General features: G+C 35.9%; 2 protein-coding genes and 2 long non-coding RNA genes across 5 annotated transcripts; 3 read left to right on the plus strand and 1 right to left on the minus strand.

Moving 5' to 3' along the window:
• Positions 1-6,348: 6,348 nt before the first annotated feature.
• On the plus strand, positions 6,349-39,036 carry LOC136833700 (arf-GAP with dual PH domain-containing protein 1-like). The gene is given in 8 exon segments (XM_067095892.1): positions 6,349-6,562; positions 19,257-19,368; positions 26,779-26,892; positions 30,766-30,949; positions 34,399-34,632; positions 34,817-34,951; positions 37,175-37,238; positions 37,241-39,036. Coding segments are annotated over 8 exon segments (1,161 nt in total). The 5' UTR covers positions 6,349-6,480; the 3' UTR covers positions 37,477-39,036.
• LOC136833701 (uncharacterized) lies at positions 27,235-87,106 on the minus strand. Of its 2 annotated transcripts, XR_010851570.1 has the most exons (7): positions 86,723-87,106; positions 82,171-82,417; positions 78,216-78,305; positions 74,522-74,706; positions 67,772-67,839; positions 60,467-60,605; positions 27,456-28,477 (listed from the first exon to the last, which is right to left on the minus strand). It is a non-coding gene; the product is annotated as an uncharacterized lncRNA (long non-coding RNA). The 2 variants fall into 2 exon arrangements; XR_010851569.1 differs by lacking the exon at positions 67,772-67,839 and having other exon boundaries at positions 27,235-28,477; positions 82,218-82,417.
• On the plus strand, positions 40,302-48,257 carry LOC136833702 (uncharacterized). Its single transcript, XR_010851571.1, has 2 exons — positions 40,302-47,442; positions 47,514-48,257. It is a non-coding gene; the product is annotated as an uncharacterized lncRNA (long non-coding RNA).
• Positions 87,107-90,520: 3,414 nt separating the features above from the next.
• Positions 90,521-121,430, plus strand: LOC136833703 (uncharacterized). The gene is given in 29 exon segments (XM_067095894.1): positions 90,521-90,660; positions 101,355-101,449; positions 102,362-102,450; positions 102,452-102,535; positions 103,170-103,330; positions 103,966-104,125; positions 104,781-104,939; positions 105,174-105,246; positions 105,950-106,173; positions 106,886-107,104; positions 107,773-107,916; positions 108,157-108,324; positions 108,814-108,979; positions 109,142-109,257; positions 111,838-111,927; positions 112,121-112,346; positions 112,778-112,967; positions 113,189-113,372; positions 113,978-114,173; positions 114,558-114,784; positions 115,088-115,252; positions 115,862-115,990; positions 117,696-117,841; positions 118,110-118,200; positions 118,942-119,103; positions 119,545-119,641; positions 119,916-120,023; positions 121,000-121,170; positions 121,303-121,430. Coding segments are annotated over 27 exon segments (4,026 nt in total). The 5' UTR covers positions 90,521-90,660; positions 101,355-101,364; the 3' UTR covers positions 121,167-121,170; positions 121,303-121,430.
• Positions 121,431-127,500: the final 6,070 nt, after the last annotated feature.

Consider the following 127,500-nt stretch of genomic DNA (forward strand, 5'->3'; position numbering starts at 1 on the left):
TACATAGAATATATTTACTATTTAATAATGGGATTTTTATTACACAGATTGTTTTCACGAAATTGTGAATCTATTATTATTATTATTATTATTATTATTATTATTATTATTATTATTATTATTATTCAGGAGATGAACCCTATTCTTATGGAACATGCCCGCAGGAACCATTGATTTGAACTTCAAGCTTCCAAAGAATATGGTGTTCATAAGGAAGAAGTAAGAGGTCAAGGAATGTAGACTATCTGTCTTTCTTGTTACTGGCCGGACTGACTTCTAAAGTGTAGATGCCCTGTGCTGGAATATATTTCCTTATAACTAAAGTCTGAGAAAAAAATAAAGTTAATTTTGAAATAAAGGTAACAGGACTAGAATGCTGAAGTGAACTCTCTTGATCATGTGTTGACAATTACAAAAATACGGCTATGTTGTTCTCGAAAGTAATTTTTATTCTTTCATATTTATGAAATGCATTAATTTTAAAAAATCCCTCCTGCGGAGTCAGTCAACCAGCTCATAAAAAAATATACTCATACTACCGTACTTCTCAAAACAACATCGTCAAGACAATCGTCAGGACATTTGTGTCTTACGATCCAGCACCCTCTATGGCCCAGAGACGAAGTAGTTCTTCAAAAGCTGAAACCCTGAACAGACGTAGATGCCGAATCCAAAGCCTTGGTGATGGGAGTGTGTGGACTACTCCTCCGCCCAGAATTCGGCAAACCTTACTTTCGTCACTGAGCTCCTCGGTTTTCCGGTGCAGGGAATGACTCATGTCATTTTGAGCCCTCTCTTCTTGTTACTTTGGACGCTATCATGCCAGTTAAGACTCGCTGTACATCTCGGCTTTGATTATGAAAGTTATCCTATAGTCTATACTAAATGGAAGTCTCTCCCAAGGTCTCTCTTTTTGCCCAATTCGTACTCCTTCATATCACTTAAAAGGGCTCGCTTGCGCATCTTGACTTCGATTGTGAAGGTTTTCCTTTATTAAATGGGAGTCTAATATCTCACACCGGTCCTCTAATACAACGAAAATTTCAGGCTACTAATTGCCACCAAAACCGCTTACAACCGAAACTCTTTCCTTCCTCCCTTCTAACCTATTCAATAAAGAAAAATGCTGAATTGATTATTAATGTAGAATGACAGAGTGAAATTCCCTAAGCAATGTTATAAAAATAACTTCAAAAGTATTCAAACCTGTACCGATCAATTTCACGTAACTTAAATCTAATTCTTTTTAGTTCGATGGTAACTGTTTGCCAAAACAAGATCTTCTTACGAGTTTTCTATCTGTCTTACAAGTGTTTGGTTATCTTCGCTGTGGGGCGCTGCAAAATCTGCTGACATTGCTTTCCTTGTCATTTATGAAAAAAGACCATTAATGTACCTGGTGTCTGAATCTCAGGCTTAGCTGAGACCTTGAAGTAATACAGCTTTCCGTTAGAAATCTATTCAGGCTAGCGTAGCATTCCTTCACATATTATTGGGATGTAAAATGTACCGTTTTGAATCCGGAATTGCGTGATCTATTTTTCAATAGAAAATAGACCTACGATTGAAAATAACTGGGGTAAAACTGCCAGATGATGTGGGAAAATAGTTTTGAAATTCTACACAACTGTTGCTAATGCTAGATATATATATATATATATATATATATATATATATATATATATATATATATATATATATATATATATATGTGTGTGTGTGTGTGTGTGTTTGCAAAATGTTAATCATTTCATGGGAGGGGAATTTCATTAGCATTCCAAAGGAACTTCGAATTTGGCCATCTATGTAAATCATTGACTTCAACAATCTAAACATAGCATTAAGAGATTGAGAAACTGGAAATGAAATGCATAAAAAAAATATCCAGTTGTCATTACATCTGAAAAAAAGCTGCATGCCTAAATAGTTGCAAAAATCACCCCGCCCCCGACCTCTCTCTCTCTCTCTCTCTCTCTCTCTCTCTCTCTCTCTCTCTCTCTCTCTCTCTCGCAGTGTATGAGCGCTTATGTGCATTCATTACACTCTTTATTACATATGCAGATTAATTCATTGTAAATATTTGAGATACAACCCTCTTTAAGGGGCTAAAACTACTAAATCCAGAATGGTAATCACAAACTTATGATAGAACTGTAATTGTATCTATTTAAGAAGAGAAAAAAATGAAAGGGCAGAACTTCAGACCCTCCAGAAATTGGTTTACATGAGAATTAGCAGTTATACTTGCAGGACGTCCTTGCAGACTCATGGAAGGTAAAACTGAAGACTCTCTCTCTCTCTCTCTCTCTCTCTCTCCGGCAAACAGCAAAAGGCGTTGTTTTAAAGGATATCCTCGCAACCAGTACAACAACAAAAATTCATGAAAGAGAGAAATCGTTCTGCAAGTGGGCCACATTTTTTCCTTTCGTGGTGACGCCGACCAAGGGAATCGGGAAATCCCTTTGTGTACAATCTACGCTGTACTATGTGGAGTATCCAGAAAGTCGAGAAACGTCGCCTAAATTCTAGTCTCAGATTGGTTCTCCCAGAAATGAATTTGCTCTTTACCAAATGAGGGCTACTCCAAGTATTTGTTTTTGTAATTAATGGATATGAAAATTTTTGCTTTATTTTCCAAATGAAAGTTTCAATGTGGCTGTCTTGGTCATTGCATGTTTTTCAATTAGTATTTGCTCTCGACGGCCTATCGTTTTCAACGCTACTGCCTTTGACTGCATGACCTTATGAGAGCCTTATCATTATTCTTGCTTCGACAGACATGAAATGAGTGGCTTCCCTTATCTTGAGAGATGAAATTAAGACAGAATATGATTTATAAAAATGGAACCCTTAACATAACTAATAAAGTAAGTAACTCATCTTTATTTTATTTTTTTATGATCTTAAAACAAAATAAATACAAGAAACTATGCTGAAACGACCATTTCAAAATAAATATCAGCCATCATCACTGTCTTGAAACGCATTCGCCCAATCATTACAAATTACTGTGCCAAAAAAAAAAAAAAAAGAAAAATGAAAATACCTCTTTGTTCGATGAAAACGACACCGTAACTCTGCTAGAATTCCTTCGTAGATCTCATGGCAAACGGCAGTTGTCGAACACACACACACTGCAGTGGTTGTAAATATTGACAGTAATGTTTCTCCGCCCTTCCCTCGCAGACGTCCACAGAGCAAAGTTTATGCTGGTGAGGGAAACATTCTCCCCTCTCAACATTCTGTCATGGTTACCGCGCGCGTAAAAATAACAGGAATTAGTTTCTGTTGCTTTCGAGGTCAGTCAGCCATTATTATTCTCCTGCTAATTTCTGTTCTTAGAAATGAGGAATTGATATGCTGTTTCAACATCGTTAGACCTAATTTTATGCAGCTGTCGTTTCACTCTGGGTCAATAGTCTTCAAGGTAACAGCGATCTAGTCGAACTTTTTACGAGTTCAGAATTTCTGGTTATTCTACACCAACGTAAATAAAGAAATAGAGAACAATTATGCTTTATCACATCCAATGGCGACTTCCCTTATTACCATATAGCACATATTCCCTCTAAGCATTGTATGCATTCCACTGAGTGCCTGGTTTTCAAATTGCAAATTACAGTTGGATGAATATAACCCGAGAAATGAGATGAATAAATCAATGCTTGGGCGTGTGTTCGCTCTTACGCTTGCATTCAGAATTTCAACGAAGGTTCACTTACAGTATGTATATTTTGCCTGTGAAATCTTCAGCGCCATCTTTTCATTCTGACTTTAGGATACAGCTGCTTCCCATTTTTTCTGATCCCTTTTGCATGTCAGTTTCAGTTGCACTTTGAGGCAGTTGCAACGTCCTACTCGTCACTTGAAAAGTTCCCACAACCAACCCCCCCCTTTTTTTTCACCTCTCATTCCGTAACAATACTATGACATTGTTTCTCTTTTTGGGAATCCTTTCCTCCCGGGCTTCCTTGACTATACCAGGAGTCGCAGCCTGTATACTGATGGGTCTTGTAATGCTCAAAGGAGTTTCAGTTCCTCCTGTAATTTATTTCTAATCCCGCCCAATCCCTCTTCTACAGATAAATGTTCACTGGTTGCCTCAGGAGCAAGAGCCCGTGCTGGCATAATCGCAGCCTAATCTAAAACAATGACAATAATTTGTAGGCGTGCGTACGTCTAGAGCAAATAGATAAATAGATCGAAAAATGGGCAATCTCTTTGTCTTCGAGCACAAATACTAATTAATTTTATGCAAAGAAACTCCCCCATGTTTTTATACTCCCCATGATTTTATAATGCGTATGGATGTTAAAGTTCTGTGTGAAACAAATATCTAGTTCTTGAGACAAAAGACAGTTTCCCTTACAATAACGTTAACAATATGTTTCAACGTGATTTGGATAAAAGAAATTAGGTCATAATAAAAAAGAACTAATAAGATAACATTGTCCTAAAGCATCAAACTCTTGAAAAGAATACCATAACCTTTTCCTTTTGTTGGAATGAGCAGTGTTGTCACCATTAGAGAACTGGCAGCATGAAAAACAAGAAATAGGGATGAAAGAAAAGTATTTCTCAGAAACCAGCGATTGCAAGCCTTTGCCAGTGAAATTTGCAAAATTACCCAGGCCCTCTTTGCCATCTAAACAAAGACAAGGCACCTTTTTAAACTGGCATTTTCTTTTAATACATCGGTGACATTAACAATAACTGAAGTAATGTAAAGTCCTGCCCCTAGGCCTATATTCGGATCCACACTACCTAACGAGTGATCAACCATTCGCTTAGGCGCAATCTTATTTTTGTAAAAAAAATCGTTCAAAAACCGTGACGTAACCCTGCTTATTATAAGACAGACAGACCCTAACGATGAATATTACTCCTCATCGCGAGTAATGAAAACCTAACAAAATTAGTAAACCTACCAACAAATATATCTAAATTTGTTACCATGTTCATAGCACTCAAATTCGAAACCCACGAGGATGGTCTCAAAATTGCTGAAGGCAAGGCTAAGCTCCAGACACCAGCACTGAAACTTCTCTAGAATACGAGTAAATAAACTTATGATGGTTTTAGAATTTGAAAGCCAGAAAGCAGAGAACAAAGGAAATACAAATTCAAGAGCACGTCACAGCTGTTCTAATGCCACAAACAGATTTCACCTTTTTTTCTTGTCTTTAACACGCCAGTCAACATAGCTTTTAAGAAAACAGGAAATGTTAAGGCAAAAACAATTATGCTTCAGGGTACCCCCAGCCAAAAGGGAGGTCACATGCATAGTTAGAAGGCCGTGGTTAAAAACGAAAAAAAGAAGAAACAAGAAAACGCCATGGCACATTCCAAGGTTTTAGAACAATGAAAATGAAAATATTTCTTTGTATGCGTTTCCGTGCAAAATCGCTTTAAACATTAACATGATTAAACAAATTATCTTTATTGACTGCCCTATATTATGTACTGCAGTCATTCATGTTTATAGACGTTCTTTTAAATCCATTTGTTGAATATAAATAACAAAGCAAGTTACATCTGAGCTATAATGATAATATTCGATTAGTCTAGGGAGAAAACATCAACTGAATATACAAAATGCTGCAGTAAGAAAGAAATGCTCGGCTAAACGGTAAAGATATAACGCTAAAATCAGGAATCAGAGGTTTGTCATTTTCTTAGAGCGAGGAGATTTCTGCTGATAGAAAGATGACTCATTCTTCAGTAGTTTACTCAGTTGCATAATGTTTCGGACGAACTGGGGGGAGGGAGATTTTGTGACATTAGAAGCACATGGAAGTGACAGTAACCTTTACATGATTCCATATGACACACATCCCGCACATACTACAAAAAAGAGCTGTCTCATTTTTATTTGGATATATTAGATTTTCATTTGCGATGTAACCCGTAAAAGAAGTTTTATCACAAATTATTGTTCAACATGACAGAACAGTTACCAAGCTGTAGTTTATGAAAGCAATAGAATTCAGGAGAATATTGCGAAAAAATTCTTGTATCGTGTGATAATGGATTGATATACTGTTGCTTGACACGTTTAGCAGTGGTTAAAGTGGAGTTAATTGCTTGTTAACAAAGTTAGTAAAACGCGTAACTGGCAACTTGGATGACGTCATGCTGCGTCTACCAGGGGATGATTGAATTCGTGTGGAAAAAAAGTCAATATTCACAAAATATGACGCAATAGAATCAAAACCCCATCAGGAATAGTATTTTAACACGACAAACAATCTAAATAAAGTAGTTAAAACGAAAGAAACGACCTAGATAATAAATAGTAAACAGGCAGCTGTCACAGGAACTCTCTCGCGCTCTCTCTCTCTCCCGCTGAGTCTCAAAATATGCCAGTAGTATACTAGTGACATTGGTGTAGAGTGCGTCGCGCAGTGCCACCTTAGTGCCACAGACAAATTATTTTATATATATACCCAGCTCGCTCACACACAAACGTTGACTTTCACCATGGGTGACAGGAACTCTCGTCGGATCGGCGAATTAGTGCGAATGGAAGGGAATAGCGAATGCGCCGATTGTGGTCTCGCAAGTAAGATTATATTCAGCGGATTACAGTGAAATTAATTTGGTTTTTTGCCCCGTGGTATGAAGGGGGTTTACGTGGTAAAGTGCCTTCTTTGAATATGGGAGTGGCATGATGCCCCGTCGTACCCTAATTACCCTGATTCTTGGTAAAAACGCCTCCAGGGAATGCGTGCCCTAAAGTGTATTCGTGTAATAGGGTGTAGTCTGGCCTGAGCTTTCTCCTGGGCGAATAATTGATTTTATGCTGCTATACGCCGTAGTATAGCCATATATATTTTTTTTAATTTACAAAGGTCAAAGTTCATACATACATATTTATATTTTTCTCAAAGGTCGTCAGGCTAGGCTTATTTTATCTTAAGAGGTATCTTACAGTAAAATGGCCAGGCCTAATCAGGCTGACCTTTTGCCTTCTGCTCACAACCTCTCTAGCTAGTCGCGTCTATGAAAGGATAGGCTGAGCCTAAGTTACTTTTAAACATTTTTTCAAGTTAGTATATTAACTTAAAGTTAGTATATTAGTTAATATACTAACTTAAGAGATGCTAGGGGAATGGTGCTTCAGGACGAAGGCAATGTTATGCATTTGCAGCTTCAGTTATAGAGCCATTATTTTCTCGCTTATTTTTTTACTAACTACCTAATATTATGCATGTGTGGATTCGCCTTTTTTACAGATTTATGATCCATAATTAGATATGAATTAGGCTAATTTTAAAAACTGATATTTGAAATGTTTAAAAAATTCATTTGTCAAAAGTAATTATTTATTTTTAGACTGCTTGTTACATTTTTTCTAGCCAATTCAAGATTAGTTTATGCCAGAATGGTACCTTATCAATCAGACAAACCCATGAAAAAAAATATAAAATAAACAATTATTATTCATTGGTTGAAAGGGGGTGTAGTCTGTGCATATGTATTGAAACGATCATACACACACTAATGTGATAACCGGTATTCCTTGTTAAATAAAAATAAAAATTATAAATGAACACAAAGCATTTTGCACTGTTTACATTATACACAGGGATTTCTTTATTCTTTATATTCATCATCATCATCACATTTCATCTTAGGACATCCTTTCACCCTAAGATAGGCTAGTGGTACAACTCAGGCAATCCATTCTGCCTTCTCGTAAAGGACTTTACAAATTTTTTCATAGACTCAAAAATAACAACACATGTCGGTACCTTATATATGGCCCTATATGTCTTTGCAAAAAGCTAAATTTCATCTGCACTTGCAACACAGTCATCTTCCATGTCATTTTCATTTCATAAAATCAGTATTTTATGAAAAGGAATCAACATCATCATCATGAAAAATCATTATCTCGAAAAGAGCACAAAAAAATGAAAAACTGAAAAAAATTTTTACCAGTACTTAATGCTTATGAATTTCAGTTAACCAAAGCTTCTCTAGTACTGCTTCCTCCCCTTCTTCCCCATACTGAAAAATGGTTTACAATTTTGCTATTTATATCCTTAAAATTAAGAAAAATCTAGCATCTTTTATTCCAACAGTGAGCTGAATAGTTGGCGAGACAAATGTTGTCACTCAAGCAAAGCTAAAGGGCTGGACTAAGTTTACTGCGGCATTTAAAAATAAAGTATCCTAATGTTGACGTCATCCTTATGTAACTTGTTAATCGTCAACATTAGCAGTGCACAGCACCTCGGTTAAAACAAAATTCTATGAATATGCTATACTGTACCAAGAATCAGGCCACCATAGGCCTAGGCTTAGTCAACTAATCAGTCCTTTGGATTTCAATTATAAAATTCAACCAGTCGGCCTACATCAACATCAAAGTTATTAATGGCAGTGACCAGATTAATCACCAGAGGCCCCCTAAATTCTGTATAATATCTTGGATGATTTCAAATTAACTCTTTGAGTACTGTACCTACTTGTGCTTTTGCAGAGTAGGTAGTCCAAGGAGAAAGAGCAGATTAGGTATGATAAAGTGTGTATGAATCAGGTGTTTGTTTATTTATTTGAATGATTTTAGAGTAAAGGAGGACATCTGAATACTGTATGAAGCACATGGAACTAGTGAAAGCTTATGTTACATGAGTGATGTGATGTGGAGAATACTGAGGATGTTTAAGGAGGTACATATTTTTTGTATAACACTCAGAGGTTTTGAAGAATTAATTGATGCATGTGGGATAATATGTAAACAGGAGAGTGACTATTTGGTATAAAAGTGAGTCTGACACATCAGTGTTACAGGAAACCCCCCATATTTGCGTTCTTACGATTTGCGGACTCACCTATTCGTGGATTTCTCTATGGAACATTTATACACATATTATTCATGGAAAATTCGCCCATTCGCGGTATTTTTCACTGAGAAATATTCACTAATTACTGTATTTTCATATTTTCATGACTAAATGCAGTTTTTGTTATAGAATTATTAAAATACTTAGGCATAAGCATTTTTAGAGGGGCTTTTTTTTGTGTTTGAACTATCGAAATAGGTAGTTATAAGTGTTTTTAGAGGGGTTTTAAGTATTTGCGGATTTTAGTTATTCGTGGGGGGGGTGGCACACATCCCCCCGAATACAAGGGTTTACTGTATACCCCCAAGGTTAATGGAATTCCCTAGACCATAAAATGTTGGTGCCAGTTTGTGGATTAAGCAAAAGAGGTTATGGACAGAATGCAGTATGAAGGAACTGATACTTGCAACCTGTTTAAGTGTTTTCAAACGGAAAACTTTTTAAGTAAATGGTTGGAAGACTTCAGTTTTAAGGTTAAATGTAAGTCAGAAAGATGGAGCAGTGATTGTTTGTGTGGAGGTGGGACAATATATTTAGTTGATGCATACAGTACAAATATTTTCAGGTAAATTTAACAGATAATGATAGGCTGAGAGGAGTAAATCATATAATAGTTTTAGTAAGAGATGCAGAAGCTAAGCAGAAAGTTTGTTAGAGGTAGGCTATGTTTCTTAAGTTAAATTAGGATCTGTGAAGGGATTGTTGAGCCACTCCACAATGGAGATGAAAAAATGTGCAATAAAACAAAATTATGTTAATATGCCTAGGCCTGGTCAACTAATCAGTGTGTTGGTTAAGCATTTTGGAGTGGGTGGACTTTGATTTCAAAATTCAATCAATCAGTCTAACTCAACATCAGAATTATTAGTGGTGATGACCAGATTAATTACCCGAGGCACCCAAAATTCACTCTATACCCTGTACTATCTTGGATAAATTCTGAATTTCCTTTATGATTGCGTGTTGTGATTTGTTAAAGTAGTCTAAATTAAATGTGGACAGACTTGTGAGTTTAGTTTAACTCCCAGCTTTGTTAAAGGTGAGGATGATAACTATAAAATTTTAAGAAGCTATGATTGATGGGAATGAAGAAAATGAAATGAAGTACTATTGTACTATATAAGTAGGCAAGAGAAGGGTTTAACTTGTGAGATGTGTAGAGATTAGAGATACAGTAGAACAGAAATATGGTAAGAGGGTTACATGGAAATGAGATTGGATAATAGGTTGCTGAAAAGGGTATACTGTATACAGTAATCAGAAGTCTTGGGAAGCAGGTAGAGATGTAGACTGAGAAAATATTGGCTTCGTGGGGTAGAAGAAATGTTTAAATAGAAGGCTTGAATATCCAGGAGGCATAAAAGTTCTGTATGTTTAAGATTGATATGTTTGGCTTATTGTATGGATTGGTCAGTCACTTATGATAGATCTTGTTTTATATACTTATAGATCGTGTTTTATAGGTACCTTTGATTGTGTTGTGAATTATTATTCTTCACCAATTGATGTACCGTTGTAGGTATTACAGGTTTACTTGTTTTGTTTATCAGTGGAGTCATTCCTTATAAGGTGAAACTGCATAATGGTAGAAAAAATATAGTGTCCACATAAAGTATATGTAGCTTTACTGTACTGTATAACAGCTACTGTATATGGAACCAGCCAAAAACAGCAATCAGTAACCCTGCAAACTTCCACAGAATAGTGTGCCCATATGTGAAGAGGGCAAAAAAAAAAAAAAAGTGAAAGAGACTGACAGATTTCAAGTTATCTGGAGAAGGAAAGAGAAGGGAAATTTTGTACAGTACTAAATAAAAAATGAAAATAAAAGTAACACCTACAATATAGCAAGGAAGACTGCCCTGCAATTTTGCATTAAAAGTAATGAAAACCCTCTAACACTGGGTTGTGTAATACCATGGTGCGTGAAGAGAATGTGGAAGCTGATGCTTTGTGAATAAGTAACAAGCACCAAAGGCAGTAGCAGAAATAGCCTAATCTAGACATTACGTGAATGATGAGTAAGCAGGAAAACTGCAGTGATAGTGTAAATCAGTGGTCCCCAAACGTTATGTTACTGCCCACTTATCTCTCAGGCTACATCCATAAGTGTCTCCTCTTCTACACTATTCTGACATTATGCAGTTTTTTTTTTTTTTTGCCATTTTGTGTTTCTAAAGGTTCAAAACAACCACTAACAAAATGAAAAAAAAAAAAAAAAAAAGTTAACAAAATGAAAGGATACCGGTAAATGTACATCTCACCAGTATCCTGCTGTCTGCACTCTTTAAATACTGATATCATAAAGATACAACCAAATATTTGGACTTTGCTTATATTTTATAAAAGGAAAAAATGTTCTCGTGGATATGATGCCACCGTGCTGCATGTAACCTGCCCCTTTTCTTTATTGACATTTTGATCTTCCCACTCCCCTTTAGGCTACTGTCTACTTTGGGAGTCACTAGTCTAAATCATGAACACTTTTGTGTGTGTGACTTGACATTCCTAAATTGATTTGACATGAAATTAAAGAAGATGGGGGCTATATTGTTTTGTAGAAGTATCTATCATTTTAAAGGTCACTAATGAATATGTGAAATGAAAAATTTTCTAAAAGAGTAGTAACAGCATGAATGAAGGGATTACTAAGTTTTTGTTCAAAAGATTAGCCTTTATTTGTGTAAAAAGCACAAATTAGTGACATGAATAAAATTTGGCAAAGAAAGATACTTTCATATTTGTAAATAGCAAAAATGAATGACCTGGATAACATTGGGACACGAAAAGATGCTGGCACATTTGTATACAGCAGAAATAAATGACATGAGTAGTGTGGGGCAGGAAAAGATGTATTGGGATTAAATCACTGTTATTTCTCCTTGATATTTAATTTCTCGTTATCTTAACTCGGCACATATGCATGTTCTTTTGTTATTGGTTGTATAGTATGTTGAATTTTAGTGTGGATCTGAGGAACTGTAACTTCCATTTTTATGAAAATGCTACCAAAAAGTTTTGTAAAATCTTGAAAGATTTCCCAAAACTTTGATTTTCTCTTCTCTGAATGTACTCTCAAATTCATCTTTGAGGAAGGTTATTACTTCACTAGCTCCAGGGTAGTAGAGGTAATACACTGTACAGGCAAAATTGTGGTTTGAACAAATAAGAGAAGTTGACTATTTTGGTGACACTTGACAATAAAATACAAGCCCCTGACTGGAGAGCATGAGTGATAGAGAATGAAGCTTTTTTGGAAGTTGCTTTACATTTTAAATATTGAAATGAAAATACTCTTGCCAGTGAAAAATTACTAAGTAGAGCCAAATGTTTATTAAGAAATTTTTAATTAGTAGCTTACAAATCCTGTGCTATAGAAATTGCTTGAAAACCTAGTAAGAACAGGAAATGTGACCATTAATTACACCATGATACTATAACAGAACCAAAGAAATGGGCCTAGAAGTGATTCTGGTCATGAAGTCTGTTCGAGTGAGACTTCTAATACTGTACCAGTACCTAGGCCTATATACAGTATACGTTTAATATTTAATACTGAAAAATTGAGGAAATTCTGAGGATAACAGTGTTTAACTGCAAAATTTTGAGATTCAAAGCTGGAGACCATTTATAAATACAGGTAGACTAATCTCAGGTTATCAGTTTAACTTCAGTATCAGTTTTGAGGGTCCACTAAGCACAGACAGAACTGTTATGCTGTAAAAGCAAAACATGAAAGAAGTTTTTATGATACTGGGTAATATAGTACACAGGCACTGGGCCCTAAGTGTCAGGGTGTGATCATATTTGGTTACTTTCCATATTTAGAATACAATTTTTCCTTAATATCATCAGATGTACAGATATAGGTTAATATGAAGATTTACTCTTACTCGCAATGCTGCAACATCTATTGGACACTGTAGCACACCTGAACCCATTTTCTAATGTATTGGATAAGGTGACACCTGCAATGATCATCAGTGCTTCCATGCTGCCTTCCTGGCTCAAGTGAATCCCTAACCATGATTTTTGATTGGCTAATACTTTCCCCTGTACTCTCTAGTTTTGTAGATAAACAGTGATGCCTTTTCATGTGTGTGTGTGTGTGTGTGTGTGTGTGTGTTCATTCTACCACTGATGCAAGACATGTCTTGAAATCTCCTGAGGAATAAAGCAACCTTAAATGATTGTCTGTACAAGGACCTCTGATTTTTCAGCTTGTTACTGATGAAAGAAGAATTTTGTGACCGCTAGAAAGGACTTTTAAGGAAACAATTGCCAGGCTGACATCAATCTTAGTTTATTGTATATGTGAGAGAAAACCGTCCAAAGCATTTGGATGCCTGATTACTTGAAGATGACATCCACTGCTGTGAACTGCAGGAGACTGGATGTCCTTTAAGAACAAAAAAGAAGGAAAGTGAAATAAGTTGAAAAGGTCATGCCCTTGCCAAACTCTGATTAGCCAGGGAGAGAGGTAATAACCTGTGACGGAATATCATCAGAATCCTTGATATTCAAGTAGGCCTATGATGATGTAAGAAAGCACTGAAAAGAGGATCATGAGGAAACCTCAAAATTTCTATCACTATGCACTCCCCCCCTTAAGGTGCTCTTTGTAAATTTCTTTATTGGAGGCATCAAGGAAGTAGTAGTTAGTAAGACTGACACCCTCCTCATACGTTGCAGACATAATGACAGTATATTTGTGAAAATGTGGGGTGATGAAGTCTTACTATGACTAAAGGAAGCCTTTGAGCAGAAGTCTGGCCTCTTCTGCTCATTCCTTAGTCACAGAAGGAGTCATCATCTCATTTTTTCACAGATATATTGTTAATATATATGCAATGTATGAGGGTGTCAGAGATTAACTATTACTTCCTTGATGCCTGATAAAGAAATTTACAAAGAGCACACCTTAAGGGGGGTTGCATAGTGATGGAAATTTTGAGGTTTCCTCATGATCCTCCTTTCAGTGCTTTCTATCCTCCTCTTTATCAGTGAGAGAAGCACTCACAGCAAACTTCCTTTCATGTGTGACCTCTTAACTCAGAATAGTGACATGAACACACACATCTCAGTGCTTGTTAAGGCCATGAACTCCGACACTGACTTAGCAATGCCAGTGAGTGCCCCTCATGTCACTTTAAGACCACCACCACTACATCTGGTATATCCCCTCAACAGTTGGTCTGCAACCCACCAGGAACTCCGCAAAACTATCCAGCAACTTGTGGATAATGGCTTCTGCACCATTGTGGTTTGAGAGGGTTATAAAAACTTATAGGTAAGTGGCATTATAATAGATTTTTTGAGCCAAAACCATGACATTCATTAACCTCTTTTAAGAAAATCAGGTGTTATTGGCATATACTGTAAAGAACACGAAAGAATTTTTCAAGAGAGCAATACCAATAACATCGCCCCACAAGGATAGCAATATTGGTAAATTGTTGTGTACTACCAATAATAAACAAGGAATCTCATCCTTTAAAGCATCCTTGGACTGGGTGAACTCCAAAGGGCCAACATGGTATACAGATACACCTGTCAAAATGAGGACTTTTTGGCCACACACTGAGATGGCAGTGACTTAATTGTTGAGGTATCTCACCTGCCACCTCCAAATATGTGCCCCCAAAAAATAAAAGTTCATAACAGGATCCTTGTGGACAGCAAATTGCAAGAGAACCTCTTGTTGCCAAGTTAATTATGCATGGCAGGTCCAACGTGGGTGCTTCTTCCTGATTGAAGCCATTTGGATAAAAGAGGAAAAACCTTCTATAAACCTCCAGTGTGAAAAGTTCTTCATACATCTAGGGGACACTCTTATCACACACAAACTGTCACTTGATACCAAGTTCCCTTTTCCCATGCATTTAAATGGTCAACACTACACCTGTCCAATCTTTTGATTATTTTTATTGGTTGAAACTTAAATTTAAATACAGTGCTATCATGAAATATTTACCTGGTAGTTGATTTTAAAATATTAAACATCAGTACTTTAAAAATGCATGGGGCATGTACTAAAAATTTACTGGAAAATGAGATACAGTACAGGCTACATTGGCCGTGAAATGGACAGAAATGGGGATATCTAAAAAAATAAATAATAGAGTCTACTGTATAGTTAGATGAATGAAGGAAATCCGTGATATATTCTAAATAAATGTGTGTACCTTAAACATGAATGATGTTATTTAGGAGATCATGAATTGGAAGTTGTCAGTAAAAATAAATGTACTTGAAACCTATAAAAATTGCCAGAATTGATGAGTTTCTCTTGATAATGAACAAAGTTAACAGCTTTTAATTTTAATGTGGCCCATTTCTTCAAGTCACAGATCATTCTTCACTCATGTATTGTACTGTGCTGGTTTAATTTCTTTGTAGTTTGCTGTATTACTGAGAATGGAAAGGAGAGAAAGCCGTATATCATAACTAAACAGATATCGTCACATGACTGGTAGATCTTCAAGGTCATCTGTACCTGATGATTACAGTTTGACCAAAAGTAATAACCTTGTACAGTATTTTAGTCATGACCATTTCTTGTTACCTCTTTTCCTAATTGAAGCATTACCCTGTTTGCAATTTTGACAATGTATCACATTTTTTAGTACAGTATTATGTAATCAGTCATGATAATCAGGAAGGCTTTGTTCCTGTAAAGCTTTTTAGCCAATTTTATAAGCTTTTAAGAGGCTTTTACCACTTTCATAATGCTGTGAATTTGAATGGTACTGAACATGTAGTACCTGTAAATTTATATAAAATTGATTTTGAACATGTACACAAGGGACCATTTTATGTATTGCATTAGGTAAAGGACAGTTTATTCATTGATGTAAAGGCTGTAAGGACACAGCATGTGTTCCTGCTGTTTATCGTAGAATTTTCCTGCCAAAATTCAATGAAGCGATAAATGAATTGATTTGTGTAAATTATTTTAAAGGGATAAAAACTGCTGTGGATGTCTTAAGCTTTTGTGAGTTTCTGTATAGTATACATAGCCTATATTGCATGAAAGGCCTCTGCACATAGGTTACAGCATTTTGTATATTTATCTATTGTTTAAACCAAGTAGATGATTTGATACCAGATAGCTCCTCTCCAAATTTTATTCGGTCTCGTTCTTTACCAAAAGAAAATGTCCTTACAAAGGCTTTATTCAAAATTTTTCAACTTGACTTTCATCTTCTGTTTCCAGTTTTGGTGTTGTTCATGATCACCTAAGTTAATACATAGTAAATAAAGTTTACATGTATGTAGTCATTTTAGGGTGACACTACTTTGCAAATTCATTATAGCCTATATTTGGGGAAGCAAGATCTGGTCATATACTGTTCAGACATTTCTGAAATACATCATAAATTTTGATACTCAATAGTCTATTAGAATAGTACCAGCTTTTAGAAATTAAGGTGGGTATGTTCTCCATGACCTCAGTGAGTGGTTGTGTTTTCATGAAAATTTGCAGTGTGTTTTGTTGTAAGACAGGAAATGATGTGTCCCCACTAAGTTGCAGTAACAGTGATCCATTGTCACTGGATATTAAAAGTTGTCGTTAGTGAAAACTTGTTCTTATTTGTGGACAGTATTGCATAAACATTTACAAGTATGGTACATTTCATACATAATATTTTGCACCATATTTACTTCTTTGCAAAGATAATATTTGGCTGGATTTCCCATGTTTTTGTGGTATCATTTTCAGGATGTACTTGTTTAATACTGTACAATGAAAAAATAATTTGCTAAGCTTCCTAAAAGGTTGGTTTATGTATTTGTCTTGCTGAAGTCTTTGGTTGTAGAATACAGTATATCAGAAGTTAATATACAGTAAATGATGTTGATAGTTTGATGGTCTGATTTTCTCAACAAGAGTGAAAATGATTTATTGCACTGTATTCATAGTTTTTAGGTCTATGGTATAACTTGAGGTATTGTGCATCTTGGCATTTATAAATTTCTAACATTTTTGCATTTAAATTTTGCTTTACTATCAGGCAAGTTTCTTTATATGATTTGTGATTCTTCATGTCTGTAATAAACTAAAAAGCAAATAGAAAATACCAGTATACCTCTGTGTCACATGAGTATGACAGATAGGCTAATAGGTTTTAGGCAAAGATTTTTTTTTTTTACAAAAAGTATAGGTTTTTATTTATCAAAGCTAGACAACAAAATTAAGTACAGTATTTTATTTATCAAAAAAGTAATAAGGTATTGTTATTGTTCTTGTATAATTTTCTTAATTTGTCAGGTATAATAATAGGTTCCTTATTTAGAGGGTAAATGCTACTACATACTTTTGTTTTATTAAAGAAAAATAGGATTAAGTAGCTACAAATTAAAGTTCAGTCATTTCTAGAAACATTTCTAAGAATATATTTTATTTGTGACTGGTGAAATACAGTCATGAGATTTAGAGTACATGCAATAAAAACTTGTGATTTCCAATGTGCATGGGCATATTACTGAAGTTTGAATAAGTGTTTTCACATGTTAAAATGAAACATTTCTAAACCACTTGGACCCCAACAGTAAATACACTATTGCATGTGCTTTGCAGCAACCATTTCCATGTGGATGTGTACCCTAATTGCTTTCGCCACTAGCATTGAACGACTTTCAGTGTATTAATGTTGAGGTCCACAATGTACTTAATGCTCATCACATAGCTTCATAGTGTTTGCCACAGTTCCAATCTTCATTTGCTGTAATTCACTTCATATACAATAACATCACTATATATGAAGTACTTAGAATATCACACCCATAAACTGAACTGTCCAAATGTATTTAAGTCATTCATAAATACAGTACTTATGATTACTAAACAGGGACAGTGGTATTTGCTTGCACTGTTGGGTTCAAAAGTGATGTTTTTCAATCTACACATACAGAACTCACACAGTTCCATATCACTTGAATGTAATGTCTGTAACTAGGTTATACATTACTGTACAGACTTTTTACAGTACGACTTAATTTTGGCTTTCAGCCTTCTGTGTTGTGGATTAATGTTCCTTTGTTTTATTATTTATAATTAAGTGGTACAGTTCTGTAGTTCAGATTTTATAAGATACTACTGTTTTTCTTCTGGGTTAATAACAACTTCATATGGCATACATTGCTCTACTTTTCATGTTAGTGTGGGAGTTAGAACTGTAATGTTGAGAAAAAGATTTTCTAATCAAGCTCTGATCATTGATATGCACAGTACTTTCAACTACTTTACTGCATAGTGTGGTTATTAATATGGGGACTGGAAGTGATATCCACATTGGGTTTTAAAAATAAATTGACATTCACTTTGATAAGCACAGAGCTTTGTTTAGCATGCAAAGTGTTAAGGAGTTTGCATGTGTTGAGCATTACTTGATTCATTATTTGTCAGGTATTTTATTGTGCTGCTTTTTCATTATTGAGAAATTCTGACTGAGGGATGAATAATATAACATATAAATCATTCTGTACCTGATAGTACCTGAAAACTAAAAGACATATGATAAAAGTAAATGAGATTTTAATTCTAATATTGTATACGATTATAAAATTTAGAAGACTCAGAATAGTCAAGGTACAATATTAGTGAATTGTGTCAAATTTTTATGTGCTTGTAGTACATATTCATGTTATGCCCTTAAATAATAAAATAATATTTTTGTTTTATCAATAAACATTTTTTGGTGGGTTAAAGTTGGGACTTCCATTGCTTGTCAAATAAAAGAAAAGATACGTAAATCATTGTTATTTAGAACATAGTGTCTTATGTTTACTTGAAAGATGTTGACTCTCTGCTGTGATTAGTGGGAAGGCTCTGAAATATTGTAGAATATAAGAAAAATCATGAGTAAAATGAACCTAAGTATGGAAACAGTATATAAATGTCACATTACGAATGCTTTAGGATACAGTATGTGAGTGACTGCATTAAAGTATAATGACAGTTTATATATACAGAATTTTCTGTAATACCTATGCAGTATTTCATAAGGAAACAGCTTACTGTACTGATGTCAGATAACAAATGCTTTTTGATATTCTAGTGGCTGTATTCAAGTACTGTACTATGACAGAGTATATGTACAGAATTTTTGTAATGCCAATACTTGTAAAGAAGTCAGGACTAAGAAACTGCATTATGCAGGTACTATAGGAACTATTTAGATACTGTATTGTATACAGATTAGAAGTTTCAGAAAATTTGGCTTCATTCCTTGCTGAGGACATTTTGGTGCAGTAGACCCTATTTCAGTAATACCTGTTTATGCAGTAGGCCCTATTTCAGTAGTACTTGATGCTGTAGGCCCTATTTCAGTAGTACTTGTTTATGCAGAGTATAATGTGATTAAATGGAAGTATTTCTTATATGAATATTTTAAATTTCAGATCCTGAATGGGCATCTTGCAACATTGGCGTTTTTATTTGCACAACATGTGCTTCTTTACATCGAGGATTGGGGACACACATATCTCAAGTCAGATCTTTAAGATTAGACAAGTAAGTAAATTATGTCTATGAATGTTGTTGAAGATGTGTTTGGATCTTGTGAGAGTTACAGGAAGGTAATTCTGAGTACAGTACTTGTCTTGTACAGTACATTATGTGATATGCTTGGTACAAAGCAGTACAGTACTTTATATTGTATCATGTTGGGTAGAAATAGGATTACAGGTAGTCCCTAGTTTATGGCACGGGTTCCGTTCCTGGCGGCACGCCGTAAGCCGAAAATCGCCGTAACCTGAAGCATCATAATTATAATGGTAATAAATAGCACTTACAGTGCCGTAAGTGCAGGTAACGGCACTGTAAAGCGGGGTGATGGCACATAAAGCAGGTGATGGTGCCGTAAAGCGTATAACAGCGCCCTAAATCCACTTGCGGCGCCGTGAGGCAAGCACTGTAAGTCCGGAACGACGTAACCTGAACCTGATGTAACCCGGGGACTACATGGGTTTTCTGTTACAGGTTACATTTTTCTTGCAGGGATTTATGTACTGTAATAGAATTTTATATAATTTAATTTCAATTATTTAGCGTATTGTTTGTTTTTACACAAATCCAAAAATTTATGTTGTGTGACTTGATTCTTTTTTCTCAAAACTGGTTAGTGCTAGTTTAGCAAAATGATGTCATTATTGCTGATTGAATTCTGCAAGAAATGGACTCATTCAGGGAACCCCATCTTTTCTGATGCCAGCTCTTTATATTTAGCAGATTTCCTTCAGTAAGTCACGTACTGTAGTTGTTACTAATGTTGCATTAGTTTTCTGTAGCTTTTGTCATTATTCACTGCATATCCCAGTATCCCAGTAATATTAGATGAGTTTTGCTAGGTTGTCTCCCATAAGGTTATTTATTTTACAACTGCTGACTGTTGGTAATTTTCTCAGTTCGTTATTCAGTTCAGTCTGTCATATTTGAATAACCTTTTTTACTTATGTAAAAGTCAAAGTTTATATTTTATGGAGGCTTGACGTCATGAAAATTGTTGGCATTGTGTGGCAGGGGGCCCTCAAAATATGTTTTATGATGAGAAAGCTATGTCTTCAGCTGTGTACTTTACTGTGGAACAGTGTTTTTCAATGATGAGAAAGCTATATCTTTAACTGTGTACTTTGTTGTGAACAGTGTTTTTCACTGAAAAAGTGATAATCATATACTGTACAGGGCATTCATTCAATTAGGTTTAAAATTATAGCTTAACTTTTGTAGTTTTATGACATCAAGTACCAGTTTGATGTGGCTAAGCAGTTATCTGTGGTGAACACTCAGAGACACAAAGGGAGATTCTGTTATATGTGAAATGACCAAATATTAGTTGTTGCATTGTAAAGTTCTTAATTACTGCCCCTCTCATTTCTTTTTTGCCTCTGCAGTACTTATTCATTTCTTGGAATGAAAACTTGAAATGTTGCAAACACTCTTTCCCACAAAAATGCTCTTTTCTCATTTCTTGCACTAGAGATTTACTGCCATAAAATAACCCTGTCTTGTATGAGCAGTCATTAAGCCCAGAAATGAAAAAGCCCTATGTGTCAAGAGTTATCTTTGGTGGATACTGTCAAAGAGAGATATTGAGTTAAATGTCAAATGACCAAGTACTGAGATAGTTGTTAATTATGGAAATTCTCTCTCTCTCTCTCTCTCTTTCATTTATTTGTTCTTACAAAGCCTCTCTGTTTTTTCTCTTGTTTCCTCTTGCTTTCTTGCATTGAAAATTTTCTGTCTTTTTCTTGTATCAGCAATCATTATGCCTGCACTGGAGAAAACCCCTTGTTCCAGTGGATTTTATTTGCGCATTTGCAGAGAGTGCAAATGAAATGAACCAAAGGTATATCCTGCCAATTCTTAGATGACAGAAGCAAACAATTAGGTCATAGAATTTTGACAAGAGGTACCATGTCAAGGTGGTTTTTACATTGCTACTCAGCCCAAATGTAAACTAGTACACCAAGCATTCTTGAAGGCTACTAATCAAATTGATTATTGCCTCCTTGTGCCCAACTTTAACAGTAGTGTAATCTTATACAGTAGTAACTTCCTGAACCTTTAAGGACCAACCCACATGATTCCATTTTGTGTTGTTTTTGTGTATGTTGAAATCTGTGAACAAATCTTTTTAGAAGACTAAAAAAATATAAAGGCATAGCAAAATGTGAAAGCTGATAAATAAAGAGTCCATTCAATAAATAAACATCTTATTGCATTTATGCTTAATGCCAAAAAGGGAAAAATTAGCTGAACAATGAGTTATAAGCTGCTTTTGAAGATGGGTGTCATACTTTGCTCCCAACTATAGGGGAACCTTTCCTCTTTATCAGCTTGGTTATCCTTAGTGGGTGGGAGTCACCCGAGGTTCTTATTTTGCTTTTTCCATCTGTGTGTAATCAGGGCTCTTGTTTTGCTTTTTCTGCCCTTATCCTTCAAGTTGGTTTAGTTATTTTATATGTCAGTGAAACCACAACAGTTGATGACTGCAAAGGTAGTCAGAAGAATAGGGCTTTTTTATTTTGGTGTAAATTTAACCATATTGAAGTGCTTTGTCTAACTCCAGAGCTACAGAATATGTCTGTATGGTATTCTGAAGGTTTATGTTTTTGCAGATGTCTTGTACAGTTCATGCATATTCCAGTGCAATAGTGTTATTTCATTGTAAGCTCAGCATTTGCATTTACAGTATGACATTTGTTTTGTATTGAATGTTGTCTGCACTACTTTGTCAGAAGTAGACCATTTTATAATACAGTACATGTTTTCTCTAATGTAAAACTATGGAACAGTCATTCTCTCAGTACTATATTATGTTTTTACATGATGTTTGTGGGTAGTGCCTCTTTGCTTGAATTCTTGCAACATATCTCAATTGCAGTGTGTTTTCTTATATCTTTGTAGATTTATGTAACTTTATTTATTTTCATATCTATATACTATTCTTCTAGTTCAGGCAGGTCTTGATGGACTAGTTCTGACTTGGTTTGGTTTTCTACAAGACATGTTGATATTTCATCCTTGAGGTGTTGATGCTGGTTATGAACCTTACAGAAAAAAGTTATGAGTTGAGTGCTCAGCTGTCTGTAAAATCCTTCAAGTATTCAACCTGTGCATTTTTATGGCACTCCTTAACTTCTGTTTTGTACAAGATAGGTAATTTTGTGTCACACAGGAGCGAAGGAAATTTAAGGAAATTTTGTGGTTTGTTATTCTCATCAGAGCTAGTGGGAAGAGCTCATTTGAGTATGCAGTTATAAATTGGTAAGCAAAGAAACATTAAGATACTTTACCTTTACCCTTTGTAGAATCACTCAGAGTACAGAATGCCTATAGATGAGAGAAGAATATGTGATATAAAAGCACAACCAATTGACATTGTAATTTTGTTTAGCAGTGATTCTTGACTAAAGTCCACGATGTTGTAGGCACAAGTAGTAACTCTAGTAAGCTGTTCATTCTGCAATGGGAAGTCCTTGATTACCCGCCTCTGTAAACATGATATTTGTATATGAAATTTGGCCTTGAATTAAGGTATGAATTCTTTGAATTCAGAGACTTTACCCAGGGAATGAATCCTGCTCACTTGTAAAGGCTATTTCAGTGAAACCTTGAGTGGGCACTTGAATACTACGATTTTATTTACATCCTCTACCATTCTGTTGTAGTTAAGGAATGGTTATCTTGGGTGTTAACAAGAATGTTGTAGGGAGTGAGTTGCATGACAAGCTAAAAGCTGCGTATGGAAATTAGAAACCAGGTACTGCCTTGAAATATATTAGTTTCCTACATTTGCATTCTCCCTCTCAGGACAAGAAACTGGAAGGCCTTGCATTTCAACAAATATCTCCGGATTGGTTCACTTTGCATGGACAGGAATTATTGAAAAATACTGGTAATACAGAAGATGGTTGTAATTTTGTCTACAACCAAGTAGAAATTTACAACACTGCTGAATCTGCCTTTTGGGCATGCTTATTATTTTAAGTGGTTTGTTTATTTGAAACTCTAAATAATGAAAGATTCTATATTTTTACTGCATAGCTTTCATTGAAATGGGAAATTTCAGAAGGTATCTATGACTGTGATGTTGTTCTTTGTGGTTTTTGTATTTACTGTGCTGAAACCATCATTCACCAACCACCCTCTACTGGAAGGTGCATTAATCCTATTTCCCACCAAGATTCTCTGTGTTGTGCTCTATTTTTTTGTGTTTACTGCTGACTCAATAAGTTAGTCTGTTTAGAGTTAGAAATTAGAAAAATATCCCTAACACCTATTCATTACTCTGGTTCTTATCTACCTAACTTTATCCATGATGAATGATTTAACTTTTGTGTATTAAATGTAAATAAAATCTGTATCATTGTGTCTTTCACTATCAATAATTACTTTCTAAGTAAATGTTTTGTAGTTTTAGATCAGTGTGAATTATCATTTTGTAAATAAATGTCTTCTTGGAACTGATGATGTTAACAGTACTTTTCCTGTCATTGAAATAATGAAGGAAGGAAGAATACATACTACAGTATATAGAATACAGTATTATAAAAAATATTTTGAACTATTGACTTTAGGCAGAAGTTCTCAAAGCATTTTCAACATTTTGTTTCTGGTGAATTTTTCATTGAAGCCTACACTTTATACTTGCCAATTTAAGAAAGATCTTAAATGATTCAATTAATAACAGTATGCTGCAAATACTTAAAAGAGTCTTAGTACTGTGTATAATCTGTACTTGTTTCAGTTGGTTGGACAAGCATACTAGTTTGTCTACTGATTTCATTAGTCTGAAGAGATGACAGTTTGGAATAGCTGTACAATAGTGGATTGTCAGCCTTGAATAATTCAAGTTTGTCTCGCCACAAACCCTTACATTTACATACCCTGTTGTAGGTATCACTCGAAGTCCCAGACACATCATTTTACACCACCTCGTAGGTACTGGTGGGTCAAATGAATTACACTTTTTGCTTTTCAGTGAGTGGCTCCATTCAGGATTACAGTACTGTATATAATTTCCAATTTTTATATTTCACTGTTGTATTCATTCCTTTCATCACAAATTCCATTGAATTGAGTGCTATAGGTTGTGTAAGTAATTGCATAAAAGTGCAAAAAATGCAGATAAAAAAGTGAAGTGTGCAAAGGCCTTAGAATGGGAGGGGGAATACTATAATAATCTCTGATTTGGTTGGCCTGTACACCACACTCGAAACAGATGGCTCATTTAATAAATAACAGTACCTTAAAAAGATAAGTGTATAAACTGGATAAGCTGAAAATGTTGAAGATTCAGACAAACTTTTTTTCAAGGATTTTTTCTCGTAATTGACATTCATGGTTGGTTGTTGACCAGACAATCACATAAAATGTATATAGTAGTAAGTGTTGCTTTGCATCCTCTGCATTCTGTAAGTGGGTCTTATAGATTATTCATTTATGGGTCAAGTAAGCATGACCAATTCATGGAATAGATATTAATTCAATGTGGCGTTCTTTTTTGTATGAAGACCACCACAGTCAGCTGTGAGTTTGATCTGTTTCAACTTTATATAAGATTCATTATTCTTTAAAGCTGCCTATTTACCAAAGATAATAGTTTTTAGAGATAGTGACAAATCACTTAAGATATAGGTGTATTGGAGAAAGGAGGAAAAATCTCATACAAGAACAGGTTTATTTAATCTGGGCATTGAAGTTTCAGTTTTAGCTAATTTACCCACATCTAGAAGTGTGATGTGGTGGTTCAAGAATATTAATGTTTAATTTTAGTAGTTGTGTCTGCATGTAACAAAGAGAACTGAAATTGATGGGAGTAATTGTTGATGCTCACACAATTCCTGATTCCCCTGTACTGTAATCCCCATAATGTTGTTGATTTGTCTAATCATTAATGGAATCCTTCAGAACCATTTTACCCATGACCTACCTCATTCCTGGACTCATGGAATCTTTTGTTTGCACTGAGCAATGTAGAGGGAACCATTTGTTATTCAACATAGACTTGACTGTCATGCAGTGCATTACAGTATTCCTCTTATTCTTTGGGAAAGGCATTATGGTTTGGCTCTCAAGATATTGTCTGATAGCATGATCTAACCCATCCAGATGGACAGTGTATAGTGTTATCAGAAATGTAAAATTATTCATTAAAATTGCTGCTTCAGTTAGGAGGTACAAGATTTACAAGTTTTAGAGAGCTTTGCATATTTTTTATGTGAAAATATTCCTTAAGGCTTTATACTCCCCCTGTTTGCAAAGATATTGCATATTTACATATAAGAGATTTGTTAGTGCAGTGAATGGAAGGTCTTTAGGAGTATATGGGTTCTGTTAACCTTTTAAGATTCACTAGTGGGGGATTGGGTCCCCAAGACACTTTTGTGGCAAATCCCACGCTCACCTCTTATGGGTATAGAAATGTTTTCCTTACATTTTCACTATAAATTTGTTTTAAATAACATAATGTTGTTCATGGGGTCATTTTGAAGCTGAATCCTTATACTTTATTGTAGTATGTCCAGAAATGGAAAACAAAAGACATGTAAATTTATGAGCACCTTCCCCAGCTCTTAACATTGCTGTGGAATAAGGGCTTTACTGTGTTTTTTGTTAGATATCTGTCTGGTAGTACAGTATATTGATAAACAAATGCTAATACTTATGTCAATTTATATAGTAATAGAACAGTGTAAGTACTTTATCAATTTGTTGTTTGTGAGGTGGGTTTTGTTGTAAGTTAAATCTTTCTCTTAAAAATGTTTTCCCCATTATAATTGATGTATTAATATGGCAACTGTTGGAGCAAAATACTAAGCTAATTTGCAACTAAAGAAAGATTTTAAGTCTCCTTTTGAGTTGTAGAAGTGAAATAAATTACAGAGTAGACCAAAATTCAGTGTTGTATATGGAAACCTTTGATCTCCTCTTTTTAGTTGAACTTATCATTACTCCCAGTAGCAGTCTGTTTGGATAATTGATGATCATAAGAGCTTTTTATCATGACGACTAAAAAAGCAGTACTGTAATTGCCTTTGTATGTACAGTGTTATAATTTTTGTTCCGGATTTTGTAGGTGTGATATAGGTTTTGAGACTGAATGTCAAAATTTAAAAAATTATAAATATTGTAGTTTAGTTTGTTTTGAAAAGTCCTTAATTTAAAGTAATGTGTACTGGTATTCAATTTGCCAAATCAAATCCACTTTCAATACTGCTCATTACTCTAGAGAGAGAATTTCTTTTGTTATCTGAAAGCTTTGTTAATTTCACAAATTTTTTAGCTATGTTTTTATCATCACGTAATCACCCTTAAAGGTAAATTCAGCTTCAGTATGTACAAGCTGAGAATTTTTGCCTGATGCTTTTGGCACTTGCAATGTTCAACACTGATAGATTTCTCTGTAATGTTTTCCAGATGGGAAGATAAACAAGTCGAAATGATGGAGATGATGGGTAATGTACTAGCCAAACAGAAATATGAACAGCATGTTCCCGCTTGTTACAGAATACCTCAGTCAGGAGATCCCCCGTGAGTAAAAGTTCTTGGTTGTTTCAGCTCAGCTTTAAGTCTTAAATAAATTTTCTGAAAATGGTATTTATCTAGCACAGTTTTTGCAAGTGCGAGTGACTGGTTTTATTTAGTATTTTCAGTTTCAGTGTCTTTAAGATGACTAGTAATCAGACTTAATATGTATTAATGTTATTTATGGAGTAAGGTAAATAATGTATTAATTTCTCATAAGTACAGTAAACTTTTAATGTTATAGCAACGTGTACAATTATCTGGAACTTTGTGGCTATATTATTGTGGACCTAACTGCAAAATTTTGCTTGTAAATTAGGTTTATAGTTTTTAATTCGTAATTCAAAGTCAGAAATTCAAAACTTTATTCAAATGAATATGATGAGTAAACATATACAGAAAATATAAAAATACAAGTATAAATAATTTATCCCTTGGGTCCTACAACCAGATGAAATGAGGTAAAACACAAATCATCTAAAACTTCTTTACAGTTGTACAAAATGTAAGATACATGAGACTAAAATTTTCTTTACAGTCACTTCTTTTATTACTAATATTTTCCATTCTTTTCATGAGATAATTTCCTTTTAATTTAATATTTTCTTATACACAAAAGGTTAATAATATTTACATGTAGAACATTTGGCATAAAAGAAAGGTTTCTGTACATTATAGGTTGTCTGCTAATAAAAAATTTCTAAATTGAAATTATATTACTGCAGGTGAATTATTGTACCAACTTAAGAAATCTCCAAGGATGTTGTCATAGTTAACATTAATGATGGAACTAAATTACAATGTGCCCTCTTGTGCACACCTGAGAGCCTGCAAGAGCACACCCTCCAAGCTATCCAGGTCTCTCATGGCAATCATCTGCAAATTATATAAACAGACCCATAAAACTGGTACCATTTGTATTAAAAACTTTGATTCTTGCCATCCTTTAAATGCTGCTGTTGAGTAATCATTTTTATCCTAGTTAAGTTTTAATTTTTAAGAGAAAAAGTTTTTAAAATACAGTAGTGAATTTTTAGTAGAAAACACAGTTTAGCACTTAAAAAATATTTTTTGTCTGATGACAAAGGATTGTTGAATACAGCCCATTCATCTTGAAATAGCCTTACAGAATGTGGGACACATCTGGACACAAAGCAAACTGCTTAAGAAGAGAAAAGAAAACCACTGTGCTTGCTTGGCCACTCCATCTCTACGGAAAACTATCACTTTTTCAGCTGTGCACCTCCACTAAGTTTTATCTTTGTAATGTCACCCATAAGGCATTGGGCATTTTTTTTTTTTTTTTTGTTGGGACCCATCATTGCAGCAGGCCATGTTCTTTCTGGTAAAGGGATGGTAGTATATCATTTATCATTTCTTATTCTAGGACATGTAGTCTTTTTACCTGGAATAACTGTATCTTTGCCTCTGTTGCTTGGTGAGCATCCGTCATTTGCTGTTCCTTCCATTACGGACCAGTTACTTAAGGAAATACCCACAGGCTAGAGGTTTGTCCATTATGAATCCTTCTTGAGGAACCTCTCTGTGTGCCAACTCCCAATCCAGGTTTTGTGATTGGACTGCTGGCATCCTGAAAAGTAATTCAGGCTACTAACAAACATGTTCTCAATAAGACAAGTTTTTAAATACATGAACTCACTTATCATAAACTCTGTTGTCCCCCTCTCTTTCTCTCTCTCGCAGTTGGAGCCTGGCACAGCTGTATGAGAAGTGATAGTTTCCTGTTGAGATGGGGGAATTGGCTGAATGTGTGTAGTGTTTTTTTTTTTTTTTCTTTATGGATAGTTTGCTTTGTGTGCCTGGGTGCATTCCACACACTGTAAGGCTATTTTATGATAAACAGGTTTATGAAAAAAATAGGTAAATTTTATAAGCAGTTTTTTCATGAATGATACCAGCAAGGAAATTCTATGATGCTTATCTCTGTCTAAAGTTAACACAAACATATGATGTGACATACCAGCTGTGATTATTACACTTTGCAATGTTAAGCAGCCTGATTTCAAAAGTATATATAGTTTACACAGTACAATAGTAATGTTAACCTATCATTCCAAGTTAGGTTTTGCAGTAAAATACATTTGAATTAAAAAATAAATCTTGAGAAATTGCATGTGCTTCCTACAATTAAAGACCTTTTGTATTTTACTATGCTTTGTTTTTGGACAGAAGTTACTTAGGAAAGTGGATATTTCTGTCTTCAGGAATATTTTATTCATCACCTTTTCAAGACTGTCAGTGCTTGCTTTAAGGATTTTTTCTTGAATGGAAGTGAAAATTGAAGCCAGTAAAGTTGAAATATGTTGGACAATTAATTAAAAAGAGGCCATAGGGATGAGTTGAGAATTAAAAGGCAGAAAGCAGGCCCAAGTTCACATTAGTATTTGAATATCCCATCTGAAACTATGTCTAATAGCTTTAGAAGGATTGTAGAGAGTGAGCTTCAGCCTGTTTTATGAAGTCAGTCAGTGGTTTTGAAGTCAGTCAGTGGTTTTGTCTTTTTTTGTAGATCAGATTTTATTGCAAAGACAGATTCCAAGGAAACATGACAACATGATGAACTTTGTAACACATGTAATGTGACTTAGCATTACAGCTTAATGTGAATGTAATGACTCTGAGGGTGGATCATGCAACTCTTGGCTTAGTTAAGCCAAAATTTTTTGTTAGTCTGTCAATACAAAATGGGCTTTTGATAGAGGGGTTTGGCACTGCAGGGCATACTAGTAAGGTTTTTGTGTCAGCATTAGCATTCACAGGCAAGGAAAATGTGCAACATCTATGTTTTTAAGTTCACCGTGTGAGTCTCACTGAGTGAGCATTTGCTGAATTTATTTTATTTTTTAAGAAGTGTGACCATCACTCTTACACATTTTTGATAGGTTTTCTGTATTCTTTAAAAGCTGTTATGTCATATTGATCATTGTCTTTTATTATTTGAACTGGAGCACTTCAGAAATACAGAGGAAACATTGCAATTTGTTAGTCAATTAATTACTTACATAACATGCCATCCTTTTTGTGATCTCAGATATTTTTCAAAGTGATAATTAGTTGTTTGTGTTTGCAGACTTCATTTTACTGAATATACCAGTAGTGTAAATAATTATGGGGTTACATGTGGGAGACAGGTCATGAAGTCTTACTGGGTATATAAAATTTTATATACTGGTACTCAAAGATCAGTTTGAAACTTTTATCAGTTGTGGGTAAGGTTTCTCTGTTCTCAAACATTGTTTGTCTTTTTACAGTAGTGAAAACAACTTTTTTATAGCTATGGCATATCTCGCCCCTGCATTCTTTCCACATCTGTTGGACTTAGTTTAGGAGGCATTGGCCTCCCTTCAGGATTAAGGACAGCTTTTTTCATCTAGCAGAATAGCTAATGATTAGAGTTGGGAATTAAAGGAATTCAGGGAATTGTCGTACTTGAGCTTGTAGGGTCCTGTGGAGAGACTTATCAAGATCTGTAAACCTGCAAATAGACAGTTGGTGTAAATGTGCTATACAAGTGAGGAATAGATACATTATGAATAAAGCTGGAGACAGAGATCTGCAAAAGGGGAAATGAAAGAAAATGGGGCAAGGCATAAGTGTTTTGTCCTAATACTGGATTTCCTTAGGCACTAACTATTCTTTCTTTAGTGTCTCGTAATTTGTTGAAGACCTGCTGTACATGCATCACAAAATGAGTCTTACCTCATATTTAACTGATATATGGAGACATTAATCAGTTAAATAATTTTCTTAGGAAGTTTTGATCTTATTCAATTGTTTCAAAATAATTACAAGGTTAGGGAATCATTGTCATCCAATTGGCTTTGATAGAAAATAATTTACAGTAATTATTTTTTACAGGGTGTTAATAGAACAGTGGATAAGAGCAAAGTATCAGCGACAAGAGTTTATTGATGTTGACAAGCAAACTTATATAAGAAATAGCTTGGAAGGAATTTTAATGAAAAAGGCTAAAGATGAAAACAAATATTATCCCCGTAGATTTGTTATAGCCGATAACACACTGAAATATTTCAACAAAGAGGTAAGTTATAACAGCATTTACTTTTAATATCTCAATGAATTAGGGAGAACATAATTTTTCTGTAATTTGTTCTGGGTATAACTGTACTTCATAGTGATTCAGATATATATATAAGAACATTCTTACATATCTTTGTAAAACTGTTTTTGCTGCTTAAAAACAATTGGTTAGATTCATGTATCTGATCATTATTAAAATTAGGTATACACTACACTGTACTGTACAGTAGTTTAATATTTCAGGTACTATTTATAATAATTTACAAATAACAATTAATAAAAGATGTATTAGTGGTGTGGCAAGCATTCTCATTTTGCTAATTTATATTATTTTCAGTAGTTCATTTTTCTTTAGCACAGTAAGTTTGTTTCACCACAGCTTCATCATTCTTATATGCCCATATTGTTGGTTTTTGGGTGCACCCAGACATTGCACTTTTCTGTTTTAGGAGACAGAAGAAAATGTTCACAATGCACATCCTCAGTAAGCTTGAGGAAGATATTGGGAAAATCCATAGAGATGAATGGGTTGGTTTTAGAAAAGGCAGGAATTGCACAGATCAAGTATTTGTGTAAAGGTACATTGTGCAGCATTGTGTGGAGTTGACAAATCATCTTGTGGTGTCTTTTGTTGATTACAACATTTTCGGCAGCATCCACAAACCAGTATTATGGAAGGTCATACTGAATGTCATTGTGTTATTCCTGTTAAATTTATAAAACTGAAACTAACCATGAATGAATCAGATGCTAAATTAATGTTGATAGAGCACAGTACTGACAAATGAATGCAGTGATTACTGTAGTTTAGTGCTACAGGGTAATGTTATGTCACCTTTGTTGTTTGCTCTTCATGCATTTTATAATGAAAAAGTTGTAAGAGATGGAAGGAAGGGTTAGATTAATGTAAGAAGAGGAGCTTAAGAATAAATCTAAGAAAAATAAAAATTAGGACAGTATTCACAAGGGGATGAAATTACACTAGTTGGAGAAAGGATTAATTATTTAGGAACAATGATATCCAATACAAATTCATTGAGTTAGAATTTAGTATGACTAAAAGAAGCTAAAAAAAAAAAAAGTGGGCAGGCAGAATAAGATGCAAAAATCAAGTAGAATGAAATTGAACTGGAAAGCAAGATTATACATAAGATCAGTATCATTTTACAGACATGAATCATTGTATGACATTGAAACTATATCTAAAAGGTTTTATCAATTAAAGAATAAAGTAAAGCCTTAAAAATATTAGGAAGCAGATGGCTGAATAGATCAAGAAGTGATATCCTAAGGAAGATTACTTGAAGTTCCATTTCTGGATGGGATAATGATGAATGAGAGATGGAAATGTCATAGACGTAACCTTCACATCACCCTTGGGAGAATGGTATGTGATAGTGTCAGATGGACTCATGTGGGAACAGTCCTGTTCCCTGAGAGATCTTAAACCTCCTAATTGAGACAAACCCCGGAGAGCTTCTTCAGACAGGAGTGTAACACTGAAGACAGTTTTCCTGTTAGCCTTAGCATCTTCCAAGAGAGTAAGTGAACCACATGGACTATCTTTTGATATTAAACACATCACACAAGGGGTTGGGCGTCTGTAGCCTTCAAATTTTTCCCGAAATTCATGGCCAAGACTCAAAATACCTCCGTTCACGACAACAAATTCAAGTCTTGCTCCATCCCTTCATTTTCAGATTTTGTTGGTGATGACCCTGATGAGTTACTTTTATGTCCTGTTAGGGCATTGCGTAACTACCTAAAAAGGACTTGCCACCTCAGGCCAGGTTGTTGAAGACTTTTTGTTAGTACAGGCCGGGTCAAGAAGGAAGTGTACAAGAATACTGTCTCCTTTTGGCTTCAAGAAGTAATTAAACAAGCTTATTGTACTTCTTCAAATCCAGAAGCCAATTCTGTACATGCAAGAGCACATATGTTAGGGGTCTAGGCCCTTCCATCATGTTCAAAAAGAACCTGTTGATTAAAAGGATCTTAAAGGCTGGTACATTGCTGCGCCAAACCACCTTCACACAAGGGACGTTGCCCACAGGTCTTTGGACACTTTTTCCATGGGTCCCTAGCAGGACAGTTTGCATCTTTCCTAAGATGTTGGTTTTGAAAGTGAGATGAGATGTTTGACTGGTCTTCCACTCTCTTTCTTTTTTCTCCTCTACTGGCAGGCAGTGGATAGAAATTATCCATCATGTACTGGAACTGGTCAGATACAGGTGAGTGTAGAGCTCCTTTCCATTGGTCAGTCGCCTCTTAATGGCATTTTTCTCGGCTGAGCAACAATAAGCAAAAATCATCGTTAACCGGAACAGCGTAGTAATTATGGTAGTAAATGGCCATGACATGTACCGATAAACCGCTTAAACTGGTTATCAGATAAATGCTTACCAGTGCCGAGTGTTACCAATGCTTACAAACTTTCCATTACAAAAACCTGGCTAACAATGTCACTAGCCAAGCGCTGCAACACTGAAATGCTGCCGGTATGGGTTGCCGTACTTTACTGATGGTTAATACACCGTAAAAACTCTTTTGGAAGCAAGTCCCTTCCTCTCTTTACAAAGGGAGAGAAATGACAAAGTGACAACAAACAAGGCTGATGGCTAATGGCGTTTTGTTGTCTGCAATACTGCCGATCAAAAAACACAATTAACAGTGCTACATCATCTCTTAACCCAGATGTCTGGCTGGCAAATATCCTTTTACTTTACAGTTCAGAGGCATATCACTCTTTCCTATGTCCCTCTCTGGCCAGGAAGTGAGCCCAGGTGAGCTGAAGCTCCAGTTGGTTCTAAGGCTTCTCTATCCTCCCTCCAAGAGTAAGTCTCCCATATGTTAAGACCAAAGGTTTGTTCTTTATATGAACAAATGACAAATTTTCAAATCAATTTGTATTTTTCATAACTAACAAACCTGTTGTCTTAAAACATACTGTACTGCCCACCTCAAGCCAACCCCTCATAATTTACCTGGGCTAGAGAAAACTGACTCGATGCTTTGAGATGGGGTATAGGAGGTCAACTCTCCTTCACACCTCTATCTTGGCCATCTAGCAATGCCACCAACTCCTTGTAACTATTTTTTAACCGGACTCCAGCTGATGCTAGAGAGTTATGAAAAATACAAATTGATTTAAAGATTTGTCATATTCATTTTAAATGTACCTGACACTGGCTTAGAAAACAGATATGAAAACACTTTTTTTGCTCTAGGAGGAAATTTTTATAAATCTGCTGCTCTGATGACACCACAAAGACTTAGTCTCCTTACATCTTTGTCCCATCAGGCAACTAGTTCTTTATCTGGGAATAAGATAGAGTGACCCTTGCTCATTCTGAATTTGTACTACATTGTTTTATGAAGGTAGTTTTTAGGTAAGGACTATCAGAACCTAAAAGGTGGCTGTTATGAAATGTAATTAATTTTTTGTTCCAGAACTCCAAAGAACCAAAAGCTACCATACTTCTGTCAGAGCTAAATGTCTGCCTTGCACCTAACAAAATGAATAAAGAAAATGGGATGCAGTTGTCCTACATGACAGATGGGTCAACGAGACATTTATATGTGCATCATGAAAGTGGTGAAACGATCATTCACTGGTACACAACTATTCGAAGTATAAAATTAAACTGGTTGATGGTTGCTTACCCAAGTGCCAGTGCTGAAGAGGTGAGTTTTTAAGGAAATGATTTTTCTTGAATATTTACTAGTTCTACTTTTGTAATTTTCCTTCATAGTTATTGATATCTTTGTGGAGGGCATATTGGAGTAATGTATTTTTATTAAAAAGTTGTATTTGTAAGTTTCCTGCCATGCAATTTTCATTGACACCATAATCATAATGTATTTCCAGTTAGTGCCCTACTTGACATCAGATTTTGCCATTGAGGGATGGCTGTGCAAGACGGGACCAAATGAAAAAGATGCATATAGAAAGCGCTGGTGTATACTTGATGATCGAAAGCTTATGTATCATGAGGGTCAACTGGTAAGTGAAATAAGGTTTATTTTAATTTACACTGATGTCAGATCATTTCACCAGGCATTTCAGCATGTATCACTTTTTTTTAGACTTTGATATTGCACTTGAATTCCCATACTAAGAATTTACTTTTGGATTTTTCATGATCATTAGATCTTATGATTATAAAACAGCTGTAAGAGCCATAACTTCCATTTTCTAAATTCATAGTGGTAGCCAAAAATTTCTGATTGGTGGTGAAATTTTTCAAAGCTGCTCAAGGAAAGCCATGGTTGATTCTGTTTTGGTGAAAGCACTCTTTAATTTACTAAGCTTAGTAACATTGTCCAAGTATTGTAGATTATGAAAATGCATTAAAATTTTTTAATAATTGCTGCCACATTGCTAAAAAAATTTGTGAGTTAATGGATTGTGGGTAGAGGAATATTAATAAATGTTGAGTGTTTTGAAACAAACCATATAAATATCTTCCTTTATTCTTTTTATTAGAACATGACCACTTAAAATATGCTTCTTTGTCATCAAAAGTATGCATTATATAGCTTGTAGTTACAGATCTGATGACGGATGTTTTTTTAACTGTAAATCAACAGAACTTAATCTAATAACTTGCAGTAAAATAAGTATTTATTAGATTTGAATTGCTTGGAAATTGTTATTATTTAGTTTATTGTTGGAAATATTTTAGCTTGTGTTGCTGATACTTTTTCATTTTTGTATGATTTTTTTGTTTTGTTTTTCTGTTTTGTAGTTTGCACTAATTAGTACCTTCTGTTACTTCTTTCAAATGAACACTGTATATTTTGGAAGCTTGAATTTCATGTCTGTGGGCTTGTTCCAAAAATCATCATTACTGTTAGTTGCTAAATGAAACTTAATTCAGAGATACGTTTTTTTCATGTACAGTATTACAAAGCTGGGTTTAGAAATTAATCTTACTTTCATACATGCAGTAAATTAAATGAAGTAAAAGATGTTATTTCTCCAGTTTTGGATGTTGCTTTTGCCTCTTCAGCAATGTTTTGCAGCCTGTACAGCTACAGCCTTAAATTTAGTGGTACAGTATACTTACTTAACACCTCCATTGCATGAAGGACGAGTAAAATGCATTTTATATTTATCTATGGAAGTCACCATTGAAAATAAGCAAATTTTTAATAAGTCAGCAACTGTAATGCAGCTGTTAATAAACATGATATGGTAATTAACATCGGCAAACATCTGTTCCTCAGTTCGGTTGTTTATGCCAGTGTTACGCATGCAGTAGAAAGTGATTAATACGTAATAAGAAATAGGTGTGTAATGAATTCATAGACAAGCCACAGGTTTGATAAGCCTAATTGAATGTATGAAGATTTGCATTTAACTACTGAATTTTTGCATCAAGGCTTACTAATGAGTTAAAATTTAACTTATTATATACTATGCATTATCAATGCAATCTACCAAAACTGAGACAGGCATAGGAAGCCTAGTCTAGTTTATAATCTACCAGAAAAAAACTATGCCTTGTGTAATCTACTGAAAATGCATCTCACACTATACATGGTGTATGTGATGAAACCATGTTTTGGGACAAAATTTTAAGGATCATCTGGTACAGGAGATTGGATGATATATGAGTATATAAACACATTACAGTTCTTGTTTATGCTGTACTTTTTACATTGTTTTGTTAGAAACAAACTGTGCTTGTGTTTTGCAGTTGCAAAATCTGCACCAGCGGTTTTGGATAAGGGATTGTGAATGAACTTCTGGTAGATTTTTATAGGTTAAAGGTTACTTTTTAATTTTCAGTAATTTCCAGGAATTTTGCAGTAAGATTTTATATAATGTACATGGTTACAATAGTGTTTAAATTGTATTTGCATGAAGTACATTAAAATTTTGAAGTTGCAGATTTTGCAAAGATGGGACACAATTAGTTAGTTTTGTGTGTTCACACTGTAAAATAGTTTTATGTCTTGTATTGGTAGGCCATGAACTAGGCAGCCTTCTTCCATTAGTAAATCTGGATTTTGGAAATTTTACAGTATACTGTACATATTACTTAGGAACTGTGTGGAAATATCTTTTATGTAGTCACCTCCTATGGTTATGGTACTGGAAGAGCTCTTAATACAATTACTTTACTCTTGTGTTTAGTAGCTAAATTATCTTGTCTAGTCATTTTAATTCAGAGATGAAATAGTAAAAACATGAAATAGTAAGATGTTTTTATTCTTTCAGGATGCCTTCCCAAGAGGAGAAATATTCTTAGGCTTTAAGGATGACAACTACAGTGTAAAGGAAGGTGTCCAAGAGGATGCAAAGAACATGACTTCTCATTTTCACTTATTACTCCTGATCGCACATACGTGATGTCAGCAGCCACCTGGGATGAGCGAGCGAGATGGATGGCAGCCATTAATGCAGTGTTAGAAAGACCACTTAGACCACAAGATAATCAATGTAAGATGTCATTAGCGTCTTCTAAAAGGCATTCACGAAATTCTCGAATTTTTCCATTGTCCTCGATAAGATTACCATGACGCTAACCTTTCTTCCTTGCCCTTTCCCTAGCATGTACTTTTTCATAATGTTTATGGAAGGAACTGGTATGTAAACTGAAAATATCAGTGTTTATGTATAGATGCATATTTAAATACTTTTCAAGAAAAACTAAAAGATTGAATATGCAAGAGGCAAGGTAACTAATCACACAATATAAAGTAACAAAGCACAATAGCACGCACATATATATAAAAGTAGAAGACTGTAAATATTCATGGTAATTTATGCTTAGCATTTGCCACTGCCTGGTTGTACCCTTTATGTATTGTTGGAAGTACAGACGACTGCCTCACTGGAGCCATTACTTTGTTACTTAAAAGGCAGACCAGGTGAGGAACACCCTTCAAGTGGAGATATTCCTCAAACAACCTTACCCCACCTCAGTTTCAGCCATTAATCACCCGGTGTTATCATTTTCCCTTCCATTTTTTCAAGCTTTTCATCTTTCTTGACTAACAATTGTCTTGAAAACTGCCAGATGCAAAGTCAACAAACTATTTCCTGGTCTGTATTTATAATTAATGATACTATTGTTATCAGAAAGTAGTTTAATTAGAACACTATCATTTGTCTAGACTCATAGGGCTGGCCCAGAGTATTTGTTCAAAAGTGAGAGATGAAAATTGGAGCATGAGAAGGGTAAAGTTAGCTGGATATCTAGATGGTAAGAACCAGAGAAAATGCATGGAAAGCAAAAGGTATTGAGTAACTTAGTTGAGGCTAGAAATGCTGTAAAAAGCCCTTAGGTTTACCTCATAGATGTAGTGGTACTATATACAGTATACCTTGTTGAGTACAGTGAATGTTAAATTGAAGAGAAAAGCCTAAAAATCAGTAGGCTGGTGGGAGTGGGGCTGCTAGTCTCATTTTAGAAACATTCCTCTTCCTGCAGGAACTACAGTACAGGATTTTTTCTAATTTAAGAACAAATCCTTTGGACAAGTTCTGTAAGTCTAGCTTTTGGACCCATTGGTCTTGTTACTGGAATGATTTCTTTTCCTGTGCGTGATTCCAGTGTAGTATTTACCTTTAATTTGTAAGTTAGTCTTATGGGTCAGCCTATGGGAATCAAGAAATGTGAATCTGTGGTCTTGTTAGATTTCTTTATACCAAATAATAATAAATATTTTACTGCAATAATAATATAATAATAATCATTGTCATCATCTTGTAGTCTGCATTTTGGGATTTCAAAACATTGGCTCTAGTAAGGCAGTTATTTTTATATAGGAAGCATGAAAAGTGTTCTGAAATATTCATATATTCTGTAAGCATGCGTAACTACAAGAGTTGCATGGTTTGTTTTTTGCTTATGTAGTTTTTGCATGAGAATTTTTTTTTAATATTGCCAGATATTGATATTGTTGAATCAAAAAATTATTTTGCCTAGTTGAAAGATTTAACAAGGTGAGAGAGCCAGAAAATTTGAGGTATGTTGCTGCTTCAAGGGATTATTGAAAATTTTTTTACCAAAATCCAGAAGTCATTCTTTAGTAATTTTGTGGTGTAAGACGTAATATTAACCCATACAGAAGAAAGGCATTTTTATTTTGCATTTTTCTTTTGAATCTTGACAATCATATTGTACTTAGTGATCATGTTCATTACTATAGTTTCTGTGAAGAAATAATCAGACGTGTACAGTGTATTTAGTTTGGCCAAGGCTGGATCATATAGTGAGGAAACTAGTAGTAGGCCATAAAGCACTCAGTTTAAGGCTAGCCTAAATCTTCAGCCAGTTGGTGTAAGACTATGCATTTGCATAATCTCCATAATTAACATGTTTATGCCAGCTTTTCCTGTAATGGGGCAAGACCGGAAATGATTCCTCTCCATTCTCTTCTTTCATGTGCACATTTTACCAGAATTTCTGTGTTTTCTTATAAACGTCCATATTTACTTTTCTATTTGTCCCTCGTCCATTCTCACCACATGCCCAAACCATCTTAGTCTGTCAGTTTACATATTTGAAGGTTATATTTTTAATAATAAAAGTATTGATGGGGCACAATACAGTATTCTTATTTAGGGAAATAGATGCAAAAATTACCTTTTTAGAAGCAGGTAAACGGCACAGATGATTGTTATCAAAGATGAGGCACTTTTCATGCTTGACATATTTTACAATTTGCAGATTGAAGGTCAGCATCTTTTTTAATTTTACGAGTAAGCCCAATGCTTTTTTTATATCAGGGAATTGCATAATACTGAGGCTTTTAATTATTAAAGGATTTTTAAAGTTACTAGTTCCCAAGCTAGAATTTGCATACTTTTTTTCGTAGAAATTATGACTTGGTGTCATTTAACTTAGGATAATGGAAATAATAATTGTAATTATGCCTTTCATTGAATTTATTGGAACAGTTTACAATCTGTATTGAGATATATTCTACAAGTAATTCTTATGGTCATGTCAAATACACCTGATCCAGATCAGTCAAGTTTTTATGTGAAGGATTTTTATACTGGAAATGTATTGACTACTATAAGTGAGAAAGCTTGAAGGGTAGACAGTTGGTTTGAGTGCTGTACTTATATAGTCTAAGTTATATTTTCTTACACTAGAATATTTTTTCATATATTTTTAAGTGAAGGGAGTTTATTTTTTAATTAAAAATCAGTTTTGGTCCCAGTTGTCTGACCCCATAAGATGTGTAGTTTTATTAACTTATTCTTGAGGTCTAGTGATGTGGTATACCACAAGTAAGAGTTTGGCCTCGTTGTTTAATAGACTGAATGGAGGTGCATCTCAATCTGTACCTTTAAGATTTTTTAGTAAAAAAAATTCTTGTTTGACTTAAATGATAGGTATTGTTCTTGAAAAACAAGTCTTATAAGAGAGTTAGGGATCATCATCTGAAGTTTCATAGTTCACATAGTTTTCCTGTAGGCATGTGACAGTATCTACAGTTATTTTATGACTTTTTTAAAACTGCTAAAGAATGCTGTGCTTGCAGACCTCTGTACTTGAAAATATTTCCCAATGACTTACATAAATGAAAACTGAGAAATTAGTATACTGTATTAATAAGTTCAATGAGATCACTGAGTCATAGTTCTATCCTCTCACAGTGCATGACTAAAGGATTTGTTTTTCATGAATCATGGAATTTAAAGTTAAACTTTAACTAGGACAGCTAAATAGGAAGAAACCATTGGGAATGAATGAAAAGCAAAAGGCAGAAAGCAGTGCAACTGTTGCAGGAGGGGCATTACTGAAAACCAGTAGGACCATCTTAGCATGCCTTGTGTGGCACACTATGAGTAGTACAGTACTGTATAGGGACAACTGGGCAAACATTGGAAGATTAGCTACTTCTTAATTTGAAGATTTGCTTGTGCTGTACATAGGCCTTACTTAGGCATGAGCTTGGACAGAATTTTTAAATCCAATTAATATTTTCTTGTATAGGATGTAAGAAAGTGCTTTTAGGTGTACAGTATGCTTTTCTCAATTCAGTCTTAATTTAATGATAAAAACATACATGAAAGGTAGTTAAAAGAGATTTCTGTTTACATGTCCAAGATACCATATGGTTAGGGTGAAAATCAACACTAGTAAACAGCTGACTGAACTCTCTTCAAGCTTACTACTTTGGGTATTAGTAAATAGCTTGGAACTACTTAAAGTAATGGTATGATTTGTTATTGAAAATTTCTTTCTCACTCATTTAGTTCTTGATCAAAATTAATTCATTCAAACTTACATTTGATCATGATTTCAGATGACTGCTTTTAAGGTTTGGCCTAGTCATAGTACAATATTTTTATTTGAAACTCAGTTCAAACAGCAGATGTGCTGCTGAATTTACTTTTATTACTTTAACACTTACTCTTAAACCTATTTTTCTGTGGGTTGAAATTTCAGTCATACCTTTGAATGGCCACAAGAAGTCAAATGGACTAAGTAGGCTGTTTAACAAGACTCACAAGTAAGGAAAACATTCATCCTCTTCTCTTCCATACGGGCAGAACTTCTGAACAATGTGTGAAAATACTGAAGTGGTTGTGTTTTATATTAATTTTTACTGGTTAGTTGAGGTTGCTGTACAGGGATACTTTAGCCTAATGTATTACTCTAGGAATACTGTTCAGATTGATGTTAAGACAACCAAATATAATTTTATCATTTTACTACATATTAACAGTTGTTACCTAGGTTTTAACATGAAAAATTGCTTAAAGGAAGATGAAATGCTCCTAATATTACAGGGTGCTGACCAAAGTATGTACAGTAGTTGTTACATTTGAAACTAGTTGAGAGAGGTCTTATAGTAATTTGAAGTAGTAATAACATTTTAACTCTTCATTCTTTTTAAATTTTTCTTCTGGTAGTTTATGCTAATATAAAAATTTTAACTCTTCATTCTTTTTAAATTTTTCTTTTGGTAGTTTATGCTAATATAAAAATGTGTATATCTTGAAATATTAGAGACTGGCTTGAAATAATTAGATTTTTCCTTTTCCAAACCAAGGCCTTTCATAACATTAATAGGTCATAGTAGATTTCAGTAGTTGCACTTTATACAATAGTTTTATCGAATTACCAGTGCAAGACCACAATACAGTACAGGTACAGTACACCTAGTAATAATATTTTGATGAGATTTTTCAAACCTTTACCCAACTGTGGTTTTAGACTCAATTGTCAATGTTTTCAGTATTAAAAAGAATCTCAGCCTAGCATGTGCAGTGAATGCTTGGTAATGCCTTCATGTCAAATTGTGTTTCATGACAAGACTATTTCATATGATAGCCCACATTTATGGCCTATGAACTGTCAGAACACAGTCTCTCAGAGAAAGATGGTAATAGTAGTCACCACTGTGCATAAATGGATTAATCTTTAGTGTCACAGCATTATCCTTCCAGTATTTAGGGAAGCTGCATTCCTGTTTCATGTTTTGCAGAAATTTTTAAAAATCTATTTAGTTGTCCTGAAATGTGAAAACACATCTGCTGTTACATTGCAGTAGTTGCATTCCACATTTGGTAGGTTTCCTTTTCAAGATTCTATAATTAATAAATGATACACTGTTTTTGCCTGTCAAGTTATAGTTTGTCCAAGGGGCCATGGTCAAAGTCTTCACAGTCAATGTTGCTGGAGGGCGCTGTCTTCAGTATAAGATGCTTCACAGCCTTCACAGTGGCCTTGGCATGACCAATGGACTGCGAGCAGTGCGGGGAAGTAACTAGATAATGTACTCCCCTTCGCTCCATGAAATCCCTGAATTCACGGCTGGTGGACTGAGGTCCACCATTGGTCTTAACTAGATAATGTACTCCCCTTTGCTCCATGAAATCCCTGAATGATCCTAATCATTGCAGAGGCGGTTGTCACTGTAGCATGGGGCAACCAAAAGGCCAGCCAGAAAATCTGTCAGTCATGACGAGGAATGACTTCCTTGCGATGTTGAAGTAGTCCGGTGACACAAACTCAAAGGGCCTAGTAAGGTGGTCATCGTTATGAAGAGGTTCCTGCTGGAGGCTGGGTTGTAAAACCTGGCAAGCTTGGACAATACTTGCAATATCAGACTTGATTCTTGGGCAGTAAACAGTCTGTTGTGCTCGTTGCTTTGTGGCCTCTATTCCCCCGTGACTGTCATGGAGTTGTGATAGAGTGTGGCAGCAAAGGGCAGCAGGAGCTACAATCCTTGCCCCACAAAGTACAAGTCTCAGCATCAAGCGTCAACTGAGAGGCTGCCCTGTAGTTTCCAGAATGGGGCCAACGAATTATGTAAGTTGTAACAATTGGTAGGAAATCCTGAGGGTGCACAGTCTCAAAGATGGATGTACAATGGATCCTCCCTCACTGAAACACGAGGATCTTGAATAATCCTGTCAGTGTTCAGGAGTGGGGCATTGTCCTCTTGGGCTGCTGCATGAGCGGTGGCAATGGTCCTGATGTATGGCCCAGTTTCAACACAATTGGTTTTGACCTGTGATGTGAGCTGGATGATGGGCACGTGACAGGGCATAGGGTATGGTGAGCTTTTCTCCTTGAGATGTTGCAAACTGGGATTCTCATCCACATCCAGAGTGTAATGGTTGAGAATTGGCACCAGTGGGCAATGGTCTATCATCAACATAAAATGTTGGAGGCCTATCGGTGCAGTTTGCATTTGGACATAGCCCAGGTTACGGCTAACATCTCCAACTCTGTTGTGGGTGAAGCATGTCTCGGCGTCTGAGAGGAAACAAGAGCCACACTGTACCAAGCAGTCTCTTCCATTGTTGTGGTCTTGTAGAAGGGCACACATTCTAGTCTACTGACTCAAGAAGTGTTGGTCTGTAGGATAACTTTGGCTGGATCAAGGGAGGCAAGGACTGGTGGGCTAGCCAGGGCCCTCTTCCCTTGGCAAAATACTCCGTCCTGATCTGCAGTCCAAACAGATGCACGCTTGGGGCTCTTAAGGGGTCTAAGAGGCTTAGCTGAGTTAGCTATCTGAGTAAAGTCTATCTCAATTGGTTCACTAACCCAGAATGAACAACAAAGATTGGTGCACTAACCCTTGGTTGCTGCTACTTTGTTGGGGTCTGCTGAAATGCCACCTTTGGAGATTGAAAACCTGCAGTTGGTAACGCTGGAGGCAGTAACCACAAACTTTTCCTTGTTACGTGTGATGCCAAACTCGCGGCACCTTGTCAAAATCTCACAGATTCAGCAGAGATGGCTGAGGAAATCCTCACTGAACAGCAGGATGATGTCACCTACCTTGACGCAATTCTCAACACCTTGCAGAGCCTTGTCTCCTCGAAGGCAGTAGGTGTCTCCTGTGGCCGCAAATCCCACTGGTCTTGTGCAATGTTGGAATCAGCCATAGGGCGTGATAAATGTGGTTAACTTTTGATCCTCCTCTGCAAGATGCATTTGCCAGTACCCATGCAGGTCATCTGCAGTAGTGAAGAACTTGGCCTTCTGATCAACGCTGCAGATGCTAAACAATGGTGAGGGTTGCGGATGGGCTGGGCATTTTACTTGGCTGTTGAGTTCTTGAGGTCAACGGTGATTCGAATGCCTTTGTCCTTTGGTACTATGATGAGCAGGTGACACCAGTCTGATGGTTTGTCACCAGCTGGCTTAATGATAGCCTGATTTATCATGAACTCAAGCTCTGCCTTGACTTGTTCCTGGAAGGCATATGGTATCTGGCGAGGTGCATTGATGGCAAAAGGTAGGGCATCCTCCTTAAGATGGATTTGCATTGGGAGTCCTTCCATCGGCTTGAGTGGGGGTTTCTTCAGTTCCTCCGTGGAGATCAGCACATTTGTAGAAAAAAGTCTCTGGCTTCGGCAGGCAACATGGCAGTGTGAAGAGGCAGCTCTGAACACCTATTGACATCGGTAACATCTAGAATAGGTCTGGGAAACTCTGGTGGAATAATGGCCAACTCTCACAGTGGATATATGATAGCAGTGGTGTTTGGACACCTTCATGGACTTGGATTCTCGCTGAACAGGATCTCTCATCTAGGTGGGAGTGGCAGTGAAGGATCCTAAGGTAGGTGTCACTGTAGAACCATCTGGTAAACATTGGGGTAACTGGTGGGAGTTGTAGTGCACACCTAGGAATGCACAGGAGGTCAAGAGGCTGAGGGCCTATAACAGAGACGTTGGCACGTGTCTGGCAACACCTGAATCCTGGCTGCGATGTCAGCATACAAGAAGGAAACGGAGATTGGCTGTGGTGTCTTGATAGAAGAGGGTCTTCCATCCGATGGCAGCTGGGGTTCTTGCCCGGAGAGGGTGGTGTAGGCTTGGCACTGGAAGTGGCACTCTGTTTGGCAACCCTTGTTTTCTTCTGGCAGCACTGTTGTAATGTCCCTGTCAATTGCAGTGGCGGCACTGGACCTGTCTGGCAGGGCACCTCTATGCTGTGGTTCCAGTTGTGGGCACAATGCCAGGTGCTTGTCTTCTGCTAGACACTTCTCTGTGGATCCATGTGTGCAACCTCTCTGTGGATCCATGTGTGCAGTTGCATGACTGGTATGAAACACTGTGATGGTTTGGTAGGGGTGGCACCCTTTCCATGTTTCTTCTACTCCCTGGAGTTTGAGAGGGCATATAGCAGAGATGACAAAGCATGAACTGCAAAAGTGGCCTTCCTGGTGGCCTCATAGGTGGCCTGTAGAGAGGCATTGGTGTCGAGGGCTATGAGTTTCTCAGTCAGTTCTTCATCCCTGACTCACATGAGGATGACCATCTTCACCTGGGTTTGCTCACAAACTGAAGATCTACTAGGACTGATGTCGACTTCCTCTGCAGTGTTCTTGATCCTTATGTAAAAGTCTGAAAATGACTCTCCCTCTAACTGTTTGCGGATAAGCAGCTCCCTACGATGTAGATTCTTGCCACGAAGGCTCTTGATGTGTTCTTGAAGGGCATCCAAGACTTCTTTGACATTTAATCTGGTGTCTTGGGGTATGTCTAGGGTGTGTTTGAGGATCCTTTGCCTCTCCAAGGCAAGACACATCCTCATCTGGATTAATTGTTTCTCTCTGGGTAACATGGGCAGGTTCACCATGACTGAATAATCGTCCCATCGATGTCACCATTCCCGAAAAATTTGAAAAGTTGCATCTGGGCGAAGGAGGGGTGGAATTGCTTTCTGTGGAGGAAGTACTCACTGGGTCGCTACACCCTCTGGTGGGGAGGTGGGAGCTGCAGGTGTTGGAGGCAGTGCACTGGGGCTTCCTGTGGTTGCTTGCATTATGGGGGGGGGGCTAGTATTTGCAGAAAGGCACTGTAGCAGTCTGCTTCCTGTTGCCTGCGAACTTCATCCTCCTCTCTCTGTCACTGGACCCTTAATTCTTCCTGTTTTCTTTGCCTCCTCTCCTCTTTTTGTTTCCTCCTTTCCTCCTCTGATCTGATCCTGGCATGCTCCTCGATCTGTGATTTCTCCAGGTAGTGTATAAGCAAAAGGAAATCAGCTGATTAGGTATCGTCGTCTGGGGATGGAAAGCAGGTGGGGATTGTGGATGGTAGGCAGGCTCTTGTGAATGCTGGGCAAGTGGGTGTCAGACACCCACGTTCATCCTGAGAATGTGGAGAATCCATTGTGAATAATGTTCTGTTTACCTCCACACAGGCTTTTAACAGAATTGTACATTATCAGTATTTTAAGTGCAGTGTGTGAAATATTGGGATTAGTTGGCTTGTTAGCTCAGAGAGAGATGGGATTCAAGTGACATTTTTATCGGTATCATTTCTCACCAAAAGAACATTTTCATGGATAAATAACATTATTTTTCTTCCCATTGGGGCTCATAAATACTCTCGTTGCTTTTGAGGCATAAGGCTTCAACCATTGCTAAGTAATGTTTTGTTCCGTGTCCATGAGATTGGAGCTCTTTTGATTTTCTTTTCTCTTCTGTAACACAGTTGGGTATCTACAGGACTTTAGGAGGCAGATGGGAGTGCCTTGTAAAGTTTGTGGCCTTGTTCTAAGGCTTAGTGTGGAAATTAGATTAAGTAACCTAGTTTATGGTTTTTCTAAGTTCATAATAGTATTTTGTACAGGGTTCTTTTCCCACAATGATGTTTCTCCCCTCCTCATGTCCTGCAGCCCACTCAGCCTATCTGGTGTTTTAGCAGCTCAATCCCAGTTTCCTAAATTGAAATTTAGCTTGTTACAAGTAAAAGATATGTTGTGAAACAGGTTTAATTTTTTGTTTTAGATTTTTCATACAAACCCATTACTTAATTTGAAATTTCCCTCCTCCCATTCCCACTTTCTATTACAGCTCACGGTGCTTATTTTTCAACAGAAATACTCGATACTGACTTGCCATGATTACTGATGAGAACCAGAACTTTTAGAAGATCTATCTATGCCTTGCTAAGGTTTAGTAATGATTACTATAATCTTTCTCCTTCTCTGAGGAATTAATAATATCCAGACAATTCACGTATCACAATTGTGAACTATTACATGTATGTAATAGGTGTGCATGAAGTTAATTAAATTTTTCCTTTTGTAACTAACCATGCGTGAACTATTACATGTATGTAATAGGTGTGCATGAAGTTAATTAAATTTTTCCTTTTGTAACTAACCAGGCTTGCATGTTGAAGTTTTGAAAGTAGGGTAGCCTAGTTTCTATTTTCACGGAAGTGGAGTTACCAGATTTTTATGGTTTTCCTATGCATGTGGTTCTGTATGCATGCAACTAAATTTTTTCTTATCTTTAATCATTGTAAATAATAGTTTTTACTGGTTTTATGGGAAATGTTCTACTTTTTCCATATAATACTTGAGTGTATTCTGACTTAATTAGGGATTTTTGTCAGATGGTATTCAACTAAAATTTTCTGATTCTGTACAGGTGATATCCATATAAAATATTTATATAAATATAGCATGTTAGTGGTATTCACTATATATTTATCATGAATGACTATTTTTGTAATATGAAATGCATGTAAGGTTGAAGCTATCTGGGTTACTTGGAACCCCACTATTAAGTAGAGCTTTTTGTAGATGTCTATTCATGCTTGTTTTACTGCTGCAATTCTTTGTAAATTCTAAATATTTTTGTAATATGAAATGCATGTAAGATTTAAGCTGTCTGGGTTACTTGGAACCCCACTATTATTAAGTAGAGCTTTTTGTAGATGTCTATTCATGCTTGTTTTACTACTGCAATTCTTTGTAAATTCTAAAGCTTCAGATGCTGTAAAATTGAAAATTGCCACTGTCTAACATTTTCTTTTTTCTGAGTTTTTTAGGAAATAAATTTCATGTTTGTTATTTTTTGTAGCCTACGTTTTTATTTATCCTTCAGATTTAGAATCTTATGTTTGACTTATAATTTTCCTATAAGGGGTTGGCCCAATATGGACAGAATTAAATTATTATAGTGCAAAGCTCTTGTAAATAGCTTTTGAACAAACGTGTTTTATTCTTCATATTATTCATTGGCTTTCAACAAATTATTAAAAATAATGATCCTTTAAAATTTAAAATATAAGCAATCATACTGTATACAGTACATCTTTTGCACAGGTTTGAGCTTATCTTGTGTGAAATATTAATGAAATTGGCAGAAAAATTACATACAATAGGTTGAAGTTATGTGAAATGGGGAGCATAGCCATGGAATGATGCACTGCAGTGGTACTTGGACTAAAGTTTGAAGGCTTGAGCTTAACTAAATTTGGCTTTAGTATCAATGGGTAGAAGATGCCATTAGTCAATTTTGATGGTCCTTTTTCAGTAAAATTTAGTATAATTATACGTACTACACCGTACTGACTACTAAATACAAATCATACGCTTAAGCGTGTTGGAGTGGTTATTGAAAGCTGCCTGTAACTATAAACCTGCAATGAATTTTTATGTAATACCTAACATTTATATTGCCATGTGCCATATCTATTTCATAAGTTTTATATAATTTCCAATTTATTTTACCCATATTTTGGCTGGCCCCCTTAACTGGACTATTGTACTGAATTTTCAGAGTTTTACATAATAAGTTTTAGCATGCCCTGCTACATTTTTTTCTTGTCGTTTTTCTGCTTACGAGTTTGTTTGAATTCCTTTGCTATTACATTTTAAAGAAGCAGAATTTCAAAGCCTGTTTATGTCTAATGTTTGAATAAATGAATGATAATTAAGGAAAACTGTCATGACAGAACTGTGTTTCATATGAGAGTGCTTTCTTGACTGCCCTAAACTTCTTTTATTTGACTAGAGAATTTAAGCATGTGTTGGATCAAATCTCTCTAGTTTTTCTCCATGGGCTACTGATCTGTCTTTTTCAAAAACAAAATCCATATCTTCAAGGAAACCCATCACTTAAAAATAGTCCTTTTAGATGAAACATTATTGTAACAACCCATCATTTACATTAGCCCCATTCACAAATCATCACGAATCCCAGACACCATATAATGATTTTTTGCTGACTGACTGGCAGCACCACTCAGGTGCCTTTTAACATTTAGTTCCAGTTCAGTAAATACCCTTCTTCATGTGTAGTCCATCATACTGTATAGCTGTGAGAAATGACTAGGTTAGGAAAAAATAAAATTTTAAACAATGGGCTTACATTAAAGAGAATTCAATTTGACTTTCAAACCTGTCATTTTACAGCAGTCCAAGCTGTGCTTTAGGATGGAGGATAAAGCTGCTGTAGACACACCAGAATTAGCTGATTGCAATGAAGAATTTGATTCAGAGCTAATGAGCTTAATCATTAACAGAAAATCCATTACTGTATAGGATAAGGAGCTTGAAACCCTGTGCAGGCAATGCAGTAAGAACCCTGAAGGGGGCAGTGCCATCAATGCACATCATATGGTGTACTACAGGCATTACCAAAGGGTGTTTGCAGCGTCCCTTTGGCCCCTAGCTACACCCACTTTATAGCCTTTAAACTTTACCTCTGTTTGTTCTTCCTTTCTTCAACCTTGCTGTTCAATCTCTAGATAGACACACACACTTCATCCCTCTATTTTCTGGATCTCTATCTTGCTGTCCAACTACTCCACTCCCTCTTTTCAATGTCTAAAGTGCTGAGTGGTCAAAAGTCCCACGTGCTTGTGCTTGGCTTGAGAGCCTAAATTCCATAATATCAAATGCAGTAAGAAGTCTGTAATTCTAAGATATTAAGAAAGAGCAATAATGTTGTTGCAGAGGACATTACAAAACACAATAGTTGCTTTTTCCTGACAGCTCCTGTCTCGATGGATGTCCTCCTTATATATTTCATCTTCATAGCTGCGCTGCATAATCCTGATGGGTTCCGGCGCTTGGTCTTCAAGACCTAAATTTCATAATCAATCAATCAAATCTTAAAAGTATGCATTAGTAAATGAAGGAACACTGGTACACCTACTTAGTAAGCAAGTTGTGTAAGGGTATCAAAAGCCAGAAGCATGATCATGTAGTGTCCCTTCTGGAAGTCATGGAGACTTGAAACTTACATGAGATCTCCATAAGTGAGTAAGAGATGATAATGTATAAGCAATTAAATACAAGATACTGCAATTCACTATCTCTAACCATCCTCCCATGACACTTGCAAAGGGTGGCAAAGTGAATACTGGCCTTGTCTGAGTTTTTAGTTGCTTCCTGAAGGGCAGTGTAACTCGGGAGAACCAGCCACACTGCAATTCATCTTCATTCATCACAGTGCTGAATGACCTCATTGGTCCCAGTGCTAGGGCCAAATTCATATTCTATTCTGACCAAGTTGCCTTGTCCCAGGAAGGCAAGTCTAAAGAACAAGAATTTTTCTTGACTAGGTGATTTGTTCTGATTTCCTGTTATGGCTGTCTCTGGAAAAAGAGCCCTGTAGGGAAGTAACAGCATTAATGCACCTCACATGGTGCACTGTAGGCATTACTAATGGGTGTTTGCAGCATCCCTTTGACCCCCAACTGCACCCAATTTAGCCTTTTATTTTACCTCTATTCCAGCTTCCTTTCTTCATCTAAAATATTATTTCTTAGTGCAACTGTAGGGTTTTGAAGTTCTGCATTTGGAAACTGTGGGTTTTCAAGTTCCACATTTGGAAACTGTGGGGTTTTCTTCAAGTTCCACATTTAAATTCTAGTACTTAATCTCCTTTATATTCTAGACCTCTCTATCTGGCTACCCAACCACCCCAGATCCCTGTTTTCACTGGATAGTCAAAAGAGCCCCAAGTTCTTAACTTGACAGTTAAAATGTCAAAAAAATCAAATCTAATCAGGAATGTTTGAGGGATTGGCAAGGGTGCCTAATGCTAAGTAAGAGGTGTGGGTTTCTTTAAAGTTGAGATCCAGGCTTCAAAGGCAGGAAAATGAGCGTCCACTGAAGAGACTAACATCAGGAAAAAAGTTTCACAGTCAGTTGTGATAGTGAACAATCAGAATCAGGTTAAATAGTCGCAAGGACTAGAGAAATATATTGGACTCTGCTGATTAAGCATGAATCCAAGTTTGTGTTTTAGGGAACTAGACTCACCTGACAAAGGGTGCTGGTTTCAAGAAACCTTCCATCCAAGCCCAAGAAGAATGGTATGTTGGGCTATTCAAAAGTGACTTGATGCAAAAACATGTCTAGGCTTAAGTAGCAAAAAAATTCACTCCATTGTTAAAGCACCTAGTCTAGCGATTCAAAACTAGGAGGGAGGTGGGAGCCATCCTAAAACATGGGATCCTCAGCCCAAGAATTCCGTGGTGTTCCCTAGTTTATCATCATTGTGTCCTTTCAGTTTTGTAAAAACCATCATCTTGACTGGCAAAGAAATTGTCAAGAAGCATGACTGCATGAAAGAAAGAAAAGTATATCTCAGTATTGTCTGCTTTTGGGAAGATTGAACAGTGAAAAGTTTGAACAAATTCCTTGGCAACCAGCAACCAGCGCTGGAAACAGGAGTAGATGCTACACGGTGGTTGTGGAAGCCTTCTTAAAGGTGGACGAATTCTTAGGATTACTGTCCACTTCATAAATGGGAAGCCACAAATAAAACGAGAATCCTGGACTAAACATACGATGACACATCTGAGAAAAGGGTGCCTGCACCTGCTGATGGGAAAGAAAGAAATTCAACCCCCACACTCAAGGAGGGCTGTTGTTTAGTGGAATATCCAGTAACCTACTTAACTTTATTTGCTTCCCATCCTTTTTGCTAGTGAACCAGTTTGAGAAGTGTGTACTCTTCTTGATGGAAAACTCAACTATCCGTATCATTCCAATGATGCTGTATGTAGAGATAGTGACCTAAGAGTTACATGGATAAGCTTACATAAGATTTGCAATTCTATTCAAGAAGACACCTTATTCTAATCTGTCCTTTAACTGGCTGGTTGCATTGGTAATCACCATCAAAGCTGGTAGTCTGGTCTACAGTGAGGCAATATTAAAAGTATTGTAAAGAAGTTCTCACAGTGGTTGGTGTTAAAACCTTTTCAGTTCGTTTTCATCCGTGAGGCATACTGCAGATAATACACACTTAGTAAACAATCCTGTAGTATTATGTTACATCTACCTTTGAATATCTTAAAGGTTTCTAACAACTTTCTTCATAATGGATGCTCTTCTATAGATTACATACTGAGGTGTTCAAGTATCCCTTGGTATGCAAGGTATCTGACTGATGGTATTAATGTAATTACCCTTGCCTGTACTACTGCTAGCCTTTCAGCTTGGCTCTATGGCAACCGTGGAGGCATGCCTCTAATGGACTAACTTGTAATGATCCTGAACTGGAGGTTTCAGTTTATTTCTCAGCACAACTAGACCCAATGGCCTGGAAACTAGACACCATGCAACACACCTGAAACAGCCTTAATGTTTGCACCTTACCTGCATTTTGACTAGTCAAGAAGGTGCTTGCTGTAGCAGGGTTGGGTTGCAAATCACTAGCTTTTAATGGACAATCCCAGGAGCCTGCTTCCTTATGTGAGACTACTCACATAGTTTCTTTTCTTCATGTGCCATGCCATGTGGGGGTTAGTGACATCAGTGCACCTCATGTGGTGCACTGTAGATGTTACCTAAAGTTCTTTGCAGCGTTCCTTCAGCCCCTAACTGTAACCCCTTTCATTCCTTTTATTGTACCTCCATTCATATTATCTTTCTTCCATCTCACTTTCCACCCTCTTCTAACAATTGTTCCATAGTGCAACTGCATGGTTTTCCTCCTTTCACACTTTTAAAACTTTCTTTACTCCCAAATTCCTTTTCAGCACTGAATGACCTGACAGGTCCCAGTGCTTGGCTTGGGCCTAAATTTTATATCCCAATTCCAATTTATGTTCCATGATGATTCATGGCAGCCTGCAACTTTACACATGAAGGTCTCAAGAGGCTGAAGCTTTTCAGAGGTTGTTGCTGCTGTAGCCATCAACCATTCAAGCCAAACCTTGACAATCAACCCTTACCAGGCAGTGTGAAGCAGATTTACAGGGCATCAGTTCAACCAATGTCTCTATTTCTGTAATTGCAGATTTTTAACTCCATTCACCTCCAAAAGAAGCTGTCATTCTTTGCAACTGAAAGTTATATGGTAAACTTATCAAAAAAGCTGAAACTCTGGGTCACTGTTAACTGCTTGTAGGAATCTGAGAAGGCTCTTCCACCATTCTGAAAAGGAGCTACACTAGTCACCCACATGGGATCTCGCCGTTATTCTCGATGTTTTTACCAGAATGTCCTGTGAATTACTTTGAGAGTTGTCCCTTTCCCACGCCTTAGTCTGTGGTTGCAGAATCCTTGAATTGAGATCTGGAACATATGAGTGGAGTAGGCTTTGGGACATGAAGCTTAAACTCAGTAAGACAGTCAATCCAGAGCACTTCTGCCCTTGCTTCTGGATTTGTATATACAGTAAATGATAATGTTTTAAATGTCAGTACTTATGATTTTAGGTGTGTAACTTTTGATATGAAATTGACTTCTGAGAAACATACATAATACTGCTTCCTCTGTTTCTCAAAAAGTTGGTATCTTGCTGAAATTTTTTTAATGTTTTGGGATGAAGCTAACATATCCAGGTGTTTTAACTCTTTTCTTCCTTGTCTGGAGTACTGTTTCCAGTGTGGTCTTTGGGTGCTGACTTTCATCTCAAACTCTTGGATAGAGTTATGTCATCTGTCAAGTTTATTTTGCCAGCTCTTAATGTTGATTTGTGGCATAGACTTACAGTATAGTGAGTTCATTGTTTGTTGTGTAAAATATACTACAACAACAGACATCCTCTGCATTTTTCTTTACTAGACCTAGCTGTTTCTGCCTTATGAATAAAACATGACATAATTTTTAAAGTAGTTTGTATTTTTCTTAACATACAAACCTGAGGTCTTTACACAGGGGATTAACTTTCAGCAAGCTGGAAATCCAGCCGTTAAACTTTTGCAAGGTGGTATGGTAATAGCTACTGATGGTAGGGGCAGAAGCACTGCCCACCAAGTCGGTGTGCATTCAATTCTACACAGTTTACCTTTTGGCCCAGGTAAGAGAATGAGGGGTGGTAAGAGGTGGCCCCCTTTATGTAGACCTCAGGTTTGTAGGTTAGGAAAAATACAAATTACTTTAAAAATTTGTCATTTGTTCCTACATAAATACAAACCCTCAGTCTTTACACATGGGAGACTTATTTTTGGAAGGAGAATTCTGAGTAAACCTTTGAAGTGACTGGTAGTTCGGCTCACCTGGGTACTCTCTTCTTGGTCATGAAAGAGCAAAGGACGGACACCATACCTCTGATCTACTGAACAAGAGAGATGTTCAATTGTCAGACTTCTGGACATTTTGAATTAAAGGAACGTAATATCCTTGAATAGAAAAGGTTTGGATGAACCCAAAGTGTCCAAGACTAAGAATAACCAACTGGTTTGCTCATAGTCAGTCCCTCTCTCCCCTTGCTAGAGAAAAGGAAGGATTTGCATCTACTAATTCACATGGAACTAGATTATAGATAGGATACTCAGTCATCTAGATCACCTGCACGCCCGTCCAATACATGACAGCTCGTTCACTGTTTCTTCTCCCCAATGAAAGAGGATGGAAGACAGGAGAAAGGGAGGAGGCCAGTCCCACAATCACCTCCTTGAAGCCACACACCTTAGGCAAGATGCAACCTGTCCCTCAAGAGCTGGGTAAACTACATGACTTGTTGAGCATCCACCACAGAATCCAAGGAAGAGGAGTCCAAAGACCTAGGGGCAACGTCCCAAGGTAAAAGGAGATGAATGTGATCTGCACGATTACATTCCATCCTAGTATTCGACAAACAGGTTCTTCCTGAATGCGATGGACAGACCAATGCCCCTGGCCTCGAAAGATCTGGCCTGAAACGTACTGATGTCCACCAGGAAATTGCGGGGTGTGCGTTTGATCATCTCACTAGTCAGAGAAATGACAATTTGGACACCGTTTCTTGGCCAGCTCAAAGCAAACGAATGAATCATTGGCACTGGGCTGAAAGTCCAGTCTTTAAGGAGGCAACATAGACGCTGTACTGTCATTGGAACCAAAGGTTCATAGAAGTGGTATGATCAATCTCACTAATCACCTTCGAAACATGTACAACAGTGAAAGGTGTAAGCTTCCAGGTGTAAATGGATACCAAAGATGTCTGGCTTTGTTCAAGGTTGCAAAGAGACAGAACAGAACAGCGCCAACTTCAGTAAGTTGAGAAAAGAAGGACTATGATCAAGCTTCTTCAGAGGTTGAATGAATTTCCGGAAGTCAAGGTGCCAAGATCAACTGTCCTTATCTCCTGACTTCAGTGAATGAATTATTGTAATTACATCTATCTTGCTTGGGATGTGTGTCAGGTTGACCACTGTACAGGCAGTCCTCGGTTATCAGCGGGGGTTCCGTTCTGGGGGTGTGATGATAACTGAAAATCGCCACTAACCGAAAATTGGCGATTTCTGGCGCTTTTTCGGCAACTTTCGGGCTTATTGGCACCGAAAAGTGCTGATTTTTGGTTATCGGCGCCCCTGTTAGGTATGTATTGGTGCCAATACCGAATTATCAGCGCCGATAAGCAGAAATCGGCGATTTTCAGCACCAAAAATTACCGATTTTTGTCGCTAAGACAAGCACCATAAAACCAGATCGCCGTTAACCAGGAACTGCCTGTACTGAATGGTCTATTGTCTACTCATGTACCTGCACTGCAAATGAGTAGATGAAAGGACTAGGTATGATGCATGCATAAATTAAATGATGTTTTTATTGGCTTGCTTATTTATTAATAATGATATATAATAGTATATATGATCTTACTATGTCAGCTAAAATTGTTTATACAGTAATGGATCCCCTTAGAGGACTATGACAGCATACTGATATTTTTGTTTACTTTTCATGCATTTCCTAACCTTCAGTAAGCAGTACAGGCAGTCCCCAGTTAACAGCGATCCGGTTTTATGGGGCTTGTCTAGCAACAAAAATCGGCAATTTTAGCGAAAAATGGCGATTTCTGCTTATTGGTGCCGATAATTGGGTACTGGTGTCGCTTACCTAACAGAGGCACTGATAATCGAAAATCGGTGCTTTTCGGCAATGATAACCCCCGAAAAGCGCCAAAATCGCCAATTTTCGGTTATCATCACACCCTCAGAAACGGAACCCCGCCGATGACCGGGGACTGCCTGTATAATGAAATAATAAAAAGTTGAAAGAATATGTATAAAAGCATCAAAATAGGACAGTTTGTAATAGTCATAAATTTTAACTGAAAAACTGATGTTTTGGATTCGCCCACAATATGCTTTAGTGAAGTTTAACAGGTTAATGAGCACTTCTCATAGTCAGCCATGGGTGCATACCCACAAAAGCTAATGAACGAAATAAAAATTTCAAATTTTCAGCACCCCTACACCCTTTTAAAGGATAAGATGGCTGATGTTAATTGCAGTGCTAAGCACCAAATACCACTGTTCAGACGCCCTGACACATTTGCATCAAACACGGAATTAAAAAATTTTTTCAAAATGTACCTAAAATAATGGCAGCTTGAGGAAGGATATTCTTGACAACTGCAGAAAAGTTAATAATCATATATATTTAGTTTGCTTAATAAACACAAACTAATTTTCCACAGAAAGAAGCACATCAGTATTTGCAGGTGGGTAAACAAAATACATAAAACCAGACATGGCTATCAGGAATTCTAACAAAGCTTGCTTTGATCCTTTTACATAGGAAAAACTGGCAGAGTTATAAACATGTATTTTACCACTGACAAGTCAAAAAGTTAGTTTAGTGCACAGTACACATTGATCATTTCATAAGGCATGACCAATTATGCTGAAAAACTGCTTGTGTTTGATAGTAACTACATTTTCGATAATATCTGCAAAAAGCAATATGTAAACTTCTGCTATTGATCAGATATCTAAGCATTAACAGGAACAAGTTACCATTTCCAAAGACAAATGTTGTCAGCCAGTCACTGCATTACCCCTGCCTCTGTAATCACATTATAGTAAGCAGAAAGAGCTTTGTTTACCATAAAGTTTCCAGAGGCTAAAAAGTTACAAAATATAAAATCTTTTAAGTAATTTGAATTTTTCCTATGTATACAAACCTGAATCTTTCACACTGGAGTACCTTTCCTGTGCATGTGCTACACAGGCCCATGTACTAACTAACAATGAGATACCCACAAAGGTGGGGGACAGGTATACCCCTTCACCTGACTTTCCCCACTGGACTCTCAGTTGCAAGAATATGCACCACTGGTATTAGAAGCAGGGAAGCAGAGGAGGGTTTCCTCCTATGTGAAAGGTTCTAGTTTTTATACTTGGGAAAAACACAATTACTTTTAAAATTTTGTATTTGTTTCTACGGGGACAAACTATCACCTGTCATTTGTGGAGACTCACTAATTAGGAGAGAGGTATTGTCAGAATTGAGGGTGAGTATCCTAGTGTGTCTGGAAAGTGTCATAGGAGTCTTTAAAAGCCATCAGGGTCACTCAAAGATTTGGGGTGACGAACATACTGTTCAGAACTCTCCAGAGGAGACTGAACAGTGGGAACATATATGCTGTACATCCATGTTGTCCTATGATGTTGAAAAGCATCTTGCATTGCAGCCCACGGATCAGGGACTGGGGAGCAGAAGATGGGTAATTTGTTGTTCAGCCTGGTGGAAAATAGGTCAATCATTGTACATCCCAACAATTGGAACAGACTGTCTGCTACTGCCAGAGTGAAAAGACCACTCTGTCCCGATTACCCTTTGACTCAATTGGTCGGTGACTATATTTATTTTCCTGGGAATGTACCAAACTTTCAGCTCTCATAAGTGTACTGATGCACACACCTGCATCTGTACAGCAAAACAGCACAGATCAGGGGAGACTATTCCCGTTTGTTTATGTAAGCTACTACAGTGGTGTTATCACTCATGGTCACCACCGAGTACCAATGCAGATGATGTTGGAATGTCTGCAGTGCCAATCATACTCATACTGCCATCATCTCTAGAATATAATTGGGTTAAATACGACCACCATGGGGTCAAACTGAAGAGGTGAACATCCAACATAAGCAAATCCGCCATACTCGGACCAGAACACTCAAATGCAGCGAACATCCAAAACAGGTTGAACTGCAGACGAAGCCACACTCCAAACAACAAGGTCACGCTCGACACGACAAGGTCACACTCCACACGACGAGGTCACACTCCACACGATGAGGTCATACTCCACACAACGAGGTCAGACTCCAAATGACGAAACACACCAACCCATCTTGTATTCCAGGCAACTAATACCTGAAGCTACTCCGACTGGCCCTCAGGTAGGCATACCTGAGGCTCTGCTGCTGACAGACTGACTAATACTAACTGCTTCTTAACTCTATGCTGCCCTGCTACTGACTGCCTGTCGTCATACAACACTCGACAGACGACACCTCACCTGCCAACGTGACAAATTGAAATTACAGGAGAGACAGCCAGACAGAAGGAAACAATCTGAATACGATTGTTCCTTTCAAACAACCACCTAGCCTGACACCTCAGTGAGTGGTAAGCTGATCTGGGAGTGCTTCCCGTGGCCCACTCTTACAACCTCACATTCACAGTTACCATCAAGAAGTACAGTCACTTCAGCTTCATGGGTGGACGTTATCCAGCATTTTCTGCAAAAGAAAGGCCTTTCTTGAAGAACAGCTAAAGAAATGTCTGGCTCCCTCTGCCCCTCATCAGCCAATGTTTACCAAGGAAAGTGGGTCATCTTCTGTGACTGGTGTCATAAATGGTGTCACTCTCCAGTCAGTACCTCTTTCAACTGGGTAGCAGACTTCCTTGTTTATCTTTGCCGAGACAAGGGCCTATCAGTTTCTGCAATCAAAGGTTATAGGGTGTTCTCTCAGGCCTTCCCAAAAGAAGGCATCAGCATTATGAAAAATGGGAAAAGAACACGTTAAGACCTTTCTACCTCCTCAGAAGTATCTTGGTTGAAAAAGAATTTTGAGTAGTCTTGCTCCATGAGGGGAAACAAAACCACTCAATGGGACCTAACCCTAGTCCCACCAAGTCTGAGGGTTACCTTGTATGACCCTCTGTCTTGTGCATCAGACATGGATTTGACCTTGGAAGTGGTTTTCTTTTTGGCTTTTGCATCGGCCAAGAGAACAGGAGAGTTGCATGACCAATCTTAGCTCTTAAAACATGCTGAAGGGTGGAGATCAATCTCCTCATTTGTATTGGAGGCTGGTTCAGTGCATGCGCGGGAAAGCTGATGGTTTGTCCACACAGAACAAATGCCATATTTCTCCATGAACCTTGTTACTGTATCCTAAGGAGAATTTCCCAATCACAACTCATTGCTTATCCCCTCCAAGATATGTTTCACTACTGAACATCAAAGTACATTACATATGTCAGTAACAAGAACAAGCTTCCTTCCAGTACCAAAAGTAGTTTCATTGCATGGAAGACTGAGAACTGATCCATGTTGGTATAGTAGGATATATCTCAACAAACTGTATAAAGTACATATTGATATGTAAAGATATGTACTGCATACAGTGTGCTTGCTGAGATGTATCCTACTATACCAACATACATCAATTCTTCTTTGTTCTTCCATACGTTATCAATTGTAACAAGAGAATCAAAATCTTCAAAATGATAAATACTGTACTAACAATCACTTTTGGAATTCAAATTATTTACTAATACAGTAAACAGTTATGTTGTTCTACTAATACAGTAGAAGTAATGGCAGATTATGCCACAGCACAAATATAACTCTGGATTCATGTAGGATCACATGGATTGATGAATGTGAAATGCAATTGTGTATTATTTTTTTAAAAATAGCATTAAAAGATTCACTGAATACAAAAAATAGAATACTTTGTAGCTTTTCAACTTTTACTGAGGGTTGTCTAATACCCTCAAACTGGAGCATGAATAATTTTCTGTTATGTATTACTGTATTGATACTAATAGTTTTCTCATTTTACAGTTATTTTATTTCTAAAAATAATCAATATCCTTACCTGACATTTTGAGCAATGATATTTGTTAATATGTCCTTCACTGAGAAAGTTCTTGCCACTTTGATACAACACAGACAGTTGAAATAATTTTGAGCCAAACTTCATCTTTGACAGAACAATTGTGCTCATAAGGTTTTCTCTGAAATTACAATTTGATTAGCTAGTTATTTGGCTGTGTAAGGTAATGATTTTTTGTTTGGTTGTTTTATACTAACAAGAGCCAAAGATAATATTAATGAGTTAGTCAAGTACCTATTCTACTGTACAGCATTATGTAGCAAGAATTCTCATGAACTTGCCAAATTGCTTACTCTTAGGTTCTTTAATTGTAATACAGTATTTCTTTGCTCTAGATTATTATAAGGGTGATACTGGCTTTTTTTAATTTCAGTGCATTTCTTCTTTCAGTGGCAGTTAACTTAGTTCGTAAGAGAGCTGGAAAATTTAGTCTTGACATTTTCAGTCTAGGCTGAAGCACTGAAGATATACAAAAGGTAAGAACTAATAAAAAAAACATGATTTCTATACTGTACAGCTGATTTACTAAAATCAATTTATTTTCTGTAGATAAAGTATGTAAATATGGTTTGACAAAGTAATAGTAAAACAGAAATGAAAGTTTGCTGAGGTATGGAAACTAAAATTCCTTATCATAAGCCAAATGAGATGCCAAAATTATGAGATGTTTGTTTCCATTTAGTGTAAATTGTTTAAATATTCTGCAACAGTTTCATGAATCTGCATGTGAATTAAAACAAACTTATAAGTCTATTTCTTAACAAACATGGTACTTATGATGTAGCCCATTTTGTGTACCAGACAAAATCTCAGATGCATCAGTCTTCACTAAAAGAAAGATTGGGTGCAATAAGTAGCTTAGTGCATGCATATATGGATTCTCAGGTACCCTGCAGCTAAGTGACTTAGTGCTTGTGTGTCACTTGACATATGCACAGCTCACAGAGATCCCAAGACTAGTAGGTTATTCTTTGAATGGACTTTGAGTCATGGCCAAGACTCAGGAAAGTGCTTAGACAATGAGGTATAGCTGATGGTGGGAATAGGAGCGATTGAATAAGTTGAATAAGTATCAGACAGCTAACTACAGTTTTACAGCCATGTACTTGTGGTTCCAAGGGTACTGTAGGTTGGCCTCTTAACATCAGTCTGAGCTTGCAGCACACCCATTTCAGGATGTAGATAGTAGCCCTCCTTCACTGCTCAATTCAGAAAGTGGACTTCCTTGCCTGTGTAGGTCTCAAGGATATATATTTTCTTTTCCCATTACACTCATCTTCCAAATTTATTCACTTTTCAGGGAAGGACATTGTTCATGTTCAAGGTCCTCTGCTTCATACTAGCCTACACCCCTCAGGTGTTTACCCAGGACATTTGCACTGGTAGCAGCATGTGTTCATGATCAAGGCATCAGACTCCACAGGTACCTGGGCAACTGGATGGTTCATCCAATGGAAGACAAGATAGACTGCTGTTGTCACTGCAGTGCTCCTCAGAGAAGCTAGTCCCTTGCAGTCAGTCCAAGACTTATTCTCTCCAGTTGCAACTCAATAGGTCTTGGTCAGCAGCATCTCAATCCAACACATTTCCAGTTCTAATCTCCAGCAGCATCTGACAGGACCTGCTGTGGTGCCAGGACACTCAAAACCTCAAGACCCCCCCCCCAAGATCCACCTTCTCTGGGGCTTCTATGTTTTTCAGTAAATCAACCCCAGGATGGGGATGCCATCTATTGCATTTTCTGGCTTCATGGACTTACTTGGTCACCTCAAGCCAAAGATCATTTCAAAAACTTTCAGGAGTTATAGTTTATTTTTTTGGTCTTTCAGCTTTCTCACCTCAAGTGAGAGGCAAGAAAGAGGGAAATATAACAGACAACAATACACAGTAATTTACTCGGAGAGTTAAGGGAGCTCAAAACCAGTCTCTGACACCAACAACAATTGCCACCATCCCCATTCAAGCATAAGTCAGCAGTCCATCCAGTGTAGAGATCCTGCCTGGAAGCAACCAGATCGTCCCATCTGAGTGATCTGTGTGTCTAGATTCTGCCTAGTTGCAGAGTTCTATTGCAATTGTGGTGAACCCCCTTACTACAGTCCTTGACAAAATGCCTCAACAAAAAAATCCTGGCTCACTCCTCAATCTTTGTAGAACCACAAGTGTGGAAAATAGATGCCCTCATACACTCTTGGGTTGGACTGGAAGTCTACACCTTTCTCCATTGTCTGACCAAAACAGCTCTGTACAAGGTTTGAAGCTCTAAGCACCTCTTCATGTCTTCAGCTACACAATTTTGGCTGCAACTGTAATATTTTGCTGATTTGGATCTTTTGATAGACATTCCAAAGAGCTTTCCTAGATTGTGGAGGCAATTCGCCAGCCACACTTTTGATATTTTCACCAGAATCAAGATATTATTTTACCAGAAACTCAACATCAAGATATTATTTTACCAGAAACTCAACACGTTAGAGGTCTAGAATTTTACTCTCACAAGGTTTTCCAGTGAAGCCTGAGAGACAGAGACTTTTCAGCAGAGGCAGTTGAGGCTATCTCCAAGTTATGCAGTTCCAACCCACAATCACTACCAGTCCAAGTGGAACCTGTTCTTGACATAATCAACACCTCTGCTCTATCCCAAGTATTAGAATGCCTGGACATCCATATGGGCTATTGGATGGAATTTAGAAGGCTATATCAGCACTTTGAGAAGGAAGTACCACAGAGGTCAGTGAAGCTTTCAACTGGGACCTTTCTTTAGTCATGAAAGACCTTGTTAAACTTCAAATTTGTCTACTGGATCTTACCTTGAAGATGGCCTTTCTTCTGCATGTGGTTTTTCAAGATGGACAGCAGACTCTATATGATGTTTTAAGTAAGGTGCGACTCATACTAAAAATTAGGATTCTGTAGGTTGTTATGCAGCTGACTTTGTAGTGAAGACTAAGACCCCATGTTGCTAGGACCAATTCATGTTACCATTCACCACTCTGTCTCTTTCTTCCCATACCAAGAATAAGGATGTCAAACTTCTTGGTCATGTTGTTCCTTCCCACAGGATGCACTATGAGGCAAGTGACAACACATACATCTTCCAGCTCAGACAATTTAATGGATAGCAAAGGTGTGCTTATACATATCCACAAGATTAGAGCTCTTTCCAAGTTTATACTTTTTAAGAGGAATTTTGATGTCAACTTAGTTTTAATGACATGGGGGCATCAAACTACTTCTGAATAATTTCTATCTTAGGTACATCACAAATAGATACCTGTTTTGGGCACATTATTAATCTACAGCAGGATAAGTGTTAAATTGTTCATTTGGGAATTAGTATTCCTTGAAACCCTCATCCTTATTTTTTTATCAACATCCTTTTTATGTGGCATTCTGCTAGATATAGGAATTCTCGGTTCACTATACCTTACAGAATGGCCTAAGGCACAAACTTCTATAACATTCTAATGATCATACAGATAGAAATCTACTGTGCTCACAAGAATTTAATCTGGTACATGACTCCATGCTTCTTCCAGAGCTATGGTCTCTATTGCTTATATCCATCCCAAGAGTTCTTTCTTATCTTGATCTTACAGATTCCTGTCAACTGCTTCAAGATCTCAACAGCCCAGCTCCCTCCCTTTTAAGTTGTTGTTTGGGCTTTGTGGTACATAATGGGCTTGGGATGATTATTACTACCATTCTTGATGGCTGTATGTAGTTTAACCAGACCACTGAGCCACATTCATAACCCTCAGGTATTTGCTCTTAGTCAAGATGTCAGCTACTTACAAATTCGATAAACTGCAAATGTCCAGTTCAAAGATTATTTTTTAAACAACCATCTAAAATGATGGTGACCATCTATTTAATTATTATCTCTCAGTCTTCCAAAACCAAGAAAAAATTGTCTATTCACTATAACACATGTAAGGAAATTTTACATTATTCCATGAAAATGAATGAGATTGACTAAACAGAAGTTAAACATATATATACTTCATGGCAGCAGTGACTTCTTTTATTTCTTTAAATCTTCAGCTGAAAACCCTTACGGATAGAGTCAACAGACTATAAACCCAAGAAGTCTCCCAAGGAAAATCAGACTGCAGTGAGAGCCAAGTTATATAAAAAGGTGATAAATAAATACACATTTCAAATAAATACATCCGAAGACATAAAATAAAACTAACACCTGACTTCCGGAGACATCAGCAGAGGTCTGCACAATGCAAACTATTCCACATTTTAGTTGTAGCAAACTGAGTAGAATTAAACCTGAGACTACAAAATGCCACTGTTAGCAGCAGCAGCCTAATCAGTGTAGCAAACAAAAACTGCTAGATCTGGTAAAGAAGAGTGCAGAGGATGTTTATTATTGTAGTATATTTTATGCAGCAAACATAATGAACACACTTTATGTCTATGCCACAAGTCAACATTAAATGTTGGCATGATAAACTTGACTGATGACATAACTCTATCCAAGAGTTTGAGATATGAGTTGGCAATTAAGAGAAGAGTCAGCACCTGAAGACCAAAGTGGAGAACAGTACCAAAGTGGAGAACAAAACAAGAGAGAAAAGAGTTAAAAAAAAAACCACTGAGCTGATTAACAGCTCTCCTAGGGCTGGCCCGAAGGATTAGACTTATTTTACGTAGCTGACAACCAATTGGTTACCTAGCAACGGGACCTACAGCTTATTGTGGAATCCGAACCACATTATACTGAGAAATGAATTTCTATCACCTGAAATAAATTCCTCTAATTCTTCATCAGCTGGCCAGAGACTTGAACTCGGGCCTAGCGAGTGCTGGGAGACAACTCTACCGACTCGCCCAACGAGGAACTATTAAAAGAGTTAAAACATTTGAAAAACATTTAGATATGATAACTTCATCATGAAACATTCTAAAACATTTCCACATGATACCAACTTTTTGGGAAACAGAGAAAGCAGTATTACACATACTGTATATCTCAAAATTCAATTTTGCATCAAAAGTTATGCTTAAAATAGTAAAAACTGTACTATTTAAATGTAAATCAGGATGCAAAGGAAAAAGTGTTCTAGGTCAATAGCTATAACACTTTGAGTTTTTGAAGGGTTAAGCTTCATGCCCCAAAGCCTACTCCACTTCAGAATACATGCCAGATCTCTATTCCAGGATTCTGCAACCACAGACCTAAGGTGCAGAGAAGGAACAACACCTACAAGAGTAGCATTATCAGCATATGCAATCAGTTTGTTCTCCAGACCTTGCCACAAGTCACTAGTATAGATACTGAACAGCAAAGGTCCAAGAACACTACCTTGAGAGCACCTGGAATGACATTACTATGCTACTATACATACTGGCCATCTACATAAGACTCTTTGGGTTCTGCCTATCAAAAATTCATTTAAAATATTAATAAAAGGTCTACTACTTCCCAGTAATCTTAAAATTGTTGATTAGTACTTCATGATTCACACAGTCAAAGGCTGCAGTAAAATTTAGACCAGCCACGCATTCCTCTGCACCCTCTCAGGCACACAAACAATGACATGACCCTTGTAGCTACCTGACCTGGGGATTTCCTCATAAATGTAACAGTAAGACTGTCATACTGTCATTTTCTTTAAGACTGAAGCATCTGGGTTGATTTCTTATGCATGAAATGGGCAAACCAAAGGTAATGGGTTTGTTATTAAACAAATAACATTCCAATCAAGTCTCAAAATTTCAATTCTAGTGGTTGAAAAGTTAGTGTTTTATGCATCATAAAGTTTATGAAGATTTACATTGGAATATTGTACTTCCACAGATGATTCCTAATTTTAATCTCTCTTACCTAACAGACTTGTTGCTGAAATCACTACTACTGAACTGCACTTCAGCCCATTTGTTCTCTCTTCTATGAAGATACCATTGCTATTTGGTATATGGTTCTTTCATGTAGGTAGCAATTGTTGTTGTTCTTTCATTAAGTTAACCATCGCTATTCCAGTACTGTTTATACTGAGTCTTTTCTTAACTGGAGATTTTACAGTTCTAATTTGTTTATTTCACTGTACTCTTAAGATTAAGAAAAATTATGAATGTTGGCTGGCAAGATTGTTTGGGAATACTGCCAAAACGTGTCTTATTGGCTTTAGAGATATTGCTATCTTTTTATTGTGATGTAAGTTATTTATCAAGAGTTTGCCTTACTATCTTTAAATACAGTTAAGTTGGAAGCTAGCTATACCGAGTATTTTAACAATAATTTGATAAAAATGTATGTTCATGGTGCTTATTGAATTTTTTTTTATCGTCACTAGTCGTAATAATTATACTTGGCTGCTGTTAAATACACACTTGCTAAACTTCTTCAACCAGATGCTTATAACATACACTGCTGTATAGAGTTAAAAGAAATCTTATACAGGTACAATCTTCTGAGAGAATTCAGTGTAGGAAAAACATTCTTCTGAAAGAAATTTAGTGTATGACTGGAAGCAGGGTATTATTAAAGAAAATACTTCTGGTATCCACGATTGGATGGTTATAAATGAAACTGATATGCCCCCTATGTCTTTATTTAGAAGTTTAATGATAATTCTATACTGTGGCCCAGTCACTAATTTAAATTTTTAGTGAAAATAACCTGCCCTTTTGGTTTTGCAGACTCAGTACTAGTATGTAATTTTCCATAACTAATCAGCAGAGGGCCATAATGAAACTCTGCTCAGCAGTTCTAATTTTTTAGTACTGTAGTGACAATGTAATTTGATAAGTTTTCCCAGTTAAAAAGGACTGCATTGTTTAAAATTATTCACTAAATGTAACTTACATAATGACCATTGCATAGTTAATAATTTGCTATTAAAGCTCAGACATATTTTCGCCAAATGAGTAATTGTTTGTATTAATTACAAAAGCATAAATCTCATGTTATGTGCACATGCATACTGAGTATGGGCATGGGGTGCATTGTGCACTGTCTCACTTGTATGGTTGAGGATATTTTCTTAAAAGAGAAAAGTTGCCAAGTAAAGGTTGTAAAATGTATTACATATGACTAAGATAACTTGATATAAAAGTTATAAAGTATGTCAAACCCCTTTTTGTCATGGGTTTAAAGAAAAGGAGAATATGCAGATGGCCCATACTACTTTAAAAATCCAAAATACAAGAGACGGGCACAGATGTAAATAGCAGAATGTAATGATTGTGAGACAAAAGAACATATGTGGTTCAGATATTTTTCCCACTTCTTCTACCCTTAAATACTATAAAACCTGGAGGTTGACAACTTACATGGAGTTAAGAGACCACTCATAAATGAGCCATTTGGAGCAGAGTTGATTAGGGGTTTGTTGAATTTACTGAAAGTATAAGTATTCATAGTAATCAAAGAATTTAATGTCATATGACCCTGTAGTGGAGCATCCTGGCAAATATAGGACATGAAGATCTCAAAGTGAATCTCATACATATATACAGTATTGTAATTCCCATAAAATAGCCATTATTTATTCGACAATTGACCTTTACCCACATTAACATGACAAATAATATATAAAGGCAAAAGATTACAAGTACAGTACTGTACTAATTTCATTATAAATTATTGAATAATTTTGATCATTTAATAAAAACTTGATCATTTCTATATAGCAATAACAATAAAGTTGCTAACTCTGCATAAGACCTTATCATCTAATACATACAGTACTGTGCACCAGAAGAAAGAGAAATACAGGTGAAAAAAATTCAGATAGTAGATCCCAACACATACTAAACTAGGTTAAAATTTCACAGAACTACTAAACTAGCTTAAAATTTCACAGAACTAGAAACTGCAAACAAAAGCTGCAACTTATAAAGAATATATAAAAAGAAATGTGAGAAAAAAATTAAAACCAGATACTGTACATTTAAAAGATGGAGAAAAAAATGATAAATAATATTTTTCATTAAATCTGATCTTGAGACAATGTATCAATATGTTGTCATGCATTCTTAAAGTGCATCTTGCTTTCAAGTATTCCTAAAGTAGAATGGACATGAACTTGGCTTAATAAGAGAGGGCCTACATATCCTAAGAATTTTTAAAAGCTCTTCTTCGATTACATTACTTAGGTTCCCCATATTTTAAATGTTAAATTAATGTTGCTTTCAGGTATAGTTAGCAGTAACTATTCAGGTTTATATATAAAATAAACTGAAAACTTCTCAAAATAAAAAGATCAGGTCATAGGCTGAAAACGTAATCAGATGTAAATTTGCAAAGAATCAGACACTGGCAGTTATGTGTTAGTATTTTGAGATTGAGTGAAGTATTAGTTATTGAAACCAGCTTGGAGCAAAGTTCCTTGAGGTGTAAGTGTGTAAGCCATGTGAATATGCAAATTTCAGCTATCATTTTCAAATAATCAAGAGGTTCTGTTATCCTGTTTAATGGTTAATATGAATGTTGATGATACAGAGGGGGACAATAAAGCATTCTAGCAAGACTGTAATCCCATATTTGGGAGAACGTATGTTCAGTAATAAATGAAGTTGCGTGTATCTGGTAGAGATCAAATATCTTTGCATATTTTGGATGTATTTAGTGGTAAATTTTTTCTTATGGGTCAGAAGTTCTTATGCTCTGTAAAATAATTCCTGTATTCCCATTCCTTCTTCCTGATATTTACATCCAACTACTGAATTCCTAACTAGGATAATGCCAAACTTAACAAAATGCTTCCATTCCAAGGTTAATTGTGCATATGTAACACTGTACTTAATGATTTGGCAGAAAGTTAGAAAGTTAGACATTATTCATGAAGCTTTTTTATCCTACAGAGATGAAGTTACTGATGCCACATTTATTATTATTATTATTATTATTATTATTATTCAAAATGTACACACATTCATATGGCATCTACATGTGGTAGCTTTATTTTAAAAGTGATATTGCCTCTTCAATACTGAATCACTGTAAGATGTTAGAAAACAAACTGCAGTACATACTTTGTTAGGTACAAAATATAAAAGGTTCATTTTTCATATGTATTTAATCTGTTTAGTGGCCCGTTGATCTACTACATACTGTACTCCCTCCACTATTACTGCACTGTATTTTTAAGTCTTTTTTTTCTCTGATGTTGCCTCCACTCATATAAGGCTGATTTTATACCAGTCCTCTTATATTTAATGCTGTTCTTCAAAGCTGCAGAGCAGAACTAAATGTATCTCTAATTAAGTAAAATAATTAGTGAAAATTTTAGTGGCTCAAAATGCATGGTACTGTAATGAACCTATTTTGTTAGACTAAATGAGGAAGTTCTACTGGACTCAAAACAGTGTTGTTTAAATGAACCTACTTTATTAAACTAAACTGGAAACTTCTTGTTATTAAAAATGCATGTTGTTTCAATGAATCCATCTTGTTATATGAGAACATATATTCTTGTAAGAAAGCTGCTGTTGTATGTGCTGTTAACATGCTTAGCTGAAGAGTGAGTAGAAATTTATAATCAAAATAATTCAAATAAAATGCAGGTAATTTACAACAAGGAAATATATCTAGTACATTAATTATTGTAATCACAATGATTTTGAAAAACCATGATTTTATTTAAAGAAAAAATGAAGCATCTGAACACTCATATTTTAAGCAAAGCAATATTAAACTTAGACAATAAATAATTATTAACAAGTTGATAATGATATGAACACACAGTATTTTGTATATTTCCTATAATGGTAGCTAATTGTTCGTTATGGCTATATTACATACTTTTTATGTAAGCTAGGCACCTTATGTCTTATACTGGTCATCTATTATTGTGTGGTATATTTTGGAAGTTGGTTGCTTGCACTGTGTTGAATATCACTGTATAAAGGGATGTGGCAATTACAATGTAATTACTGTCCGGATAAAAGATTTAGGGTCTAGTTCAAGACTTACAGTTTGAGAGATGTTGGCATTTGTTCTTTGTATGGCTGTTACATGAAGTTAAAATTTATATGTAAAGACTGTTATGAATATATAAATTTTCAAAGAGCAGCTAATAGTTATTAGTATCAATAAACCTACAAAATTTTACCAGAATTTTTTGTGAGACTGGACTATTGTTAAAGGAGAAATTTGCAATGTTCCACATGTGTAAGGCAGTAAGATATGTACTATGTATTTATTTGTAAATACACTACTGGTGTTTGTTGATGCTCCAAAATGTCCATTGAATTTCCTTTTAAATAACTCAAAAGTCAAGGTCCTATATAACAAAATTTGTACAGAATTTTTAAGAATGTTACTCATTCTTGCCAACTAACTTTTTATAACCACTAATCACAAAAATGCTAAACTGTTTACAAAGATAAGGGAGTCATGCAGAGATTCACAGAGGCTGTCCTTTTTAATAAACTCAATGGTTAGTTATGTAATTGTTATGTGCATGTTTATCTTTGTAGTAATGGAATTCAGTACCACTATTTATAATATTTGTCTAACAACAGAATGCATCATATTTCGGTTTTCCCATACAGGCATATTTCTAAATTTAAGTGTACTTTGAAGGGGTTCGTGATTTCTCTAAATTTTTAGTAAAAATTTCCTCAGTAATTCTGACCTGTAGCAGAGGGAGGTTAAAAACCCAGCTCTGTGGAAAATTACCGACATTAAGAGTGAATATTTTGGACATGGTACCGAGCATTGCAATTTTTTTACTATTTGTAATGTCCAAAGTAATCAGTTATCACTTTGATGATGATAATCATTAAGAGGTTAATTTATTATCATCATCATCTAGATCAGTAGCTCTGTCATCAAAAATCAACCCCGACACTGAAAGGGTAGATACTGTAGTTACTACAGTCAACTAGTTAAAGAACAGTTTTTCATACACCTCAGATTTATGTCATACCATATTTTTTATGTCACCATATATTTCTTAGATTTGATTATATTTTTGGTTTATAAAAATTTCATGTTTTCAATTTGCCCTCTTTAGTTTGCAGCTATTTGCAGTATATGACAGCTCCTTCTGTATGTAACATCTCACTCTTACATAATACTGCATTGCATGCATTTTAGACATTGTCTGAAGATTCATTCAGTGCCTGAATGCAAAAAATGTTCATGGAAAACTAAATGTTGCACTACTAGTGTGGTTGATTCGGGAATGCTGAATCTTATAAATCACTTCAAACAATTTACCAGTTGTATGATGTGAAGCATTTTAATTTTATTGTTAACACTACTGATGTCACTGTGCTGTAAGAGCAGAATCTGATAATCTTCCTTTTAGCACAATAACTCGAGAACCACAATACCCACCCTCTTAACATTTTATCTGTGGAGACTTACTACCTCAAGTTATGTGCGAACCCTGTTTACTGAAAACTAATCCTGTCTATCTACCCTCAACCACATTAGCATTTGTGCTTTGTTCACTGGAAAAATGAACCTCCTTCATGAATTAAAATGGACACTACTTTTTGTTGAAAAGGGTACTCTATTCCAGTTGCAGAATTTAAATTAGATTCTTAACTTTCCCTAAGTTGTTAGTACTGATGTTAATGCTGCATTAATATGTCATTAGTTTTATACTGGTCTCTTTTAAAGAATCTGTGGGGTGCACAATCAAAAAAATACTTTTCCTCCTAGCATTTGTCTAATGAAAATATTAAGTCCCTCTAACATTTGCTTGTCATAAAAAATAACTACAATTTTCTATCTTACAAAATAGTAGCAACTGAGTTTCAATAAGTAACTCGTATTTTGTTCTGAGAAAATCTGTGCATATGACATCTCTTAGTCACGACAGCCTGTTGCTCACAACCCATAATTAAAGCCTTTTTTAGGGCTATGTTATAATCCTTGATAAATCAAGATGCTATGCTTCCATAAAATCTGTCAAATCCCATTAAGATCTCTTCCTGACAAACATGAAATATGTTACTGTATTTGTTAACATTGCTAACACTGAATTTGACATCAATTATTTAAACTTTTGTCAAAAAAGACTGCTCAGGTTGTTTAGAATATTAATATTCTATGGTACAAGTTTGATTTTGGTGTTGGGTATGTAGAACTGTAAATTACCTGAAATTATATTAAGTTTTAACTGACCTCCTATTTAAATCAGATCTTGTAAGCTGAACCATTAGCAATATATATAATTTACGAGACGTTAGTATGCACTGTAATTCTTGAACAAATTAAGCTAAAACAAAGTGTGAGAAAAGTGTGGCCAAGATATTTGTTTTTGAACTTTGTTTTGTTTTTGTTAATTACAGTTCACTAATCAAAGTAGTTACATGCATTTCAAAAATGAGAAAAGATTATGAATAATTTATAATATTTTTTATAGAGTTTATAGTATAGATATCATATCAGTATGTTTGTACAACCATATTATTATTATTTATTATTATTATTATATTGTTGATAGTTTATCCAAACCACCAGGTTTAAATTCTTTAATTTTATTTGAGATAAACTATACAGTAGTTATTTGAAATATATTTTTCCTTTTCCTAGTCATTTGTTATTCCAAATTTGTTCTTTACCTTTGATGAAGTCTTTATTTTAGCATGAAAAATACTTTTTTCTTATTGATATAATTTTAAGACAAAATTGTTAACTGAATTTTCAGTTTCACTCTTAATATTTGACTTTACTGTATAGTTATGCTGAAGTTCTCAGCTGTTTAGCAAAAAATTTATAAAACAGTATATTTATATAGTGTGACAAAAAGTAATGAATAATATACTGTACGTATTTAAAAACTTTAATAAAAAAGGTATCACAAGTTCTAATATAAAGAGTGTTTGTAATGATGTATGTACAAAGTATTCTGAATAGTCAGATATTTTTTTGTAATGGCAAAGAATATTATGTTTGGAAAAATAATACAAGAAGTCTTCAGTTATCGGCGGGGTTCCGTTCTGGGGTGTGATAACCGAAAATTGCCACTAACTGTAAAATCGGTGATTTCTGGCGCTTTTTCGGCAATTTTCGGGCTTATCAGTGTCGAAAAGTGCCGATTTTCGGTTATTGCCGCCTCTGTTAGGTATGTATTGGCGCCAATACCAAATTATCGGTGCTGATAAGTGGAAACCGGCGATTTTCGTCACTTGACAAACCCCATAAAACTGGATCACCATTAACCGAGCCCGCCATTAACCAGGGACTACCTGTATTTCGTTCGGAATAATAATATACCATTTTTTTCTTGTGTTTTAAAGTTAATTCATTATAATCATGTATAATACATTTTTATACTTTGTATGTCATTGGAGATGAAAAAAGGGTGTCAGACATAACAGAAAAATATGGTTCAGTAATAACTCACAATTTTAAATGCTCAAATACTTGAAGTTCAACGATATTTTTGTAAATAATGCAAATTCTTAAATTTGATTTTCCAAGGCAAATCAGTATTGTAATATGATACTCATAAGTGTGTGATTTTATGTTGTAAGTGGTATATATTCAGTGAGTAAATGATTTGGCAGTGATGACTGAAGCAGACTAGTAACTTACTACATGTTACAGATATGTAAATAGAACATTCAAATAGTTTAGTGTGCCACAGCTGTGCATGTGGTAATGCTACCAGTTAAATGTGCCATACTTATGGAGCACAGTCATTAATCTGTGTCTTGTGTATATATGACACATACCATATTTGTGCTTTCAGAGTTAAATCTTGTTAGAAGAAAGAATTGTTATGTAAGTCAACAAAAATGAAATATATATGTATATAAGATCATAGTAACTTCATTTTACCTTACACTAGACACTGGTTTATTATATGAGCCTGTTTAAGGAAATCACTTTTACTTGTAATTTGTTAATTTGTACCAAACAAAACTTAGTGGAAAATGAATTATTGCTACATGTGCACATGTTCAAATGTGAATTCGGTAACATTTTCATAAAGCAGTTACAATTTCCAAAGTTTATGGACTGTTTGTTGACAGCTGACATTATTGGTTATTAGATATTTTTATAATATCTGCATTGACAGAAATATGAGAATATTATAAAATCATTTGGATACTAACCTACTGTTGAAGTTGGCATACATCTTTCCACCGTTAGGTGCAATCAGCATTCCAAGAAAACAAAAGTACAATGCTCAGCTGACCAAGATGGGCTGTCTATAACCACCTGCTTCCAACCAGGTGGTGTTGGAATGTTTATGTTCTTGTCAGAATTCTCCCTGACCACCAACTAAGATGTCCTGAAACTGGGTGGGTGGGTTTCCCCTTTAATAATAGGTAGGTATACAAATAATTAATTTTATTATAAAATATGGGATGAATCTTACGCACTGTTAGAGTTAGCCGACTACCACAATGAATGAGGATGGTGGATTAGTGCAGCCAGAAAAAGCCAATCAGTCAAGTAAACCAAAAGCTTTATTAAAAGGAGAAAAAAAGTTTCTAAACATTCCTAGCTGTTGCATGATCTTTACTGTTGAGTACTGCCACCAGATAGTGGATTCACAGCAGGAGGTGAGGTCCTCCTAGCCAGACTTATCAGAGGATCCTTACAAGGAAAAGGACTATCTCATTGAGTACTAATGACTTCTATGCCAGAGTCAAAATCCCATAACTGACAGTCCAAAACTAAAAATACCTACCTTAGAAATGAAGGCATGCTTCTAGACACCAATGTGTACTTTCATGCTCTCTGAACTAAGAGAAAGGAAGATTGCCCTCATATTTGGTGCAGGAGAAAGTCATCCCAGCTGGGACGATAGGACAAAGCCTTTGCACTTCTCATGAGAAATTTCAAAGTCTTACAAATAATGTGAAGCAAAAACTGAGTTACACCTCCATTGAGCTGCACTGACAACCTCCTCTAGCAAAAGGTTTTAAGTTAACTAACAAACATGCTTATGGCTCATAAATCTTAAGGTTTATTTAATAAAATGGTGAAAAGTCAGGATTCAATTCTGTGTGCACAGACTTCAATAAGCAACGTAGAATAAAAACACAGCATTCTTGAAAAGAGGAATGTTTGCCCTCCTAACATCGCAGAATATATTCTTAACCCCTCCTTTTAAGTTTTAACTCTGTCCAGGTAAATCCATACAGCTCTAACTGGGCAGAGTAAACTTCCTCTTCATTGCCTACTAAAGCAATTAAATTAGGCAATGTCACATACCTGGGAAAAGCTTTCCCTTTGACATAGTTTTTAGCCCTAAACAATGGAAGAAAAGAAAGACAGAAGTCCCCCTGAACAAAGCCAACAAACAAGAAAGGTCTGGACACTCCTTAATACGCTTTGCTGTATAGCAAGAGCTAAAAAAATAAAAAGAGTATTTTTAAAGTTAAATTGTAAATGGATGCTTTATTCAAAGGCTCAGACTGAGGTAACGTCAAAAACTTAAGGACTACGTCCAAGTTCCATTCTAAACAATGATAGAAAGATTTCAGAGCTTTCAGCTCAAAATATCAGAAGACCTCTTTCAAATCTAGGTCATGAGAGATAATAAAGTGGGCACGTTGCAAATCTGAAAACAAAACAGTGATATCCTTTAACAATAAGACAAAGTTGCCTTGCGTACCTGAGATATCAGAACTTAATTGAGTTATGTAAAGAGGTACAGGTGTTGGATATCCCTTGGGAAAAACACCAAGACGAATAAACTGACCACTGTTGTTGATACAATCTAACAGTGGAGGACCTTGACTTAAGGAAGGAAATGGTTAGATGGGGTGGAGGCAGAGGGTCCATGCCCTGTTGAAGTGATAGCAGGAGCCATCTGCACAATGTAAAAAAAAAGCTGCAAAAGAGGAAGGGCTGCTTGTAAAAACTGGTATAGTTATCAAAAGATGAAGAAAACTAGGCAATGGGGGAGGGATTAGGTAAGAGGGGGAGGGTTAACTTCAGAAATAAAAAGAATAAATGATCATACTGGGCAAGTAAAGGGTTGAATAACTAAATATTAACATGTGGCTCAGAAACTATCAAAGTGAGACCCTTGACAGCTCAACAGTATCAAACATATCACTGCAATTCTTGCCAGATAATGATAATGCATGAGATCGGTTAATATGAGCACTTAACTCTATCAAATAATTCTTTTTATAATGAATCAATCACGAGATAGTAGATGGTCGAGATGTGTCGAAGGGCATAGACCTCTATCTCAAGACATGCCTTGGTTCCCTGAGGAGATGATCTACTGTTGCAGGGCAGTCCAGAGAGTAGGATACAGACATACAAAGGCCCCTACACCTTATCTCTTGGGAAAGGGGAGGGATAGAAAAAGGTTGATTACTATAAGGGAAACTGTGATCCTTACCCATAATATACTCGGTCAAGTGCTTAACGGATGACAGAAGTAAACAGCTTCCTCAAGTTTACCCACCCATTTCTCCTGAACCACAATGGAAGCATTAGAAGACAAGAGTTGGAGTGAGAGAAGCAACACCAGAACACATAACGGAGTAGACTTACGACCAGACCCAACTAACTGTTTATGCAATCGGCCTCTTGCAACTTGTAATACTTCACAAAATTACTCATTTTCTCCCCAAACATACCTTACATTCTCTACAGAGAGAAGAAAAATCACACTTATTATGCGCGGGAGTTTATTGTGACCACCATACCCAACCAAATACATTCAGTTTATGCAAAACTCGCTCCTACAGAACCCAACACTTCTATCTCTGCTTGCTCTAAATGACATAATGCAAAACAGAAAACAAGCACAATACCATACATGAGAAGACCAGCCAAATTACAGTCAATATTAGTACTGTACAGCCAATTCACATCATATGGCCATGGACACTGTAGGAAGAACTCTGACAAAAACATAAACATTCCAACACTGCTTTCAAGGTAAGCCAAGCATTATTCTTCTGTTTATTTTGAATGCCAATCACACCTAATGGCACAAAGATGTAAGCTTAACTTCTACAGTAGGTAAGATTCATCCCAAATAAACTAAAGCAATGATATTTTAAAATCACCAAACATTCCATTGACTTTGGAAGTCATACTGCTTCATTAAAATGTTACAGAATTCAAATTTCAACAAATGCACATTTAGCAATACTGTCCTCAGCTTTACAAATGCTAGTCATCAAGGAAAAAATTAAAATTCTAAAACACAAGTACATGTGCAATCTTATGTACTAGTTATCAAAGAAAAAATTAGAATTCTAGGACATGTTCTAGAAAAAGTTTAGCAATTAGCCAAAATGGTATCATTAGTACAGTACTTGGATATTTTAATACAGTACTCATAAAAACAAGCTGTGTGCTAATTTCAGGAAGGAAGTAATAAGATGGAGAATATATCTTGGAAACATGAAAAAGTTTCAGGAATAAACAGAGCCTATATTTCTCCCGCAAAGCATGCACTACTCAACAATGGAAAGAAATCTGTACAAAAGAAAAATTTTTAATACATTATAATAGCATAACAATTTGCACACATTGGCAGTAAAATATTTTAAGATGAACACTGTAGCAAAATTAAAAGAGAAACAAAACTAACAGATACAATTTATGAAAAAGTGTTAAAAGAAGAAACTGAAATTCCAATATCCCAGAGAAATACAATATCATGATCATCTTTGACACAAACATTCTTTACAGCAAAGCAATACCATAACTACTGCCAAAGTTAAACCCCGTAAATAATAACAGAATGCTAACAGTTACCAGCCAGAGTCATTAACTAAATGCCTATGCAAACTGATGGAGAAAATAGTATTGTAATGATAGCTTTACCTGGAATATCCAGAGATCGAATTCTCTAACCCAGTCCATCATACTGTAACAGGTCCACTCAAGATTCATGGTCCACCTTCAGGATCGTACCTGGACATAGTTTGAATGCAAAGTGATAAGTGGGGCATACAAAAGGCTTTTGAGATTACTTGGAGGCAGTCTATCCTGAAATCACTATACAGCTATGGCATGTAAAGCCCAAATTTATTTAAAATTTCATTTTGAATGGAACCTAAGTTCAAATAAACAATACTCAAACTGACACATTTAAATTAAGAAATGGAGTTCCTCAAGGAAGTTTTTGTAAGCAGCAGATTGTTTACATTGACTATTAATAAAATTACTTTTCAATTATCACCTGGAATTATTAATAATGTATTTACATGGACAATTTTGCTATACAGTATTTAACAAAGCCTTGAATTAACCACACATTGAACACATGACCATTACTGCTATACTAAAAACCTTTGATAAGAAAACCTTTGATAAGAAAATGCAGATTATTTTCAATGTGTGAGAATCAGATTACATAAATACTAAAATTGGTATGGGAATCACCCTTCTCAAAAAAGAATACCATGTTAATTCATAAGCACAGCAACTTGGCTCTGATGCTGATGCATCATTAACTGCTAGCAATATATGCTTCCTGTAGACTGCTTTCTTCTCAGAAAAGTAAAGCTGATCAACCACACACCTTAAGGGAATCAATGGTGTTTTTGTTCTTCAATTTAACCAGCTCCAACACACCCATGAACCTGTCTGTTCTAGCAACCCAGAAACTTTATTGGCTCTTGTGAGCTGTACCTGGCCTGTAAGCAGACTGCCTTCCCTTCTTCCAGTCTTCACCAGATACTTCGATATTCGTAGGACGGCCTCTACACACATAAAAAATATCGCGAAGAATTGCTTAGGTTGCTCACAGCAAGCCCCTTTATTTATTACAGACAGTTCTTGACCACACCTAGCCACTTGACCTCTTGGCCTTCTATCGAGTTCTCAGGGAAACTCAAAATCAAAATTTCCCTCCCATCATTTATAATCTTACCAGGCCTAGGAGTACTTGACATTTTAGTCATCTCAGCAACCACATGTGGAAATGTGCTTGGAAAGAAGCTCAACTGTTGGAAATACATGGACCAAAGACTTGACATGTAAACTTCTCACACACTCTCGCCTACTAAAAAGTGCAATGACACTGCATACTGAAACATAACATTCAATATAAACAAAATAAATGACTGCACTGTAACAGAAAATGTCGAGATAAGCATATTAATTCTTTAAATCTGCACACCACTAACGCATTTTGCTTTTGCAATCAGTGTCAGCAGCCCTCATATCAGACACATTAGCCACCTGATCAGGTAATACAGAATTAGAAATGACAAATTCAAATCTTGAAAGATTACTTTCCTCTCCCTCACGTTCTATGACATTATCAGATACATTTTTCATGTGACCCTTTTCAACATCTCTGTGATTTTGGGCAAGAGAAAGATCTATGGGATACATATGATTGATAGAGTGATGAACTATGATACCATAGCCTCTCTTGAGCTTTCCATTTCTTACCTTATTATCATGACCTACAAGCTCTAAAACATGACCCAATTACCAATAGGGCCTACTTTTGTTGAGAATTTTGACTAACACATCACCTACGCTGATTTTATTCTCCCAATTTCTTTGACGTAGATCTCAGCAGTATTCTCTCAAAACTAATGAGAGAATTCTCATACCATAATTTTCTGAAGTCATCAAAAATCTCATCTCTAACAGATAAGGTTGTTGTAAGATATTTTCCCTTGATGGAGGAGGTTGATTCCACAAGTGTTCTTCCGGTTGCCTTAACAACAAATGGGAATTAGCATTGCATTTGAGGAAACAACTGAGAGTTATTGCCTCTAAATTATTTTCAAATGAGTGGTATGTTACCGGACTTGAGTTAATCATCACATGAATGTCATTGATGGCTGATAACAATTTGAAGTACGTATATTTAGATCTGCCAACGTCTTATACAGACAATTGCTAACAGTTCTAAAGAGTCTCCCAAGTTCCACCTACCTAAGCAGAGTACAATGGAATTCTGATGTACCTGTATTGACTACTGTAACTTTAGATATGTTCCTTGAATTCATCACAAGCCAAAGCTTGCTCTAAATATTGACAACCAGCTACAAATGACTTAGCATTGTCACTATAGACATGTGCCAGTACAGTATACCATAAAGTTTAACAGACCTTAAAATGGCTAACAAAAAGCAAGGTGCTGACATGTCAGGGACTAATTCTGTGTACATGGCCCTAACATTTAAATTTGTCAATATCAAAAGGTACATCTTAACATTTTCATCCTTCTCTCCTTTGACCCAAAGATGACCTGTATGTCATACAAAATCTTAAAATTCTTTTAATACTTGCTGCATTCTAGGAATCCAAAACCCACTTGTTCTAACTATGTAAGGTAGTTTGAATGGTAGTATGCTTACATTTTCTATGGTAAAACTCCACAAACAAATCAGTTACCCTATGATTCTTAGCAACATGTACAGAATTCAGCACATCATAGTCATATTTCAATGTTTTCCCAATTCTACCGGTTGACTATAAAACACCAATGTTGTCCAAAAAGAGGTCTAAATTAACTTAAACTGGTACCTCCTTCAGGTTCCTGTCACTCAAATTTTCTAAGTAGGATAACTTCTGAGCAAACTGACTTTCTGCATTTCCTATATCCCATACAACCTGGCACAATAATCAGGATCTCCATTCGATTTCTTAGTATATATATTAACTGAAAACATAACTGGTAATCCCAAAAAGTTTGTTGTGATCAGAACATTTCTGATGTTGACCAAGGTTCCAATACATAATTGGTCAACACTGACAATGTAATGATTCAGTTCTGCAGGTTGAAAGATTACTTTCTGGCCATGAACTTTGATACGTGGAAAGCCACTCCAAACCATTCAACCTGAAGGGAAGCTGTTTGATGAATTCAGCATACAAAAGACTTCTCTTGTTGAGGTAACTGAAATTGACTGAGAACACTTAAATATTTTCTATGCAACTGCGAGTGAAAATACTCTTGGTAGTGCAGGTCTGCCAGTAACCAATGTAACACAATCTGAGAATCAGCAGTTAATCCAACTGAAGAAAAAGAGACTACAACCATGAGTAGGCATTTTGGTGCTAAATAAACCCCCAACAGTGATAGCATTGGTAATGTTTTCAACTTGATAAGAGCACTCAAGATACTGAGAGCATTAACTGTGAATTGCCATTTCAGACATTATATTCAGAGGTCTGGTTAAACAAATCATTTATAACTAACTAACCAGACATTATAAATGGCAAAGCCATAGCTGATTTAGAGACTTAACAAATGATGCACACTGAGTTGCCTGAATTTTCATTAACACATAATCGAGGCAAGGGTAAGGACGATAATTGCGAGAGGTCAGAACAGTGTTTTTTACACTTTTTGTCTCCTCTAGTAAAATTCAATCCCAAGGGAGCTTTAACCTCACCATTCTCTAGTAAGCAGTTTCCCCTCTGTAGTAACAGGCAAGAAAAGACCCAGAGGGTCAACATTTTTTAGATTTGAGATGATGCTGATCTCTCGGTGTTAGCTGAGGGATCCAACACATTCTTCACCTGAATGCAATCAATTTTCATAAAATATTTGAGACCTAGGACATAATTAAATCCAAGAGTTTCAAGATTTCCATCCTTGATCATGACAGCTCAAAGTTCTTCATTATTCAGGTTCCAGGAACATAGACAAAATCCACCTTATTTCACTCTGCTGATGACAGATTCTCAATATAAAACTGACAAATTTTTAAAGTAATTTGTACTTTTCCTAACATACAACCCTCCGTCTTTACACAGGGGGATTAACTTTCAGCAAGCTGGAAATCCGGAGTAGTTATGACAAAGTAGCTGTCCATGTAAAAGTTTTGTGTATTCATGAAAACTCATCATCACCACACTGATTAGCATGATGCTTGAAACATAGTTTATGATGAAAGGACTAGCATTAAAGAAAAAAATTATGGTTTTGTACCTGTATGTAACCAGCTCCTCATCTTCCTCCATGAAGAGACCACCTGTTTTTGTTGTCTTCTTTGCCTAAAATTATTTTTAAGAATACTTGCGTGATGCCACTCAGCATGACCACATCATTAGATCTGAAATTAAGAAAAAACTTCACAATACTTTTCATTAAGTTACCTCCTGAATAAGGAGCTTCATTCAGAGAAGGAGCATTTTTGTTTTTCAGAGAACAGCTAAATGCCCAACAAATCTTAGTGGTGATGCTGGCCTCATCCTTTAGGACAGGCCTATGTGGAATCCAAACAAACCTCTCAATCCTTAGCTTCAACATTTATTTTCTCAATAACTCTATCATCTAGCTCTTTAAGGAATACTACCTGATAAGCAGTCAGGAATCCCTTCTGTTCCTAATTAAAACCTTCTCTATTAGGTCACCCTTCCAAGGGATATTGATATAGTACGTATCATCTTTGAAAGTGATTCCCTTTTAGAACATTTCAATTTTGGCAGTGTTGTACTGAGAGGATTGATCAGACTCTTCTTGAACAACCTAAGATTCTAAGCTGTTCAACAGAACTATCAAGGAACAAGAACTCCACTGAAGAATAATAAGATTTCTTAGGTGAGAGCACAGAGGTGAACTAAGTTGAGAATGTCTTCCTAATGAGGAAGGACCTCCTAATATTCTAGTCTAGGATGTTTTGATACTTGATCATATGAGCTGATGGGCATTTGAGTAAAAAAATATATTACATTTACAAAAGGAACAAGGTCCAATGGCATTTTCCAAGCATAGCCTAACATGCACATGGTGATGTGAAAATTGAGGAATAAATTGTAATATACCTACTCCTACTAAACCCTCAGTGGGTACACTTTCACCATTTGAATCCAAAGTTGGCTCAGCTAGGGAGTAGCCTTCTTGGATGATGTTGACAGCCACATTCAACTGTGAAGCATGCAATTGAATGTAAAAATTAGGATCAGCAAGCATAGCTATTGGTTGCTTACTGCCCCCAGGAATAGACTTATACTGTACCTCAGAACTCTACATATTGATGCTTGGATGGACCTAAGAAAGTGGTTACATCATAACAGGTAGAAGGCGTATTCGTATGGCCTTTTAGTTCTTTTGCAATTGGCACTGACAAACAACTTCTTTGACTTCCTGTGTCCAATAAGTACGTAACAATGTCAGAAATATTTACACCATGAAATTCTTTGGATAATACAGGAAGCACATAAAGGCCGATAACGGCTTTACATTTGCTGTACATTTACAAAACGGTTTGTCAAAGACCCTCCATCACTGATGTTAGGACACAAAGCTGAGATATGAGTACAAGAAAAACTGCGCTTGTCATTACCAGGGCATTTACTTTATCGCAATTTAGCGTCAACTTAAGTACTGAAACCAAGGTATTGAAGGGGATGGTGTATCAGGGGTCTTTGATTGTAGTATTGCGATTGGTTGTTTCCTGCCCCTAGGAATAGACACATACACCAGTCACTCTCCAACTTGACACTCAGATACTCCTGGGAAAGTGCTTACATCATAACAGGTAGACAGCAGGCTCATATGCCCTCTAAATTCTTTACCAATTGGCATAGACAGGTAACCTGACAAAAAATTGAGCAAATATGGAATTCATTAGAGTAAGACAATTTTCCACAAACACTGACAGTTGTTAAGCTGCAACAAAAAATGTTTCAACTCTAATTTATCAGTAGATTTTCCATATGCTTTACAAGTTATTTTAGGTAGTTTGACAGCTATTACTGGCTTACAGTACTTCCATCACTGTTGGGTTGAGATATGGAATCTAGCCACTGTTCAATATCAGCTAAGTGGTCAAGAATTAGATCATTATAATCTAGTTAATGAGAAACTTCTTTTACTTTTGCTAGGATCTTCACAGACATCCTTAACTACAAATACATCTAAAATTTATTCATTCAAAATCTGAACTTTTAGCAGCTACTCTCCTGATAAATAGTTTTTGTTTTTTCTTTTTTTTTGATGCAGGAAAATTCAATGTAATTTTTCATCAGGGAGTGCATCAAGTCTCCAGAGGGTAACTGTGATGGAAGACTTGTAGCCTGCTCTCTTCTTAACGAGAGGGTAAAAAGATACTGTACATCAACCATTTTGGCAAAACAAGCTACTTGTTCTGCTAAGCCATTAGCCTGTAAGGTTAAAAAACCACAAACAATCTCTGAAACACTGTTGCTTCCAAATAGGGAAAATCCAAAACCATATAGTAATCAGCACTTACATAGTTCAAAGTTATAGCCTATACTTGAAAAGGACACCACACAGGCTTATATAAAAGAATGAGAAATTCATAGTTTCTGCAAAAAAAAAAAAAAAAAAAAAAAAAAAAAAAAATACAGCAAAGCTTCAAAAACTTTTCATTAATGAACACATGCAATGGCCTGGGTTACTACCTAACAATTCCTGCAGAAAACCCAGCAATTCAGTTTAAAAAATAAAAATTAATTACTTACGATTAGGCCTGGACTGTCATTTGACAACATCAGTGGAAACAAAATACTACAATAACTTAAGGTACCTAAGGTGCATCTGTCAAGGTCTACTTAGCAACAGACAATAACATAGTTCACACAGTTCAATAAAAAAAACTCTTTCATTCCAACAAAGCAGAAACAAGCACATTATCTAAAATGAATATCAGATTAATATCAAAATAATAACAGACTGAAATTGCATTCAAAGGGGTAAGTGCCAGTCAAGAGTAGGCTAGCAGGCCTATGCATGCAACTTTACTTTCACATATCAATAACATTTTAAGCAACTGAAAAGGAAAACCTCACATGTAAAAAATGGCCTAAACATGCTGGAGCTTTTAAGATATAGCTATGGCTCTTTAATAGGTTTGTAGCCAACGTAGGTGGAGGGGTCACATGGTCTGATCTAGGCTATGCTATCCTCTTGACTGTAGTCGAGTTTGCATTTCATGGGGAATATGACTGTGACCTAGACCTAACTACACCTATGTTTTCCCTAACCTAACCTCAGATGCCCCGCCCTCAACTGGATGGGAGGGTGAAGACCAGGTAAATTGTAAACCCTCTGTCTGCATACTACCTAAAACTTTTAACATGTAAGAGTAGAATAGAATAGAATAAAATAAAGAATTTAGGCCAAAGGCCAAGCACTGGGGGTAGAACTAAGCAAGAGCTCTGCATTAGGTATTACTTTGGAAACTGATTTTTCCTATAGTATTTTGGTTGCTTATTAGGAATTTACATTTATTTTTTTGCTGGTCAACTGTAATTAACCTCAGAAGTTGTGCGCTGGCCATCCTGGAAAGCTATCATGCATGTGCAGTGTTATGGGGAAGCTTTTGGTAAAAAGCTGTTTCCTTCATTGGGGGCTATGCCCCAATGTTACCTCACGAGTTAGGTTAGGTATGTTAGGTTATAGTTCCTTTTATAATAAACTTCCTTGTAATCCCTTCTTAAGCATTATGTTGCACATGCATGGAACCATTCCATAACAACAACATGGCAGTCCAGTCTTTCTCCCAATGTTTCCAAAATCCTGCATTCTCAAAGGGTCCCCAACCATGTTGGGTAGCTACAAGGTTAACAATAATTGACCGACAACAAACAACACAACCTCCTTCATCAGCAACACTAAATGTATAGGAAAAATCAATTTCCAAGGTAACAGTCCGCATGGAGCTCTTGCTTAGAAATACCAAGCTGGGACCTAACGGGTCATTAGGTGCCGAGTCGGAAATTGATGGTAAAAAGGTTTGAAAGGTTTAGCCTGGCCTAACAGGAGAAAAACCTTGCAGTTGCACTTTGGCTATGAATCAATTGTCAGGATGGTGGAAAGTAAGATGGAAAGAAAACCCAAACCAACAGTAAAAGGATGAGGGGCTGCAGCTGGGGCCGAAGGATGCTCCAGCCCGTAAAATTGACTTTTCCTATAGTATTTTGGTTGCTTAGCAAGAATTTACCATTATTTTCCGTCAGTCGACTGTAATTAACCTATAATTAACGTCAAAACTGATTATGTTTTTGGATGCTGGCCATCCTGGAATGCTATTGGGCATGTGCAGTGTTATAGGGGAACTTTTTGTAAAAAGTGGTTTCCTTTACCAGGGGCTTCGCTCCCAAGCTAAGTAACACGGCCTACTAGGTTAAGGTACGTTGGGTTAGTACGGTTCCTCTTATATTTCCTTAGCCAATCCCTTCTTGAACACATGGCTCCCTAATGATTTTCGTATTCGCGGAACCGTTCCATACAGTACATGCAGAGCTATTATTTAGAAATATCCAATGAACCGCACCGCATAAGGTGCACTGATGGCACTAGCCTACTCCCTGTATGGGGAACACTTAAAGAGTATCCTTAATTGAACGATTCAGGTCTAAAAATCAATGTAGAAATGACTATCTCAACTGACCTTGTGCAACAGAGGTTCATGTGACTTCAATGCTTTCGTGGTCTTGTGGTCTTGCAACCTTGGTTTACTAAACTTCTTAAAACTATTTGATATGCCTCTTCTTCGGGTATGTCTAAGTAAGAGCTCCGCACTCATTTTCGTTTGTTAGTGAATTTTTTTTTTAACTGAACAATATAGGAATGGGTGTATAAAATGCAGTACAGATAAGACAATAAATTTTCAAGTTATCTTCCTTGTTCTGCATCATTTACACCCATTTTACATAGTTCAGTAAAAAAAATGCATTAATATACGATATCTCCGGGCAGACCTCTTCCTTAAAATGATCCCAGGCTTGAGTTCTAGAGAGGACCGTCTTAAAGAACAACAGTTGTCATAAAGAATGGGCGAAGTATATCAGCAACAGAGGTTTTCTTTGTTTTGTGACGTCACATTCTCAATTGAGACAATCCCCAAAGACCTCTCCGCCTTACACAGGCACTGAAATTGCCCACCGGTCTTCTCATTCCCCTACGACTCAGGATGTGAATAATAAGCAAGCTTGCTGATAGTCTTTACTGATTTTCTACATTTCTAAACCCACACAGAAATATTATGCTGGCTGTAGTGTCCAGGTTAAATTTCTTTACTTAAACAGACTTATCAAATTTTTAAATGCTAGCTCATCATCAGCAATTTTTAAATGCATTATTGGTTCTCTGATTTCCTCTTCATCAAATAAAGTGGAAATTTTCGCCATACCTTCTCAACATCACAATCTTTGCCTAACGAGTGACTATATTGATTTTAAGGAGATTAAGATATGGAAGTCCGCCTCTACTTTGTAAATCAAACGTCAAAACGTTAAATAGTGCACAAAAGCGACCATAGTGGTTAAAGCAATCTAGTTTGATATTCTGTGATAGGTGTAAATGTATAATGTGTTAGAATTAGGAAATTTTTCAGCAAATTGTCTTTCTGGGTTTTGTGTAAATTATCTTCCGCTGAAACTCAATATCACAACAACCAAACACTTCTAACTACCTTACGTTTTGCTCAGATTTAGTAAGAATACCCTACAACCCTACCACACTACAAAGCATGAATTGTGTAGGGTAATTACAGACGATTGGCAACACTGATCCTCTCAACTTTTTAAGAAAAGCAAATAGCATAATTACAGGGAACTGAATTCACCCAATGAAAAAAAGGGAAAATTAATCAAAAGTAAAAGACATGAAGTGTAAATTACTCATAAGAAAGAACCTAATCCATGCATTCATTAGAGACAATAAAAAAAAACACATCTTCATGTGGCGAGAAGGATATTTTAAGCCGTTATACAAAAAATCTAAGTTGGCAAAGTTGAAACTAATCTTGTGGTTTCCTTCCCCTCCCACGTATAAGTTCAGTTCAGGAAGAGGTTGATTTAGAAATGAATCTTGATACAGTGGCAAGAGGGAGTTGGAGTGGCTGAACATTTGATTATGAGATCCAGAAAATAAAAGGATGAAGTGCAAGGATCTAAAGATGGAACAGTTAAGAGGTGTTAGGCAGCTGGCCTGAAGTCTAAAAACGGGATGTTACATCATGTAGCTAGGGGCCGAGGTGACGCTGCATACAACCTTCAAAAATGCCTACAGTACATCGCGTACGGTGCACTTACGGTACTACCTTCAACGGGGTGCAGGATCGTTGAGGACTGAGAATCAGCAGGTATGCAATTCTGTAACTGAGTAATAATCATCTGTAACGAACAACCATTCAATTGACCTATTACTCCTTTTAATATTGTTTAAAGACTTTTCCGTTTTTGCTTTGCTTGTATCATTACTAATTCCCACACACACACATTATATATATATATATATATATATATATATATATATATATATATATATGTATGTGTATGTGTGTGTGTCTATATATGTGTGTGTGTGTGTGTGTGTGTATGTGTGTGTGTGATTTTCCCACAGCAGATGGCTCCAGAAAAACAATACGATAGTAACTCATATTCACATTAACTAGTCCATACAAATTTTTCCAGGTTCAAACACCAAAACATTGCCTTGATTTAGAACACCAGTCGTGCTTCTTGTGGGGTGAAAAGATCCACAGTTTTATAAAACACACACACACACACACACACACACACACACACACACATATATATTTATATATATATATATAGTGTTTATGTATAACTATATATAGTGTATATTTTATACATAATCACAAGACGCTTTTACCATCGCAAGATAAGTGTTCCAAGGCAAGACAATGTTTTGGGATTTGAACCAGTAAAGATTTATATGGATTAGTTAAGGTATGAATGTGGTAGCCACCATCGTCTTCTTTTTTTTTTTAATCCATCCGCTGTGGGAGAATTTACACACACATCTTATATAGCTATGTACAAGGCAGAGCCTAAAAGATTGCTAAAGAAGAAGAATTTAAACATTTTCAAATATTATTTAAAATTCAGTACGACCCAATATTTAAAGCTGTTCAGATTAATCTTAAAGTTACTATTAAAAGTTCTCTGGGCCTTTCATAAGGCAATGTACTCCGCAGTTTCATTTGTTCTTTCAACATTTAGCCTGTTATAATATGCTATTGAGAGCGCTAAATCAGGTCAATCGAAAAAGATAAATGAAAGATTAACCCAAGGTGACCAGGTGAAACCTTCAAATCACGATAGTCTTACGTATATGAAGACGCATCTTATTTCTGATAGCTTCGACAGCGATGTTGAAGTCAGCTTGATGTGTACATGACATGAAAGAAGAAAAACTAACATGTTATGTTAATATCCTCAAGTGACAAGGCAATTGAAGATAAAAAAAAGAAATGGTACCAAGCCCAAACGACCCTTGAAAAACATGAATTGGAACTGGCCGCCGTTGTACTTGTACGTGGGTTTTCCTATTACATGATGTTTGCCTCTTCTCAGAAGACCAACGCCAATGTTTTGTTTGGTTGTTTCTCGCCGACATGGATCTTAGTGGATGTGTTTTATTTAATGATACCGTTCCACTTCCTTGTAGCTTCTTATGCTCTACTTCTTAACAAGTATCGCAGCGAAAAATCACAGTTCATGTCATAGCAGCAGGAAGAATAGCAAATACATAACAATCCCACAAGCAAACATCACTCCTCGTTCATCCTTTTCGTGGTACTTAACCCCGTGTTAGGCAGAGTTGCCAATTTCTTAATAAAACAATCGAATCATTTAACAGTTAACAATGTAAACAGTCTTATAGAACGAGCCAAATAAACATACCGCATGTATCCTGTAAGTTTAAGTTAAGCTTTGTTAATCATATCCGCAAAGATTTGAGAAACAGTAATCGGAAACAAATACCAAATCCTCCCCGTTATGTGCCACAACAAACCAAAAAGAAAGTTTCCACCAAGTCGATTTTCTGTAAACTTTTACGTCCATTCATGTAAACTTTCTCCTAAGTTCTTGGCAGAATGCGAATACAGAAAGCGACAATGCTAAATCTATTTGTTAAAAACCTAAATGATCATTATAGCGCCAAATTTCCAACAATGAAATTCATAGATTAGAATCCTTTGTGTCGAATGTGAATGATGAAATTAATAAAATGCGAAAATGAAAAGGTTACCGTTAAAGTATAAGGACAGTTAACTGACGAGAAGTAACTGGGATTAAAGTCTACTCAGACGACGTAGAGCATTAGACGCATTTTCAAAATTGCGTAACTTTTGCATCAAAGAGAAGAAGGATTCGGCATCGCCACAATCCTTCCACCCCAGTGCGGCAGTACAGCCTTCAGTCCCCACCCACATCGAACAAGGTACACGTGAAGCCTCCCCATCTTGGAGAACAACTGTAGGACGCATCTTTCGGCTTTCTCTGTGTTAGGAAGGCTGAAGGATATCTTGTGAAGTGATTACCGTCCAGTGCTGGAAGTGTGAAGCGTTTTGCGAGGGTGTGTATGAACGTTTTTTTTTTTTTTTATTTATGTGAAAGGGTTTTGCAATAAGGTGTAACTTTTTATCTTCTGTCCACGCAGATTTTCAGAGATGCGACACAGTAACAGTTTCCGTGTTTACGACGGTGTTGTGCACACTTTATATATATATATATATATATATATATATATATATATATATATATATATATATATATATATACTTGTAATAAGAGGCGGATATATATAATATATACATCATATTTGTCATCTGCAAACATCAACAATCCTCATTGCACACTCTATTCAAGATAAAGACCAGTGTATCATCTGAAACATCCAATAACTTCATTCACATCCCGTTTTCTGATTCCATAACTTGGATCCTTTGTCTGACTTCCTCTGTGACTTCTCGTGTCACGCCATCCATGAAAATGAAATCCCTCTTCCCCCTACACATCATTTAACTCAAGCCTCATAATCATCATAAAAAATGTTTAATATCTCTAAATAATTTAAAACCTTTACCCTCCACATGGCCTCTCTGTCGATCTGTCGTCAACTTTTTTCTAAGTTCCATGCACAGCTTTCTCCCTTTGCTTTCAAAATGTTCACACAGCTGTTTCATAACAAAGGCCTGATTCTCGCACCCTCTAGCTTGTCTACATCAACACTCCCTTCCCATGTCAGTCATCCTTTCATACGTAGGCTATTACTTTCCCGCTCATATTCCTACCATACACTTTTCCTGATATACAAAGTAATGATGTGCCTCTGTAATTCTTACAGTATCTACTAGCACGTGTATTTTCTACAAAATTATCGAGCTCTTTCCTTTGGAATCTTTCCTTCTTTGAGATGCACCCTACAAACTCAGGCCAGCCTCCCAGTCATACTGTACATCCACCGCCATGTTGCACCTTGTAATCACTGACTCATGGCATCTTTCCATCTCTTAATTAGGCTCCTTTTGTCTGTAACAGTCACTTCCAAAGACATTCTGAAACTTACACTAACCACTCCTACTCTTGCCCCATTCAGATCTGCCCAACTTCATTCCTACATTTTCAACAAACCTACAGATTACATTGACCTATTAAGACATTCACTTCAGACATCATCTCTTCATTTCCATTTTTAGTCTGAGACCCATTATGCATTAGCCTTTCTCTGCATTTACTTTCTTGTAAAGTAACTTCTTTTTCTCCTAGTTCTTCCTCTTATTCATAGTCTTATGTTCAATATTTGCCTTCTTTCTCCTTTTTTCTCACTTGGCAACACTTCTCGTCATCCTGTATGCTTGTAAAATCATAATATTTTCACCATATTATTAGGCAGCATATAATTTTTTTTTTACTCTTGCATCCCACAACTTTCTGTTTGCACTTTCTCACCCTCCGCCCCCAACCTCATGTAACACACAAACACACGCACGCACACACACATATATAAATATATGTATGTACACACTACACACACACACACATATATGTGTATGTGTGTGTGTGTGTGTGTGTGTGTGTGTGTGTGTGTGTGTGTGTGTGTCTGACTGTTTCATACTGGAAATTTATAGGTATCTTGAATCATACATTACCGTTATTTTCTCTGGGCGTGTCCATGTGTAGCCAGCATGATCATAGAAAACTGGTTTTATGGAGGTCCTTCGTTTTGTTTATGTGGCTGAGCTTATGTGGCACGGGAGAAGTAATGAATAAACTTATATTTTTTCAACAGAGAGAAAGGTTTGTGTCTTTATGTGGCCTGAATTGTTTTTCTGCTCAAGACAAAGATTTTATGAGCGCAGCTTTTCCACTAGGGAATGCAATGAACAGTTTTCGCAATCAATGGCAGTATGGTTCATAAGCGATCACCTGTCTACGTACACACGTGTGTATGCATACAGACACATGTATAGGCCAACAAATGCGAAATGTGGTTTTTGCAAGACAAAGAATTTTTTTTTTTTTAACAAGGGCTGCTTTAACTTCGGCCCGTAAATCATTCACATTGTGGGATGCTTCTTATTTATAAGCTCGCAAACAAACAAGTCTGTAAAATGAAAAATAAATGTTTTAGGGATGAGATATGAACGCCTGAAATTTAAATTAACTTTTGTAAATCATTTTTCTTTTACATTTTATCAGAAGTATGAATAGTATAACAGGTTCATCGCCACCGTGCATTGCGCTTTTAAGGAGACATGTACCTCGTATTTATTTTTTACTAGTAATTGTCGTTTTCCTGTTACTTGAATGACAGTGACAATAGAAAACAGATGTCCTTATTTAGAATAATAAATTTTCGTCACACCTACTGTTGTCTTGATAGCCAAATGAGTCTACTTTGATGTATTTAGGTCTTTTATGAATGCTATATTTGTACGTGTGATTTAGGGGATTAATTGCTGTCCTGGCTTCTTTAGTTACACAGCTGCCCGCCATAACAGGCGTTCTTTGAAAAGGAGAAACATGTGATTTACTGAAGTTGTCTAGACAGAGAGAGAGAGAGAGAGAGAGAGAGAGAGAGAGAGAGAGAGAGAGAGAGAGAGAGAATTATGAATTAGTTTTCGACGTATAAAGTATTGCACTGCTCGGCATTTTTTGAAAGACCTCATAGTTAAATATTGTCTGATTATTTCCGATTTTTAATGGAGATTACATTTTGAAGGTTAAAACCCGTCCTGTAAAGGGTTTAGTATATCCGTGGACTAAATCCGTTAAGACGATAGTATTTTTCAAAACGGTTGCAATCACTTCCGTAAAAAAAAAAAAACCACCAAATTATAATAAAAGGCACTAATGGGACGTGAATTCATCCTTATCTCAAGATATGTGCAATGCAATAAATTAACGTTGCAAAGGTCACTTTCAGTTTGATAATAAATTTATTTGTTTATATATCCTGGCACAAATGTCAATATTTATAGTCTATATGTACATTTAATTTACCAAGTATTGTAAATTTGCTAATTGCCAATATATCTCTATGGCGACTGTACTTCTGAAAAAATGCCTAGAAGGCCATTATTAATTTTTTCACGATTTTCCTTAGTCTATGATGACCAACTGAATCGAGTCGATACAAGATTTCATTTTTTTTCTTTTTTTTTCAAGTTTGGATATCATTCTCTTCCTGTAAGGAATGCCGGTAGAATTATGTCACCTGTATATCTTCCCTGGTGGAGCATTAAGTATTAGTCCTTGTACCGATTATTGTTTATCGGTGGAGGTTATATTTTCGCCAATCTAAAGCAAGTTAAATCGACAGAGGTTATGTTTTTGGCAAAGTTTGTTTGTTTATTAGGATTCACTGGAATATAATAAACAGATATGAATGAGTTTTTCTAAAATGTTCACTGGTCGAGCGAATTAGATTTTAGTTTAAATCCGCGTTTTTGCTCGGTTGGAAGATTTCATTATCGTCACAGGGCTCTAATGATAGAAAACAACGGATTTTGCATTTTGTGAAAGAAAACCTAAATGGAACAGAGTATTTGCATAACTATGCTAATCACGTCCCAGTATTGACGAGAGAAAACGGACATTACCACTAATCGGTAACTGTTAACAGCATTGACGAAAGTTTGCAATCCCTTTCAAGTTTTCATGTTTCATTCACTTCGCTCTTAACCCTTCTGATATACTCTTTTGTCTTTTTATTCCGTTTCTTTGAAATTCCTTCGCGAGAATCTTCGCTGAAAAAAACAGATCCTTTCGAGAATCGTTACCGAAGAAATATTTCCTCGCAGGTGTCTCTGAGCTAAGAAAAGTCGCCTGACCTTGAAAGAACGGCGTAGGCTGGATTAAACTGCTGTCTACCTGTTGTCCGATAAGCTGGGAGTTGCCGAGCCTGGAAACTGATGTGTTCAGTGTATACATTATTCCTTTATATACTAATAGTTTCTGGGTATATATATATATATATATATATATATATATATATATATATATATATATATATATATATATAATTATAAACTATACAAAGAGGTACAGTGAAAGAAGATACCCGTATTTATGAAACAAAGGAGAATAAAAGCATTACATTTCAGGTGACATCACCACCCTGTACGAACAATGTCAGCTTTGGTAGCACACAGGAGTATTAATTTTACAAGAACAACTTCTCAATGCCAAGCAACTTAGGGTTACAGAGTTCGTCAAGTTCTGGCCAAGCCTAGAGTGTTTAACTTTATTTATATATATATATATATATATATATATATATATATATATATATATATATATATATATATATATATATATATATATATATATATAAAAACTTTATTTTAAAAATTGTCTTTATATAGTTTCCACTCCCATCCCCTTGTGAAAAATTCATGTAGTTTGTCTTCTTCGTTAAAGCAGGTTCGAGTGTCTTATCTTCAGAACGAACTTGCTTCCATAAATCATACGCGACTGCATCTGAGTTTATACTGTGGGTGGTGCTGTTCGTATGATTAAAGGTAAAGCACGGTCTAGACCGTGGACTGAAGATAGCAGAATGTTGATTTTCATGTCTTACCGAACGTTGGTGTTCGATTATTCCTTGGTAAAGCTTTTTTTTTTTTTTTTCTCAGTGAAACACACATAATACTCATCACTTTCCTTTCAAGACATCCTGTATACGACAATATCCTTGGGCGTTTCCGTTTTCCTGTAAGAAGTTAATGACCGAAGATCCTCTTGTATTAAACCATTTGAAAGCAAAAGCATTGCCTCTCCTCAAAATTTCCTTCACCATCTTAATGCTCTCCACGTCTGGGATTTTATTTCATTGTTGCATGTTTCTTCTGGCCTCTCATTAGCGGGGCGAAAGAAAATCCGATTCGCTTGAAAAAAATACCTTTTTCGTGACGTGGTCGGGGTATTTGAGAGAAGATATTGCTCATGAATTATTTTGAATCCGTATCCTTACCGTCATGGGAAATAAATCCTCCTCAGGGTACGTAAAAATATAGGCTATTTGCCAGTCCGACCTTCGTTGAGATATCCGTAATAACTTAGGAAAAACTGGATGTAAGAAAGCTGGTTTTCTCTGTACCAAAAATTTGTAGTTTGTAATATCAGTAGTTATTAGTCTCCTGGAAAGGAGTCTTACTACCATTTTCCCATTCTGCTTTGAATTTAATTTTAGAGATAATAGGTTATTGAAAGAAAGTACTGACATTTCCCCAGAACGTATATCAAGAAGACAATTTGTCTTCCACTCATCCTGACCATGTTCTGTTAGAGTAAAAAATTTAGTCTTTTCATTTTTTTTTTTTTATATTATGTACCTTTTTCCTTCCACTCACTCTGGGCTATATATTTCACCCTTGGGTGTATTTCACTCTTGGGTATATTTCAGACTTCACAAATCGATTCTCATTCCCATTCCTTCTCATCCTCCGTCTAAAACTAGTTCTCATCATTCTTCCTTCTTGCTTGCACTGGGGTGTGGGAGGTGGTGGGGCGGGTTTTTCATGGCCAGTATCTCATCTGAGAGCCAATTAAATCCAGATTTTGTTGATTATTTCGAGATGCACATCATTATTTTCTGCCTGGCTATTAGTATTTCAGAATCTGTATTAAGAAATGTTCCTCGATTTTGCTTCATACCGAGAGTTAGTCGTGAGGGGGAAAATCGTATCTCGTGCTGGTTAAATGAACAAAGCATATTTTGTCTTCGTTCTTTTTACCGAGTCCTAGCCTCAAGCCTTCGATCAATTTTATGGCTTTCTTTCTGCTTTCAGAACAAATGCAAATTATGCTTCATGACGTCTTATATGCGTTCGTATCATTTTCATCCTACTGCTTTCATTATCAAGAAAGGTATGTCGACATTGAAGCAGAATTCAGTTTCTTTTACCTGGTAATTTCAGTCATGTCATCAGCAGAATAGTTGTAAAATCAAGCGAGTTTTAGTCGCTGTGAAACCCGAGTTAACCAGGGATCGGTCTGGACAATAGCTTTTGTTCCTTAGTCGCTATACGTAGTAGTTAGATAGACTCGTACACTAAAGGTATATTTTTAAACTATACTTTTGGTCTGTTATGAAATGCAACCTTCCTAGGCATTGAATCAGAGCTGATTAGTTCACAGTCATGTCTTTAACACATTGTGTTTAAATTGTGTTTTTAGTACTGCTTAACAATAATATCCTTGGCAAGACTTGAAGCTTTTTGGTGGAATGTCATCAAAATACTGTTAGGTCAACGGCAAATGACAAACTGTCCGGGCTAATTACCTATGCGTTACTTGGCTAAGTATCATTTTTTTTCAACCGATCTTATTATTCTCATTTAACAATTCGACATTAAAATACTTGTTAATAATGTATCTATTTTCGTAATCTGTGAAAAAAAGTGTCTAAGGATTATCACCTTTAAGCTTTCCAGAAACGTTGGGTAATCCCTCTTCGCAAGACTCAATGTAAGCCAGTGGGTAATATGATTTAATTATGCAATGGGGAAAAGTGCACACAACATCTAAGGTGATTTCAGTGACTTTTCTGCAACTTCAGTAAGTAGTTTTTTCAGGACGTGAACTCAATGGACTGCTTTAAAGAATGTGCATCTCTGGTATGCATTTGTTCGTCGACTTAAAATAAACTAGTCTCTCTCTCTCTCTCTCTCTCTCTCTCTCTCTCTCTCTCTCTCTCTCTCTCTCTCTCTCTCTCTCTCTCATGCACGTATTACAAAGACATCAAGGATACAAACGTAAGACTGTATTTGTGAGACTGCCGCTTTACTAGTTTCATTTTTTTTTTTTAAGTTTTAAATTCTTTCTAGTGTTCCTCGTTCTTTACAGTTAAAGCAAATATTCTCCTAAAATGCTATCGAAGTGCCCCTACTCACTCCGCACACGCACAGGCACAGAGAGAGAGAGAGAGAGAGAGAGAGAGAGAGAGAGAGAGAGAGAGAGAGAGAGAGAATGAGAATGCTTGTAAAGGCAGGCTGTTTTGCATGACAACAGGGGCTCACTGTGCAAGCTCTCCGATGCTTGGCTGGCGTCATTGACATTTACCTTGCTCGGGATAATCTAAGCATCGCCTCGAGGTACATTTTTTTTCATGAAGTCTCTTAAATAATTCGTATCCGAGGACTTCGTTGGAAACTGGTTTTGTATTACTTTTGTTTCATCTCTATAAATAGGCTGTTACTAATGCCTCGAAGCACTGTTCTCTTAAGTTTTCTTAATAAAAAAAACGGATAAACATGGAAAGAAGAATTCAGAATAAAATAGAGGTCTAATAATGGGTGTAATTTTAAATCTGCCGTTTGACGACTTGCATGACTTGTGAATCTCCACCGAAGCAAAGGAAAAAATAGACGGAGGAACAAATTTCAGGTATCTTATTAAATGTGAGAAGAAAACTAGTTTTTAGTTATTACTGGCGGTGCTCTTGGGAAGACAGAGACAATGTGAGGTGAACAGATTTAGACCTCTATGTCTTCATATCCTAAAAGTTCTGGAGTGACAATGAATTCCTTGAGTTCCAAACTGAATAAAAATAAAACGGGACCAATGTTAAGTAAGATTTTCAAAAGAAAAGAAATGTGTAATTCAGTTCTGCTTTCTGCACCCTTTTCATGCTGACAGCTAGAATATGAAGCAATATTATTTTCAACACAGAAACTATTTTTCCTCCAAAAAATATCAAGAATGAAAGTAAACATTCGAACCAAACAAAGTTCAATAACTGTGCAATAGAGGCTGGTTAATAGCAGAATGGATAGGAGAGGCATGGAAGTTACTATGAAAGGAACAGAGTTGTTTTCCATAGATTACTGAGGAGATAAAAAAAGTGCTGAGGTAGTTCTCGTAAACGGAAGCAGGTCAAGAATATCAGCTGTTTGGTCGTGTCAGCAAAGAGCTAAGATTAGGTATAAGTTGATCGGTTTCAGGTGACTGATTGATCTGCTGATTGACTGACTGATGTATATTAACCTGGAGTCACAACAAAGGTCAACGAAGTCGGAGATAAAAATCTGCAAAAGTAAAACACAGTGTAACTATTGGTCACAAAATATCTCATAAGATTCGAAAAGACCAACAAGCCTGCAAATACAGCCACTGATTAGATGCACAAACTCATATGACGTAAGCTGCTGAAAAATATTCGTACGGAATAATTATATTTTATGAAGAACACGAAAATACAGGGCGACTGGAACAAGTTTTTGCATGTATTACTTTTTAACTCTAGCTTAATCTAGGAAATAAATACCTTAGTTGGAATTAACGTCATTAATTAACTGATAGTATTGAGTCACGTAACAATGAACCAGGTGAAAGAGGAATGAGCGAATGCTTCTGAAATATTAAACTACTACAGACGAAAAACTCGAGATTGTGAGACTGCCTAAATACTGGTGTATTACGTAAACTAGTTTAGAGGACTCATCTTCACCGTCTTTGAATTGTGTTTTGCATAATTAATCGGAGTATCTGCTGTTTGTGCTGCCTGTGGAAGATGGGTCGTTTCACTTACTACATTTCGTTACCTCAACGCTGAGTGCTGACCAAATTTAGCCAGTGTTCTCAACCCCTAGGCCATGCCTTGACCTCTGTACTATCGCTTTTTGCAATTTTATCTTTGCGTTCCCTTGTATGAGGATCCACTCAGGTACCGTTTCTCTCTTTTTAAAATTTTATTTTTACTTGTTTTGACTTTTATTTAATTACTCGTTTAGTCGTAATTTTTCATAAATATTGATTATGTTCATCGTTACTGTAATTCATAATTTTTTCATAAAATCTGTTTATTGTTATCTGTTTTACTCAGTTCTATTGCTATTGTCTCCTCACTCTTTTTATTTTACATACAGGCTTCCTATTCTTTGTAAGCTTTGTATTCAGGTTCACTTCGTTCCTAAGTGATTTCATTTCCTTAGAATTTCGCCAATATCGCATGGAAAGAGAGAGAGAGAGAGAGAGAGAGAGAGAGAGAGAGAGAGAGAGAGAGAGAGAGAGACCCATTGTCTGAACGTGATATCATATTCTTAGATTTTTATTACTGTACATTGACATGGAACGTAAGTCAGTCAAATATTTGGTTGCTGATTGAATTTGATTCCAGTCATAGAAATTACTCATTTATTTGAGCTTGTTCATGCATACAGTGTATACTAAAAATTTAGGAACTTATTTTGAGTTACTGTAATGCCACTGAAACTTACACAGGACTAGTTAATTGCTTCATTGTGTTCTAAGTATCGCTGAAAAAAGCAATTCTCTTCTTCTTGCTAACAAATACTTAGCAAATTAGCATTCTTTGTAACTTCTCCGATTCCCGGAAAACAAAGGAATATATTTCCTGAATACCCACGAATATTAGCAGCTAACTTGATATCGAGTTATGGTTGGCGGTGAAAGGTATTTTCTCTGCGTAATTTACAATCATCTACTACCCATTTCAGGGACCGCGAGCCATCGTTTTTCTCAAATATCTTTCAAATTAATTATTTGATCGAAATGGTACTTTGACACAGTGTATAAGACACCTCCCGCTAATTTTTAGTAGTATAGGGCATTGTCAAATGGTGTTAGTTAAGGCGTTTACTCTTGACTTTTAAAGGCAAAGTCGCATGAGTCAGCAGGACTAATCTACGCAATCGAACGTCCACTCTCCCCCACAGACAGGAAAGGGGGACGGAGATGGGGAGGCCAGGAAAGTGGGTTGAGTGAGGGATGAGGAGGGGGAGGGAGAGAGAGGGACGGGATGGGGATGAAGGACGTTCGAATGCATAGTTTGGCGATGCTTGGCAACACCGTGTAAGTCAAGAGTAAACGGTCTAACTAAACCAATTTGACAATGCACTATATTACCAAAAATTAGCGGGAGGTGTCTTGTACACTGTGTCAAAGTACCATTTCGATCAAATAATTAGTTTGAAAGATATTTGAGCAAAACGATGACTTGCGGTCCCTCTGTGTAAATTATTTGCTGATGGGTGCAGTCTGGAATGACTCATGCCAGTAATAAAGCATCAAGAGAAGGTATGGTTTGTAATAATTAGGCGAACAACAATAGAAACAAAGTAAAATAGTCTTTGTAGGAAAAGAAATGTTTATCCTTTTGGCAATTTGGACAGCCAGGGTTCAAGATCTTTCAATATTTAGATCAAAGGAAAGAAAGTTTGTCGTAACAAGGGATGCAAAGTGAACGTGAAGCGCTGTCTCACAGTTTGCCTTAAGTGAGCAGAAAATTCATTTTATTATTTATATAGACTAGCGTGACATCAGAGAGCAGAGGAAGACGGGTGATGTTCAAGATGTGAAGGGCAAAATAATCTCGAAAAACAGTTTTTTTTTTTTATAACTCCTGAACAGGTCTAGGCTAAACAACTGATGGTTGAAATATTGTCACAAAATTAACAGCCTGAAAAACCATCTGTCATAAGAAAGTTAGCCTTTACTTTTTCCAGTTTGCTGTATAACAATATTGTAACTTAAAACCACGGAATAAATGAATATGAGTTGCTGACATTTGATAATATTTTTTATTTGATTTGTCAGTCATTTCTTAAGGGTAGTTTGCTTTCTAAGGAACTCCTGTGAGTTTCGTGCCAATGTAGTTTATATTTTAGTCAACTAGAAACAAATTTGCCGAATCCTTATCTGTCAATGAATCACAATAAAGGTTCCCTTTTTTGCCAGCCTGCGGCATTCTTCTTATTGCATACATCTACGGCCACGGTTAATTATACTTTTTAAACGTCACAGGTCAACGAAGATGGCCCCACAGGAGTCTTCTGTCAGTGGGCAGGCAGAAGCCCCCAAGAAGTTCCAGTTGAAAGTAAATGGCATCAAGTATACAGGTAAGAATAAGCTTTGTAAAGAAATGTTTTCCGTGTTGCAGACATCACAAGGAACTTTTAATAGGTAATGTTTAATGTTTCTGTACAAAAGTTTTGTTTCACCAAACCAAAACATGCTGCGATGTTGTTACATTGTTAGTTTAAAGTTTCAAATGATCAATTTTACTCCCAGTCGGTACTATAGTGCTTGTTTGTCAAACTTCTTCACGGAAATATGTCCCTTTATTTGTGCATAAATTCTGTCTGGAATATACCAGAATTCGTCATAAAATTTTCTCAAACCAGATGCAAAACAGTAAAGTATGGGAAAGTACCTTTAAATGAGTTATCATACATCAGTCAACAGGCCCATCTGAGGCTCTTTTATTAGGACATTTCCTCACTGTGGATATTGACGTCTAACTTCTTCCTGACAATAAATATCTTTCATCTCTTGGGCTTCTACCTTTCAGAACAGTTTGCCTCATATTTATTAGTTAAGATCCAGTGACATAATTCTTGCAGACTTCGAAGCGTTACACTGACTAAAGCAACTTGGACAAACGAGTAAAATTTTAGCTTATTCTATGGAAGAAAATAAAGGAAAGCTAATGGATAACAGTCCAATTTAACTCCTTACTACGCGGAGAAATAACCAAGTGCTACGGAAACATGCAAGAGGGTACTGAAATAAGATTATAGGAGTGAAGATGGCTGGACATATCAGAATAGTCGTGTATCAAGGTGCCACCTTTCGAGATGTTGATCCCTGGTTTGAAGCATTTCTTATTTCAGAGAGTGACTGACACTAGTACTACTTCTGTAAGAAATCTCTTACCTTTAAGTCATTAAAATCCCCCGTAGACGGCAGGATTGTATTTTGAAAATCCACTGGGGCCTTTCTTCATATAAAGTTTATCGTTGTCTTGTCAGTTGGTCCAGAAGTCTTGCCGTGGACTACATTAGTCGATTACCTGCGTGAGCACCTGAAGCTTCCTGGGACGAAGGTTCTGTGCCGTGAAGGGAGGCTGCGGCGTCTGCACAGTCGTAGCGACTGTCTCGGATGCAGAGAATGAAGGGGAAGTGAAAACGTTCAGTGTTCAGGCTGTAAGTAGATGAAATAATACACGTCTTTTTAATGACAGCTATTTCTGTAAAGTATCCATATATGAATGTCTAACGTCTGACGTTTATGCTGCCCTAAAATGGAAAACTGCAACATCTGCAAAATTTTCGAAATCGAGATATGCCACCTATTGGACTCGTGAAACACAAAATACATAAGTTACTGCAGTTTCAGAATGATTCTGCAGTGCTTTCCAAGAATATTTAGTGGGTCCCATTTGCAGTATCTGCAAAATCAGTAGTAGGGGAGTATCTACCATTTTTCTCAGTTTTGTATTTTTGCAGATACTGCAGTCTTCCATTTTAGGGCAGTATGGACTGAAATATAAAGAACTTTATTTCTCAAATTTGTCAGCTAGTGAATATAACTTAACCAGGATCATTTGACAGCTATCCATGAAATGTAAATGGTGTTTGCATAGACGTTAAAAGTTAAAATCAGAAATTCAATAATAATAGCCGAATAGACATTTGGAAATTTATGATGAAAAGCAGCATATATAGAGAATATTTCACAAACTTTATCACCCAGAGTTTCACTGCAACTAAATTACCTTGACTTAAATCGTGTAAAAGTATAAATATCCCATACTCTTATAACTATTTTGTCACACAGTGCCAGGTATTGGTGTACGCATGTGCAAGCTGGAGTATCGAGACAATTGAGCACCTGGGAAATCGCTATAAGGGCTATCACTCGTTACAGAAAGCTCTTGCGGGTTTTTATGGAACTCAATGTGGTTACTGTTCTCCTGGTATGATCATGACGATGTATGGGTAAGTTACGTTCACCTTGTGCAATTAATTTGCTTCAAAATCCATGTGAAATGTATCATTCTTTTGATGTTACTGCTGTCTATGCTCATTGGAAAATAGGAATTGTAGTCATTGTTACAACAGCCACTTCTTGACGCCTTTGGTGTGTTGATTATTTCCTTTGTAATTTGCCTACCCATCTATTGCACCTGTCTGTCATGGTTAGGGTTAAGTCACTGACTGATGCGAGAGTCATTGAGGCTTTGTTGCTACTTGTGAATAAACCTAAGCATGCTATAGGCCTACATTTGATAAGGAAATGCTGTTGGTTAATTAAAAAATTAGTAATTACTCATAGGAGCATGATTCTTGAAAGGGAGAAACAAATCACGGTTATGTATGTTACGTATATCTAATAATAAATCTCTACGGACTTTCAGGGATCTGAAATCTCAGTTGAAAGGGATTTGTTTCCCACTCACTGTAAATAACCTACTCAGTTTTTATTTTTTTCTCCAGTGAATGGACAAAGCTTTCATGACTAAATTATCTAGCGATAGACAATTATGAACAAACATTACTACAGGGACAGAGCAACCTTGGAATAGATTTAACTTTGATCAAGATATCATTTATTACCAAATTTTGTTTTTCAGGCAGTTAAAATCTTCCAAGAGCCTAACTACAACTCAGGTTGAGAAATCTTTAGATGCAAATATTTGCCGATGCACTGGCTATCGACCAATACTGGATGCATTTAAATCCTTCACTGTTGACGCAGATCCTTGCTTGAAAGAGAGGCTAGCTGACATTGAGGTTAGTATAAAGAACAATTTAGTCATCAAGGATTTTGGTTGCAAAAGACTGTCACTGCTTTTTATTTCAGTACCAATAATGGTGATCTTTATAAGTGCATTCCAAAATTATTTCATAAATGGGTAGGGAATTGAATGTAGCTTCAATGTTTACCTTGTATAAGCAAGTTTTTTAGTTTCATTCACTAAGAAATTGAATTAACATTAGAGTTTAGATGTAATCACTCTGAAATACTTTTACGGGTGTGACTTTACATTTTTTTAAATTTTTCATATTTTAATAGAAATGAGAACATAGCTCTTTATACTATAAACAGAATGAAAAACCAAGAGGGAAAAAATTCCCATAAAACAAGCAGGCTTGTTTCTCAGAACATTAAAATTGCCTGTTTAAATATTAAACGAATGATCAAGAAATACCTTGCAATTGCAATTTCCAAGAGCATCAGAATTTACGCCTGAAGCCTCTGCAAGCTGCAGTGTGTATTTCTTTATTTGTCTGCAGACCATTTTGTTCTTCAAGTGCCAAGCAGCATTAAGTGTATCATTGATGACACGATTATTTCCAGGTAATAATATTACTGTTAGACAAAACTGAGTATTATTCCACTGAAGCCAACACATTCATTATTCCAGTTTTGTTTCTTCTTAATCAGGATTCTTATAAGGCTACCTGTCCGAAAACTGGAAGTGCTTGCAGTGGATCGTGTGAACGAGAGAAAACTGAGGAAAATGAAAAACCAATTTCAAGCCTTGAAGAGGATCTGAAGTGGATAGTTGATGGTGTTCAGTGGTTCCGTCCAGTGACGCTAATGGTAAGGATTTTTTTCAGGTTTAGCACCAATCTATTAAACCAAAACCCCAATTTTTGTATCAAAACGATTGTCTGACACTTTTCAGATTTACAGGAGGTTTTAATCTATCACCTAACTCCTGTTCAAAATGCTGTTGTTTAAAGAAACTGCATTTATACAACTGACTTCCTCTTGGTGTACGTTATCCCTGAAAAATTTATATTGATTTTCTGAAATGCATTTTCTAAATTTCAGGGTATTAGTAATATTCTGAAGTCCCTGAGTTCTGCCGAAAAAGTACGCATCGTTGTGGGAAACACCGGCCAAGGTACGTGGTGGAGCAATTCAGTGATTATGTGGTTACTAACTTTATATGTAAATCTACAATCCACAACTTCGGTCTACATGCATACTCCTCCTGTCCTTTGTTCTATGCCACCCACCATCCTTATATATATATATATATATATATATATATATATATATATATATATATATATATATATATATATATATATATATAAGTATATATATATATATATATATATACACTAGTATATATATATATATATATATATATATATATATATATATATATATATATATATATATATATAGTATATGTGTGTGTGTATGTATATATATATATATATATATATATATATATATATATATATATATATATATATATATATATATATATATATATCTTCTTTTTCTTTTAACGTGCTTTTATATTCCCATTTTTGTATTTACCCGATAAGGACTTTTGATTTGGCTTTGGGGTAGACCTAGGTAGCATAATAATAATAATAATAATAATAATCTTTTTCATTGCTTTACATACCACTTGTAGAACATCAGGACTTGTTGTATTCATATGGGAAGACTTCTTATATATAACAATTTTGATTTCTCCTAACGTAAGAGTTTATTCCACTTCATTACGTTCAAGTCAATGCAATTTTGATATGAGATTTGTGAAAATGTTTCTCGATTCCCTGGTGTTCCTAATCATGGATTACCCGCAGGTGTCTATAAAGAAGATGGCCCATATTCAGCTTACATCAGCACCTGTGGTGTGAAGGAATTGTATGCTGTGAATCTTCAGTCTCCACTGATATTGGGGGCTAATGTCAGTCTGACAAGATGCACCGAAGTGTTTGAGCACATGGCTAATAACTTCAGTGGTTACAGACACCTCCAACAAATAAAAGATCATTGGTTGGGAGTAGCCAATGTGTCTGTCAGAAATGTAAGCAGATGCAGTGCAGAGTATTTTGGTATTACTCTGTTCTGTTCACTCTGTAATGATATTTTGATTTTCATGAGACAAAGGTTTTTTGTGTGAACAGATATGATTGACATCTTGGGAGGCCAAGGTTACAGCTGGGCTAATAATAATAATAATAATAATAATAATAATAATAATAATAATAATAATAATAATAAATATAATAATAATAATAATAATACAGTGGGCAGCTGGACTCATCCATCTAAGTCGAATAATAAAAATGGTCACGGGTTTATTGTAACATTCACCAGTGCATCTCACATTAAATTTTCACAAACTTTTTAGAATACATAATGTCCGTTGTATATATCTAAATTCATATCAGCCACTGAAAGGCAAATTCTGAGCAGAACACATCACAGATCTATATAACTGGAAATAATTTCCGGAAATGTATGTTATGTGTTTGTCTAAGTGGTGCAATCACTCACTCGGTTGATATCTAGATCCTCACTGGGACCAATTTTGTTTTTGCTCACACTAGAATGTTAAAAATAAGTCTTTTTCGGACTCGACAATCTTGTCAGTGTCCAATTGCATTATTGTATCATGAGTGTCTCCTTTTTTTTATCACCAAGCTATGGCATATTGTTTGCACCTTGATGTTAATGTGAAAAATAAAAATTAAAATGTTCGTTTTTTGACGGCCACTAAAATCCATCCTTTACAGATTGGCTCCTGGGCGGGAAATCTCATGATGAAGCATCAGCATCGGGAGTTTCCATCTGACATATTCTTGACTTTGCTGGCAGCTGATGCTACTCTCATGATCCAGAACCAAAATTCGCTCGCACCTGTCAGTGTTTCTATGGAAAGATTCTTGCAAATCGATATGTCGAGAAGCATTATCGTGTCTATGACATTGCCACCCATGCCTGATCAGACAAAGGTAAGTCTCTTTTAACATGTTACTCTATCATCTAGAGATTAGTCTTTAAAGGATGACACATATTTTATCAATAGTTGACATACTTTATGAATGCATTAAGGATTGTTAGTGTTCTTGTTATTTTATTATCGTTATTAAATATAGCAATACTAGTGGTAATATCAGGATAGTTATTGGTACGTGGTCTTGACAGACTTGAAAACGAAGTCTGTTTTTCATAAGGATGCATAGTTCTGCTTCAAGACTCATCATTAACGAACTTGTTTCTGCCTTTTATATGAATATCCATCTGGTTATTATTCTTGAGAGGCGATTTTCCGTATTTGCTTGTTTTGATGATGACCTTAACACGAAGAGGTGCTGTTTTATCTCTCAGGCAGACAGATAAAAGAGAGTTGGTGCGTGGATGTGCATAGTATCAAGGGGTTTCTCTAGGAATACCAAGGGAATGTAGGCTCTCGGTACATCCTTAAGATATCAGAAAGTTATTCACCTTGGGCATTATGAGAACCACTTCTGTTCCTTGCAGGAAGGCTTAAACAAAATGTTCATCATGCTGTCACAGAAACGCTTGAGAGGTTGTCTTCTTACTTTCTTCTTTAAAAAAAAAAAAATCCTGCAGGTAGCTTACTAGTTTACAAGTAAATCATACCTTTTATGATTTTCAGTTCTGCACTTTCAAGATAACTCCTCGAGCAGTCAATGCCCATGCCTATGTGAATGCTTGCTTCAAAATGGAATTAGATGAAGCAGATGGGTACAGAGTATCAACAGCACCAACGATTATATTTGGAGGAATTAATCCAACCTTTGTATGTATCCCAGAACTTGGGAAAATGTTTGTTTAAAGCACTAACTTATGAAAAAAAATAATGTATGGCACAATACATTTACTATATTCACCTTCCAAACTGATTTACGCAACCTTTGGATCAGATAAATTGGTAATGATATAAAAATAACATCATAATCGACATTTGATCTTATCTGCCACATTTATAACCTAAGGATATCATTTCTTATCTACTTATACAAATATTTCTTACATACAGATGCATGCAAAGAAGACTGAAAATTACCTGTTAAACAGAAGACTCGTAGAGGTAGCAACTGTAGTGGAATCGGCAGTTATACTTGGAAACGAAGTGAAACCTGACAATAAGCAACAGGATGCATCACCGGAATACAGAATATCACTAGCGAGATGTCTATTGTACAAGGTTTGTATCATATTAATTTTGGGAGCGTAAAACTTTTCTGATAAATTCTAATTGAAATAAAAAATTGGTTTTCTGTTACTTTCAGTAATTGAGGTAACGTTGCACTAGACTTATTTATGGGAATTTTACAGAGTATAATTCGTATAAAAACTCATTCTCATTGACATGAAAGCACATTATGATTGATTTCTGATAAAGGTCCTGTATGTAATAATATATGGACATGTCTTTTGGCTGTGGATGTAAATCTTGAGCGTATCTGAAGGCTATTTACATACCAAAATTATTTGAAAGTGAGATAACCAATATACACACAGTCCAAGTGATCAGTGGAACACAATACTTATAAATATTTAAGCTTATTTTATGCTTACAGCAAAATATATAAGCACAGATATAACGCTATATTTTATGAAAAATAACGTTAGTCTAAAGTTCACACTATTTCATCGGTGTTCATCAACAACTTGGTCTGATTCTCTTATCTAGGCAATCGTTCATTTTCTCGGGACAAAAGTGAGCAGAGACATCATGAGCGCCGGCACAATCATTGAGCGACCTTTGTCAACAGGAAAACAAGATTTTGACATGAATGAAGAGACATGGCCCGTCGGAAAAGGCATCCCGAAAATTGAATCAGCTACTCAGATTTCAGGTACGATAACTGAAGTAAATGGCATTCATATCCAAGATTAAGATTTATGGCATATTCTGAGCTTGTCAATGCATTGGTAGACTTGATCATGCCCCATGTGGTACCATTCACTTAATCATTTTATCTGGTGCATTCGAATATTTGATCAACTATGTTCTTCAGGTGAAGCTCTATATATGGATGACATTCCTTACTTGCCAAATGAACTGCATGGGGCGTTCGTTCAGACGACAGTTGCTAATGCCAAAATCAAATCCATTGATACAGCAGACGCTTTGGTAAGTAACATGTTGCTGTATTTTGAATAAAAAAATATTAGATGTTTTATTTTTTACATTACTGTAGACAAAAGAGTTTATTTTAAGGCAACAGAATTTCTTGCATCCTTTTAAAAATTTCTTCGTTCATGTAACTTGTTTGTAATATATTTTGAAATTTTTCATGGTCACTAGCCTTTCAGATGACTCACAAGTGTAATATATGTCAGGTGGGATATAAGGTCATATTCCACACAGCTCTGCACATGTATAACTTATTTATAAAAATTTCATGAGGGTTCAACCTTTAGATTCTACTTTTATAACAAAAAACTACGTGTGAAATTCCAAAACCGGCATCCGGTACAGATTAAAAAATATGACTACAAATCAATGAAGCAAAGATCTGCTTCGAGATTCCAATATATTCATCACAGGAAAACAACACTGTGCATTTCTGAGACCTCTGTCATGACCTTCAACTAAGTCCCCAAGCAGGTAAATGTTTAAGGAGATATAATTTGCTGTTTGTACGGAAAGTATAATAAAAAGGCATTGTTGACAAATCAGGCTTTCTATGTAATAAGAGAAATCTCTTGTAACCTATTGAGGAGGTTTTGATAATGGTGGTTTAAAAAGGATAAAAATGAATATGTATCTGTGACTATATAAAAAGAAGTAATTATGAATTCACTGGAAGTCACTGAATAGCATGCCATTGTTATTAAAAGTCACAAACTAAAAGAATCGTTCGTAGGAGGTTCATATTCTTGCTATCTGATTCAATGAAAATGAACGAGACACTGCTGACTGATAGTCAACACTTTTCCTCTGAAAAATCTGTCTTGATACCAGTGGGAACTAAGTTTCACCCGTGTCCCCACTCTGAATGGACACTGCTTTTCAAAAACCACTTTCTTTTCACAAAATGCCCCAGTGCCAGAATGAAACATCACTTTCTTAAGGTGCTTTTTTTTATGACATTTAAAAATGGGACCTTGAGAAAGATTGCCCAACTGTTATCATAAACGGAATCTCTTCCTGGTTTGTTCTTTACTTTTCAATAGAAAAGGGGGTCGTCGTAACCAGTTCAAGTCTTTTAGCTGCTTAAATTACATTGTGGAACAATTAACAAGTATTCTTAAGTTTCTTAAAACCCATCAGTTTCCTCATGAACTTCAGCGCAACACAGGAAGTAATTCATAACAGAAATTGTTTGGTTTATCTTTTCAGTTAGATTCTATTTCCGTTCCGGAAACGTTAAATCAAATAAATGATTCTTCGAACATTACATAGTGGTTCGACTTCCATACGTTGACATAATTTAGAACGACACAAAATGAGTAAACTGCCTTTTGTGGCCACCAATTGTTATTCGGGAATATCAGAAGTAGCCAGTGAACATGAAAATATTACAAGTGTTAGATGTGCCAATAGATAAACACTTTAAAATAAAGAAATTGAACGTGACTTCTGCAGTGGATGCTGGATTAAGGTAGTTAACACATTAAATTGATATCTCTGATAGCCAAAATTACTGTTGGCCTGGAAACCTAAGCCTCTTCAAAGGGGGTCAGAGATCTTTTCTTGTGGAGCTCACAAAAGTTGCAGAGTCAATACTTCCGGCTCCCCCGTAGAGGTTTAGTGCCAGTAGCGCACTTCACGTGGTGCACTGTGGGCATTACTCATGGTTCTTTGCAACGTCCCTTTGGCCCCTAGCTGCAACCATTTTTATTTCTTTTACTGTACCTCCGTTCATATTCTCTTTCTTCCATCTTACTTTCCACCCTCTCTCAACACTTCTTTCATAGTACAACTGAGAGGTTCTCCCCCTGTTACACCTCTAAAACCTCCTTTACTCTCAATTTCCTTCACTCTCAATTTCCTTTTCTTCAATGAATGACCTCATAGGTCCCAGTGCTTGGCATTTGGTTTAAATTTTAATCTCCCACCGTTCATTTGACTAAAGCTTCATATTCTTGTTCATGTGGGTCTAATTTGTTTAATTCGGTGGTAGTATCTTGAATCTAGAGGTTGGCAACTTAGGTCAAATCTAATCTTAGCAGCGTCAATAAATTAGCAATAAAGCTGTGAAAGAAATTACGTAATCTAAAGTATGTCAAAATTATGACTTAGATTAATAACATAAAATGAAAGTAAAATTCTGAATACCTGTATATCCCTTGTTAGTAAACATGCGGTTTTATGCAGTTCCTGTGTATCATAAAATTGCTTTTACGCAACATCCCGCATAGGGCAGTTCAGTTGGTTGTTGCCAGTCTGCACTTGGTATTTTCAATTATAACTTTCCTTCTCTCAAACGTGAAAACAAATTCGTCTCTCATATTGCGCTATCCATCACAAATTTTCATGTCAGCATTACGAATAAAAAAAAACAATAAACTATATCAGCACTAAAATTCTCACAAAATTCAAAACAAATTGAATACTTATACGCTTCTAGATCATAACTGACAGACAGATTAAGTGGGACAGATTATTCAAATGTCATTTTACAGTTATATGAGAGTTCCCCCCACTACTAAGTCTCTGTTTTGGTTATAGGTTATATAAATTTTTACTCACTGAATCCAACAACAGGCTGTTCCAGGCGTGAAGATATTCATAGCAGCTGCCGACATTCCAGGAGAAAACAGTTTCGTCAAAAATTCAGGCCCTTATCCAGATCCTGTAAGTAAGATGGATGACCAAAAATATTTGATTCAAACAGATTTAGAAAGATTTTGACTTAAAAAAAAAATAGAAAAACTACGTGAAATGTGAGGGAACATGAGGCTATGTACAACGTAAAAACTGAATCTGGTTTATACTAAGCTGTGTACCGATGCATATGAATTGCTTAGCCTATCTTTGTTATTTCCAGGTTTTTGTTGGCGATCGGGTGAGATATGCCGGACAACCAATAGGCCTTGTAGTTGCTGATTCGCGCGTCACGGCAATCAAAGCTGCAAAGCTAGTGAGAGTTCAGTACGAAGATATACAGAAACCTGTTCTTACAATCGAAGAAGCCTTGAAACAGGGCCGGAGTGAATTATGCGAGAACTTGGACACTGGCAAGAGAGAACCGTTGGTTTTCGGAGACATTGAAGGTAAGTACTTTTTATTTTTCATTTTCACAACATAACTGAGAAAGTAATTTTTTGTCAAGAACTTCTTTTCTTGAGAGTACTCTCTTAATTTAAAAAGGCATTTGTCTGACTAATTTGGTACTCTATTACTTTCTGCAGTCAATACAGGTGGTTTTAAGCTCTTCGTTGGGTAGTCGGTAGAGCTGTGGCCTAGCACTCGCTAGGCCCGAGTTCGACTCTCCGGCCGGCTAATGAAGAGTTAGAGGAATTTATTTCTGGTGATAGAAATTCATTTCTCGCTATAATGTGGTTCGGATTCCACAATAAGCTGTAGGTCCCGTTGCTGAGTAACCAATTGGTTCTTAGCCACGTTAAATAAGTCTAATCCGGGCCAGCTCTAGGAGAGCTGTTAATCAGCTCAGTGGTCTGGTAAAACTAAGGTATACTTACAGGTGGTTTTAAGGATTCCAAGCACAAGCTGATAGGTGAACTCCACCAAGGAACACAATTCCATCTAACTTTAGAACCATATGGAAGCAGAGTTGTTCCCATTGAGGATGGTTATGATGTTTTCTGTACAACACAGTGGCCTACCGAGACACAGGCTGTAGTCTCAAGCGTGTTGAATGTACCTGCTCACAGGTGATCACAGTGAATGATTTTTATGATGATTGTTATTTTCAAATGGAAATATTCCAAAATCTAGGTTTCAATTCCATGCATGCTAAACATAGAGGCAAAAATGGTCTGGCTTTACTCTGGGATATCAATTCAAAAGAATAAATACACACTTTGAGCCTTTGCTCATATTCATAAACCAATACTGATGATGTATGTTGAGTAAGTTAGCACTTGTATTATAGTGTAAACGTGGAGTTGAGGCGTATTGGAGGAGGATATGGGGGCAAAATCAGTCGCCAGAATGTGACTGCAGCAGCAGCTGCAGTAGCTGCGCAAAAGCTTGTCCAGCCTGTGCGCGTTGTCCTTGATCTCAACACTGCCATGACCATGACCGGGTGGAGAGAGCCTTGCCTCTCAAAATATGAGGTAAGTCGTGTTTAACGGTTTTGAAAGTACTTCATAAACTTATTAAGTTTCGAGGGAAAGGCTAAAATAAATGCTGGAAACAATATTTAGCTTTTGAGGCATCCATTCCAGTCAAGGCTTTCTTCCTTTCTTGTTTCACTTACTCTGTGGTTTACCTCTTGTCCCATCTCACCATGAACTAAAACATTTACTCCTAAATACCAAAATTCTTCAGTTTTTTTTCCACCATCCATAATAACATTCCTTGCTCACGATTCCAGATTCTCATTAACCCTCATAACTTTACTCTTGTTCTCATTCACTCTCAGCTTTCTCCTCATGTAGACACACTGAAACCCTTTCACTAATCTGCAGTTTGCCTTCACGATCCCCAATCAATGCTGTATCGTCCGCAAAGATCCACACTCTATTCCTAACCCATCTTCTAAACCCACAACTTATCACCTACATCTACTGTCCTTTCTCTGACTTCTTAAAGAGAATATAAGTATTTATTCTTAATGCATCATATTGCTCAATTAAAGGGTCGAATTTATGTAAAATTTAGAGATCGGCAGACAGCCGCTCTGATAATTGTATTCAATATTTTTCTTCTGTCTACACAGGTTGGTTTTGATGACAATGGCAGGTTCCAGGCACTGAAAGTAGACATCATTGGAGATGCTGGCCATGTAAGAAACGATTCTGCAGTTTATTTCCTATCTGGTGCACTGCAGAACTGTTATTATATCCCAAATATGATGTATAGGCCTATTATAGTGACAACTGATACGGCTGCAAACACATGGTGTAGAACACCTGGTAAGCAGGGTTGATATTATTATTATTATTATTATTATTATTATTATTATTATTATTATTATTATTATTATTATTATTATTATTATTATTCAGAAGATGAACCCTATTCATATGGAATAAGTCCACAGGGGCCAGTGACTTGAAATTCAAGCTTCCAAGAATATGGTGTTCATTCGACAGAAGTAAGAGCAGATCAAGGGAGGTACAGAAAGAAAGGGAAATACAGAAAGAAATTTATGGTGCAATTTAGTTTAGCCTCCTATTCCATATTGTTTCATGTTGCAAGGGCAATGTCCACCGAACTGTTACTGTGGACACTATTTTTCTCAACGCACGTTAATTAATTTTAGCACTAAAATCAGTATTTTCTACGTATTTCAACAGGAACAGTGGAAGCTCTTGGGACGATAGAATACATCATAGAACATGTAGCTCATTACCTGAAGAAAGATCCACTAGAGGTGCGAATGACAAACATGGTTGTCCCAGGAGTGCCTCGTTTTGGGATTCCTCCTCACAAAACCAATATTCTAGTTGACGACATCATGCCACTCCTGAAAGAAAAGGCTCAATATGAACAAAGGAAGGAAGAAGTTTCTATTTTCAATAAAGTATGTGGAACTTCTTCATTTTTCTTAGGTTTTAAGTGGATTCTTCCTTTCTAGAAGATTTATGTATGTATAAGTGAACGTCTGGACTCCATTAAATAACAAAAATTATTTCTTTAATGGCCCAAGCAAAACCTTTCAGTTGTTTTGGTATCTAATAATCATCGTTTCTGGAACTATTCATCAAAGTGCATAAAGTCTCTGGAAAATATATAATAGGCCTATTAAATACCAGCTGTCAACAGTACCAAATGCTCCAAAATCCTTCCGTTATTAATTTAACAAATGACATCCTTTTGTTCGCAGGAGAACAAATGGAGAAAGAGAGGAATTACAGTTATTCCACTGAGATACGGCCTTAACTATCCGTCATCGTTTCGTTACGGAGTTCAGATAGCAATCTACGAGCATGATGGGACTGTGGCTATATCTCACGGTGGGATTGAAATGGGTCAGGGCATCAATACGAAGGTGAGGTTGATTTTCATCTTTGGCTGAATAAAAGGAACCACGTCAGAATCTTAATGCAATGAAAATAAAAGCAAAATAAGGAATAAGATCAATTCAAAATGAAAATGTACTAAATTTTCACCCGCGAATTATCATATCAATCCTAGCTAGATTATTGTAATATGAAAAATTATTTGAAAATCATGAAAGTAGGTTTTTAAGACCAGGACAATTAAGATAAAGGTGTTTGCTATAATAAATAATTCAAGCTTTGACAAAAAAAGGTCAGTTTCATTTATAAACGCAAAGCTGTTAAGTAATTTGGGGAATGCAAAGTTCTAAATATATTAAATCGTTATTTGTAAATACGAAATATGGTTTAACATCAAGGTAATTACTCCACAGCTTAGACTATGCAATTGTTAAATATCAAGGTAATTTAATGCATAGCTTAGACTATGCACTTTTCATAAGAAAAAAAATTTATATATCAAATGATATTAAGAAACGAAGCCAGTAATTACAGCCATAAATGAAGATTGAATTTATTTCTATTTTCAGAGAATCATTAGTAAGCAAGGTAGAGGCCAACTCATTTGTTAAATAAACTAATGAAATTGCTGTTTACAGGTTGCTCAAGTTGTGGCATACAAGCTGGGAGTGCCAATGGACCTCGTAATCGTGAAGAAATCTGACACTATGATTGGGGCCAATTCCATGGTCACAGGAGGATCCTATGGCTCAGATTTATGTGCTCACGTAAGTCTTCTGCGTTTGTCAAACTAATCGATTTTATCTAATAAAAACCTCTATTTCACCATGGCAGAAATTTCATCTCAGGCTAGCAAATGTATACTAGGGCTGAAAGGTTGTTAAAGTTAACAATAGTATTAGAGAAAATGGCAAGAGAAAAAAATCTAAAAGAAATTACACAGTTCATTTGCTGGTGAACAGGAATTACGAATGCCAAGGAAACAAATGATGTAAAACAGTGTTTCACTAAAGATCAATAATAAATCTTAATTAATGTATAATTATGTGTAAAGCATTTGTATTTACATCTGCGTAGGTTTCGTCCATAAACTTTGCCTTTAATTGGAAATATGGTTGAACCTGACTGTACCTATGAAGTGACAATTCACATGTTGGTGTGTTCAGTAACAAGTGCTTATTCGTACGTCAATCTATCCTTTTCTGATACGGGGGATCACAGTGGGAACACAGAATTTTCTTTATGCAAAAATATTACAGTAAATCTTTAAATCATTTTTGAAAAGATACATGAAAGGTATTTCACAAGTTGTCCATGAAATATTATACAAAAATAGCAATAGAAAGATTGAAATGGTTTGTCAGTAAAGATATTTGGTAAAAGACAGCAAAGGCTGCCTGAGAGTCACTCTTCCTAATTGCTGTCATCATACCCTCTTGTCATCATGAGAAGAGGAGGCACATAAACATTAAACATATTGATGTGCTTTATTTCATTAACTTCATTTACCCTGTATTAGAGTCCTTTGTTTCTGACTTTCTCTTGTGTTGAAAGACAACTAAAGAGACATTTCTAATGCTCTGTTTGCTTTTATATCATGAGCAACTCTTCTATCAGAGTGTAGCTTGTACCCATTTGTCTCCTTGGCCTTCGTAATTATAGATAGTGTTCATCAGCAAACTGAACGTTTAGCTTTAGAGAGAACTGTGTAATTTCTTTTTGAAATTTTTTCTCTTGCTGTTGTCTCTAATAATACTGTTAGTTTTAACAACCTTTCAGCCCTAGTATAATTTTACTAGCCTGAGATGAAATTTCTGCCATGGTGAAATAGAGGATTTTATTATTAGATTTACTGTATATTCTCAGTTCAGTTTTGATACTGGGCGTTTCAAGATAACAATTTTATGGGTAAACACATGAAAATTAAAATGAGAGTATATACACATATATTATATATATATTATATAATATATATATATATAAACTCTCCTTTTAATTTTTATGCGTTTACCCATAAAATTGCTATCTTGAAACTCCCAAGTATCAAAACTGAACTTAGAATATAAATCTAATAAAATCCTCTATTTCACAATGGCAGCTTTGATATCTTTTATTGATACAGAGATTCAATTTTATCCCACTCATTATTTAGTTATCTTATATTTGAAGAGATACAGTCGTTTGAATGAACATTCATTATATATACACTGTTTGGAGATCGAATACCTTTATTTTCTCTAAAGCTGATTGATTATTTATCAGCGTTACATATCATTCATTGAAGACGTCTCTTATGTTGACTTTGTAGCTTTACTGCCTCAAGTAATTAGCAATCAGATTCTAAATTTACAGTGTTTGACTAAAATCATCATTTTTCTGTAATGAAACAAATTCAAAGTATTTTTCTTATGACTGTCTACCAGTGAAAGTACATACCTTTTTTTTTTATCATAGTAAGTGATTTCTTTCAAGGGTGCTAAAGTTGCCAGTGAAGCCCTTTTCTCAAGGATGAATGTCGTGAAGGAGAGAATGAAGAAGAACTCTGACACAGAACCCACTTGGATCGAACTCGTCAAAAAGTGTCATTCTGTAGATGTAGATCTGTGTGAGAGATATTGGTAAGAGTCTCATTCTGTTATAATAAGTTACAACTGGTACGTTGAATACATAATGCATTAAAAAATAAAAGTAAATGCATAAAATAAAATTAAAGTAAATGGGGTCATAATTTTTTTAATACAGATATAACTATATCATAAATCTTTTATATCTTAAACAAATTATAAAAATGGGAAACAGATATACTTTTACAGGGAGTCTGTTTGACGTCGCAGTTTCATTTCGATAAGATAAATTTATATTCATTTAAAACATCATTGCTTGCAGGACGGCAGGAAGAGAACACCCAGACCCGTATGATATTTGGGCGGCATGTTGCTTGGAAGTGGAAGTTGACATATTAACTGGACAGTACCTGGTATGTGGAAACAGAACCTTATCTGCATTCTGTTGTCCCTTTACGCTCACCACTAACTTAACTTTTATAATATACCCTACCCTGAGGGTGGGAACCCCAAGGAGTGAGTCCTCATCACTTCAAACTGGATAGGTTTACGGTTCATTATGGCACTGCTTAAGTCCCCTGACAGTCTTCCTTTTTTTACTTCCTTCCTTTTAATGTTCGTCTCTTTGTTTTTTTTTCTTTTGTTTTTTTAATCTAGATGTCCAACTTCAATTGTTTAATTTTACGCTGCTCCAATTTCATGTCTCTCTTACAAGAGACACGAAAACCTTCAAAGCCTTTAGGAAAGTCTTGGTGAATCTGAAAATAGGACTACGTGGTATTGTTTAATGATATTATGATCTTATATATATATATATATATATATATATATATATATATATATATATATATATATATATATATATATATATATACTGTATGTATATATATTTATATATGTACTGTTTATATGTATACACACAGATATATATATATATATATATATATATATATATATATATATATATATATATATATATATATATATATATATATATATATATATATATATAAAACCTTGAATTTTTATATGGTTATTCACGTTGTATTTTAGCCAAGTTACTGCACTTGAAGACATATACAGGCAGAATTTCATATATGTAAAAATAGATTCCGCTAGAAAATTTCAGTATTTAATATGCAATTCGCCACTAGATACGCCGAGCAGACATTGTGGAAGACAGTGGAAGGAGCATGAATCCGTATGTTGATATGGGTCAAGTAGAAGGAGCTTTTGTGATGGGCTTAGGTCTGTATACATCAGAAGTTGTCAAGTTCGATGTGGAAACGGGTCAAAAACTGTCGAACGGTACTTGGGTAAGTCTTTGCCACGGCCATTTTAAGCATCTTGAAAAACACAACAAAATTTTGTGTCTCTTGCTATTACGCCTCTCCCATCATCTACACTAGACAGTCTCCTGTCATGTTTAATGCAAGCAATCAGGATGTTATCTTCGATATGCATTATTATATGCATAAGGAATTAAAACTAATGAAATTTACATATGTCTGAGTGAAGTACTTGATTTTAATCCTTGTTGTTCTTATTCTTTAATAACTCTTGAATTATATTTTACAGTCTGATTAATGAATTGCGAAAAGCATACATAATTATATCCGTAAAAGTATTAGACATGATGCTTTATTTGAATCATGGTAATTTTTATTTGATAATAACACAATGAATAGGTTTTATGATTGCGGGTAGGATTACTGGAAAATGCGAAATGCATTAATAAACCTGATGTTTTCTTGCAGGATTACAAACCTCCTACTGCACTCGACATTCCCGTTGACTTGAGGGTGACTCTGTTGCCCAATGCAACAAATCCTCACGGAGTCCTGAGCTCGAAAGGTGACAAAAGGAATAATCTAATATTTTTCTTTATCGTATTTTCCTTGATGAGAATTCTTATCCATGAAATGAGCAATATTGAAATAGGGCTATTAAGGTATCATAAATCCCATTCTCATCTTATGAAAAACTTTCTTATCATAATAAACGACTGAAAATGCTTTTGGCTTCACATCTGTATTTTAAAAAGATCTGAAGTCTGAAAATTTTGCTTATTAGCATAAAACTGCTATTTATCTCCATCTACATTTAAGATTATTTCTCTATTCCACAGCAACTGGTGAACCGCCACTATGTCTGTCATTTGCCATTGTGACTGCCATTCGCCAGGCAATAGTCGATTTTCGTGCTGATGACGGGCGAACCGACTGGTTCCATCTGAGTAAGTAAACGCTGGTCATTCTGGTTAAGTAAAAACTGTAATTAAGAAATTAGTAACTATTAGTAACTGCATCATAACTGAAAAAAAAATTAAACTAAAAATACTGCAGATCATCTTTTCTTTAATCAACATTGGCACTGGATTTTATGCTAGAATTTCATATACTATCATGTTTTTGAAATACAGAAAGGAAATCTGAAACCTTTTACGAGTCTATTTTCATCCATCGATCCATAAATTTTCAAATGATCTCTTGCGGAAGAGTAGGTTAGCCTGAACTGTAGGCTCCTTGCCCTTACTGAGAAACTAAATTGCTAAGATGCCGTACTTTTTACAGATTTCTTTTAATGACCAATGTAAATAGTGCTGAATGCAGTATGTTACGATCCCGGGAAGATTTTTACTAAGAGATTTAAAATCTAAAGATTCCTGAGTCGCAAAGATAATGTTTCACTTACTTTAGGGTTAGCCTAACTTATTTATAAGAGAGCAGTTCATCAGACACAGGAGCAACTGGGCCCTTAAGCATACCACCAGAATAATGCACCAGGAGAGGTTTCAGTGCGAATTCATAAAGTAAATTATCGTAGTGAAATTATTATGATTTTTGTCATTTTGTTTATCAGCATGACGCAAACACTGAAATACGGCGCATTAGCCCGGAATGCTATGAAAACTGTTTAATTTAGAAAATACGACATAAAAATCATCTTTTCTCATGATTTCTATCTTTTTATAGCCCTGTACCAGAATGACTATATGAAATGCTCTGATAAGAAGGACGATATCTGTTATTTTAACTCAAGAAAAAAAAATACATCGAGATTAGTTGCCAGGTTGAAGTTTTCACAAATTTCATATCAATTCATTGTTATTCTAGTGAAATAAATTGGTCAGCAGTGTCTGCTAGTTGCATGATAAATATTTTAGTCTCTTTGCAATGACGCAAATAAAACTATTTCTGTTTTTTCCGTAGATACGCCCTTGACTGTCGAGACGGTTCATCAGTTGTGTGGAGTCAGACCAGACCAGTTCAGCCTTGTGACGCTGGCAGATGAGGTTTCCCTTGACGATTTCCAGGTGGTTGACATAAATTCAGTTCCGAACATAGAAGAGAACGAAGATTCCTGCTCACTTGCTTAGTGCAATATATATATATATATATATATATATATATATATATATATATATATATATATATATATATATATATATATATATACATATATATATATATATATATATATATATATATATATATATATATATATATATATATATATATATATATAGCTCTTTGTTTGAGTGGCTTAACTCTAAATGGTTCAGTACTTTTACGAAAATAATAATAGGGAAATTGATGTTTAAACCTTTAGATCTAAATTTTGATCTGTTTTTTTAGAACACTGCGTTACAAAAGTTACCACAGACCTTTCTTTGATTAGGAACTCTAACTTTAAACTGCACGCAATTGAAAGTGTAAATTACTAAAATCAATATGGTGTTGTACAACACATTCAGAATTTCATGCCTGCTACTCTGAGGAAAAATTAACTTTTCGAATTACAGGTATCTCGTTAAAAAGTTTAGTGAAAATATAAAAAAAAAATTGCTAATATTTTTTTATATTACTATAGTAACATATTAGTGAAAAAACTGATCCTGTTTGCTGTTTCTATATATTTTTCATAATAAAAAGCATTGTCACGTGTATTGAAATTAAATCAAATTGATTTTCCGTGGAGTAACTCATATAAGCCTTCTAAAATCTGTGGTTTCATAAGTTATATAACAGAAAATGCTTTGTTTAAAATGCTCTTTTTTTAACAAGCCAAAAATCCACATTCCAGAATGTCCTTATTTGAGTAAGCCACAGTTCCTTCACGTTTATTGACGTGACACTCCGAACTGGATGACTGTTTCTCCAGTGTTCAGTAAAGCCCTCAAGTTTTGTTTAATTTTACTTTTTATGGAAAAGTAAAATTTTACTTTAAAAATATAACAACTTTGGTTATCACAAATATCAACATGGCATAGCCAAAAATATGATCATGCCCCATAATTTTTCATTCAAAATTCTTTTCTTTCTAAATTCTTTTCAGATTTAAGTAGCATCCAAGGAAGTATAAAGGACACATATATATCTCTCTCCCAATAGAATATTTAGTCTCTAATACTCTTTATCTTTTGTATTTTTGGGTTATATATAAATGCTTGCTACAAATCTAAAAAAAAAAAATTATAATTTTTCTGCCACATGATTCTCATTTTGCCGGTCTTCATGCTATACGTAATGCTTCTTTATGTTAATGAATTTTTAGTTACCAAGGGTTAATTCATTAGTGTTGTTCCTTTCATTTTTTGTATGTTTCCTATTGCTTTGCTGGCCACTTTCTTAAAAGTGACCGGTGAGTTTCAAATGTCTCTTGAACCATCACATTCTTTGTCATCTTTCAAACACATCTGACTCATTTTTTATTACTTTCTCATCAGTTTTAGCATAATTACCATACTGTTTTGAATGTTTGTCCGAGTAATGTAATAGGTCCAATAAAGATGTATTAGTTGTTATTCTTTGAGTAAATCCAGAATTAGAGGAATTGTCAGTAATTCTTGTAAGAAACTAGCAATACTGAACCCGTATATATATGTGTATATATATATATATATATATATATATATATATATATATATATATATAGTATATATATGTATATATTTTTCTTTATATATATATGTGTGTGTGTGTGCGCGCGCACGTTTGCGTGTATGCAAGTATGTTACACAAAATACTGTAATAATTTATATACTTCATATCAAAGGATGGTATCTATTTAAAAAATAATGTCCACAGGGGCCTTTAGAACCTAAATAAGCTTTTTATCCGACGGAAAGAAAATGAAAAAGGAAATATGCATAATATATCAGGGCATAAAAGAACGTGAATCCATCTGCCCATGTTGATCTGTATTTAACTGGTGTCTGAATTCACCAGCGTCAAAGATTCCGAAGGTAATTTGTCAAGTGAAATAAAAGAGAGAGAGGCAAGAAAAAAAATCTTCTTTGAAGTTCTTTCATTCATATGAATACATCCCCGAAGGGGGCTAGTGCCGTCAGTGCACCTCACGCGGTGAACTGTAGGCATTACCGAAGAGTTTATCCAGTGTCCCTTCGGCCCCTAGCTGCAACCCCTTTCATTCCTTTTACTGATTCTCCTTTCCTACTGTCGCTCCTTTCAAACCTTTTGACTCCCAGTATCTCTTTCAGCGCTGAATGACCTCAGAGGTCCCAGGGCTTGGCCTTTGGCTTAAATTTTATATTCCATTCCATGTTACTAAATTCATTTCTTTAAAAATTGTAGAAATCCTCAAAGAACCTGTCTATAGATAATAGATATCAAGATTTCAAACAAACAAACATAATAATAATAATAATAATAATAATAATAATAATAATAATAATAATAATAATAATAATAATTATTATTATATTATTATTATTATTATTACTATTATTATTATTATTATTATCTGCTGCAACGTTTGGTGTTCTAATATCTACTGAGAAATAAGTTGTCCACGTTCCCTGGAACATTTTATCTGTCTGCACACAAATTTTGCTTTTCCGAAGTTTAGCAGCTTTTTTTCTTTCATAGCCTGTTCATTCTGTGTGACTATGCATGCTCATTCAATAATAATGATAATAATCTCTAGTTAACGTAAAACGCATTTGGCACATTATCATAAAAAAGTATAGTTGTTCTTTATTTGCTTTGGGCCACACAATGTTGTACGCCCAGAGCTAATAAAGAACAACTATACTTTTTTATGATAATGTGCCAAATGTATTTTACGTAAACTAGAGATGATTATCATTATCATTATTATTAAATGAGCATGCAGTCACACAGAAAAATAAGAATAAAGATAAAGGTAGTAAATGGGAAATAAAAAAAGGAAAACGAATCAGCATACCAATGCATGCCAAAACTACATAAATTGAAAGCAGTTGAGAAATAAAGCTATAAATTTTAGGGCAAAGGGTCTGGAACTTTAAAGGAGCATTGCATTGTATCAATAACTTTCACTAAATCCCGAAAACTATTTCACAGTTTTATAGTGTAGAGAAGGGTCATTTTTTTGCTTCAGATAAATATGGAGAAAACAAATGAACGCGAAAATATCCCGACTCCCAACAGGAATACAAAACCACAGTTATCGTCCAGAAATAAAGCGAATTACTAAAAAAATCACATCCTTTTAAAAACTACAGATATCGCCTACAAAATAAAGCTAACTACTAAAAAGTCACATCCTTCTAAAAACTGTACTTATTGCTTACAAATAAAGCAAAATACTAAAAAAAAATCACATCCTTTTAAAAACTTCAGTTATTGCTTACAAATAAAGCAAAATACTGAAAAAAACTCACATCCTTTTAAAAACTCCAGTTATTGCTTACAAATAAAGCAAAATACAATAAGAAAATCACATCCTTTTAAAAACTGCAGTTATTGCTTACAAATAAAGCAAACTTCTAAAAAGAATCACATCCCTTTAAAAACCGCAGTTATAAATAAAGCAAAATACTCAACCTTTTAAAAACTGCAGTTATCGCCCAGAAATAAAGCATATAATAAAAAATCACATCCTTTTAAAAACTCCAGTTATCGCTTAGGAATAAAGCAAATAATAAAAAAAGCACATCTTTTTAAAACGAGCAGTCACCGCCTAGAAATAAAGCAGACTACTCGAAAATCACATCCTCTCAAGAACATAATCTGCGGAAATAATAAAGAAATTACTGGAAGGAAAATTATTAGTAATGTTGATCAACAACATTCCCAGCCGCTTTCAGCAGTCGAACGCCGCCTTCGATTTATGAACTGTTTTTGCAGGCAATGAGAGGGTTCACAATATTTCCTCACCATGGTTTGGTCATAAATCTTGCTCCCTCCGGCGAGGCTGATTCGAGCACACTAACTCTCCGGGGAGCAATAGTATTTTGATTCTTCTCGGACTCAGTAGCAGCAGCAGTTTATAGCATGGGACAGAGCCAAGGAAAGCCAGATTCTCCCTTTTTTTGAGACTGCACGAAAATGGTTGGTAAACGAGTTAGGAAGATCAAATAAAAGCGATGGCACAGTAAGGGTTAAGTATGAAGGAAAATGAAAGGTTTGACGAAGAGATATTAAGACATAAGGATATTACGAAACTAGCCCTTAAACATTTGCAGAAATTTAAAATGGATGAAAAATTCGTCCATATAGAAAGCATGGTCTCGGTTAATTTTATTCTTGAAATTATGTGGAAGTATTACACTAAATATTTATCGTAGAATGAGGGACAAAGGCAGTGTTCTTCTTTGTCTGGAATTTAGAATTTATTTTTATGGCTAAATTAAAAAAATCAAACACAAAAAGTAAAATATAAATAAGTTGTGTCTCCAGGCCAGCTTACGAAATTTGCCTATTCTTAATCAGCAAAAAACAACAGCCTCCTCTCACAGGGATATAAATCGAAAGCACTCAGGTAGAATACTAATTTTTTTTCCAAATACCAATAATTTATCCTTTTAAGAACATGAATTAGAAAAATTTAAAACACGTATAGCAAGGGACAAAGCAGAAATTAGTCGACGAGGAAGAAAAATTAAAGAGACATTACGAAATAATTTCACAGGGCTTGCAACCGAGATACATTTATTTCATGTCTCCTGCATTTATTTCCATGCTAATTATGAACTGCGTTCCAGAAATAGCATTGCATTAAGCACCACAAAAAAAAAAACCGGAAGACAGAAAGGCAGTGGTGGAGGATGAAGTTGTTTTCATTTATAATACTGCTTATTTGTAACCATGCAAATTTCGCTTATCTCTCTCTCTCTCTCTCTCTCTCTCTCCTTCAATTTATCGCTCTCTCTCTCCCTCAATTTCTCTCTCTCTCTCTCTCAATTTCTCTATCTCTCTCTCTCCCCTCAATTTCTCTCTCTCTCCCCCCTCAATTTTTCTCTCTCTCCTTCAATTTCTCTCTCTCTCTCTCTCTCTCCCCCTCAATTTCTCTATCTCTCTCTCTCTCTCTCCCTCAATTTCTCTCTCTCTCCCCTCAATTTCTCTCTCTCTCTCTCCCCTCAAATTCTCTCTCTCTCCTTCAATTTCTCTCTCTCTCTCTCTCTCTCTCTCTCTCTCCCTAACGTATTTTGGAAACATTGCTTATATACTGTACACATCTAATTACATTTATTCATGTTTATATATATTGCTCATCAATGGCTGTATACTTGATCGTCTAATTTCGATTCTTCCTTCTGAGAGTAGCCCGTTTCCCATCGTTGCTGTTGTTTGATTTATTAATAAGATATTTCAGCTAATACCCAAAGACTCCAAAACACGTCGATCTTATTTACTATGTTTAGATCAAGTTTATTGCTCGAGGATTTTCGTTGAGTTCGCGATTTTGCCGACTGTGCAATCTCTGTAAAAGTAACCTGTCGGGATTAGCTTTTAGTTTTCTGTAAAAGAAAACTATTGCGCCGGCTTTGTCTGTCCGTCCGCATTTTTTCTGTCCGCACTTTTCTGTTCATCTTAAAAACTACTGAGACTAGAGGACTGCAAATTGGTATGTTGATCATCCACCCTCCAATCACCAGACATACCAAATTGCAGACCTCTATCCTCAGTAGTTTTTTTTATTTAAGGTTAAAGTTAGCCATAATCGTGTTCACTGGTAACTATATAGGTTAGGCCACCACCGGGTAGTGGTTAGAGTTTCATTGGCCGCGGCTCATACAGCATTATACCGAGACCACCGAAAGGTAGATCTAACTTCGGTGGCCTTGATTATACGCTGCAGCGGCTGCACAGAAAACTCGATTGCGCCGAAGACACTTCTGCGCATTTTTTACCTTGTTTATTTATCAGTTTTATTTATTATTCTGGAAGAGATACAGAAAGTATCTATATTTTTTTTACGAAAAGGCGCCCAGAGGGCTTGTCACTGGAAAGTTATTTCGTTATGTAATGAAAAAGTGTCCGGAGACGCACCATTCTGAATCCAAAGAAGTTTGCTCGCCAAATCAAAATTTATATTCTTTGGGGATCGTAAGTGTAGATTATATTATTAAGATTCATTTAACGATTAAAGATGATTGGAATCTATATAAAATATCATAACTAAAAAAGACGTAATATAAGTTCGGTGTTGCAATGAAAACAAAGGTATTTCGCAGCGAGATTACTAAATTGATCTCTAGAGGTGTTCGATATGTGGTTGGACAGCGAAGATAAAGTAAAGCGAAGGGGAAAGAAATGATTTCGTATATGGAGAGCTCTTATTAAAAACACGGAACTGTAACTCCCGTTCTTACGCCGTGACAGGTCTTCTAAAGATTTAAGGACAATATACATCTTTATCGTGTCTAAAATCTTAATGCAAAATATCGCCCCCTCTCTCTCTCTCTCTCACACACACATTTATAT

This window comes from Macrobrachium rosenbergii, chromosome 52, assembly GCF_040412425.1.
Source record: "Macrobrachium rosenbergii isolate ZJJX-2024 chromosome 52, ASM4041242v1, whole genome shotgun sequence".
NCBI lineage: Eukaryota > Metazoa > Arthropoda > Malacostraca > Decapoda > Palaemonidae > Macrobrachium > Macrobrachium rosenbergii.